This window comes from Bombus vosnesenskii, unplaced genomic scaffold (assembly GCF_011952255.1).
Source record: "Bombus vosnesenskii isolate JDL3184/JDL3185 unplaced genomic scaffold, Bvos_JDL3184-5_v1.1 scf7180000016273, whole genome shotgun sequence".
Taxonomy (NCBI): Eukaryota; Metazoa; Arthropoda; class Insecta; order Hymenoptera; family Apidae; genus Bombus; species Bombus vosnesenskii.
This window is the reverse complement of record NW_022884342.1, coordinates 260991-405169: the sequence shown is the minus strand read 5'-3', so window position 1 is coordinate 405169 and position 144179 is coordinate 260991. Positions and strand designations below refer to the sequence as shown.

Here is a 144179-nt window from a genome sequence, read left to right as displayed (position 1 = left end):
AGTCCAAGATTTAGAGGGTGGAACGCGTTAGAAAATCTGTGAAACGTGTGTTCAATTGAGAATCGCCACTCAAAATTCCGATTATCAGTTGCAATTTAAGATAACAACGATCAAAATAATAACAATCGTCCGGCGTAAAATAATCGAGTCCGATTATAAGTTTGGGCTAAGTTTAGGTTAGCTAGATGGAACAGCGCACGTGATCGCATGAGAAGCTTATCCTGTGATTACACTCCGGAGAAAATCTCGGATATGGTATAATTTTTCACATAATTGGTCCTTGTTGAAGTGGTCACCGATTCTAAGAGAACTGTACATCTGGTCCTTTTAGTTTTCTCGAGCACTGAAGCCATTGACAGCGTATAAACAATAGACTGGGGCGAAGGCAGTATTGAGAAACGTTAAGTTGGTATCGTCGCTAGTTCTACAAGCTAAGTTGGTATGACTCCTAACGACGCTCTTTTGTCTTAGTAGTCGACCACGTGTTAATTATCTAAGTGTATCTGGTGTGTTCAGACGTTTTGTACGAGGTGGTGAAATATAGAAAGTAAAATTCAATCTGTGTGAATCCATTAAATATCAACCCCTAACCTATATTTAATAACAGGCAGACCATAGACAGTAGACAGGCGACGATAGCTTCGGAGTTTTCAGTTATAGGGTAACGCTGCTAGTGTTACGTCGGAGACACAAGAAATCACGAAACCGATAGATCGCCGGTGATCTCGCGTCGCAGTTCGTACGTTTCACGAATAAGGTGAAGAGATTGAACTTCGTATAAAATGATGGAATTTTTATTATATAAATCCAACAGAGTGACGGTTCAAAGTGTTAGAACAGAATGAGGTCTCGAGCGCTGATTTAGCAGGGTTTTTATATCGAGGTTTTAGTCCCTTTGGAGGGGTTATCGTCGGATGTATATCAGAGGCGGCTATTTCGTTACTGTTTGGTTATTATTCCCATAGCTATGACATGCAGGATGTTTCGTCTATCTGATTACTGTTTCTGAGCGGGTGGCCATCTTGAGCGTGTGACACTAGCGTGCGGATCGGGACCAGCTCAAATTATATTCCTACTTGTACTTACACTTCCGTATTACAGTATATTTTCTACTTTACAATTTATCCACACGTTCCTCTCTTTATATATCGAATAACCTCAACAGTCCTAAACTAAGATAACCGAAAAATTGTTGCAATAACGATACATTTAGTGAATATCAATTATTTTGAATTTCTATGGATTGTAGTAATGTTCCTAATTCCTTTTCCATCTTCTGGCTCTATCTCCTCGCTCTCGTTGTTACTTGCCGAAAGTCGAACCTAAGGAATCGCAACTGACGTAACGTACGTCTCGCAACTCTGTACGCTGTTCCTTCATCCTTGTTTGCTTGCCACCTTTCAATGGACGAGAGAAGAAAGAAAAAAAGAGAAAATATAGATGGAATACGCTGCATATTCTCCCGCGGTGCGTAGCGGTCGGTGGAGGCCGACGAACAAATAACAGGTTGGCCATGGCGATATGAAATACGATTACCCCGGTTCGGCGTACGAGTTGCATCGGTCAGCCGCTGCCAAGTTTTCAGCGCATCGGTTTGTCAGGGCGTGCCGTCGTTCTCGTGCAGCATCTGTAACATGGACAGAATTTTCAAGCATGTCGTGCATCCGTCGCGCGAAAAGGTGTGCGCCGGCTAGAGAAACAGAGATACAGAAAAACAGACGGAGATGGAACTAATACGCTTAGGGGTTGAGAAAGCAGAAGAAAGAGGGAGAAGAGAGAAACGATATGAGGTAGACATCGCGAGCGCACGGCACACAGAGTCTACACACAGCACGAACTTGTTCGGCTTGGGATAGAATAGGATAGGTGGGGCCGTTATTAATCTGGTGTCGAGTTGAGCACAAAGTTATATAGGAGCTCAGGAAATGAAACACGAGAAACCTCCCCCTCCGTCGTCCTCGCCGCGCTAGCTGGCTCCCTCTTGCTTCGCCTCTTCTGCGTCCACCTACTTCGCCACCCCGTTTTGCCCTCTCCTACTCCCACGTACAGGGCTGGACGATCCTCCATCCCCCTTTTCTCTGTCCCTACAGTCCCTACATTCAACTTTGAATGTATTACCGGACCACCAACCCCCTGGCTGGCTCTTCCAGTCTCCGGTCAGATGGAGATATAACGATCACCGGCACATGAACCATGGGCCCGCGGAGACATGCATATTTATGTCGGCTGCCCATAGTCTCAGTCTGCCGCTGACACTCCGCCTGTCCTTTCCACAAACTTATACAGACCTTCCGCGTTTACTTCGTACCCCAGCTTCACCCTTTTTGCGTCCGTCGATAAGCACCGTTAGCTGCTGTCTGAGGAATTTCGGTGGATGAGTGAAAGTATATCTTTTAACACGTCGACTGCTACGACGGCTGCCGTATTCGGGTGTCAGCAAAGTTTCTGGTCGGGCCGCGTAACCCACATTCGAGTGTCGCTTATTCGACTACTTGCGGAGGATCGTCGTAGGCATTTGAAAAGATGTTCCACAATAATGAAACTGTGGAATTGTTATAAAAGTAACACGAAAATGGTTTATTGACAAAATTATTTAGAACGTGAAACTTTCAAGCATTCTACGCATAGCTGAGGTCGGTGGGCACGATTTGGACAGTAAGTCGTTGTTTTCTTCAAATTCCTTCGCGCCTTTGTTCGCTCCATTCCACGTCTTTTATTCGCGCAACGTAGTTTGCACGCGCGTCTGATGCTTCTCCCGGAATCATTTTTCCGAACGGCGATATTGCGCTGGCTCCGTCGAAGACAAGGATTTTTTGTATCTTCAGACAACTCTAATAATTTCGCAGCTAACAATCGTCCAAATATTCTAATATTCATATTCTTCCTCGTTGCAATTTTGTAAACCGTGGAAGCGTCTGCAACGGAAATTCGCAGAAGGAGCGGAGTGCCAAGTTTTCCGTGGCATTCGGTCGCTTTTCTAATTGCGGTGGAGTAAGAAACCGTTTGGTCGGAACAATCTGTACCGCACTTCCCTTCGTTATATTCGACAACAGCCAGTGGTTTTAACGTAGCGAACAAACGAAACGAGAGATGATTCTCGAGACCACCGCTTGAGCGACTCGCGTTACTAAAATATCGATTGCACGCGTCGCCTGACGCAGATTTCTTTGAAAACACGCGTGGCAGTCAACGCGTTAACTGCGATTATCGAATAATATGTGGCGGCACTCAACAGCAAATACCACCACTCGACACTAAGTAGTGTCGGACGACGACAGCGCAGTGGTTAGCGCCTTAGGTAAATTAGAAGAAAAATAGCAGTACCCCATCAACGACATCTATCAATTATCACGTGCAATACACATACACCTCAAATATGTAGAAATTTGAAGCTTCAGAAGTTAGAACCATACATTTTTCTAACAAAAGTTAGGTTATGTGCCTAAAACTAGTTTTACGACACTTTCGCTAGAAGATAAGATTGTTGAAGGAAATATAGAGGAGGGACACTAAAGTCCTACTTTTATCTGGAAAATGTAAGGTTTCTGGGAAAAATTAGGATTAAAATGTAGAAGACGAAAGGAAGTTTGTGGCTAAGTATAATACCAGATATCGATGGGCAGAGCCAAACAACAAGAGTGAATGGATAATAAAACTAATAATCTCTCGGGAAGCAGAAGAGAGGGGGAAAAGGATAAAGGAATCCAAATATAACATACATTACAGAAAAATGGCCGAAGAAGAGTTAGCAAAATACATAGAAGGGAGGATGAAGTGGAAGGACAGAAAAATATTAGCAAGATGTGGAAACCAGACCAAAGCAAGGGAATACTGGAAAGAAGAGGGAGAAAGATGCAGGTTATGTAAAAGGAAAGAAGTACCAAAGGACACAGAAAACATACCAAACGAGACTGGAGACTGGTTTAAGTGAACTAAAAGCAATAATAGAGAAAGAGAAAGGGCAATACAAAACGGGGAGGAACGACAATAAGCACAGGAAGGAGGCAAAAACCCAAAAGTTGCTATGGTGTATTTAGAGACAGAATAATCAAGGCAGTGCTATTGCACTTTTATTATATTGTTATTTATCGTATTATTAAATATTGTTATATTTAATAGAGTAGATAGATAAGAATCGAAATAGGTAAAAGAGCAATAATAAATAAAAGATAATAACTAACAATCTCTCGGACGATCGGTATCTGATATCCGTTTAAACGATCCATTAATAACACGTTACTTTAAAGTTCAATAATTACATTCTCTCGCCTACCGATAAGGAACAATATTCTTAGCTTATCTTATCTGTCATTCGATCCATCTCGCGCTATTTCGAGTTACCGATACTTCTGACGTTAAAAATCTGCACTCGGAGAAACATTTCGCTCGTGATCTGAAATTCGATCGTTGCAAGGCTTAATTGCTAATATATAGGGGGACTAGATTCGAAAGGGCGACAATGGCAAGAAGGCATGAATTACGCGGAGCCGGTTGTCGTCAGCCGGCGGCTAGATTCCTTCGATATCGAGGGGCAGAGGAATGAAATTAATCGGTTTTACACCGGACCGGGTGGCTAGGGGTTGGTCCGGCCGAGAGTCCAGGCCTTTGGCGGCGGGCGGAGAAAAAGCGGGAGGGGTAGCCGCGATTAAAATCGCATCAGACCGACTTTGATGCACGAAATGCCCGCGTTACCGGTCTCTGCCTCTTTCGAGCAAAGCGCTGTACGCGCCACGCACACGATCCGAGCACCGTAGAAAGCGTCCTCTTGCTTGCGCGGTCGTTCTTCCTTCTCTTCAACACTCGCGGCTGGCGTCAGAAAAACGCGGAGCTTCGTTCGCCGTTGATGGACTTATAATTGCGCGGCTATTGCCCGGCGCGGAGAAGATGGCGGGGACGGTGGCGCCCTCGAGATGGCTGCGCTGACTCGCACGACCGCGTTCCACGATCCTCTGCCCTTTTCCTCGACGCTTACGCGCTCTTTGCATAAAGATAGCCCTGTACCAGCAGCTGGCCGCAATGATGTCGTTAATAAGCGTGTTCACTTGAGCTGATGGTCGGTTAAACTGGAAAAGATGAAGAGTCTCGAGATCGCGTACTTTTTATTCTTTCCTCTGCTCTTTGGTGATCAGGATATTTTAATTGGGGCTCGTCTCGAGCTTCGGATCCTCTTCTAACCTGCCAACTCTTCGCACACCGTGTATGCCAATGTAATCAACGTTTGCCTGTAGTTCGATTAAAAAAGAAACGAGCCAAGATTAAAGGAAAACAATTGCAGCGTGAATAAGGCACTGGTCATCTGACCGTAGGTTGCAACGAGAGGGGGGAAAAGAGACGCGTGCTCGAGCCGGGCAAAGGAAGGAGGACGAGGAAAGAAGGAAGGAACAGAGGGAAGACAAATGCCGGGGCCATCAGTGCGCCAAGCCATTTCTGCCTCATTGTGGACTCCATTTGCGACTCTTAGATTGCCGGTGAAATATCTCGCCGCGGTGATGGAAAAATCGCTAACGTAGGGAACCGGCAAAATAAAAGTAGCGGCATTTCTCAGCCAGAGGGGGCAGCCACGAGTGGTTTGCTAGCGCACGGTCGCGCCGCTTAGGAGGGGCAGGGGTGACAGGCAAAAACCGAAAAGCGATAGAACACCGACGCTCCGTGCCGTTGAATACAACCGTAGCCGAGGCAACACCCGAAAGAAACTTCGGGGACGTTGATGGAGTTGCGAGTGTTTGCTCTACTCGCGACAAATGCCTCGTTCTAGCGTCTTCGCCCCTAGTCGTGTCCGCCACCGTCTTGTTGCCCGGTTCATGGATCGTTTTGCTTTTTACCATCCCGTTTACTCCCCTTTCCGCTTCCAACTATCTCGCCATCCGGTCGATACGTTCACCCTTTAACCATATTTGTCACTTGTGTTAGGATTCGAGAAATATTTTGAGAAACGTTGAAAGGTCGAAAGATTGCCATGGAGCAGGAGATTGTTGGTGTTGATGGATATGGAGGAGGGGTTTGGAACTGCGGATCGTTTGCCTTCAGAGATGTCGGCGAAGTTTCTGTTTTACGAGGGTGCGGACTTTTCCTAAACGACCATGGTATTATGTTTAAATGATATTAGACCAGGTTCAGCGACCTTTCCGATAACGTAAACCTGATTTCACAGAATATGAGAGTTATACAATAATCGTCCTCGAGAATCTACTCGCAAATCTCCACATAATCGAAAACACTTTGCCAAATCCTTGAACACAGTACTTATGGACTCCTTGCACTATAACTTCCCTAAGAGATGAATTTTAATCTCAGTATAATATCGACGATTCTTATGTACAATTGTGTACAATTCTTATGTACAATTTTCTTCAAAAATGAACTCGCTCTGGAAGCAGAGAGCGGAGGAGGCAGAAGAAACAAGGGAAGCGATAATAGACAATAGAAGGACGGGTAGAGCCGGGTAGAAAGGAGAGAAGGACACGATATAAGGAGCGAGTTTTTTCGCGGCGTGATAGATGAGCCAGGACCGAACTGGTAACAGAAAGCAGCGAGAAAGAAATCACGAGCGTAGGATCCCTATGGGGACGCGGTGGCGTCATTAGGCTGCTCGGGTTGGAGAGTTAATGCACCGTTCGCCGGATTTCGCCCGGAGGCCGGTCGGAAAAACCGAGCGAGGTCAGCATGTGAGCCGGGAGCTGGAAAGAACGACGAGCGCGTAAATGGCGTCTGCTAAAGTTGCCACGCTTTGTGATTCTGCTCTCGAGTGAAACTGTTCGTGGTCGTCTCGCGAAAGAAACTGCTGTAACGAGATTGATCGGGGTTGATGCAGCGATCGCATGCTACCTGATCAAATAGACTCGCCGAAGAGTACTTTGCGGCTCAGCGAGAGCAACAGTTCTGCATGCGGAATTTGGTGTTCGCTATCCTCTGTTGGAATTGCACGTTAGAAAGTTGTTGGGCAACCGTCACGCGTTTGGTAATGGAACATCCTCTGGCCTGATAACGCCACTGTAATGAGATCGATGAATACGTACAAGAAAAGACCATAAGATTGTTTAATTTTGAGAAGTTATTTTCTGAGAATTGAGAAGCTTCTTACACTGTCCTCGTAGAATATCGCTGAAGAATCCCATTTGAAAACATGTAGCAAATGAGGTTAACAAATAAACATGGCGTTGGCTGACGGAGCTGGAAGTAAGAAAAACGACATAGTATGAGAAAGTGGTGATTACAGTGAATATATGCAGATGAGCAATCACTTAACACTAGTAAACATTTGAATATAACGAAGTGTGTAATTACCCAAGTACAGATGAACGCATAAATTAGACTGATTCCTATCAAACTATAGTGAACAGGACGCATAATGAAAAGCTCGAAACTAAAGACAGTAGTCAATTGGAAATACTAACCTCCCAATTACAAAAGATTCACGAAGAAGCAATCGGCACATTTGACGACTCAATACCTGGCGAAGAGGTTAGCTCGTAACAGAGAGAATCCTGGCTGGAAATCCATTCTGAACAAACGGACCAGCCACCGCCATTTCTCTTACGCACGTATAAACTCCCTTGCCAACAGGGAGCGTCCGTGTGTATCCAAACAGCAATCAGCTCATCGACAGGCGAGCAGATCGTGCTGGGTACAGCGGAGAATCTCTCGTAACGAGAGCACCCTGGAACACACAAACGAACGAACGTGTATCCATTGGAAGAACGAAGGATAGTATGGTGAAAGCAAGAAGGAAGGAAGCGAACAGAGAGCCGAAAGGATGGAGGGTTAAGCGCCGGAGGGATCCGACCAGAGGAAAGTGTAATCCCAGACGATCAGCGTGCGGCAGATTCGGCCTTAATGAGCTCCAGCAATGATAAATGACGCCGTGGGCCGCGCCTCTCTCTTACCGCGTTTATCCTCTGCTCGGAATAAGGTGTATCCTTGTACGAGGTATCAGGCCTGGGTACCTGGTCGTCTTCTGAACGGCATCCATCCCGACCAGCCTTCCATCTCCCGTCTTCGTTCCACGGTGTAAAAGCTTCATCTCCGCCTACGATCCCTCAAACTCGGCCCAGCAATCGAGGGGAATTCAAAATGGCAACCGTGCTCGCACGGTCAGACCTCCCTCACGCTAGTGACAGCCATCCATCCTTCGTTCCGGGACGTTTCAATTGGGTGTCCTATGCAACGGATCTCGTCCTGTCCATCCACTGTCTCCACACGTAGCCCTGGCATCGGATGTCGCTTCGTTTCCCTCACGAATCGGCCAATCCCTTTCCTTCTTCGTCTTCCACTGTTTACTTTTTCTAGGTTATGGACAGACGATTGTTTGGCAGTTCAAACAATCGGGATATTTGATGGAAATCCTGTTTGCAAATAGGGGATGATAAAATAGTAGATGGGTCTAGAAGCTATGGATTTATTGGATGTGTAAATTGTCACTTACCTGGAAGGTTTTTTGTTTGCTCGAGATTCGTACTGGGGATATTGGATGGTAGCTTTGTTCGAGGATACAGAAAGACACGAAGATGACAGGATAAATCTGGAAAAATTTGAATTGCATTGAGCGAAAGGTCGTTCCCGTAGAGCAGTGAAGTGAATTTTTCTTAGGAGTCAAGAAAAATTAGTTGTAACGATAATAAGGGTTCGAGAACCCCTTCAGCGTTCAGTTCCTTTTCGAGGATCATGTTCGTTAATGGCTTTTCCATCCAAACTGACGTGTAGCCATTCGTTTTCCTGACGTTTCAATTGTGAAGCGATCTTCGAGAACCAGAGACGGAAGTTGATTGACCGTTCCTTTGAAATTTTCGACCTCGAAAATCGTAAGATGCCCGAGATGCGAAATTACGAGCTACCTGGTCTGTCGACGAGTCAGTTTATTAACGAGGGTAGAGAATTCCAGAGCAGAAACTTAACTGCAAACTTCTATAATCATAGACTTGAATAGACTTGACAAAGGCGAATTAATTTTAGTTAGGTGGATGTTAGTTCTTGCAAATGTAAATATTACCTACATAAATTACTCGCAATAAGAATGAAACGATACAATTAAAAGTAAGAGATTGATAAACAAAGAAATAATTATACCCCAGAGGTTAGGAATTCCAATGACGAGTTAACTCGTCCTCCCCTACTGTGTTATTTGCGTTACTTGCAATATAACTAGCATAAAATTGAAACCAGAAATCATGCATATCAATAACTTTTAAATTTGAAGAAACTTTTTATCAATAGAGATATACTGTCATATTGCTAGCTTCAATTTTCTTTCTATTTTTATATTCTTCTTATATTCTATTCTATTTTTCAATTTTCAATCTTGAAATACTAAAAATTCTTTTACTTATGAAAACAAAAGATTATAATACAAAAATTGAAGAACAGAATATTTAGTATGTAAATTTTAAGATACTCAACGATTCCTTTCCACCTGTTTACACGGTGACAAAGAAATTACAATATTTCACGATGGTTAATCGACGTGGTAGCTGAATCGGTTTCGCGGTATCGTGGAGGAAGTCATTTTCCTGTGCGTCATTAATCGAGGCGAAAGAGTGCCTCTACATTAGCTACAATCAAGCCCTCGCAGGTGCAGACGGTTATCGACGCCATACTGACAGGTGATCTGCTCTCGATGGAGGAGGGTGATCTTTGGTTAATGAGCTCGTTATCCCAAGCATGTACGAACAACCGATTTGCCGTGGCTTTGTCAACAGCGGCTCGATATTCGCTATTTCATCGTTGGTAATTGCTTAATAATCCAACCTAACCTCCAAATTATCGGTAATTTCAGATGGAAAAAGACCTGTTTGTATTGCGTGTTTGTAATATTCAGACAATTTCGTCTATTAACATGCCAATTTAATCGATTACCTTGATCTTGCAGCGAAATGGATGAAAGGGATAGCGTGCGCATATATGTGCGAGGAAACCTTCGCCCCTTTCGTTCTCGAGGTATAATAATACCAAGTGAGACGATACCTGTTTCCCATGGTTAACTGTGTGCTTGCGTTCAACGTCCTTGAAGCTACCAGATTCTCGGCAGACACTGATAATTACTTTCGAGTTTCAATGACCAGTTTTAATGAAACGTCGCTTTCAAGGTTTCCAAATAAGTTTCAAGGTACTAAGGAGTTGAAAGTTTCAAGTTTTGCTGAATACATTAACACTTTCTCGACTCCTCTTGCGTCTGTATATAGTTCAGTGTATGAATGATGATCATCTGAAATGTCAGATTTTTCAGAGAAGATTCAAACCGAATAGTTTAATGTGATACATTAAATATAAGTAATATGTCATATATTCCAAGAATATACAGAATCGAATATACAGTAGAGTTTAGAGTTCCATTTATATTACAATTCTCAGGACAAGCAATTTATATAATAAGAGTTCATTGAAGCTTTCAACTATCTATGATTTTTCGTAACTATAGTAGGAGTTTATATTCATACGAGTTACGTTCAATCGCCAGCAGTGCATTGAATCTAACAGAAAGTAAAATTTCGTTGAAATATATGAAACTCACATAAATGGAAATTCTACCGAGATAAGGATTACTAAATTCTATAATGCTTCAAATGAACAGGCTTCGTATAAAGAAAGTTCTACTATGTGCGATCCAGAAACTTTTAAAAATCACCAATATCTTTCCTAGTATCTTCCTTCAAGTTAATAAAGTTCAAACAAACGAAACTCTACTATGCAGCAATCTTAAGGCTATCACCATATACTTGTTAGGTTATCCGAAAAGTTTCTTTCATTTCGTAAGGTAATAATAGATGAACAACAATTTCTCGAACAAAGTTTATCGTTCTATTTTCTTTTCGTTCTATTTCTATTATTACGTGCATAATTCAATAAACTAATATAAAACTATTGAGATATGCATAATTTTGTGTGCTAGACTAGATTGGCCGCGTAGTAGTGACACACGTATGTAAGTATGAATGTGTGGAAGTATGTGTGTGCGCGGCGTCTCGAAAAATAGAGATGAATGCAACTGTCCACTGGCAGTGTAGTATAGAATATGGTGAGACAAAGAAAGTGTTGAGACGCGTGCAAAAGTATATCGACGAAATCCTAGAAATCGTTTATTAAATAAATCTAAAACTATTTTAATACAAATTCTAAGTGTAACCTTAGTGTTTCTTTACTTCTGTTTCGGCAATTCAGATCCACAATTCTCAACAAAAGCAAAAGACATTGTGCGTCTATTATTTCCTTATAAAACGAAAGAAATTTCTTGGGCAACCTAATGTTATTAAATTCCCTAGGTACTCTCCGGAGCTTGAAAAATCCCTAATTCTCCCAAACATTCTAAATTCCAATATTATTCACAATACCGATTAGGATTAGTTTGATGTATGAAACAGCTGGAAGGTCCTGGACGAATTTTCGGAGTGGTGCAGTGTCGTCAAACGATCGCGGCAGAGGTTCGCGGTGTTACAGTGCAGTGGTCGACTCGTTCGCTTCGCTATTCGTTACGTGTCCGCTAGAAAAACGGCGAACGTGGTTTCTCAACGGAGGTTGAGGAGGCTCGCGCGAGATCCCGCAAAGGGCGCAGGATCTTTTCGTTGCCGTGAATGCGCTGCATTAATCAAGCGCCGCGGGCGCCTGACGTCTTAATCCTGGCTAGCCTACGCACCGTCCGTTCTACGCCCACGCCTCAATGTACCTACTAAACGGCCGCTACGTCAGCGATTCGCGGCCTTTGTACGCGGCCATCATTGCGTCGTGGGATCGTTGGTTTCTTCTTTTCGCGGCTCAGCCTAACGGAACTCGGTTCGTAGTTGGCCGATTATTATTCAACAGGCACTGCGTCGATATCCTGGTGGAATGAAAACGCTATACGCACCAACGTTATCTTATTCATGGTACGGGAAACGCGGAACAGTTATGTTGCATGCGCTTCAGGGGCAAAAAGTGTGGACAGCCTCCGTTTGTCTGCTTCGTCCCGGTTGACATTGAATAGGCTGTGATTCGGATGGTTTGTGCGTGGGCGGTTTACGCCAGAGTAGGTGGATATCGAAGATATTGATAAATCTGCTGGTTTTCGTTATGGCTGACTGATATTAAGGAGAATGAATTTATCGAAGAAGGGATGAGGCGATCGTGTTAATGCTTGGCAAAAGATCCGATCATAATACCGATGTGAAATATGAAGTTGCTGGAACGTGTAACTGTATTTATATGTACATCTACGAGAACGTGGAAGATCAGTTAATGCGAGGATTCTATGAATTTTGTATAGGCACACTCTTGACAAATGGTAAATTATTTTACAATTTCCTTATTTTCTCCATTGATTCTTACGAACTCAAGCTACGATGTCTTACGCTAGCATGTTCCTATTCTAAGGAAATTTAATTATTTTCAGCGATAAACCAACCAGAACGGTGGATTAAAAAGACTTAGAAGACTCGATATCAAACAACAACTATTCTTTCCAATTATTTTCTTTCTGAAATTCAAAACTGATGAAACTTACGCAATGTAATTTACCGTTCGAAAGCCAATGTAAAATTCCAGTCTCGATATCTCATCGATTTCCTATGTTAGTGCGTGTCGCGACCATCCACCAGGCACCGCCAAACGAGTTTTTATACTACGTTACCATTAAGAACGTCGCTGAGACCGATGGACCCTAGTCGATGACCAGGTAAGCAAACGGATCAGTGGTGGGACGAAGGTAGGGAAAAGGGAAAAAGTCGTGAATACGACCTAATCTCGAGAAGCGGCCGGCATCGTTTCGTGGGTGTCATGCTTTCACTTCGGTTCAGGTTGTCTGCAGAAGGCGATTGGTTCTCGCTGAGCTCCTCCCAGAATCCATTAAGAGCCGAAACGGAGAAACACAGCATTAATTTTAAAACCAATCCCTGAGGAGAAATCGGGCATTGGCCGCCATTCGTGCGAGCTGCCGCTGGAGAAAATCCATCGAAAAAAAGGCTTCTTAATTACTTCACCGCTTGTTCCCCTCTGCGAAGCATCGGAAACACGCGAGATGACTCGCCTCCGGGATTAAACGTATCTGTTTTGTCCTTCAAACGATCCTGTCGATCATCGATCATCTGCTCGCGAGGAGTTTCAACCCTTCTCTTTACAAAACTTCGTCGTCTTGATCAATACAAATAGTATACGTTGGTTTTTTATTTATTGCGTTAGTCGTAACACTCTGTTTGAAAGTATTCTGATATAATTTATGTATTCCCTTCAGATGTCAAATTTTTCGCGCAGAATACATCTACGTTTGTCCAAAGAAGCTTGTTATGGATCTCCACGCTTTTACGAATACGTATAGTAATTGTAACTTTAATTAGAACGTGTTTGACTATTTATTTGGAAAATGTTAATGTGCAAAGATATACAGACTACGATACGCAAGAACGTGGAAAATATCTGAAGTAAAATATTTCTTTTCTTTAATTGCATGCATGTAATTTTTATATTCATTTAATTATTCATGTAATTTTTAATTTTTTGTATTCATGTAAATTTGCACGTAAATATCCTTCTATTGGATTGGCAACTAACTGATTGCGGATTTTGTCATTAGATGGTATTGACAGAGTCCGCAATCACTTAGTTGCCAACCCAATAGTTGTAATAGAAACACACAAATTTCATTTTACTGCAGCCTCGTTTTATTCGTTGTCTCTAAGTAAGATCGTCGCTGATACCACAATTGTCCACAACTGTTCGAATCAATCGAAGCTTGTCCAACGTAAAACACGCTGCAGATTCATCGAACGTCGTTAATCCTTGCTCGCTAAGCTAATCTCGCCGCAAGTGGCGATAAAGCCGAAACCTGGGAAATATCGAAAGATAAACAGAATGATGGTAAAACGATCGAGAGACGGGACTATACACCGGGAAAGGGTAAGAGGAGAAAGAGAAAGAAAGAGAAAGAGAGAGAGAAAAGCGGGAGGGTAAAGTCGAAGTCGGGCACAAAAGAGATGAGGAAGGATAAGGAACAGAAAGAGAGAGAGAGAGAGAGAGAGAGTGATGGAATAAGAAGAGAGGAAGGTTTAGGTAGCTACTCTCGCTCAGGTTGAAACGAAGGGAGCCGCCCTGTGTTTGTGCTCTCGCCGGGGAGCACAAAGAGAAATGGCGTGGTATTTATCAGTGCTCACCCCCTCTCCCTCTTTTGTCCCCTTTCCAGCATCTCCCGTTGCTCTCCGCCTGTTCCCCCGGCATACCACTGTCTTTGTCTAGCGCTCCTACTATTGCCTTGCTTCCATTCCACATCCAAATCCATTCGCCTGCCTGCCAAACCCTCCCTCTCCACCACCTCCCTTCCACCCTCTCCTCTAAGCTCTCTTGATGCCCTTTCGCGCACCACATATATGGCCACTCGATCTTCTCCTCCGCGGGACTTTGACAGCTGTCTAATTCACGTTGCGCGCTCGTTCACCTGTGTACGTGGATTTCCTCGCCCGTTGTTCCATGGTCGACCCCTAGCTAGGCACGGCGTCTTGCGTCGATTGGGAAAGAGGCAAAGGAGTAAAGGAATTTAGAATTCTTCGAATGATATCGAGGAGAGTAGATTTTGATTATCTGGTTGTAGTATCTTCGCTCGTAATAAGTTTAATTTCAACTTGTGGAGAAGTTCAACGTTGGTTGACCTTACAGATGTTTAGCTACCAAATGACGCTGTGAGTTATTAAATCTGGTTAATAGTTTTTCATTTTCGCATAGATATTAGATATTGAGAAGTGTGAATCTTAATCGCCGAAATAAAAGTAAAGGAACATTTAGATTACACTTAGAATTTATGTGAAAATAGTTTCAGATTTATTTAATATGTGATGTACAGGATTTTCGTGGATACACATTTGCACGCATCTCAGCGCTCTATTTGTCTCGCCATCTTCTTTACCGCGCTACCAATGGAACAGTTGCATTCCTCTGTTTTTCGAGACGCTGTGCACACACATACTTCCATACACTCATACTCACATGCGTGTGTCACTACTTCGCGACTAATCTAGTGTAGCACACGACATTACACGTATCTCAATACTAGAAAAATTGAAATATGATACGAGCACCGTGAATCAACGTGAAACGTAACTCACAATGTCAAGCCTTTCAATATTACATTACGAAATTAATATTTTGAAGCGTAAGTAGAATGTCTTAAAATAAATGAAAAAACATTTTAAGTGTACCCTGGGTATAATCAAATAGAAAACGTAAACACAGATTGTTCAAAGCTTTATAAAAAATCCAACCTATCAAAATGGATAATAATAAAAGCCACACATTATTATTTAAAGTAATATTCTAAGGCGTACATAGGATGTCTTAAAATAAATGAAAAAACCAAACATTGTAAATGTACTCTGTGGGTATAGTCAAATAGAAAACGTAAACACAAATTGTTCAAAGCTTTATAAAAAATCCAACCTATCAAAATGAATAATAATAAAAGCCACGCATTATTATTTAAAGTAATATTCTAAAGCGTACATAGGATGTCTTAAAATAAATGAAAAAACCAAACATTGTAAATGTACTCTGTGGGTATAGTCAAATAGAAAACGTAAACACAAATTGTTCAAAGCTTTATAAAAAATCCAACCTATCAAAATGAATAATAATAAAAGCCACGCATTATTATTTAAAGTAATATTCTAAAGCGTACATAGGATGTCTTAAAATAAATGAAAAAACCAAACATTGTAAATGTACTCTGTGGGTATAGTCAAATAGAAAACGTAAACACAAATTGTTCAAAGCTTTATGAAAAACCTAACCTATCAAAATGGATAATAACAAACCTTCACATTATTCTCATTCTAATGTCTCTAACTACATGTCTCTAACTCTGCACCCTTTCGGTTGTTTTACTTTAATTCACCTGGCATGAGGTTATAAAATACGAACCGACCTACCCTTGCGGCTCAAAATTTCCGTGCTAGCTATCGCTCGGTAATCAGGACGAACGTGGAAAAAAAGAAACAACGGGGAGAGAATGTAGGACGACCAGGAAAGTGAGGAATTAGGGGTAGCTCGCGAACGGGCCAGCGAAATTTTCGAGGCCCGCGCCGCTTATTTGCAGCGACATTAGCGCGGTAGCGGCGGCGGGTCGCGAGTCAAAACATTACGTAAGGTTTTTAGAAGAGGAGGAGAAGACTAATAATCTCGAAATAATGTAAGCATAATAAATGGGCGAGCATTAGCGGGGCGCTCGGCAGCCGGCTCATATTTTCGGTGGCGCTGGCTTTGACGTAGCATTACTCCAAAGTGCGTTACATATTACTACCATACACATAGCCACTTTTACACACACGCATATACAGTGTCCTATGTGTGTGCACATGCGTGCATCTTTACGCGCGAGCGTGTGTGCCCCGCTGGCGACCTATAATATATCCTTGCAGCCAGTTGTCCCAACACAGGAGCACTCCATTTCGTTTCCTGTTTTCTTCGCGAGTGAGCCGACTTCTTTCACGACAGACCCCAGGTCGCTGTTAACGATCGTGCAAATACACTAGCTGTTAATTAAATGACAAATACCGGCCGCTCAAGTATTTTTTAAAGCGAGCGTGAGTGCTCGTCCAGCGGATTACGATCGTGAAACGTTCCTGGATGAATATCCTGTGGATCAGGTGGACAAACGTTGGCAATAATTCGCGATCGTAAGGAAGCTTGGAGAAAGAGACGATTGTTGATCGCAGCTCGAGCTCCTTTTATCTGGATGAAAGTCGACAACTGTCAGAGTACGAAGTTGTCAATTCGATGAGGTTAGGTTTTCGAGTCAGATGAATATTTCAGTTAACCTAAGTATTAGATCGTCCGAAAAGTTTCTTTTGTTTTGTAAGTAAATATGGATGCACAACATTTTTCATTTTATTTTATTTTATCGAATTATGATTTTGTTTTATCAAAATAAAGATCACAACGTTTTACAGATTAGGTTTCGTGTTTGTATAAAGATGCGTCGCTGTAAAAGAAAGACTCTAGCAATTTAATTACGCCAGGTTCAGTTGTGAGGAGTTTTTGGAAGATTTATATTTGGAAACAGTCGTTAACAGTGGCGTGATAAACAGTGAAATATATCGTGCAATTACATTGACAGCTCGACGACCATAGAAGACGAGATTCTCTACGACGATATACTTTATACTGGTGGAAATGAAAATTTGTTCAATTAATATTAATATACTCGCTTCTAATTGCCATAATTTAATAGCGCATGTACATTATTTTATTTTATTTTAGGTATCATATGAAAGATTAGTGGTGTTCTATAAGAAGTTGGATTATCAAATGTAATGTTCAAGTTCTTCAACATGTTGAAAGTTATACGATTCAAACAATTCTACCGTGTTGCGATGCGTATGCGCATACGTTAAATATAATTAAGATAATTCGTGTTTCTCTAAAGAGGCTCATATCTCATAGTTCAGAAAGCGAGGGAAATGTGTTTCTTGAACGGCAAAGTTTGATGATATCTATAAAATGAAAGTTTCGATGGTAGTGAACGGAAATACGCGACGAATTGTTCAATTTGTTACTATTTTCTGGAAGATTGTTATCTTCTTAAGAACCGTTCTACCGCGGAAGATAAAGTGGACGGAATAAGGAAAGTGAAACGTACACGGCAACATCTAAGAAACGAAGCTCGAACGAATTAAGGATGCGTCGTTACGCTTCTCGAAACATGAGAAATAAGATAAAAATTGCGGAAGACAGGTAGAATCGGTTAGTATTAATTATGGAAACCCTCTCGAAATACCAGAAGCCAAAATATTTCGCCTGATTAATGTCTACTGCCCTCGCGATTCTCCTTCCAAGTTAATACGTTTCTGCGGGGCGTTTTTATTGTACGAAGTCGAATTTCGTTGTGTTTTATAAAAAAGTACAGTGAAAAATAGCCGCACGAGCTTTGAGATTCTTCGATCCGTACGTTCTTCGTAGTAACATCAAGTCTTCTAAAATCAACGACAACCATCGGCAAGCTTATAAGACGCGGTCTTTTTTTTTTTTTTAAAAAAAAGACAAAGAGCCTGGCACGCATGCAAAGACGAAAAATACAGGATTTCCATTGGTCGAAAGTGGTGGAACGACGATATGCACGCGACTTGGGCTCACGCGAACCTTCGAAGCCTCGTGGCAGCGACCAAGGGTCCGGTGAAGGAAGAAGAAGAAGACTATGACGAGGACGAAGATGAGTGGAAACGCGGCAGAAAAAGAAGAGGACGAGGCAGCGGAAGAAGGAGCAAGGGGAAGGGAAGAGCGCGCAGTCAACGGGTACAGAGACTATCCGAGGTGCCGGTTGACAGCAACAAATGCCTCGGTGCGGGCAAGACGGGGAGCTCGCGCCCGGGACGCCGGTTGCAGGACCAGCTTGAGATATTACCAGGCAGATGCGGTCGCGCGCTGATCAAAGAAACGCTTCTCACTGAGAGAGATTAAATGGATGCTGGTGCGCGCCGGCAAACCACCACGCTGTGGCTACAAATAATAAGTGGAGAGTGAGAGAGGGAGAAAGGAAAGCGGGGAAGGCCTGTTGAGTAGAGAGGAACCGTAAGAATGAGAAGGATAGGAAAAGAGAGAGGTGGGTTTGCGAGGCACAGGCTGCTGGCCGTGGCCCTAACTCGCATTTGATACATTCCCATCTTCACGAGTATTGCTCTCCCCTGCATTTGTTTCTAACGCGATTGTACTCACGCCGGAACCAGGTCAACTCGATTCAGTTTCCTTCCGAGGAAAATGAATGAAAAGAGAATTTAAACGCGTTACCGTGCAGCGAGTTTCGTTGGTAGAAATTGAAGGCTCTCGGAAGGAAAAGATCTAGTTTCAAGTTTGAAGGATACTCTTGAAAAATTCAATCACTAAGTCAGTAAGCAGTATCTGCAGATGCAAGATTTCGGTTAACACGTAAGACTTGGATCCTTGCAACATTGAATTGCTTTTATAGAGAACATGTTTGTTAAACGTTCAAACTGAAATGGAAGAATAATATTTTGGAAAATGATGGAATTTCAATTTGTATTAATATGTCCACTTCGTAGGTTATGAACAGAGGGATGGCACATGGTTTTCAGTAGTAGAATGCAAACTAACATGTTTGTTAAATGTTCAAACTGAAATGGAAGAATAATATTTTGGAAAATGATGGAATTTCAATTTGTATTAATATGTCCATTTTGTAGGTTATGAACAGAGAGATGGCACGTGGTTTTCAGTAGTAGAATGCAAACTAACATGTTTGTTAAACGTTCAAGTTGATGTGGAAGAATAATATTTTGGAAAATGATGGAATTTCAATTTGTATTAATATGTCCATTTCGTAGGTTATGAACAGGGAGATGGCATGTGGTTTTCAGTAGTAGAATACAAACTAAGATGATTGTTAAACGTTCAAGTTGATGTGGAAGAATAATATTTTGGAAAATTATGGAATTTCAATTTGTATTAATATGTCCATTTTGTAGGTTATGAACAGAGAGATGGCACGTGGTTTTCAGTAGTAGAATGCAAACTAACATGTTTGTTAAACGTTCAAGTTGATGTGGAAGAATAATATTTTGGAAAATGATGGAATTTCAATTCGTATTAATATGTCCATTTTGTAGGTTATGAACAGAGAGATGGCACGTGGTTTTCAGTAGTAGAATGCAAACTAAGATGTTTGTTAAACGTTCAAATTGATGTGGAAGAATAATATTTTGGAAACTCATGGAATTTCAATTTGTATTAATATGTCCATTTCGTAGGTTATGAACAGAGAGATGACACGTGGTTTTCAGTAGTAGAATGCAAACTAACAATCATAAAATTATAGACAGATTTACATTTACAGTATGGTACATAGTTATCGTATGAAAATAACCTGTCAGCCTACAAGATTGTAGAAAATAAAAAGCGGATCCGCAACGAACGTGTTATAAGGTGCTGTTAATCTGCTACACACTATAATACGATGATACGGTAATGGAGGAGACCACGCGAATCTAATTGGCACGCCATTTGAAAATCACGAATGGAGGAAAGGGGATCGGAACGTAGGATTAATGAAAACAAACGAAAATCGGCGTTTACGTTTGCTTGGCGGCCGTTCGCTCTGCAATTTAATCAATTCACCTTCTCGACAGTATCAGGCAGAATAATGAGAATGCATCTCGACAAACGTTATCATCGTCGAATCAGTCCTGGCAACCCCTTATTTAGAAGATAACAGCGGCTGTTCGCGAAAACTCACTCTCCTCGAATGGTGTTGTCATTCGTCGCGTTCCTCCTACCCTCTCGAAGGGTCTAGACGCGAAGCGAGCTAGCCAATGAGAGAGAACCACCTTCCGTTCTCTTTTCCACCTTCCGCAGAGCCCTTACCATCTTCTTTCACCGTCCCCTCCTACGCCAACATGCTCTTTCTCCCTCTATCTTCGTCTACGCTTGCTTTTAACTTCTCGCTCGGGTTCTCGCGATGAGATATGACTGCCACATTATCACCTGATTATGTTATCACTTTGCATCGGCCGTTCCTTTGCCGCGCTGCCTCAAACTACCGTTTATCACGACCGTGGAGATCCTGCGGGCTGGTGAACGGTCGTTGGAACGGTACGATCCTTCGAGCGAAGTATAGTCTTTGATTCCGTGGTCTTCGTTGATTTCTGGTTGCTTGCTTTCACTATGAGAGCCGTGGCAGCGCCTGGGCCAATGTTTCCTGTCGTTGCTCCAGCGTTGAATGCGTCTTGTTATTAAAAATCAAACTGTTGAGAATTGTGGATTTTAACCCATTTAAAATAAATACAAGTAAATAATAAAAGTAAAGGAACATTTAGATTACACTTAGAATTCATATGAAAATAGTTTCAGATTTATTTAATATGTGATGTACAGGATTTTCGTGGATACACATTTGCACGCATCTCAGCGCTCTATTTGTCTCGCCATCTTCTTTACCGCGCTATCAATGCAACGGTTACGCTATAACTGTGTACACACATACTTCCATACACTCATATTCACATACGTGTGCTACTACTACGCGGCCAATGTAGTCCAACACACAAAATTACACATATCTCAATACAAACATATTGAGATGAATAAGCATTGAAAGTCTTCGTGGTAACATTTTCTGAAACCAAAAATAACCGTAATTTTCATTGAAAAACCAGTTTACGATTCATAGATGGAAAATTATTCATAGACTACAAAGTGATGTTGCCTTAATAATAAAAAATTGTTAATTTGGCTTCGAATATCTCATTCCAAATTAACCGTCACAGCGCAGTATCGCAAGAAAATGTACCCTCCCGGATAAAGAAATCGTAGGAACATTTCGCTGCAATTCCCTCGTCGGAACCTTCGCCGAACGTGCAGACCAACCCCTCGATCTCTCCTCGTTTCCAATACATCCCATCAAACCTAACCTTCCAAGCAATTACAAAGCATGGTAACAAGCCGAGCCACCCTCTCACCCCTAGCGAAGATTAAAAACTCGCCAGGCATCCATCAAATCGATCCACGCGTGCCCCATGTGCGTATTCCTGGACCAGAGAAGGTGAGGACCCGGGCCGCAATTTTCGAGGCAGCGCGGAAAATCGCGGCGGATTCCTGCACGGCGATAAAGATCGAAGGGAGGGGGAAAAAAGAGATTGCGCCGGACAGCCGCGTAGGCAGTAACTGGATCTGGTACGAGGTTGGTCGAGAGAGTGCAGGAGTTGAGGCGAGCATGGCAGAGCGCTGCGGGACCATCAGGTCGCCCACAGCTCATCGCCAAGCGATCACATCTCATCGCCGCGTACCATCACAGACTATTACAAACAGAGCTCTCGTCGCGCCCTATCCCTCCGCTGTAACCGTATCGTGTCCCCTCCTCACACACTCTCGTCTCTACTCTTCCGTGTCTCTCTATATATCCGTTTCTCTCTTACCGGCCGCTTTTCAACCCCATCGCGATCCCACCTCCAGTCGTACGTATCACTGCCGCTCTATCAGCATATCCGACCGCTTAGCACCTACTTCCCAGGAGTGCGATACCGCTCGTAACTCATTTGAATTACACATTTCCCTGGGTCCCGCGAAATAATACGTGTGAGGATCCGCGAACACGCAAATTGCCGCGTGTACCGCTCGGGTACGAGGCTCGCGTTCCCAGCCGCGATCAACCGATGCTGAATTTCAAGCGGCCATTTCCACCAACTAGGATACGACACGCTTGGGTCCTGATCGGATTGCGAGCCGCTTCCTTCAGCCCGCCAGCCATCATTGTTCGTTATCCAACGTGATCTTTGCTTTTGCCCTGGATCAAATTATAGGGATGAGGGTTCAGATTGAGCTGTGGATGGATTATTTCGATGTGAGGAGGAGAAGAGGCGGAGAGAGAGAGAGAGAGAGAGAGAGGGGTGAGTGATCGGTTACAGAAGTTAACCGGTTGGATGGTCAGTTCACTCTGTGTGAGATGTTCAATGATTGCAGTAAGCAGGTGAGGTTTGAAGGAACGTTAAGTAGCGATGGTGTATTTAGTTCAGGGACTCTGTTGGCTAAGATTTACGATGACTCACGTATGATCGTTAAAGGCGTCAAGTTTAATGGCTTTCCTGTGCTTTATGCTTCATCAGAATTTGTCACGGATAAGGCCTCGTATTGTCTTCAAATCTTTTTCTTGCACGCTATTGTGTTTAACGCGCCGTTTGCGTCAGTATACTCAAATGTCGATCTGCTAATTGTTTTATGTACGAAAGTGACTGACTAGAGATTCGTCAATTTAGACGGAGAATTATAAAATGTATTGTAATATCGTGAAAATTATACATTTTTCCCGATTACTTGCAATTTATTAATATTGAATTAAATATACAAACAAATTGGACAGAAAACGATGTTTGTTTAACTGAAACTAAATGCGATACTCGTATCTATATCAAATAACTTCACGGTTATTTGGCCTCTCTCTCTCTCTAGCAACTCGATCAATTCTCTCGACTCTACTCTTCGATGTCTCGATCAACTCTGACTCTCGCAACACACACACTTTTCGACTCGACACTCTAACCTCTCCTCCTCCCTCGTCCCTCCTTGAAACACGAAACCATCCTTCTGTTTTAACGCTGTTTGTTGTTTTTCTCATATCTATGTAAGAACTAGACGACTTTAGTCACATAGGCGCTCTTAAATGTAAACGAACCACAGAAAGACGACGTACACGGTTTTTTCTAATTTCAGCCGACCTCTAATTTAAATTACGATATTACAGTATCGTTTCAAGTTTTACCGATATAATTACGATAGTTGTACCTCGTTAAAGTAATAACGATATTTCAAAAAGCTTCTACGGAAAATAATTCGAAATAATAGTTCGCCAGCCACTGTATGCACGCTTTCACTTTGTTTACATTGCACATTTATTTCTGTCTATTCATGATTTATCTTTTCATTCTCAAATTATGTATTTACTTCCTGCTTTTTTTAATTTCATCCTCGTCTCGTTTAATTATATCGCTTTCTTAAACCCTGTTTTTCTAATTTATCGCCTGGTTACATACCTTCTCGCACGTATTCGAAAAAAGATAAAAGATTGCTTCTGTAAGAAACGCCGCGTTCTGTTTTCCCGTAAGAAAGTTCGCGCTTCTGCTCGAGAACGCTCGAGGGGGCCCGCGTAAAAAGATTAGAACTCCGTAACTGCTCGAGAAAGTAGCTGTTCCGGTCCCGGGAGTATCGACGGCGTTTCGACAAGGAAATGAACGCGCCAGCGATTGATCGCTGCGCTCTTTCTCTCTCTGTACCGGTTGGCTACGGCTCCCTGGCGCCTTGCTTCGCTAATCGAGGCCCATTAAAACACCCTCGGCTGCCGCGTTGCCGAACCGCGAGCGAGCTCGGCGAATTTTCTCACCCTAATCTTGCTCGGTAATGCTCGAACTTTCTAAACCTGCAAGATCGCGGCGAAGTGGCTCTTAACTTGCCTACGGTTGCACGCGAAAGACCGGCTGCTTTCAGCATTTCCGAGATTCTTCGGCTTCTTTGGTCGCTGCGATAATTGCACCAGCCGGTTTCCTTCGGCGCCGCCATTCTTCCTAATTTTTCGATCCATTGGATTAATTGCAGTACATTCTAGAGGAATCTGGAAAGAGATCACTACTTGTATTCCTCTTTGATGTAAGAACTATCAGAGTGAAATAGCTGGTGATATTTTCATAGAAATATTGTGTGCTTTTTTTTTACCAATTTCAATGACTCTTCATGAAATATGTAGATAAAAGATTGCTTCTCTTTTTTTGTGTTATACAAAAGCAATAATTATGCCAGCCAAATATTATCAGTAACTACTTCAAGAAAAACTCTGTATCTTTGTTTATGTATATCTGTAATCTGGAGATTGCTATTATACAGAAATATTCTAAATAAAGAGAGGTGCATATTATTGTACACTTGAATGTACATTATGTTTTGGGTTGCAAGGACTAGGAACAAAAGCACTAATAAATAGATTTCTATTTATGTTCCTTGTAGCCTTTAGCTACAGCTGTGAGGTTAACTTTTTTAATAATGTCTTAACTTATGTCATAACTTAAATGTCAAACTTGTACATTATACTTATACCTTTATTTATTTCAGTATATTTTTCTGTTACAAATTCATCCACTCAACCTGAACAAGTAACAATTATTAGAAAAATTGAACTATTTGATTGAGCACTTTAAATATAAAGTGTGTGATACAACTGAAATAAGAGATTTATGATAATATAGCCAGAAAATAAAAGTAATGGCATTCGACTAGTATCGTAAATATCATAATGATTACAGTTGATGTTAGCTGATTGAAGAACGAGTGGATGAACTTGTAATAGAAAAATATATTGAAATAAATAAAGGTATAAGTATAATGTCTAAGTTTATGCTGATACAGATCCTTACTCTCTTAGTATTACAATACAATGGAATAATAATGAGAACGTTCATATATTTATAGCAAAATGACATTACCAAAAAAGTTAACCTTATAGCTTTAGCTAGAGGCTACAACGAACATAAATAGAAATCATAATGAATAAATAGAAAACACAATGTATATTATATATATAATAATAAATAAAGACATACATAAACAAAGATGTAGAGTTTTTCAAACAGTTGACAGTGTATCTTTTGCTGTAATCTTCCATTTTGCTTTCTTTGGAGTCTTCCTTTACATATTTATAGCTCAAGTATCGATCATCCAAGTTTGTAGTGTCAGTCAACAAAACAGCACCAACTTTATGAATTTCTATAGCAGCAGGTAGCAAGGATCAACGTCTACTATTATACATTTCAAACATTACTGCGCGTGAATAATACGCCTGAGGTGTTAGCAGTAGTATAAATAATAAACTGTGAGTAACACGATCTTCTCGAGCTTCGAAATACAATCTCTGCCCAACTCCTTTGTCCCTGTGCCAAAAGAACGATAGGCACAAGGTTGGTAACCCGTGTCGATAACGCGGAAGATCAGCCACGGTCACAGACACCGGCTCGCAGCAACGTTCAGCACGCGAAACACCTGACAAGGTTTACGTATGTGACGACTGGTCATTGAGATCGCGTGATTCTTCCCAATTAATTCCGCCAGCGTGGCTTTCATTAGCGAAGCAGCCAGTAGGGCAGAAAGTATCGCGATTCAATCGCAAATCTAGGGAAATTTCACGACGACGGTTTACCAGCGATAGGAAGCCATTTCCGTGGCAAGAAAGCAAGAGATATGACAGCCATAGACGGTACGAGAGGTGGATTAGGGTAAAAAGAGAAGAGGGTAAAGCAGAGAAGAGAATAGAAGAGAAGAGAAACGGTTGGCGCAACGAGGACCGATCCTCTCGGCGAGCAAGGATTTCCCTAATTATTATAACCCATTAATGCGATGAGCGTTATTATTTTAATGCCCGTATCTGCCGGCAGTCCGGGCTAATTTGCCTCCGTGAAATCGATTGTGCCGCGTGCGTTTGCACGTTCATAAATAATCAGGCCGTGTTTACAGGATGAAAAATCGGTGCCGGCTCGGTAGCGGCGCGCTGTCTGACGTTATAATAAATCCGCTGTTTCGCGGCTCTCTAACGAGCGTTCTTGTCGGACGGTTGTCGATTATATCAATCGTTCCGAGCCAAAAGTCTATACCGGACGGTTTCCTTCCGCGAAACTGCGCGCTGCGCGCCATTAAGCCCCGAGATCGCTGCCAATTCCCGAGATTCCGTACGAACGTTCATTACTTGACGCTTTTAAAACACCGGAAAAATAGCTGTCATGCGAATCCTCCTGCTCGGACGTACACCGGTACATTTGTCTAGTCGATTCAGCTGTCTACGCCTTTATCCAATATCGAACACTCGTTGTCGGTAATCCTTCCAATGTATAAATCTTTCTCGCGAATACGTTATTTATTCCACGTTTTTCTCAAACTCTATGTACGTATGTATACAAGCAACGAACGGTATTTACGTGCCTTTGAATTTAAATTTTTTTAGCGAAGATCACTACCTAATCCATCATGGCGGTCGAAGCAGGAATCACGAAAAAAATTGTCTGGAGAAAAGAGCAACGGTTCGTAAGATATTTAAGCCGCGAACCACTTGTCGGATAAGCGTATCGTGTGTTCATGGCTGTCCGCGTGCCTCTGATAGTTATCATAATCTGGGTATTTCTGCGGGGTTATCGTTAACCACCCACCGATACATAAACCATAGAAGATCGAGTGTCCTTTACCGGCCACGGGACATAGTGCACACCGTTGACAGGAGTTTCACGGCTCGGCCGACAGATGGCTGTCGTTTAAGCGTCGCTTCAACCCCTAAGCCCGTTGCGCAAAGCCTCGTTGTTGGTCTATCCCGTGGCTAAGTTCGGCTAGAGGGTGGATGAATTACCGACCCGACAACTCGAAACGATGAGGTTCAGCTTTATAGTCGTTCGTCTAAATAAGCGGCCACGCCGTTCGTGCTCTGGCGTGACTACCGCAGGCGACACGTTTATATTTATCCGTCTTTCTTTCCGTTCTTTTTCCTCTTTAAATAACACGTTTCTTTCACGCGGATCAATCGCTCGTGACGGAAGATTACCGTGATCGTTTGACGCGCAACCGGTCGAGAATGATAGTTGCACAGAGATGCGACGTTATCCATGGGAAATCGACGACTCTATCTTGCCTCGTTACTCATGGCTAGACTGTCATCCGGTTCTGACATTCGAATTTATAATTCCCAATCAACTTAAACACATTCACGTAACAATCTTCTAGAGAATTAATGACGTTTAAGCTTCTAGCTTTCCCAAATCCTATCCAACTTTCCCAAGTTTCTCAAATCTAGTTGCTTTTGACCCAGAACCGTTCTTCCGCCAAATGCAAACTCATAATCGGCGTGTTTAATCGCAGAGAAAAATTAGAAACCGGTAGAACGAGCGTTCGCATAGCCACGAGGAAACCTTGAGAATCCGCTAAAATCCGTACCGTTATCTATCAAAAAGCTGCGCGTCGCATACCGTGGATACCAGACGCTAGATCGACGATAGAGACAAGATGTTGTGGGAGGGTGAGGTGGGCAGGGAGCAGAGAAAAAACGTCGGCGAATTTCTTTGAAGATGTTCCCGAAAGCCTGAGACTGACGCCCCTCCACCGCCCCTCCACCGTGCAAGAGACGGTAGACCGAGCGTGATTGCCGTAATTTCGCCTCATTACAATTACGCTAATATCCAGCCATCAATTAGCCAAGGCTAAAGAGGCTCGCATTAAATAGCTAATGCATCGGCGTCGTCGCTGCTCGCCACGGCTCGAGATCAGGCGGTTCGCTCACTCACTCGCTCGTTCGGCTGCTCGTGCGCGGTGCACGGATGATAGAAATGATGATGACCGCCGTGAACTAGGTTTCCACGGTCAGCCTTAATGGCTAAATTACACGTTACGATTGTATCGCGACTCGCCGCACCGTTTCGTCCACTTAATACCGCCGGTCGGGGGAGTTTCGTGCTTTGATAATTGCCAGCCATGAATCACCGCGATCGCCAGAGACGGTAGCCAATAGGAAAATCGTTATAAGATCTGCTAATGAGCGTCTCGCGATCTCCTCGCTTCGTAAACCTGTTTATTTCATGCGAGGAAAGTGAAACCCTTCATGAACATCTGCCTCATAATGTTTACTGTGAAATGTATGTATATTGTGAAGTTGAAATTTTGATTTGAAATATCGCAAAAATATTGCTTTGAAACATTTTGAACTATCGCTTGGTATCTGTAAATTTTCATAGTGTCCATCATACTGATATATTAAGTCGTCCGAAAAGTTTATTTATAAGGAAACAATGGATGCACAATATTTTCCGTTTTATATTATTTTATCGAATTATGATTCATTGTGTTCTATCAAGATAAAGATCACAACGTTTGAGAGGTTAGGTTTCATGTTTGTATAAAGATGCATCGTTGTAAAGGACAGGTCTGTAAAAAAGAAGAAAGAACTAAACCTAACCTAAATTCGACTAAATCTAAAGTTCGCGAGACGACTGTCGTCGAACCTTCTCGAAAATCGATCGAATTAAGAAGCAGCGTTAAGACGTCGATAACACAGGAGTTTCAGAGCGAGTGATTAATTCTTGGTACGTATGAATGACGAGCATAGTATCGACTACAGACGAGACTCCTTTTTACTACAGCGGACAGATAAACCGAAAGAGGGTTCAACGTTTCGCGGCACGTGCTTCTAGTCTTCTAGTTCTTTTCATATATATGCGTCGATGAACTCGATATTCTCTGATTTATATTCTCTTGTTTCGGCTCGATGATCACGGTACTCTTTCCTTTTTGTTACATATTCCACGTATCGTTTAATGATCGTGATATTTCTCACGGACTTGTAAACGTAAGACACAGTTGTGTGTGAAAATGTTGAGAAAACACCAACGAAGATTGATTCGATTTATTTCCTTCTTCTTTTCTGTTTCCTCGAGCAGGATGCATGTTTTTCGAATAATTTGCAGCTGAAAAAGGATTTAGCTTTGGGAAAACTCGTCGCGGCATCTATTAAATGCTATTTCCTCGCATCCCGTCATCGGCTCGTATTTTCATGATTTATCGTCGCTTGTGTGTGATGCAATACCCTCCATCGGGGGCCGTAAGTGCGCGTTTAAACGATAAATCTCGGAAGTCACGGTAGGAGAAGCTTTTCAGGTCGCGACACACGCGGGGTAGCCTGGCTTCTGCCTATCGATACCTTGGCCGCTGAAAGAGTTTAAATACGTGCTGCGGAGGAACCTCTTGAATATTTTAGTCTCTCGAATCTGCCCTTATTCTATGACCATTTATCAAACTGCTGCAACGAGAATTTCTTGGTGAACCGATATCTTAAAAATTATGTTAATTTTCTGTATTACGCTTTAACTATATACCATTTTTATTTCGCCTTACCAATGGAAATTAAATTATCGCTTTTATATTTCCCCGATTTTGGATAAATCAATTTTGTATTTCTTAACGCTGCATCAAGTTGTCAAGTACAGTTGTACGATTACTATCATCCTTTTCACAATCCTAATAATATTATCGTTACAATTTCACGGGTCACAAGTTACAAGTTGTCGACGATGAATTCTCTTACAGAACTGTAATCAGTTCTTTAGCTACGTTACTGGTCAGTTGATCGTTCTATTCGACGTGTTATAAAATCCTACAACAGATGTGTGCAAATTAAATGTGAATTTTTATGAACGTAACTAAAGAAATAGAAACTAAATTAATTTTCGCTTGACCGTTTAAATATTGCACCAGGCAATTGTTACTTCATAAAACCACTAATTATACAATAACCTCTTAAACCACCAATATACTTAACCTCTTAAATATTAAGTTGTCCGAAAAGTTTCTTTTTTTTTTATAAGGAAATAATAGACGCAACAACAATTTGTTTATATTATTTTGTCGAATTACGTACGGTTCATTTCATTCTGTTGATATAAACACTGCGACATTTCACAGACTTGGTTTCACGTTTGTACGAAGCTGCACTGTTGTAAAAATGACGTTTGCGAAAGAAAGACACTTTCCGGATAACCTAAAAATTTGTGTATCTTTGTATATAACATGATTTCTGAACAGTCTATCTATAATGTACAATTTGTTAATTCGTTAATAATATTAGTTAGCAAGTTATCGCTTGTGCGTGTCTAGACAATGAATCTTTCGAAGCAAATCGTCCGGCAATTACACGATTCAAACAGGTATTACAGTTTGATTGATTCCGATTAGTTTCGCGTTGCCAACCGCGGATATTGCTTTCCAGCGTTCTCGAATAGCGGTGTCTTTCAATTACAGTTTTCTGCCATTTCCGTGGACGGACGGATCGATAATAACGCGATAAATCTGGCCGGCTATCCATGGTCAGTTATACCAGTCAACTTATTCTTTCGGCTGTTCGTAAACAACGTGACAAATACCTCGCCAGCCCATTAATCAACTCGTCGTAAATTCGCCCGCCACTTCGACCGCTTTAATTGGAACTAAAACGCGAACTCCTAGCTTCGTTCGCGCGTACATCGAACTCGGATTACTCGCTTTAGACCGACGGGACGCGCGCAAAACTTCCGCTGCAAATGCACGCGACCAAAGCCATCGTTGAAACATAAAACTCGGTGAAAAGTTTCACTTTATATTTCATCGAAGTTACACAACGAATCTAACTATTAGGTCGGCCAATAACTTCGTGCCATTCGTTTTTCTCTTATTTCACCATTCTCAGCTATGTTTTTAATCACATTTTCTTGATTTTAGAATATTCGAAATTTTAATAAATAAAGATCCTAACAGACTTCTCTTCCATCCAATAAAGTGTCTAATTACGATTCATTTGATGTTTACGATAAAATTCTTTATCGCGTGTTTCATAAATATAAAACAATACACGTCGAAGTTTACATGAACTAACCTTAAAAAATCAAGTTGATTCTACAGAAGCCATTTGAGAAAACACAATCAACGAATAACAAACATTCTTATTAACTACATATTTAAAAATGTTAAATATACTTTGTAACAATTGTTACTGTGTTTGGCTTATGAAATTTATAGAACACGACACGTCCAAACTGGATTTGTCTACAAACATTTTTTAATATGCAGTTTAATAAGAATTCTCGTTATTCGTTGATTTTTCTTCTCGAATGGATTCTATAGAATCGACTTGATTTTTTAAGGTTAGTTCACATGAATCATCTTCGACGTGTATTATTTTATATTCATGAAACCTGCCACAAAGAATTTGAACTCGACGTAGCGTCTACTTATTGCGCGACCTAATACTTTAGTAAAGTATGAAAGTAAAAGTAACTGTGTTAAAAAGTAAAAAGAAATGTAATGAACAAAGTAAATGTTCCTCTGTTACAGATGTCGAAAAAGTTTGAAGAAGATGTTTGGTCCAGCAGCAACATTTTTCCCTCTGCTCTTCCACACCACTGGGACAATGTTACAAGCGTGGATTGCAACTTATAAGGAAAGCTCGAAGAAAGTCGAAGGCTTACACGAAGCTTCGCGCGAAATCAAGATCTTGGTTTTAAGGTGGGGACACCGAGGTAATGGCGTGTGCATTATTCTGATAAATCGCCTCGGCTGGCGTCAAACCTGACTCTGGCCTGACGGCAACCTTGGTCAATCGTATCTACTTCTACGCACGTAGAATCGATCCTGTGCAGGATATTCCAAAGGAGACTTCTGAGGAAAAATACCACTACGTACACGTGCTACGAATTGCATCAGTTGTATCAGAACTCTTTCTATCAGTTTAGGAGATGCTTTATAATTTGTTTTGAAATTAAAAAATTAAAGACTGTGAAGGTAAAGAATTTATCAAATAATTAATTCTATAACACAATTCGATAATTTTGGTGGTAATTTGTAATGTATAATGCGATATGTTTTTTAATATAGTATAGCGTGGAACACAATTTCAAAATTTATAAAATCAATTACAGTTTGACGCGTTCTCTAATTGTATAATTAAAAATTGTATGATTTTGAAATTTTCTATGAAAATTGTAATAAATTGTGTAACATAATTCGATAATTATGGTGATAATTTGTAATGTATAACGCGATATATTTTTTAATATAGTATATAAAATATAATATATAAAATCAATTACAGTTTGGCACGCTCATAATTGTATAATTAAAAATTGTATAGTTTGTGATAATTTCTATAACATAGTTCGACAATTATGGTGATAATTGGTAATGTATAATGCAATATATTTTTTAATATAATATATAAAATCAATTACAATTTGACACGCTCATAATTGTATGATTTGTAATAAATTCTATAACATAATTCGACAATTATGGTGATAATTTGCAATGTACAATGCAATATATTTTTTAATATAATATATAAAATCAATTACAATTTGACACGCTCATAATTGTATGATTTGTAATACATAATTGTATCATTTGTAATTACACTCAGCTATGGCGATTATAAAGAATAAAATCATTGCAATGTGATTTTGCGATTAAAGCGATATAATTGAAATAGATGTAGCATAGTACTATTTTCACCTAACCTAATTTCCGAGCAACCAGGCCAAGTCCGAATTAACCAGTTCCCAATACCAAAATCGAGGGATCGACGACTCTGGTTGAGAGTGCACTCGCAGCATCATTAATCGACGATGCAACAGCGCAGTGGATTGGGCCGCCTCGAATTTCCATGGACACTGATTAAGCAACGCTCACGTTCACTTAATATCCAGATGTCCGATAAAGACCTTACGACAGAGTCGCGGCGATCGCGGGTCGAGATAGATGCGGCGTCCGGCAGACGCGCGTCCACCGTGGCAAAATATTCGAAACGAATGACTCGCGTCGTCGTGGACACGGCTACCGTGCATTTGTCCGCTCGTTCCTTCGTCTGGATCCTATTAATCCGTCGCTAATGAGCACCGTCCGATCGCCGAGTGGAAACGTGCGAGTATCATCCTCGAAAGGAGCAGGATGGAGGATGGGCTCATTACGGGCCACGCCGCGTGTGCTTCGTGACTGGTTCAATATTTAACGCGTCTCGAGCCGTTCCATCACCTTTCGATATCTCGACACCTGGTCAGCAGGATTAGAGAACTAGTTCTGAGACTCGCGTCTCGACGGTCGATTGCAATCGATGTTCGTTGATTACCGATTCGCCTATTCGGGCATGTTCGTTCGTACTGGGTGTTCACTTTCGAGAAAAGAACATAACCTAACAAACAAACACTCACCACACTAAAGAAATAAATCAATCAAATTCGAAGATGGTATCCCACTGGGGGTAGCCATCCACATGTTATATTATTATACCACAAAGCTATAATATTTTACCACATGTCCTACTGGACAAATTGTAAAATGTAAATAAAATAAATAAAAAAAAAACTTTTGAGCAAATCTGACTGCTAAAGCGAGCAAAACTCGACAGAAGAATTACAGAAAGAAAACTAAGAAGAAAACACCACGCTGACCTCGCTAAAGAAATAAAACTAGATGATGAAATAAAACTAGATAAAACTAGTCACACTAGATGATGGTATCCTTCTGGAGTTAGCCATCCACGTTTTATTTAACAATTAAGCTAGAAAAATTTACCAAATGTCCAGCTGGACAAATTGTAAAGTGCAAGTTAAATAATAAAGAAAAAACCTTCGAGAAAGGTCAATGAGTGTGGAAGAGGAGACCATTTGGAAAAGATTTCGAAAGAATGGTTTATAAGGAACATAGAGACTTTTGTGAGCGGCAGAGAAAGCTGTAGGTAACGGTTGTTTGATATTGATAGAGAGGAGAAAAGCAAAGTTTAAACGTGTCAAAATTCCTAGTAAATAGAGTTGACAATGTAAAAAATGAGCGGCCATCGAGGTTCAACTTAGACAAATATCGAAAGCGGACAAGAGGGTTTTTAGAATCAACGAAGCATAACCAACGATCAATCGCCACCTTTGCTATCTGGTTGCTCCGCTTTGAAAAATCCCTCGCAACCGCAGAGCGTTAATTAACCGAAAAGTCACAATTACGGTTGGAGCGCGCGTCGAGCACGATAAAAATCCGAATTCCCCGTGTCTTGGGATTATCTGGGGGATCTGTGAAAGGAGAAGGCAGGCTGTAAGCTTGTGGTTAACAGGCGTATTGATCTGGACGGTTGGGTCCACTGGCCGGTTTGATAATTAGTCAATCAGTCAGCGGTGTGCGTTGTTTTATTGAAATGCAGTCTCGAGTCGAGGGCCAACTCTTAACAAGCGGCGCACGGTTCATTCATGCCGGTTAATTCCCACTCTGTTTCCTTTTCGCGTTGCTTCGTTCAGCCACTTTTACGCGCACTGTGTCATTAATCGTTCGATTAAGCCGACCGATAACGCCCTCTCCAGGAGAGCGGTCCGCAGGCGTACCACCAGCCGGCGCCATAACTCCCTAGCGTGGCAAGACGCGGTTACGAACGAACGAGCCACGATCCTGACGTTCGCGTTCGTTGGAGAACCTGCGACCGCCTACCTGGATCATCGGTACCGATTTTTCATTCGAAGATACTTTATTCGCCACGCATGCGGCCGCTTGAGACGTCGTGAAACATAGGGACATTTGGATGGACATGAAAATACACTCTTATCGATTCCGCGAACCCGAACGATTCCTTGCTTACCCTGAACCACATCGATAATTAATTATAAGGTCGGATTGAGATTACGTGGATGGTCGGGAAGTTGTTAACGAGACCAAAATCGAGGGAGGAGTCGCATCAAGCGCCATTGGGTTTCATCGATTCGATTCTTGAGGATCGTCCGGTGATCTCAGAGAATTTTGGTGTCTGGTAATCATGGAATGTTTCTGTATCTGGAGATCGTTATTTTGGAAAATTACTACTCTTTTTAATAAAATGCAAATAGGAAACATAAAAAGTTTTGATCAACAATGCCAAAATCACTAGATTTATTAGTACATAGTTCTTCATTTTTACGTTGTGCAGGGATTGTGGTATCCATTTCAAAGAAGATAAAGAACACTTTACTCTTCAAATTTCTTTTCTATTTTTTGCGTCACTATTCTACATGTACATCACCGTGCCATAAATATCGAGACACGATGATATTTCGTATAGACTGTATGTTTTCCACTGTTCTCATTTTCTAGTTACTTTACTAAAAATCTATTATTTCATATTTATCTCTTGGCAAATCCCTAGCTTGTACCTGTTTTAATCTCGGTTAATTGCTCAATTCTGCACATAAAGCGGTCGTACAGAGGCGACCGGTTGAAAATAGTTCCTCGGGAACGGAAGCAACAAATAATCGTCCAAGGTGCGGATGCAAACCGCGCGTAACGTGGTTCCCGGTCGCGCGAAAGCGAGGAAAGAAAGAGAAGGACGACGAAAGTGAATCGAAAGGAGGGTGACATACCGAAAACGAGGAAAGAACGATCGTGAGGCACAAAGAACGAGAGAGACAAAGATAGAAGGAGAGAGAGAGAGAGAAACGCGTGGTCGAAAAATAGAGAAACACGTTAGAATGGATGCGGCCCATATAATTTCTGCGATGCTTCTCGAGTCTTCTTCTCTTCGCCTCGGAGATCATCCCTGAACTGTGTCGAAGAGTCATCGTCTATGAGCGGCGAGCTCGTGTCATTGTGTCAGGCTTACGATTTCGTGTGTTGATCCATTGTCGCGGAACATGCGCCCTGTCAGCTTCCAGAAACTATAGGATCAATTAAATTGATCAATGACTGTATCGAGCAGAAGATAATCGGTCGTTAGAAACCCTGAAACTGCTGCTAACCTTTAAATTGTCATGATATGTAAAACTTAACCTCATGCAAATCTTGTTTTAATATTATATCATCTTGTGATAATACCATCGATGGTATGTTAACGATTTTCAAAATTAATTGATTAACAATTTTCGATGAGATTCGATTTGCACTGGGAATTTTATTTCTATTTCTATTTAGCAGCAGTTCCCAACGCTTTCAAGTGTTTTATTTGAAATTTACTTTAACCAAAAGATAAGACACTTTAAATAAATAAAGGAAGAAACCTAACCTCAAACACCAGTTCCATTCACACTATCCTTGTATTTTCTAATTGTTAAGCCTATGATATATCTTGAAACAATTTCCAGGATGCAATTCTGCTCTTTTATTTCGCACGTTTCGCAAAGAAAGAGTGGAAGCTCGTGAGATAAAAACTAATGTCGAGTCACAATCGACGTAGCAGTGCAAAAGGTTAGTATCGAGTACAGAAAGATTCGCAGGGATTGAAGATACAACTGCGAATGAACTAGAACGAATTATTGTACAACTTAATAACGGCGCCTATGGGTAGTTTACACTATACCCGTGTACACGTTATATATACGTAGTACCGAATTTGCAGTGCAAAGCAAACCGTATGTCGGACATCGGCACGATTTATCGCGTTGACACGTGTCTCTTACCGAGACGCGTTTCGCCCCTGTGCACGGCCTCTCTTTTAACCGCGATTAAAATACATTTTCGAGGATAGAACGACCGAATTTCCGTGGACCCCGTTCTCTTACCGTGAAATGGTTAACTCTTTCGTCGTAATTTATAACCGCCTGTGATCCGGTCTCACCGAGAGCTTTATTAAACATGAAATGGAAGCCATGTTGCAAGAAACATTAAACTATTTCTTGTATTTGGAAAACTAAATTTAGAAAAATATACGAATATTTCGGTAGAATGGAACGTTAGCTTCTAGGGGAGGGGAGGGGGGAGGTGAAAACGGGATAATTTTTTACGTGAAAGTCCCTCCTATTTTAATCAATTAGAAGTAAATTCATCTTTTTCCAAAAATATCACACGTTCATTGAAGTTTGGAAAATTTCAGTCAGACAAAATGCGGACAAAAACGAGTGGCAAGTTGTACGAAATGAGGAAACTGGTTAATTGGGGTTCGATAAACGGATTGCGGGACACTTTCACACTTTGACAAGTACCGGCCATTTTGACTGCTATGAGTAGCCTTGATACAAAATTATTTCCAGTTTGAATACATAAAAAACGAGATAAAATTCATTATACTATTCCTTTAGTTATCGTTTGCGAAAGTCATTACATCACTGCGGGAAAAAATATAACACGAAATAAGAATTTAAAAATAAAATCGTAAAATCAGTGAATTTGACTGGTGTGGTATTTCTAGTGTTAAGATATTACAGATGGCGTTTCTATATGTTTAGACATTTTCTAAGCTTAGCTTCTGCTTTGAAATATCACGCGATTGCGATATTCTTATACACCCACTACGCTAAAAATAAAATGCACCATTTCATCAGAAATCACGCCCTTTTAATCCGCTGCACGTATCCTGGACCAATTTTTCCCCTTTACCAAATCATCGACGGAAGGAGACGGTAAAAGAGAAAAGAAAGGGAGGGACGGGGCAAAGAGCGCACGCAAGCTGGGAACAGGATCGCGCGAAGCCAAAGATCGGAGAAGAGAGGCTGCTCGTACAGGCACGTTGGCCGGCCGGACAGATATGATTTATATTTCTTTCCGATCGTTCACATTAAAAATGGTAAATGCTCTTAATGACGGCATTAATAATTGTATTCAACGAACCGCCGGTATTGACCTGAAGACACCCGTGCGAGGCACGCCCGTAGAATACCCTTGTAACGATCTGGTCCGGCATTCATCTGGGCGGAGAGAGATCATTTGTGAATGAGCGAACATTCAATGGGCACACTTTTGATCCCGACATTATTAATTATCCGCAAGTAGCTGCTAGACGCTTTGCTCTCTTTTTTCTAGCCGTGCACGGACTTTCCAGTGCGGAGAACCCTCGTGTCTTTGACCCGTGACTCAACATTGCAATGGTTTCGAAATCGGTTGGATATCGGATCATTTTCTTCGGAACATTCCGAATTTCATAGGTACAAAGCTTATTGTTAACACTACCGATAGTTGACACGAAGCTATATCTACCAAAACCAGTGAAAATGATTGGTCTTCAAAAAATATCTAATAATAGAATATTTTTATATTTATTGATTTATTACTTTCTTACAGAAGCAATTCCATGTTATGTAGTACATTTTTGGTATTATTAATCCATCTGGGATCATCGTCCCTAAACGAGGGTCGACACGTTTATAAAATTGTAGAACCAGTCGAAAGCAGACTGCATTGAGACCACTTAAAAATTGTCAATTTTTGTATAGATACAGAACAGATACAATACAACAGAGTGTAATCAGAAATGCAATACGCAAAATCGAGTAGTTAAATTTATTGAGAAACTATCGATTGTCTATTTTTATCAAACTGCGAGCTGTGTAAATTTACGCATACTTGACAAGTTTCCAAACTCGAATTTCTCGAAAGTGAGGTGTTCAAGACAATTACGTTATTCTTGACTTTATTTTCCTATTTTATTAAGCTACAGAACGTTCCTCATTTCACTGGAACTGTGAATCTAATGCCACGGTGTATATTCAACGTCAAAATCCCCTAATTCCATTTCCCGCTAATGATAGAAAATAAAATTTCAAGACATACCTTTGTATGTATCGCCTCCATCGACAGCTAAACGGAACTGGTAGCAGCACACGAGTCGACGGAATATTTGTAGTGGTTCATATTACTACGCCTTGCAGTGTCGACACTGTTTTGGTTTGGTAGTTTCAAAGGTAAACAAACTCCTGGCTAAACGTTATCGCTGTTACTTGAAACCGTCGACTGGAATTACGTTTCAACTTTTTGTAATACCATCGATCGATACAAACAGACGAACGTGCACTCTAGTACGATCATTGTAAAAAGTCACACAGTTGAATAGCGGACGTAGAGTTAAACGGTAGTATCGAGCGAGTAACGATTACGATCTTTATATTTGTGCTTAAAGTGATTTTAAGATAATTAACTATTAACAATCTAACAACTATTAATCACTTGAATATTAACAATTTGATCACTCGTCTCTTTATCAAACAAACCAATGCGTTTAATATTCACCTGAAACTTAACCCTTAACACTTCAACTTTTAATTGTGAATATCGAACGGCAACTTCAATTTATTCTCATCGTACTTCGACTTGCTACTTGAAACGCTACAGTGACGTGAAGTAATAACATTAAAGTCATTCAAAACAATATTCATCTGAGAAGTAATATAATATTTATATTAATTATAATAGTGGAATTTTTTAAAAAATTCATTCGGATGCAAGCCGGGTTTGCGTCCACAGGTGTCACAGTACTCACTGACGAGTATTATTTTTTATTTGTAGACAATTACCGATAACGAGCGGAAAATACATTTGCAATAGAGCGCCGTGTATTTGCGGTACTTGAGAGGCACACTTGGAGCGTTACCTTTTAATCTCACCGCGAAGAAAGAAAGAAAATTCGCATGTGGTGGCGGAGCCGGATATGGTCGTCCTCGATAGGCGTCTGACTGGAGGCGGGAAGAGGTGGCTGCGGGCCATCGGAAATCGCTGGAATCGCGACCCTTATCGCCTTATTAGAGAGGGGCAACTTGCATGGCGTCCTAAGCCGGACGCGGCGTGGCGCTGCGGCAGGTTTATCGGCCGCCTGTATCAGCGTACTCACGCTCCCTTTCATGGTCTTTAAACCGGCGCACTTAGCATGGCCCGTCATTATTTAACGGTGAGTAATAAAGTTGTACCACCAATTAGTCGACAGCGTGGAAGCACGCGCATCAACGACGCGGAGCCGGTAGCTGTACTTGCATATCGTGGCCGACCTATCGCTGCGATATCTCGTTTCGATCGTCCGGCGTAAAATCGGTAATCCGAGAATAATCGTTATTATGCCGATGCATGGCATAATCGATCATGCTTCGAGAAAATGGTTGATCGCTGCTTGCCAATTTACTTGACGTTCGATTGCTATGCCGGAAACAACTGTTTTCCATCGATCGACACAGCCATCGGGCATTGCTTCGAGAAAGATGTCTGCGGAGGTGCTAGGTGGTTACATGGGATCATTGTATGTTTGCTAAAACGCAGATCGGGTATCTTATAGATGATAGGAATTGTGTGTAGAAGACTTCTTTCCTTCTACAAAGGAAAAGTATATATAATCGTGATTGATGTTGGTACAGTTGGATGTTGAGATTGAGTCGATTGCAAGATAGCATGGTCAGAGTTGACATGTGAATTTTGTCACACGTTTCTATTAGGAGTTTCTTTCGTTTTATAAGGAGATACTAGACGCACCATGTTTTTTGTTTTATATTGGTTTATTGAATTATGTACGAACGTAATAATAGAAATATAATGAAATAGATCATACGTAATTCAATAAAATAATATAAAAGAGACATTGTTGTTCATCTATTATTATCTTGTGAAACGAAAGAAACTTTCCTAACCTAACCTAACCTAATGTTATTAAAAATAATAGAGAATAAAATGCAGTAAAGAAACATTTGTGTGGAATATTGGAAGAACAGTTGATAGGATTAGGAAAGAAAAATTGCCGATAGAAAAAAAATAAGCGTCGATAAAAATAAACAAGGAAACTCTTTCGTCGTTACTTTAAAACAAAACAATTAATTTATTAATATAGTTATAAATAACATATTGCAAAATCAAAGTATTCCTTCCACACTTAGAGTATTTTAGAGTAAATCAATACGTTTCTTTCTAACCAAATAAGAATTTCTTTCTTCATTTTATTCATTGATAGATAATTATCGAATTAACGAATATCAAACCGAGTTTCTGTTGCAGTTGGCGTTGGTGTTCGATTTGAAAGAAGTCGATCGGAAGTCTGCTAAAGTGAGTACAAACAATCTGTGCGTATTCTCTGTGAGGATGATTTTTATTCAGATATTTTTATTCGGCCAGCATAGGAATAAAATGGAACGGAAAGACAAACAGCAGCGGTCGCGTGTGAGTGAGCCACGGGAATGTAATTAATGAGCAGTTTGGCGGTTGGCCGGACAGCTGTCCCGTTTTTTTTTTCTAACCCGGCGATGGACGGAGTCGCGGTACCGAGAACGGCAGAACGAGAAACGTGAAAACCTTGCGTGGAAGCGGTCTAGAAGACGCGTCTTCGGACGCGGCGGAAGGAACAAGATGGATTGCCTGACACTACCGGACAAGATCAATTGAATTTCTATTTGGACGTAACCGAGACCCGTTTGCCTCTAACCCCACCTTCTTTATCCACCACCAAGTCCCCCTTACCGCGACAGCCAAACTCTAATTCTTCTTCTACCGGTTGTCCACGTCACGATAATTGTAGAAAGTGATCTACTGCAGCTTGATCCCTTCTTCCCCTAAATGATTCGTCGGTTATTCAATAATAGTCGCGGTCGTTTAGATCGCCATTTTGTTAATTTAGGAATGCTGTTGGAATTGTTTCATTGGTATTTGGAAAACTTTGGTATTTGGTCTGGATTATAAATTTTATATTGCAAGCATGTACTTTATTTATTAGATAAATTCTATATTAGGTCTTCTATATTACATATTAGATTAATTCCTTCATGTTTTATCACGTTTATTATTACTCAATTCTTTTTAGTTTTCATATAAGCATCTCAAGCATTTTTATCTATGGTGTGTTTGCAGGTGGAATTGTATTTTCTATCCAACTGCGTTTTTCTATCACACAACTTCTGAGAAAAATATGGCAGATGGTGAGTAACTGTGATTTATAGTTTTTTTAATAACTGCAGCATGAAGGTTTGAAAATTGCAACAGGGTTAAGAACAGGTAATTACGTTTATTAGTTTTGAAGCTAATATAATCATCTCAAGCATTTTTACCTATGGTTTGCAGATGGAATTGTATTTTTTATCCAACTGCGTTTTTCTATCACACAATTTCTGAGAAAAATATAGCAGATGGTGAGTAACTGTGATTTATAGTTTTTTTAATAACTGCAGCATGAAGATTTGAAAATTGCAACAGGGTTAAGAACAGGTTATTACGTTTATTACTACTCAATTCTTTTTAGTTTTCAAGCTAATATAATCATCTTAAGCATTTTTACCAATGGTGTGTTTGCAGGTGGAATTGTATTTTCTATCCAACTGCGTTTTTCTATCACACAATTTTTGAGAAAAATATAGCAGATGGTGAGTAACAGTGATTTATAGTTTTTTTAATAACTGCAGCATGAAGATTTGAAAATTGCAACAGGGTTAAGAACAGGTTATTACGTTTATTATTATTCGATTCTTTTTAGTTTTCAAGCTAATATAATCATCTTAAGCATTTTTACCAATGGTGTGTTTGCAGGTGGAATTATATTTTCTATCCAACTGCGTTTTTCCATTGATACACAATTACTGAGAAAAATGTGGCAGATCAGTGAGTAACCGTGATTTCTTGTTTTTTTAATAACTGGAGCATGAAGATTTGAAAATTGCAACAGGGTTAAGAAGGGGCAGCAAGTATAATAAATATAAGTAAGCAGCGTAGAATCTTGATAAAACTTGTTATAACGCGTTATATTACCAGTAAAAAATCATGACACGACAAGAAATCAATCTTTACGGAACATTATTTGCAGATATCAAAGTAACCAGACCTGCGATTCGTTTCAATCTCTAAGAACCCGAAGAACGTAGGTGATTGTGCTAATAACTCGTTCGACAATTTCGTTCGAATAATTATATTCCTCGACTATGGTGAGATAGCCGAGTGATAATAAATGGGTTTGAAAGTAGCTGCCTAATTACTTCCTCGGACACCGCACGAACTCGCGATGCAACCGTTGATATCGCTACGTACTTTTTCCTTTTTCCTGAGCCCCGCGCCGGCTACCGGTTTTACAGCGACCGTTGAATTTAACTGTCTATTAATTAATGCGGGCCGATTAATTTCCGTCACGGCGTAAAAACGCAGTTCCATGGAAAATTATGATGGTGCAAGGTCTCGCCTCCGCGCCATTTCCCTACGATTCGTATGTCATCGAACCATCGTTCTACAGATCCATGTGAAAAATACCGACATGTTGCGGGTATCTCGTTTGGGGAAACTAGAAAATGAGGTTAGTTGCATTTGCATACTGTACAGTCCTCTTTCTATCTTTCCTTTTCTTTTCTTCCTTCACCGCTTTCTTTTTCTTCTGTCCTTTCTTTGCTTCTCTTTCTTCCCTTTCTTCTTTTCGTTTGCTTGTATTTCTTCCCTCTCCTCCTTTTTTTCTTATCTTTGTCTTTCTTCTCTTTCTCCTACTCTTGTTCCTTTTCTTCTGAATGCTCTTTCCCTTTCTTTTTCCTCTTTTATTTCTCCTCTGTCTCTCGCTTCTCTTTTTTCTTTCTTCCCCTGCTTACATCATTTTCTTCCTTCTCTTTTTTTCTATTTCCCATTTCTTTCTATTTCTTTCGTTTCTCCTCTTCCTTTTCTTCTTTTCCTCTCCCTCCTGATATCTTTGTTCTACCACTTTTCCGCCCACCCACGTATATTCTTCCAAGTACGTGGAGAAATTTTTCATATTGTAAAAGTATATGAAGTGTAAGTGAGATAAAGGGACAGGTTTGCCTGCTGATTCATTGATACCAGTGTATATTTTCAGAGTAAAATAAAATTGTTTACAAGCTGAGAAATAAGCCTCCAAGGGACGTGTTTGCACATGAACGTTGCCATCGTTTTGATGTCTGCAATTCACCCTGTACATAAATATCCATCAAATATTTTTCCACATCCTGTACAAGTACAGAGTTAGAAGGAATTAAGTTAAACCACGTAACAATTGCATTAAATGAAATTCAACGTTGGTAAGTTTCATTCAAGTAAACAAGAGTTAGCGATACTGTCAGAGAATCATCTAGAATAGCTTCTTCGAGTACATCAACCGTGACTGACCATTAAAATACCGGCCTTGATAACTGGTAGCATGGTCACCCAGTTTTACGTCATTCGGCGATTTTTCGCGGTACTTCGTTTCTTTCCACAGTCTGGTATCACTCGCCGCGAGCGGATTTTCGCGGTCAACAACCGATTGTGGTATCGTTTGAACTGCGATACGCGTTCGCCAGACTTGGTTTATTCCTTGAAACGACGATTGTGAAAGTTGTTGCGATAAGTAGCGAGAGTGGTTGGAAACGAAGTACAAAATAGTTTGCACGATATTACGCGAAAGCGGTGATAATTTAAACAGCTCTCACTGCATACAGTGAACACATAGCTCGTAATGAAATGAATATATTGAATTACGTTAATATAACATTAAATAGTTGCTAACTAATATTAAATAAATTTCCAGGGATTAATACTGAAATGGGAATGAGTTTGATATAAACATGGCAGAAACTTAATAGGAACGAATAATCAAAATTTAGTATAAAGTCCCGTACTATTTTTTGCTGTGTCTATGAAATAACGTAAATACGACGCCGCCATAACGTTATGCTCTAATGTAACACATGCTACCATAATAAACTTCATTACACTGATGTCTTTCAAATGACCACGGTACAGCGTGAACATGGAGGAGCAAAGGAACATAAGCGCGCAACGCGAGCATGACGTCGACATAAACGCCAGAGAGGGCAAACAAAATTTTCAAAAATTATATTCTCATGATCTCCTACTGATCTGAAATAAGAAATTACTTTGATTTATGTACCCCCTAAAGTTCTTCAATCGAATAGTATAATACTCTTTTCTTTTGCTTCTGAAACAATTGTAATTTCCTAGTATATTCGTGTCCTTTCGCCAAGTAGGAAAGCTCGTTTGAAGCGAAAACCGCGGAAAGTTGCCGGCATGCACCAGGCAACACGCGGTTCAATGTATCATTAGGTAGTCATTGCGATCACCGTGGGTCCCGTTGGTACACGCACGATCCGACGGACACGTAGGTAAGCCATCCTGGCTTCATTCACGTCAGATGCGAGGCGACCACGTCATTTATCTGCCAACCATTCCGGCTAACGATGCATTGCCGGTTTGTTGGTCGAGCGTCCTGGTATCCTCGTGTTCCCTGCACGAGCTTCGTCTGGAATTTCCATCTTTTTTTATGATGCCTCTCAAACAATTCTTTTGCGCTTAAGGTAATATCAATTTAATTTGCATTTGCGCAATTTTATACCACTGTTCATACAATTATTATGTTTCCCTATAGGAAAGTACATGGAGGTTAATTATGAGCAATTTCTATGAACACCAGGATTCCTTGTATTTATGTTAATTAACACGGACCAAACCAAATTTGTTGGATCTTTGAGTACATATACATTTTCTGTTAGGACACATGTATATAAACATTAGATCTTGCGATATTAGAAGTAGACTTTTACAACGAGGAATTATTTATTTACAAATGCTGTTACATATTGTATATTTTTGTAGGCAGCTTTCTAAACAAATCCAAGTAATATTTTTTCGCATGCATAATTCACTTTCAAGGGGCAAAAAATTCAATGAAAGTAGAAAATCTGTAATCATGTGTGACTTTTGCAAAAAGCTATTGATGTAGTTTAATTTCTCTAAAAAGTACCTTTCTCTGAAAACGCCTGGATATTTTTATCTAAAGCAGTTTCCAGGATATGAGGACTTTATAGAGTTACACTTTCATGATTTTTCTCACTCCTTTATACCGAATCATCGCTACTAAAATAATGTTTTGCATCTGTAAAATAATGGTATCGTCATTCTGTAAAAAGTTAATCAAAATCGGTATCTTTTAATTGGGTAATTTTAAAAACTGCCTTGCATCGGCCCTGACTTTTAACATATTGTCATGTTCTCTCTGTTAAAAAACCTTGAGGTTTTGTACTTTACCACCTGAATTTATTTCCATATAATATCCTACCATGCCAATTCATCTGCATGTAATATTTTCGATAACAAATTAGGTGCAAGTATACAAATCGAAAACAACAAACGCTTATTTCATAGTTGCAGACAAATTTTACTGCTCGTTCACACCAATGCGCAGCGTCCACGTTGCCTTTCAGTATCTTTCAGAAAGATACGAAGAGGAGACTCTTAGCGTCTTATCTCTGTCGTACGTGTTGAATGAAAAACAGTGAAATAGTTTTTGTTGAGACCCATGGCACAGTTCGCTAATTGCGCTAGAGGATATTTAAGGTGCGTGTAAAATTTGGGAGTGGCACGTGGTGGCGCGCGCGGCCGTGCGAGAGGGTGGAAGCGCGGTCGTCTCTGCCGGCGACAGAGGAACCCGGTCGCTTCCGCAACACGCGAAACTCTCATTAACTTCGACCGGGCGCGATATTGTATTGCGCTTTAAAGTCGTTCCACGCTCCTTGGAGCGGAGACGCCGGCTGCGAGCGGCGGCGGCAACGACTTAAAAAAAGTTCCAACCACGGAGACCGGAGTTTAATGGGTGCCACCACAAACGACAACGTCGATACTCTTCAAGGGAGGACGATGAGCGAATTTCAAACGCTTCTGCATCGCAGAACTATCCATTGCAGTCGTACGATATTTCATAGGATTCGTTGTTAACTGATAAAATTTCCTGCTATGCGTACGATTGTCCCTATGTATCAAATACGATTCGCCAAGATCGCACGACGAATATTTGATTGCTAAATATTCTTATTTCTTACATTTTGTACTTCTTTTTCTTCTGTACACTAAGCGACAATGGGAAATTTTCAAACGCTTCTATGCTGGCAACAGCATGCACTGAAAGCATATGATATTTCATGTAATATTTAGTGGTATCGTGTTTTATGTCCGTTTCTACGTATTACATTCAATCTATTAGGTTGGCAACTAAGTGATTGCGGATTTGTCAATACCACCTAAAGACGAAATCCGCAATCACTTAGTTGCCAACCTAACATATCGTTCACACGAATAATCGTCGTTTGGTATTTTATTTATTATTTAGCATTGGAAAATGACGAATAAATTTCAAGCTGTAACGAGGATGGTGAGCGGAATTTTGTTTTTAAATTGCAGAAATATTCCCTGAAATTTCATGTAATATTTAGTGGTATTATGTCCGTTTCTACATATTACATTCAATCTATTAGGTTGGCAACTAAGTGATTGCGGATTTGTCAATATCATCTAAAGACGAAATCCGCAATCACTTAGTTGCCAACCTAATATATCGTTCACACGAATAATCGTCGTTTGGTATTTTATTTATTATTTAGCATTGGAAAATGACGAATAAATTTCAAGCTGTAATGAGGATTGTGAGTGGAATTTTGTTTTTAAATTGCAGAAATATTCCCTGAAATTTCATGTAATATTTAGTGGTATTATGTCCGTTTCTACGTATTACACTCAATCTATTAGGTTGGCAACTAAGTGATTGAAGATTTGTCAATACCACCTAAAGACAACATATCGTTCACACGAATAATCGTCGTTTGGTATTTTATTTATTATGTAGCATTGGAAAATGACGAATAAATTTCAAGCTGTAACGAGGATTGTGAGTGGAATTTTGTTTTTAAATTGCAGAAATATTCGCTGGAATTTTTCAATATCTAATTGTATCCATTATAAAGTGACATTCTACACATGTAGTTACTTCTGAACATGAATAATCATAACACGTACGATTATTTACAAGGTTTCTTATAGGTCTTTCTTATACACCGATTATAAGTGTTCACCTTACAACCGAATAATTTGCAAGAATTTCGCAATCAACTGCTACTTTTGCGTGCACACTTTGGTATGGCGTGCAGGCGGATCAATATAAAATATTGAAATTATTACACGGTCTTCTTTATTACGAGTAACACCTTTGCCGACATCAATTACGTTCATACATATTATGCGCATTAATTTTATTTGCGCCCAGCCGATTCCGCTACTGGTAATTCTGCGCAAACGAGATTAATGTACATTAATTAAAGATGGGTGAGAGGAGGGGAATAGCGCGATAAAAGGACGTACCGTACAAGAACCGAACTAAAAAGCAAGCCTTTGTGATATTGAGCCTGGCGTGCCAGTTTGATGATGTCCGGAAACCTCGATAGGGATCCTATCTAAATAGTTGCACACACATTACGCTTAGTAAACGATTTTACGTTAAAAGTGAACACATTATTCTAATAAAGCAGACCTGCGAGTATCTTGTTAACGTAGTTGCGCTGATAAATGCACGATAACACGCGGTTTGATTTACGCCTTGTTTGCGTAATGGTTCTGAAGTTGTAGCATTAAAAGAATAAAATTAATCCCGCTATTGTATTCATATTAATTTCATTCTTCATTCTTTCGATTTATACGTGAAATATTCTTTCACCAAAGAAAAATTTAAAATTTGGATCGCAAAATTTGATATATACAATCTGACACACAGTAATTCACGAGACAATTTTTATGAATATATTGCATTCGTTATAGGAATCTTTTTCAAGCTTCGATTTTCGTGATTATATTGATAAATTTGAAGCTAATTTGAGAATGCATATTGTAGAAATTAAAATATTAGCCCTTTGAGCGCTATGACCATTCAATTTAGCCTAAAAGTTTTTTTTTATTTATTTAAATTTTACAATTTGTCCAGTAGGACCTTTGGTAAAATATTATAGCGGTATACTAATATAACATGTGGGTGGCTATCCCCAGTGGGATACCATCATCGTGCGTTCTCACATAACCTAACATTTTTACCATAACATTTTTAGGCTAAAAAGTGGCGTGATAAAGAAGACGTATGGATGTTATCCACCTGACATTCTGATGATTTCGTTGAAACAAAGAAAATTAATTATCAAACTGGCGAAGCAAAGCGAAAAGCAAAGCGTGTAGCGGACTACAATGCCTTGATGAGCGCAGTCGATAAAATCGATATGATCTTGAGTTCACTTCGCTGCGTTCGAAAAAGCACAAAATGGTATAAAAAATATTTTTTCCACCTCTTACACCTCGCTATATATATCGCATATATTCTTTACAAAAGTGCTAATAATAAAACTGGAACATTTGAAAATTTTCATCTGCTTCTCGTCAAAGATATTTTGCAAAAATACCCACCACGCAGAGTGGGGGCTAAAGGAGGAAGAGTTCGTCCGGACGACCTTCCATTTCGATTAACGGAGGGGCATTTCCCTGCATCCTGCGTAACTAAAGAAAATAATAGACATTCTTCGCGCGAAGATGCGCTGTTTGCACTAAACATAATGGCAGGACTGACTCGCGTTACCAACGCAAAAAATGTAACATTGGCTTATGTATCGAACTCTGCTTTCAGATTTACCATACAATACGAAATTATTAAATTTTCAATTTAAAAGATTGTATTAACTTATTATAAATAATTAGCCATGTTACTGCGCCACGCCAAAAAAATTACTGAAAATTCTCAACGCGAGAATTGATTGTAATTTTAATAAATATTAAAAAAAAAATTTTTAATAATATAATTTCAAACTTTGATGTTGTTCATGTTATTATTGCTTAATGAAATAAATTGTTATCAAGGCTTTTCAGATCACTACGTAATTTATTCTAGTCACAATCGATATATTTTGCAATGAAAATTCAATCCGCCCAACTCACGCTCTTTTGTAAAAAATACGCTGCCCAGGGTGTGCTTCTTCGTAAAGAGTGGGCCATCCATGGCGCACGCTTAACGTCGGACAACGCAGCGCTCAAAGGGCTAAGACCTCTAATTACAGAATATTTAAATTGTAATACTCAAAATCTTTCCTAAGCTGGCTTAACCATTCGACTTATACTTAACGAGGAATCACGAATTTTGCCTCAAACTCTCATTCCTCCAGCCCCCGGAACCCTTCAGACCAAAGTACACGAGTAACCCAGTATCAATCTCTACATTAACCCAGCAAATCCACAGTCCTCAAGGACCTGAATAATACGAGCCACCCCTCGCCACTTCCTTCACCCTTACCACTAAAATCCGCGATCCCCTCGAAAACCATCTTCGCCAAGTTTCTTCTCTCGGCTTTAATTTCCAATATCGAACAGTTGGATCTTTCAGAGTGGGAAAGATCAGCGGCACCGTGGTGGCGTTGCTGGACCATCATCGTATCAATGCGCCTTGGATTGACAGTGCCGCCGGTGATAAATGATATTTCCAGCGGTCCCTCTTCCCCGTGGTAGTTCCGCGTTCGCCGTCGATCCACCCCTGCTGGGAGAGAGCTGGATCGGGAAGAGGGTGCCTCGGACCGCTCGCAGTCTCAATAGACAGCGCCGAGAGAGAGACTATGAGAGAAGATATCCGCGGTGAGAAGTAAACACGTTATACAAACGAATGCGGGATCGATAGCGTTGCTCGGAATCCCGTGAAGACGTACTCGTCTCCTCTTTCTTCGTCTTTCCTCCCGTCCCGCTCCCTCTCTCTGTTCGTCGTTCGGGACGTGCTTTTTCCAGTGCGACTGTCTTCTCTTCCGATGAATAGACTCTCTTTAGATATCGCAGGATACTAGTCCGCGGGGCACTTGATGTTCCGTGATCAATAACGTTATATTGCAATGTAATTCACCGATTTATCGAGGAAAATGATTTACTTGCAGCACGTAGAGATTTCCGACGGGAGTGTAAGTGGAGATCGTTGTCGGTGGCGGGAGGGTTGCAGGCAATGAAGTTAATACTTGCTGTAGTGAATTACGTTGTTACAAACTGCGGTTGAAGCATCCCAACTTTAGAGGTTTATTGATATTTTTGAAAAGATATTGATTTGCCATTTGCTTTATTTATTTTTAATTTCATTTATTTAGTAACTCTGTGTATATATGAAATATATACTGTGTATATATTACTGTGTATATATGTGTGGAACAAGGGAATGCCGTTTACGGTTTTTACAAATTTACCGAATGGTCCTGCTGGAAGAAAATTACTGCATGAAGTAATAAACTCTGACGCTTTATGATACATAATAAAAAATACAGAATGTATAAAAAGATTGTTCTTTACAACAGGGCTTACTTGTTAGATGAAAAATCCCAGGGATTCGAAGGACAGGCCCAAATTCCATACGTATGTACGAAATTTCGAAAAAGTAAGTACGAAAAAATATCGCAAAATCATTTAGGTATCTGGCTAAATAGTACCCAACGAGAAGATTGACATCGACTTAGGTTTAGGTTAGTATTACCCATCGTAAATTCTTCATGACAAAGTCTCCTTTAGAAAAATTCTATGTTGACAAAACAGTACGGTCGTACTAGGAGTATTTAAATTTCAAAACCGTCGGAAATTTCAAAATTTCAAAATAATTTAAGTCCCTGGAGACAGGAAACGGTAAAAGTACTTAAGAGTCGAAAAAATAGTAAATCAACTAATAGGTATAATAGGTGGCAATATTTACTCTTTTCATTATAACCTTTCGAATAGCCGTTTGGGATTTCTCGTACAGCAGAAAGGTATGCCGCACCATAAACAGACCTCATACCTGCGTTCGATGATATTAAATTCTGGAAAGCTTGTTAAACGCGTCGGTTCTGCAGCCTGGGGAGCCAACGATGGAGTGGAATCATATCTTAACGTGACGAATTGATGCTACCTTTTTCCGCACTCTTTCCAAGAAAAATTATTTTAAAACATAGGCCTTGTTGCGTTTTTTCAAATCATTAGACCAGATACTTTCTAATACGATAGAAGTTCGTTTACGTTTGTTCTTTCATTTCAGTTACAAAAAACTATATGAAAACTGTTGAGAAAAATATTAGGTTGGTATGATCACTAGTTCTTACATGCAAAGTTGGTATGACTTCTAACGGTGCACTTTTGTTTTTGGCGTCCGCCACGTGTTAATTATCTGAGTATCTTTTTTTTCTATAACGTTTATTGACCAGTAGATGAGTATTACATGTGTATGTTGTTCATAATAAACAATGAATTTCGGTTGTGGGGTGGTTTAGACAAAAGTACCGATACAGCCATAAGTAGCCATACAATGATTATCTGAGTGTATCCGATGTGTTCATATGGCTGAGCATGGTGGTGAAATACAGAATATAAAATCTGAATCTGTGTGAATCTATTAAATATCTAACTCCAAAACCTATTTAACAACAAAAACGAATGAATTTTCACATTTTAACGTTGAAGAGAATTATCCTCTAAATCGTTTACGACAAGAAGTCTAAGCTCGATTAATGCAGATTAATGCACAGTAGGTGCTTTATTTATACGAAGTTTGTAGTTCGATCTTCTCAAGCTTGGACAAATTAGAAATTTAAAAAGAACTTTGAGCATCGTTTTTTCTAACAATCACAGCTGTAAAAATGTATCCATTTACATAGGTTGTTGAAATGAAAGTAGACGTATAACTGCACAATGAACGCGACAAAGGGTATCGTATTTTGCTCCAGTTTCCTGTTTCTTTGACCGAGAGATCGGCCGCCCTTTGAACGATTGCTCAGCAGTTTTCCCGCTCCGCCCCGTAACGCCTGCTCTAGTTCGCTGCCATTAAACCCTTGGCATGCTGCATGCAGACCACCATTTTGAACTTTCTAATACGTGTGCAACCATCTTCCATATTCTAATAGCACTGTCATTTGACTTTAAACAATTTTTACCGCGTATTTTAACCCTCGCTCACGCGGTATCTGTGCCAAGCCTTTAAGCTTCTTTAAATAAGAGAATCTCGGTGAAACGTACTGTACGTGGCAAACAGTGAAGTTTCAGGCGAACAGAACTATAACGTTAGTTGTGCAGCAACGCAAACAAAATATAAATCAATCGAACAATAATAGAGACCGTCTGGCTTGATCCCAATATTCCCAATTTTCCCAAATGGTCACAAACGCCGCCCTTGCTAGCGGTGGAAATTCCGTCCCTTTCGAGGAAGGTACACGAGGCGGACGAGGGCACACATATGTTACCCTCGGAGATGCCGCGCCATTTCACGCAATACGTAGCCCCAATTTAATTTGTCGTGCGAGTGAGAATCCTTATTCAAAGTAACTGATTCGCCCCATGTCCCATTGCACAGATGTGCGCACGCACCTCGATCCAATGCTTCTGCTCCGTTAATTTCCTAGCAATGCAAACGAATATTCTATCGAAGCTTTAATTTTCATTTCTACGTGATGTGTATCGTATTTTCGATTATCTTGCAAGCAAAAGAACATCAGCGATCGTCCTTGAGCGAAACACCCTGCCAATAATTCTTAATTCTAATAGAAAGTCTTTTTTTTTTTTATTTATTTGTTAAAATTACAATCAATTCTCGCGTTGGGAATTTTCAGTAATTTTTCTGGCGTGGCGCAGTGACATGGCTGATTATTTATAATAAGTTAATACTTATTATAGATAAATATAATTTATAAGTAAGTATTATAAATAAGTGAATATTACTTAATTTAGATAACTAATTTAATCATCTAATAGAAAGTAATTTAGAAATTGCTTAATTGTAATATTGGGTTGGCAACTAAGTGATTGCGGGATTTGTCATTATCACCTAATGACAAATCCCGCAATCACTTAGTTGCCAACCCAATATTTCCTTCGATGTGTTTATTGGAGAAATCCGACTTTGAAACTTATTGCTACTTAATGAAACGGGGAAAGGGTGAATTAGGTGATTTTTGAGATGTTTAGGACGAAATATTTCCTGAAAAATGATTCCAAGGAATGAATTTTTACTTGTGCTTCGAATTAACCTATCGATGGAAATTCAAAAATTGTAATTGGATAAATAGTATTTAAATGAGCAAGTGAAATTATAGAACGTTTTAGTGTACAATATTCTACGTCAAAGACTGCATTGAAAGGATAAATATTGTGTTAACTGTTAACCTAATAGAAACGTATCGAGTAACGAGTAATCGTTACGATATATATCGTAAACGTATTATCGCAAGCGTAGATTTTAGTGAGAATTCGAATCACGTGAGCCTGTTTGCAAGATCATCGGCGATCATTCTCGAGCGGAAAAAATCCCGAATTCCCTTTAATTTAACAAAAATCCTCTTTAATGATTGGTGTGCACGTTATGAATCTCGGTGGTGTAAAATAAAAAATTCGGAATTATTGGGTTTCGGGAATGGTCGATACGTCACATGCTTCGATCGAGAGGTTAGGTACGTAAGCTTTTTCACATATAATTAATACCTTGAACCGTTGGGACCGGCGTAATTATCGTCACAACGTTTTCGACGAGGCACAGCGCATGATCGGAAATCTTAATTGCACAGTAGATTCGCGGATAAACCTGGATGTCTCCCTATTGACAGTGAAGCAAGGAGAATCTCGTGGAAGGAAGGCGAAGCGAAGGAAGAAAGGAAAGAAGGGAAAAAAGCGCACAGGTTCTTATTTACAGCAGGACCAGGCCAGACATAGCATTAAGCAAACTACCTGAACGACACCTGGGATGACGTATTGCAGCCAAAGTGCGCTGTCTTTATATTTTATGAGTCCGCTTCATAAATAGCAGCGTCCCTTAACAACCGAGCAGCTCGAAGACACGCGCCTCCCCACGCGTTATCCCCACCCCTGTTGTCGTCGAAGAGGAAGAAGAACGAGCCAGAAGTGGCCACGGTGTCTTCATTTTTACGTCGCTAGTGTCGCCCGCACGGATGCAACACCATAAACAGAATTATTCCCAGCTGTTGCCGTTGTTTTTGTGCCAGCCAGGTATACCAAGGGACGTGACGTTCACCCGAAACGAACATTACCTTTCCAAAAATTTCATGACAATGACCAATAAAACTTTCACTCGCCAGCTTTAACTTCGAATTTTTCCGAAAATCTGTTCCGCACTCGACCTGCTGCAAGGTCGTACTTTTACTGTAGACGTTCTCTGTGAACATTTTACACGGCGTAACAAATCATTTCAAAGTTTTGACGTTTTAATTGCTCTTGGGGTTAGGGACCTTAAGGTGGGTCAGTACTACGCTGGTCAAGCATCTGCTTATAGTTAAATCGAGTTTTAACGATTATTTAGAATTTCACTTTGTGATTTTTAGTGTTGCAAAATAATTGCTCAAGTCAAATAATTTCTGAATCCTAAGAATCTTCCTTTTTTAATTTTCATCCCAATATATTTTAAATCATCCGTATAATTTATTTCATCGTTCCAAGAGTCCTCAAGTAATTATTTTGGAACACAAAGATGGAAAATGCAATTCGATGCAGGAATTCTTCAATAGAATCCAGAATTCTTCTCTATTTTATCAATTTCAAAATTCCTATGGAATATCCTGCCTCGAATTGCCAACTTGACCAACGAACGAGATTTCCATGGCGTCTCACCGACCGAGAACATCGTTTTTCTTTTATCTAAAATCTCTCAATACCTCACGCGTCGCTCAAGCTTTCATTAACAACGAGCCTGATGGCAAAGGTTACCGCGAGCGAGGAAAATTAAGTCAGTAGGTAAAATTATGGTTCGCGAAACGTTCTTTCGACCCTCGGTTCCTTCCCACAAGTATCGCCCTTTGCGGATTATTATTTATTATCATCGTAGCCATTTCTCTGTCGGGCACGCGAGCCACGATCCGAGCACTCCCAGCATCATTTGCGTGCTAGTGTGCGTGAAAACGTGTCTATATACACAAAAGGTCTGCTTGTACTCGTGCGGACGCGTGTCCATCCTGATCAGATGGCCGGATTCCCCGTTGATTTGGTCACCACGTCGAACGGAACATCAATCACTTTCTTTCGGGGTTACTTTACTATTTATAGTTTGTTCGCATGGTCGTCTATTATCTTCGCTAGACGATAATTGTTTCGAAGCGGGACCTTTAACCATAAGCTGATCATTAGCGTCTGCTGCGCTGTTGTATCTCACTTAATCCCGGTTTTAGCCTGGTTTTAGCAAGGTGCTCGAATCAAACGAGATTTTGTAATTCAGGGTACATCAGTGTGACTGTTTTAATTAAACTATTTGTCTGTAAGTTGCAAGCTCAATGGAATATCACTTTAAGGACACTTTAAAACAATTGAATTAATATTGTTCTCAACGCGAGAATTGATTGTAATTTTAATAAATAAAATAAAGAAAAAAAAATTAATATTGTTAGTCAAATTTTACAAGTTAGGAGTATTTTGTGTTTTATTAATATGTTGGTATTAATAAATTCTTTTGCAATTATTGTAATATTGTATTTTAATATATTATTTATTTATTTGATTTATTATTATTTAGTCCGTACCTTTCGGTTTTGGACGAGCTTTCGGTTTTACATATCGTTTACCTATTACGCTTTCGTTACATTCTATGTGATTTTGATACAAAGACACGAAATTAAAAAAATAAATCTCATAAAATATCGAGCTATCGAGTTATTCTACGTGACGTGAAATCGTCAAATTGTGGAGAAGAGCTGTATAACCTACAATTCGCAATTTGTTATTTCATTAATATCACTAATTTCTTTTTTTTTTTATTTATTTATTAAAATTACAATCAATTCTCGCGTTGAGAATTTTCAGTAATAATATCATTAATTGACAAGTTATTTTTTAAAATTCCTCAGAAATGAATATAATTTTGAAGACAGAGTTGAATAGCTCTTGGTCTAAGGATTTCATTAATAATAGAATATACGAAAAAAAATACTAAGCCTTCACCTAACTGTTAAATTCGCAGCTTTGATCGTAATTTTAGAAAGAAGGGCAGAGGTGAGATTCCGATATGGTCGATGCGTTCAATGGAAGTAGCTGAACCTACTTTCATAATACTTCAGCTTTTTCTCGACCTTTCCTTTGCTTGTTTCCCTGGTCGAAAATGCACCGGAACGAAAGTGGGATTAATGAAAATACAGAAGGTGAACGGAGCAGAAGAGACGTGTTAAATGCACGTGTATATAACAGTAAAGAGAAGAGGGAAAGAAAGAGAGAGAGAGAGAGAGAGGGTTCAGCAGGGTTGATTAATCGTCGCCGGTCAGGCTTCTAGAGAGAGACGTCACTCGCAAGACTGCTTGCGTCTAGCTTTGCTACCCTCTTTGTTTACCAGCTCGAAATATCTATTTCTGGTCTCCTCCTTTCTTTCTCTAGAAATATTGCAAAACTCCCTTCAAAAATGTCCAAAGTCCAACTATGGATATTTGAATAAAAATCTAAGCTAACCTAAAAGTCACTTTCTTTCAATATCACATCGCCCAAACTAACCTCTTGTATTTTACTTCATAAAATAAAGACTACAGGTTAAAGTCAGGATAAGTCAGATATTGTATTTTTGACAAGGATAGGATTATAAAATTCAATTAGCAAAATTATCTTCTCCTTTGCTTTAGAAGCTAAACATGTATTTTCTTTTACTTTACTGAATCTCATAGTACGTTTCACGGCTACAGGTTAAAGTCAGGATAAGTCAGATATTGTATTTTTGACAAGGATAGGATTATAAAATTCAATTAGCAAAATTACCTTCTCCTTTGATTTAGAAGCTAAACATGTATTTTCTTTTACTTTACTGAATCTCATAGTACGTTTCACGGCTACAGGTTAAAGTCAGGATAAGTCAGATATTGTATTTTTGACAAGGATAGGATTATAAAATTCAATTAGCAAAATTATCTTCTCCTTTGATTTAGAAGCTAAACATGTATTTTCTTTTACTTTACTGAATCTCATAGTACGTTTCATGGCTACAGGTTAAAGTCAGGATAAGTCAGATATTGTATTTTTGACAAGGATAGGATTATAAAATTCAATTAGCAAAATTATCTTCTCCTTTGATTTAGAAGCTAAACATGTATTTTCTTTTACTTTACTGAATCTCATAGTACGTTTCATGGCTACAGGTTAAAGTCAGGATAAGTCAGATATTGTATTTTTGACAAGGATAGGATTATAAAATTCAATTAGCAAAATTATCTTCTCCTTTGATTTAGAAGCTGAACATGTATTTTCTTTTACTTTACTGAATCTCATAGAAGCTACATGTATTTTCTTTTACTTTACTGAATCTCATAGTACGTTTCATGGCTACAGGTTAAAGTCAGGATAAGTCAGATATTGTATTTTTGACAAGGATAGGATTATAAAATTCAATTAGCAAAATTATCTTCTCCTTTGCTTTAGAAACTAAACATGTATTTTCTTTTACTTTACTGAATCTCATAGTACGTTTCATGGCTACAGGTTAAAGTCAGGATAAGTCAGATATTGTATTTTTGACAAGGATAGGATTATAAAATTCAATTAGCAAAATTATCTTCTCCTTTGCTTTAGAAACTAAATGTACTGATGCTTTTTCGTTCTATACAAAATTCTACAAATATTCCTCGTCGTATTTAATCACAAAAAGTGTTAAAACGTTGCCTGTCTCAATAATCCTACCTTTGGCTTTTGCAAAACCTGCTCAACTTAACAATTTACAAGACTAAGATCTCTGACTTTTTTTTTATTATTTATTCATTTACATTTTACAATTTGTCCAGTAGGACATTTGGTAAAATATTATAGCTTAGTGATATAGCAATATAGCATGTGGATGGCTACCTCCAGTGGGATACCATCTTCGAATTTGATTGATTTATTTCTTTAGTGTGGTGAGTGTTTGTAGGTCAGGTTACGTCCTTTGTGAGATCTGTTGGTGTAATCTCTAACCTTGAAACATTTATAGAGGATGATTAAACCAGTCGGTGTTTGTACTAATGAGACGAGTTATGATGTTTGTGTCATCAAATTTATTTTAAAACACTTACAGATATATGGTACAGTAATAACCGTACAATACAAGTGATACAAAGTCAACCATAGATCGTTCTATATTGACAACAATGTTGAATGAAAATATTGAAAAAATTAATTCGCTAAAGATTGACTACTGATCGTTCTAACGGTCGTGTTTGTTTATTTCTACCGATCGAGAGAAAATTTCGGATTTGACTTGGCTTAACGGTTGCCCGTAGCGGTTTTTTTCCCGCAGTTTGTATATCATAACGGTGTTAATATTCCGAGGCAAAACAACACAATGCAAATTGTGCTCTGACTCACGTGTCGTTACAGAACTGTTTTAATTTTAAATTATGTCAGCCGTTCACATAACCGTTAGATGAAATCAAAATAAACAAATCGGCAAACTCATACCCGTCGTGCTTTCCTCTTGCGATTTTCGCTCGTGTTTAACCTCACAGAGCCATTCAAATCTGGCTTATCAGTTTATTCAATTTTTTCTGTATATCTCATGAGATGGGATTGCTCGATGACGATAGGACTGAGTGCGCGCGGTCCAAGGGACGCGCACACATGGCAGAGACATTGTGCGAGGTCGGGTGCTAGGGGAGCCAATATGGGTTTTGTGTGAATAGCGTTAATAGTGGGAGGGGATTGTGGCACAGATCGAAAAGCGAGTACGTACGTCGGGGGTGGCCTTAACTTTGAATCAAAGGGCAGCTGATAGAGGCGAAGCAACAGAGCTCCCCTGCGGTAGCCACGGAGGTGCAACGTTCGGTACGAGGGTTGTTTGGCCCTGTCCCTTCCACCTCCACCCGGATACGCCTGCGTCCACGTGGTACGGTAATAAACCGGTGAAAGTTTGTCGGGGAGCCCCTTTTTGGCACACGTAGAACCCCCGTGTACAGTAAACGGTTAAAATCGTCACAGGGACAAGATCGTTTCATTTCATTGGAAGTCGCCTTGCCGTCGACCTCTCAGTGTCTGTTGCTTTTGCAAAGTGATGGTACACCCAGTGCGGAAGGAACGTATCCTCGTTCCTGCTCATCCAGTTGACTTCCTGATACAACAAAAAGTGCTTTGTGTTGATCGTTAGTGAACATTTGATAATGCGTATATATATATATATAAAATATCTTACATTCTAACAAACATTGTGACGGTCAGTTGTGTCCGTGGCGTATGAGACCTGTCGCCCTGTCTTAAGTGCTCCAATCAGGTCCATACGAAAAATCCTGATCGGTATATTTGTGTTGTTTTGAGTTCAATAATTCAAACACTATGTCGAACACAGCGCGTTTCGCCGACGCTGACGCAAACTTGTGGCTTAACCAGCCACCTATCAACGAACAGAATAACTTTCCCGGCAGTTCGTACTCGACAGAACAACAGCAAATATACCCGGGTCCAAATTACAATCAAAATTATTCGGATCAGGATTGTTCAGGCTCCACCAGCCTTTTGGAGATGCTATTACGCCAGGGGAAAGATACAGTCGCCCAAGATCGCGTTAACCCTGGTAAAAACCGGGGAGCACCACTAGGCGGGCAGAATGTGTCTAATATTCCCTGTCAGTCTGCTCCGTACACACCATCGTCCTCGACTGGCAGAATGTCTCCTATTGTCGCTTTTCTACCGGATGCCCAAGCACAAGTTCGACAGCAAGAAATTCAAAATGGATACTTGCCGAACCACCAAGGTTATCATGTACAACAATATTCTAACAGTGGCGTAACCCCATCTATGATGATGGCATCAAACTCGCGCACGAACTATGTCGCACAGCATAGATCCGCTGCTTACCTAAATGGTCAAGTTACTGAGAGGCGAAACCCTGCCGAAATTAACGAGTTCGCGGACGAGCAGGCGCTCCAGCAGGTGGAATATCCATGGATGAGATCTTATTTTAACAGTATGTAGGACAATTTCTGTAGAATTTTTATATTATTTTTTGTATGAAAAATATCCAAATACCGTAGGCGGTAGCCTTCGTAGATCGAAATTTGTCGAATTTCATGGAATTTTTATAGTAAAAATATTTAAGTATTACACAAGGTAGTCACGCGTTTACTGAAATACTATAAAAAAGAATTTTTTGTAACATTATAAAATTACAAAGGTAGTCACGAGACCACTGAAATATTATAAAAAACAATTTTTTATAATATAAAATTACAGGGGTAGTCACGAGACCACTGAAATATTATAAATAACCATTTTTTATAATAAAATTACAAAGGTACTCACGAGTCTACTGAAATATTATAAAAAAGAATTTTTTATAATATTTTATAATATTTGAATATATTATATTATATTATAGTATATGTTGAAGATGAAAAGACATCGAGGCCTCCCTTTTTGAATATTCGAGAAAAGCCTAATACCCTACTCCAAACACTTACTGTAAATACACTTAAAGTAATAAAACTAAGAAATAGTTGTGCTCAAGGTTAATGACGGTGGGCTTGGATTTGAAGTAACGTAACGGTTGACTGAACGTAGCCACGGTCGCGGGAGGGACGTGGATCTAAAAGACGTATGGAATAATCATATAGCTCTCTTTAAAAACAAAGATTGATCGGGGAGGTGGGGAGAGGACATAGAGAGATATTATGCAGAGCAGTACTACTTGCACTTTGAGCGACGTCAGAATCGTGTATCACATTGCATTCATCGTCCTGTTGGCAATGGATTCGTTATCGAAACTGAGGCCACCGTCATTCCTGTATAATCACCGCGATTACTCGATAACGTTGTAATACCTACGACTGTGATATTCAACATTACCACTATTGTATAACAACCATGACTAATCCCAGCGAAAGTTCGTTAAACGCCCCTAACCCTATTCTTGTCGTCATCCCGATATATATTATATTATATTTGTTGTTATTTCTATATTCAGAGATAGGATCACAATAGTTATTATTTTATTGAACGGATAAATCTATCACACAGTTGTGAGCCAGAAAAAACCTTTATTGCACGAGTTTACAAAAACTAGGGATAAAAATAAGAAAGCATCTTAAGCCTATCGATTAAATCTATCGATTGTAACTGGGATTATCATCTAGTTACTATTTCTTATAACTAACGGATCTGCATAAGGATGGCGAGCACGAATTCACGTTGTCATTTTCAATAATATTATATTAATATCATGTTATAATATCGAGATATTATAGAAAACAATTTTTTATGATATTTAAATATATTATATTTGTTGTTATTTCTATACTCAGAGGTAGGATCACAATAGTTATTATTTTATTGAACGGATAAATCTATCACACAGTTGTGAGCCAGAAAAAACCTTTATTGCACGAGTTTACAAAAACTAGGGATAAAAATAAGAAAGCATCTTAAGCCTATCGATTAAATCTATCGATTGTAACTGGGATTATCATCTAGTTACTATTTCTTATAACTAACGGATCTGCATAAGGATGGCGAGCACGAATTCACGTTGTCATTTTCAATAATATTATATTAATATCATGTTATAATATCGAGATATTATAGAAAACAATTTTTTATGATATTTAAATATATTATATTTGTTGTTATTTCTATACTCAGAGGTAGGATCACAATAGTTATTATTTTATTGAACGGATAAATCTATCACACAGTTGTGAGCCAGAAAAAACCTTTATTGCACGAGTTTACAAAAACTAGGGATAAAAATAAGAAAGCATCTTAAGCCTATCGATTAAATCTATCGATTGTAACTAGGATTATCATCTAGTTACTATTTCTTATAACTAACGTATCTGCATTAGGATGGTGAGCACAAATTCACGTTGTCATTTTCACGTTGTCATATTATAATATTGAAATATTATAAAAAACAATTTTTTATAATATTATAAAACCAAATTTGAGCCTGTCGAACTCTATGAAGATAATTAGCTTTTCCTCCCATTAAATTATGGAAATTTGACATGATACTGAACATCAAGGTTACGTTACAGGCGATGGAAACAACGTTGGACAGAAGCGGACCCGACAAACATATACTCGATTTCAAACGTTGGAATTGGAAAAAGAATTCCACTATAACCGCTACCTCACTCGAAGACGTCGCATCGAGATATCTAAGGCTCTCTCTTTAACTGAACGCCAGATCAAGATCTGGTTCCAAAATCGGCGAATGAAGGCGAAAAAGGATGGTAAACTCGCTCAACCCGCATCACAAGAGGCGAACAGGGACGACCCACCCGCTCACTCCGCATCAGAAGGAAATTCAGAAGGCAGCAGTTCGCCGAGTCACAATGCTTCGCTCATCGATGCGCTGCCGGTCACAGCGTACCCAGGACCAAGCACCGCACCAATGATGCAGCCAGGACAAGTTGCGATGCCCGCTCATCTAGGTGCTGCCAGGCAAGACATGCTCCACGAGGCATATTTCGAATATCGTCATCAGCAACAACTACAACAACAACAACAACAACGACAACAACAACAACAACAACATAGACGGTACGACAACAATGATTATTTTTAGGAAGAGGATTAAGGAAACTAAGATCGTCCTTTGAAATCATGAACACTTATAGCGGTGTATATAGTCCTATTCGATAGTCGCTAGTCGATTGATAGGAGAATTGGAAAATCGTAAGTATAATTATCTTAACAATAATTGACGTATAGTGTTATTTCGCTAACTATATTTGATGTGTCGTAATGCAGAGGGTTAATAGAACAATGTGATACTCGCGAGGATTCGTGTAATTTGTTACTCGCATGCATGCAACGACAATAAACAAATGTAGATTCAAACTGTTCGATATAATCTTCTCGAGAACTTGGCTCGGACCCAAAGTAATTTCGTACGAAATGTTGAGAAATCGTCGAGTGCTTGAAAATTCAGTCTATTGTTGAATTTGCAAAACTGTTTAGTAAACGTAAGTTTAGAACTTTGACACGGATCGTGAGCAAAGAACGTGGTTTTCGGAACAAGATCAGGCCAGCTGACCCTGCAACCACTATGATTTATGGCCAAATGAGCTAAACAGCCGAGTATCCTGCGGCTCAGGTATCCCGAAAGCGAGGTCGTTCACGGCGCATTTCGCTCTGTACGCGGTCGTCGTTGATCGGTTCAGGTTACAACACACAGTATCTCCATTTCGAAGAGAAGCGCGATCGTCCTTTCGAAAATATTTTGACGCGAATTTTATATTTTGACTGATTAATGACACTGACTCGGCGTTTTCACTTTGATTATAACCCTTTGAACGTGGTTTCAGAAACCGAGACATTTGCAAAAAGTCCATTTGACCGATGGTTTCGCTCTTCTTCGAACGTAATTCTGATTTCAACGATTAAAATTATCGGTAGGAAAACGATCTCGCTTTAGAATATGAAAAATAATTTCAAAATAATTTACCGATGTTCGGTTACCAGTGAAGGCACAGAATAACGTGGGGAGTCGTAAAGTTAAGGGATGAAGGAGAGTGGGGATACGCTCGGCAGCTGCGCTGTTCACACGAAACAAGATGGCCGAAAACGTTCTTTGTGCGTATACAAACGTGTATCTTGCGCTTCAGTTTTCTAAGTAATTTCTAATTAATAAATTCTTAATTAATAAAATCGTGGAACTTTGTGTGGTTGCGAATTTCGCAAGTATTTAATTGTCATCGTTGCCCGGGGAAAGTGAAGTGCGGCTTTGAATAAATGGAATTTTATGAATCCCGCAAAAATGCAATCACCAGTCCCTGTTTTCTTGCTTTATTTAATAGTCGCATCGAAATCTCAGTGTTTGTTATCTAAATCTATAGTCTTTTTTTCTAAATTCTGTTTTTGCAATAATTGCAGATTAACAGTACATGCGAGCAATGTTTAACGTCCCTATCAGTTAATTAAATAATTTAGATTTAGCAAGTTTAAATACTCAGCTTTATATTTAAACGACACATTAGCTTTGTACAAACCGTACAGTTACACCAGTCTGTTATATAGCTATTTGTTACATGTTAATTTCTTAATTTATTAATTATAGAAGTTACACAACATATCCTATTTTATACTAAAACGAATTGTTTCTTACACAATGACAAGTTTCATTCGTAATGCTTTGCACCATAAATTAAAAACATAGAGCAATTTGTCTAATACAAGCAGAAACTAGTAAACGGAAATCACATTTGCCTAGAATTAATTTAGACCGCCAGCGAAGATTCTCGCCAGTGGACTACCAGCAACCGCACGAAAGCGATTCGACAAACGAGGCCGGTGAATCGCGAGTCGTGTCGTCGTTATCGGTCGATCGCCAGGCATCGATGGCGATCGATAAAGCATTTTAATGGGATCGCGGTTTTCCTTTATCGTGAGGATTCCTCGTGCGCGACAGCCCGTCGGCCTTTAACTATACATCTCGCTCTCTTTTCTTATGCAAACGCAGCAGGCTCCATAGAGTGGAGGAGAGACGTGCCATTTGCGAAATGGTCACGGATTCTCGACCAGAAAGGAGGGGAGGAAAAGAGAAAGAGAGAGGAAAAAGGGGGGCCGAGTAAAGATTTGTATAGAAATGTATAGGTGAGGCCACATCGCGGGGAAAGAGAGAGTACAACTCTGGGACGGACGCCGGCAGCGAGAGTGAACCTTCGGTTTCTAGGGGTTGGACGAAGAGAGCGAGGGTCGATATTGTGCTTGACAGATAGTTTCCCATAGCTCCGGCAATCCATCATGGCCGGCACGCGGATACGTATTGGTTTTTCTGCAACGCGTCTTAGCTGTGAACCTGAAATTGAATATATTTTTTTCCCCCCCCACCTTGTCCGGGTAACCCGCGCGGAATTTATCAGCTCTCTTGTTCCTTTCCTCCCTTTTCTAGTTGAGTTTATAAGATTCCCCCCCCCCTTTTTTTTTGATGTTTGACAATTTTATCAAATTGAACTTTCACAAGATACGATGGGATATGTCTGAAAGTAGCTCTATGAAAATAATTGGGTTGTTACAATTCTTCTGACTCGAAACCCTGATTAGAAAATGACATTATGAATGAAACAATATACAACCGTATTTTACTTTAACTATTATTATCTGTAAGTTATATATATTGGCTATTATTGGTCAATATATATATATAATAATAATAATATATATATTGGTTTATTATTATTATCTGTTGGTTATGTACATATATTAAGTTATATATACTGTAGGTTATATATCTATATTGTTAATTGTTAATTGTTGTTAGAGGGAGAATTCCTTTCTAACGATTCAAGCAGAGTCATATATTGACTTTTTATTAATTATGAATCTTTTTACATTTTGAAATGTCTCACGATTTGACGCAGATTTTGAGGTTAGACTACCTTCATCGACAAAATTCCTTCAGATGTATTTACCGATCTAAGATTACCTATCATATTAAGTGTTAATAATCAATAGAAAGGAATATCTCAAAGGTTATATTCCAACTACATATCTCTATTACCGTGCAAGAAGCATCAACCCACAGACCCGCCAACGACAAAAAGAGAACCATTGACCTGGCAACCCTTATTTATGCAAACACATGAAACTGTCCACGCAGGGGTTTAATATATGAGCATCGTGACAGGCGCACAACCACGACAAGATCTACTTACATTAAACCACTGCCTTCTAAACTTACTTGCACGAATCATTGTATCATTGGTCTCTAGCGTGTCGTATAACTGAGGATGCCACCAAGTTCAATATGTCCATGCGAATTGAAATTAATATATCCTATGCAAACTGAATCAATAAAAAAACAAGAAACAACTGTACATATACTACATAATATATAATGCATACTATTACTATATAATATACCATATAATGTATTATATAATATAGAGTATACAATATAATATGTAATATAGCATTAAATATTCTGTAGCATATGCAAAATATTTAAACCATTGTGAGCAACCAGAACTGTAGTTATCCAACAAGTATGAGTTTCAAAAGTAAAAAGAAAAGCAATTGTACATATAATATATAATGTAGCATTAAATATTGTGTAGCATATGTAAAGTATTTGTACTCTTGTGCCAAGCGGTACTGTAGTTATCCAACAAATATGAGTTTCAAAAGTAAAAAGAAAAGCAATTGTACATATAATATATAATGTAGCATTAAATATTGTGTAGCATATGTAAAGTATTTGTACTCTTGTGCCAAGCGGTACTGTAGTTATCCAACAAATATGAGTTTCAAAAGAGAAAAGAAAAACAATTGTACATATAATATATAATGTAAAATTAAATACTGTGTAGCATATGTAAAGTATTTGTACTCTTGTGCCAAGCGGTACTGTAGTTATCCAACAAATATGAGTTTCAAAAGAGAAAAGGAGAACAATTGTACATATAATATATAATGTAATATTAAATACTGTATAGCACATGTGAAATATTTGGACCCGGTGGAGAAGCAGAACTGTATAAATTTCAATCATTAACATGTACAACTTTGTACAACTTTTGGGTAAGAATGTATCATGAATTTTGGGTAAGAATGAGGAAAATTGTAAAAAGAGATTTAAAAATATAGAAATGATTACCCAAACTAGAGTTGAACATATTTTACACAGATTTACCTACCCATTCTCATCCGTAGTTTACAAGTCACTTCAACCCATTCCTACTTACAAGTCATAAGAAATGTACTTCATGATAATTCGTTGATTAAAACCCGCTATCAACGACGATGATTACTTCTTCCCCAAAGTACTTCTGGTTGGTCGAGCGGCAAATATTACCGCTGGCGAAGGAAGAGGAGAAGAAAACGCCGCGCAAAGCATCCCCTTTCGCGTCGCGGAGAGGAAGGCATAACAGATACACGTGTCCTGGCGGCTCTGCTTTGCGACACGTGATTCATGGGGGTCCCGATACGTTTTTTACACCTGAGACGGCTTTATTAGAATTTCTAATGGGACGAATGAAGAAACAGAGAGGCGGAGAATGGACGAACGCCGTGCGGGAGAGAGACAGCTTTGAAACGACAAAAGAGTGACACGCGGCCGCGAGGCAATGCGGATCAGACCGAAATGCCCCGACCGTGGTCGACTTCTTTCCAAACCGATTCCCCCTATGCCTTTGGCTTTCATTACGTCAGACTGAAATACATCGACGTCTTGACGTGATGACTTCGTTATCTCGGCCTACGTCCCGAAGAACGTACATCAGCGCGACTCTTCGTAGTATTCTCCGAATGCTATGGGACGTTCGTAATTTTCATCGAAGTATAATTTGTTACTTGTTGCAACTTGGCTATTCGAACGTGGCACGAAATTCGATCGAACATGTGGCAAATATAATTCGTAATGGCGAACGATTGCGACGGAGGAAGCATTTAAAACATAATTGATTTATAAGATATTTTGAAGTAATTCCCGAAAAAATATAACTTCTTCTAAGTAGAGTATTTTAGAATAAGCTGAATTACAAGCATATTGCGGATTTTCTACAATTTCATATTTTTATCAATGTAAAGAAATTACATTTTCTCCCATCCACTAAATATCATAAAAAATGTCTTTCTGTATATTTTTACGCTTTTAAATTCCTTCAAAATATTATAAAGCCTGCATGGAAAATCTCTGTTCGAAGAAAATACCTGCAAATAACACATCCATCTCCACTGGTCCAAAAAACGAACAATTTCGGACGCGACTTATTCTCGCCAATCGATATTCATCCGAATTTTATGATCGAATGGTAAACTGCAACGATGCAACTGTATCCGGTTCTGGCTGCGAGAATTCATTGGAAAGGAGCCTGCGGAACACCGGAAACACGGACCCCCAAGTCTGCAAGAACAAAGCGGCATCGTCGGCGCGATGACGAATCCGCAAACGTCCTGGCAATGATCGCGCTTCCAACGACTCGACGGTGTTTTGCGGCGAGAATGAACCGTGTCTGATCCGCGATCACTTGTCAACCTCCGTCTTCCTCTCTCTTCCTCTTCGGCGAACGAGTTGGTTGACGCGCGCGCGCGCGCGATCGTTCAGGGCACGCCACCGCGACGTGGAAAGAGAGGACTAGAAGGATGGTAGGTGTAGGACAAATACCGGGCTCCGAAGTGGCGAATACTGAAAAGGTGGTGGGGATAGTAGCGTGCACGTACACAACCGCGAGAGAACTTAAAGAGGAAGAGATAGCTAGTTTGGTCGGCGATGGTGGGGCGCGACGATGCGGTGGTGGGGGGACGCGGAAGAAGGGTGGGGCGACCGGGGGCGGGCGCGCGCGACAATTCAACAGGAACGGACGCACTTGCCACATCTGGCGAGCGAGTGGCATACTAGTGGTTTTCGCTCGCTTCTCTCCTGCTTCGAAATTATCTATCTATGGTCGAAACGTGTAGCGATGGTTTTGCGAGAATGTTGCGGCGAAATTTCGAAATTATAAAGATAAGGAGAATGTAACAGGATCGTTTCAGATGCAACACCGACTGTACAACGAGTAGTCAGATGATAAAATAGATGAAAATAATAGATAGATGGAGCAAAGGGGAAACAGGAAGACGATAATTTAATTACGTGAAACGTAGTCGCGAGGAACGCGGAAAATATGCATGAAAACTGGACGAAGTCGAGCACGAAGAGTTATCCGCGAGAAGCAAGGAGAGCTCCGCCTCCTCGGCCGTCCCCTTCGCTCCGGAACCCCACCGACACGTCGCCACCCCGCGGTGCCCCCCGTTTGACCAACTGGCTACTACGTCACACATGCTTCTGCTTGCTTCGAGCCGCCAACTCCGAGGCTTTCCTCTCGACCGGCTCAGTCGGTTCAGTGAGTTACGAGTTGCGTCCGGGTTCGCCGTACGTGCGATAACGGGGGCGTCAATCGGATTGCGCGATTGGGAGAGGATTCCTAACCTCGTGCACGCTTTCCTCTCTCCTTCTCCGTCTTCTCTATCCATCTTTCTCTATCCGTCACCCTGCCTTTCCATCTCTGTTGCTCCTTCCTTCGGTCCGTCTCTCTCATTCGGCTATGGGCAACAGGTTTGAATTTATGGGACAATAAAGAGTGCGGTGCGTAGTGCGCGCGTGTTTCCCTCTTGCTCGCACGAGCGCTCTCCTCTCTTTCCCACCAGCGAGAGCAGCCTCGTTTCTCCCACGGACACGTTCCGGCTCCTCTGCCATCAGAGAACACCGCGCCGGAGACTATCAAACTCTCATAAAACTGTCAGCCGCGGCCGGCCGGCTGACTTATGCGCATCCCTTCTTTCGTTCGCGGCTAGAGACCCGTTTGCTCCTCGACGCGTATTCCTTCTGAAGCACGGGGCCCGCGAAATGCGGCCGAAAGTGGCTCGATGGCAGTGATCTACCTTTGGTCGCGAGAAATTTCGTCTAAGAGAAACGAAGAATCTACATTCCGTCGAAGCAGCAGCCTTTCAACTCGGAAATTATCGAGGGCCGTCGTCGTTCAAACTCGTTAAATCTTGAAGATTTGGTCGAAGACACAGGAGGAAATTAAAGGTAGCAATTAAAAACGACGATGATCGCGCGATACCGCTAACGTAACGAAAAACGAGAAATTGCAAAAAGATCGAGGCGATCGGCGATCAAGCAGAACGCGGCGGTAGCATCTAGCGGGGAACCACCTCTTCTTCCTTCTTTCGACGGCACGAGGGTGTACGCGGAAGGGGGCGCGTGCGCGCGTTGCCCCCTCGCAGAGACGGCAAGCGGAAGACTACTTCTTGGTGACGTTGCGGCTAGAAGATTGCAAAGGAGAAAACGACAGCGAAGCAGAAAGAGAGAGAAAGAAGCAGAGAGATCCTCGCCCCACCATCGGTCCTCGGGGCTCCCGAATATCTCTCCATTAGCCCCCCTGACGGTGCTATCCCCTCTCTGTGACCCCACGGATTTCCTGTCCTGCTCGCACACCCCTCTCGTCGGCTCTTGTCACGTCGGGTAGCAGCCAGGCAACACCACCACACGAGCAAGCAGCAGCAGCAGCGCCAGCAGCAGCACCACACAGACCCGACGGAGACGCAAGGAACGGGGTTGAAGAATCCTACGCCGGCGGAGAGACCAATCAAGGTTTGACGAACGACGGGGATTGGTCGAGGCGCTCCTCTGACACGCAGAGAGCGCGGGCACGTGACAAGCTACCGCATACACCGGGCCTCCGTTGGATCGTAGCGAGGCCTTCAGTACGATACCAACCACCCTCCGCGCACGCAACAGGAACGGTGAACGCCGAGCCGCGGCAATAACGCTTCACCCCCTAATGCGGTGATATCGGTACACCGGCATACCGACGATTCACCGCGGACAGAGAGTCATTCGCCACGGTTCCGTCTTCCGTCATACGACGATCGCGTTTTCTTCGTTCGCCGTGTACGTTCTCATTTTTTCGTCGATCTTACTGTCATACGGACGCATCGCATCGGTTGGTTACGTTGGAGATAATACGTCGTATCGCGAACGCCGGCACAATCGCGGATTTTCGTGCATACGCTGTTTCAAAGGACACGCGGTGATTCGTGCGAATAAATCATCGACGAAGAAAGAAATAAAGAAGTGCATGGGGTCTGGTCTTCAATGGGGCGACCCGATAAGCCGGCTGTTACGCGCTACTGCACGCTGCCTCGACGAGTTCTCTGTAGGTAATTGCGACTCGTGAGGTCGTAAAGAAGCAGAAGACAGTTTTATAGCCTAGGCCCACGTGGCCCTCGTAAACTCGACACGGCTCAGGTCGGTTTAGACTCTGCCCGCCTGCCGGTACACGACTGCGTCTCTTTCTATTCGTCGCGATCCCCCTCGTTCATTATCGAATCGTTTAGGGACGTGTTTATCCGCGTGTAACGGGCCGCGATAGGTGTGAACACGCCAAACGAACAAGAGAACGGTGAGCTCGTTTTTATTCCTAACCAAGTGATAGCACCTAATATCCAAGGTTCCTCTGTTATCGGCAAGTGTGACATGCTACCGTTCCCACCGTCATCGTCCTCGTCTTCGTCGTCGTCGTCGTCGTGAAATCAACGACCAGCGATGACAGGCTCTCGTATTTAACGACAGTGCGCGTATCTTGCCGCCACTCGGAGATCCAGATTAGATCGGTGGTGTTGTTGTCGTGGAATATCGAATCGTAACACGTGTGGAACGAATCGGGTAACAGTGACGTTAACGACGGGTGCATTACTCGCGTGAACCATGAGTTCCTATCAGTTCGTCAATTCGCTGGCGTCTTGCTACGCGGGGCAGCAGACGCAACAGCAACCACGAGCCACAGCTAATTCACCTGGAGAACCGATGCAGGCGGCGTCGCCTGCAGGCGGAGACTATTACAATCCGAATGCAGCAGCGACTAGCTACCCTGCACCGTGTTACTCTCCTCAGCAACACTATCCTCAGCATCCGTACGCCACACCAGCCTCTGGAATGCAACATACAGCGCCTACGGGTATGATAGACTACACGCAATTGCAGCCACAGCCTCGATTGAGCGCAACGACAACCTCGCAGCAACACAATTTGCACCAGCAGTCGCAACATCATCCGCAACAGCACCATCCTCAGCAGCAGCTGCATCAAGACCCGACGACGCCACTTCTTCAGGCCGCGTCCGCGCCATCGGCACCGTCCACGTCGAGCTGCAAGTACGCCGACTCGACGTCCTCAACCAGCGTCGCGTCGCCCCAGGATCTGACCACGTCCACCTCTAGGAACAGTCCGACCCCTCTGGTAGCACCTGGCACCAGCAAAGCCGCGTCAGGCCTCACCTCGCCGCCTGGAAGTTCGTCGAGGTCGTCGGTCGCTGCATCCGCCGCCTCACCCGCAAGCGGAAGTTCCAGACCTGTAGCAGAGGGAAGTTCCACATTGACCACCGCGTCATCCGCATCCTCGCCAGCATCCTCGACCTCCAGTACCTCCAGCACTGGCAACAACTCGTCGAATAAGACAAACCCCACCGGCAACGAGCCACCGAAGATCTACTCGTGGATGAAGAGGGTGCACATCGGACAGAGTAAGTCTCGAACCTTTTCTTCTTCTTATTCTTCTTCCTCTTAACTCAATCGCTGCGATCGCATTTAATTGCATTTAATTGCGGGTTAAGGTCGGACGGTAGACGAACTTGGGTCAAATTACTCTGCGAATTGGTCCCGAATACAGTAGACTGTTCGATCCGAAGAGATACTCGCGGTCAAGTTGTTAGGAAATTATTGCAAAACAAGCATAGTTTGTGTTTCGCGCAGAGAACGTTAAAACACGGTTATTTTGCGTTTCCTGGTAGGACACGATTATTGACGTGGACGTATAAATTAGACTTGCTTTTTACCGATATAGCAAGATCCCATTCGAAGAAGGAGAAATATAAAATAACATTGTCAGTATCGCAAAGGATATAAGATATCTCTCGTTTTTTCGTCATTCTCCAATTTTCGCTTCCGGCGACGCGTGCACGAGTTCCTTAACTGCGATCGGCGAAAGAAAGTTTCGAATTTCTGGAAGTCGAACAGTTCTCGTGTTTCCTGGAACACGGGAAGTGTGTGGACCACCATAAACGAATTACTCCGGACGCACACGCACGACGGACAAAAAAAGGACGACGTGGAACCACGCGAAAATGGAGATTCCGTTGGGCCGTAAATCGTGCGTCGGCTTGGCACCCGATCGGCGATAAGTCATCCCGCAGATCTACGAAAGAAACGTGGCGGTTGGGTAAAAGTAAGCAGTCGGTGATTTGTTTTTCGGCGACACGGAAATTTGTGCCAGTATGTCATAACAGGAATGCGGGTCTTAGTTGGCTGTGTGATTACTTCGCGGCGGTCGCCACCTTAAATCGTCGTTAAATCACGCATAAAATATATTAGCCGAGCGATTATAAATTTCGATACTCGTCGCTGATAGCGATCCTCGTTCGTATATCATGCGCCGTGATGTCCCGGTGTCGCAACTATTTCAAATATTCTTTATCGTCTCTGTGAAATTTTTTGATGATCGTTTAGTAGGTAAATACAGATAGAAGTTGGCTGCTTTTTTCGATAATAAATGCGTATCGCTTTATGAGCGGCTAATGGGTTGGCACGCGGCGGAAAAAATTTATCGGAGGGCAATTTGGAGCAATTTGCGTCGGGGCAAAGTGTAGTTTGTAAATGTTATCGCCGAATGGCCGACGTGTAAAGACGAACGACGCGCAAGAATAGCAGAAAATAATCGATAGGATAGCCTCGCTTCTTCGAAACTTGCTGCCAATTACGTGACTATTGTGTCAGGCGTAAAAGAAGGGAAAGGCGACGAGCGAATCAAAATTCCGAAAAATGATAGACGCGTATAACGTGATATTAGCTTGGATTCCGTTAAGGATGGCAATGAATGAGAAACGTGTTAAATCCGACTACAGAGTCTTCTTCTAAATGACGAATAAAAAATTGCTAGGCTTGATAGGAATTTTGTACTTGTGAAAAATGTGACACGGGTTTTTGAGAGCTTACTAAGAATTTCGAGTGTTTGGAGAAGTTCTTTATTTTGATAACCGGAATTTGTAACAGCAATCATAAATAGAAGAGAGCATGGTTAAATGGTTTCAGGGATCAAATTCAGAAGGAAAGAAATATGAAACCGTAACACAAACACTTGAAGCTTCTCTTCCATCGTCTTTCCTATCACAGAATTTCGATTCGAGTATCTAAAATTGAGACCTTGTTGTTCGAGAGAATTTCAATGCTATATTTTCTTTCAAAGACAGCGGACTCTTTCTAAAAGTCTAGCGAAATTAATGACGCCAGAAATGGCGAAAGAGCGCGGCAGCCCAACGTTCTCCCTTCTCTCGTCCCTTTCAAACAAACAAAAACAAATATGGAGAAATGCAAAAGCGAAAAACGAAATCATCCAAATGGAAGAAAACCCGTGACCAGTTCCCACTACTGCCCACGCTGTCCTCTCGCAGAAGGTATCTTCGCGCCGTGAACCTCGAGATCTGTGTGAAACCGCGATTACGTAAACGGTGTCCCGACAAGTGACTGCAGCTACCGTGGTGGTAGTCCCTGGTGAAATCAGCTCGCTGATTCTCCCGTGGATAACCGACGTCGACTATAAAAATACGGAAACGAGAGGAGACAAATAGAGTGCGTCGGTTTCGCGTCGCGAGGACGCCAAGGGGGTTAGAGCTGGTAGAGAAGGAAAGAGTAGGAAGGACAAGGAGGGGGCTAGTCCGAGGCCAGGACAAGAGTAATTCAGCGGAGTCCAAGAGACTGGATCCACCTGCCCCCGTGGTTCAAAGGAGATAAGACAGCGAGCGCTGGTCGCGTTCACATTAGTCGCCCCGTGTGATTTACTGCGTGGCCAGTATGATTCAGTCAGCGGGGAATTTGACGAAGAATTAATGGTATTATGATATCGTGTGTAACTCTATGTATGTGCGGCCGGGCCATAAATCAGGCTGCATTGTGAGGCGCGGGGGGCCCTTTCCTTCGTCGTCTTGCTCTCTTTCTCGATGGCCCTCTCTGTCTCGTCGCCTCGCCGTGTCTTTCTTTCGCCGTTTCCATGGTCCGTTCTCTTGCGCGTTCCCTCTCTGTTAGTCTTTCGCTGTGCGCGTCCGGCCTCTCACGAACGAAGGCCGAAGCCCATTCGACGGGCCTCCCAAACGGGATACGAAATCCAAAGCTCCTTTCCTGCGCCTCTCTCGACTTCCTCTCCCTCGCGCTCACGCCTCCTTCGCGCTTTCATTCTTTCCCCTGCGTTGCCTGTGCGTTTCTGGTTTCCAGTGCGCGACTGCTGCGCTGGGGGGCTAGGATTACCGACACGGATTATCCCAACTGCGGCTAGAGGATGTTTTACAGGCTGGACGAACTTTCAGCGGCCAACGTCACGGGTTTCCTCCACCTACAGGCTTCTCTTTGTATTTACCTGACGATTCTAGCCGCTTGAAATTTTCATTTGGTAGAAACACTTTGACAGAAACGTATAGAATTGTCGATGCGAGCCGTGCAATATCGCGATGTACTTGAATTCAATCGAATTAATATACGAGGCTATATTTAGAAGTGTCTAGTATTGTATTGTATAGAGAGGGGTTATTATACTGAAAAAGGTGGTGTTTGAGGCTCCATTGACGGTACAACAGTCGTCTGAAGTTCGTCTCGCTATCGAATGCGACGCACGGCGAACGGTACCGCTCTCTGTGGAGACAGGAATTTTTGGCGACGAAAGGACGTCTGTTGAGCGAACCTAACCTTGCTTTAATTGCACTGACATTGTCGTAATAACAGCTTCGTTCACAGAATTGTGAATAAACGGGTGAAGCACAGGATGATCGTAAATCACGAAAAGTCACACGAACGTCCTGCCGTCAAAGGGTGAATTGTGCTCGAGATAATTACGCTAGGTGAGTCCTAACCTGACCGTCTCTTCTGTAAACGATCTTTTAAAGCAAAGAACCCGTTGTTCGTTCTCTTCTTCGCTTCTTTACTCTGTCGGAGATTCTGAATTTAGAGCAGTTTGACTCGAATTTGCCAGATCTACGAACGGCTAACGGCGATATTTAAGATACAATGATGTTGTTGTTGTACGGATTTCAAAATCACAGATTCAGCATGTTTGCCTGTGCGTGGATTAAATATGCAAAAAAAAAAAATATATATATAGGACGCGAGTGCGGTGCAAGAATATACAAAATACTCAAGGTATTTGTGACTGCTTTTTTATATAAAACAGGAATAAATCTTAGCTTCTTTAATCAGTTCAGAAAAATACTAATTTGTATGAACATTCACAAATAAATAAATAGTAAATACAGTTGAAAGTTTAAAAGAAAAATAGTCTGGTAATAAAAAGAAGAAATGGCTATTTTTTAGAAGATGGAAGAAATTGGAAATGGAAATAGTAATTTGTATGAACATTCACAAATAAATAAATAAATAATACAGTTGAAAAATTTAAAGAAAAATAGTCTGGTAATAAAATGAAGAAATGGCTATTTTTTAGAAGATAGAAGAAATTGGAAATGGAAATAGTAATTTGTATGAACATTCACAAATAAATAAATAATAAATACAGTTGAAAAATTTAAAGAAAAATAGTCTACTAATAAAATGAAGAAATGGCTATTTTTTGGAACATGGAAAAAATCTTCGCTTCTTTCAAAACAATCAAAATTCTTCTATAAAAGCAAAGGTCACAACGTCCGACAGATTAGGTTTCGTGTTTGTATACAGATACATCGTTGTATTCAGTTTATCGTGATAATAAATAACAAAAATAGTGCAAAAACTAAAAGAGAAATATTCTAGCAATAAAAAGGAAAAATGATACCTTTAATTACGTTTTTTTTCGTGTGGAAAAACCTAAGACTTCGTACTTTATTATTACATATTTTCTTCTCATTGAACAAAAACACGTGTCAAAAGATGTTATTCGTAATATTATCCTCGTTCCACAAGTCAGACGTATATTCGTAAGGGTTGTTTCACAGAACCAGTTCCCGCATTAATATTTACGTTATTCCTTTGTGAATGCTACTTCACATGCTTTCAAATCGCCATGAAAGCCTACCGTCGCTTTGCCATAAATAAAATTCACTTTATCAAATAATCCGTATAATTGTCGATACAGTTAACCAGCATTTCTTCACGCATGAAATTGAAGGGAAGATGTGGCTAATTTTTCTGATCGAAAACACGTGGAATTGCGCTGATTCGAAGCCGTGGCAGCGACACGATGACGTCATCCTCGTCACGGCGTAGTGTTTGTTTCGAAAGAGGTCGAAAGAACGCGTAAGAATAGACATCTCGCGTGTCCGCATCCAGGAGGAAATAATTGATTCGTCAAGGGTCGTATTCAACAAGGCATCTTAGCTGGAGCGTCGCGACGCTTTGAAACACGCGCTGATATGTAAACGTTGAACCGTGTGATCTGAAGAAATAAACGTGCCACGGGTCAGATGTTTCCGCGATCGAATTTTCCGCGTTCGAGAGAAGAAGCCACGATTATCTTCGAAGATGGGGAACATCGATTATTTTAGATCGAGGAATTTCAATGTGGCGCCATTTTCCCTGCTAATAGATGCACAATGTATATTTGAGCGCGTCGAATTTGATGTAAGAAAGTTATTAGTCGGGAAAGACGATTTTTAGTGGTTAAGAAAGTGGTTGGTGTTGAAATTTACTTTCTGTAACGAAACTTCCAAAATTGCCGGTTTCAGACGAGTATTGAGCTCTGATACTTGGTTATTTTATTTTTGATCATAATAACATTCAGAATTAACGATAGGCTTTCATAAGGCCAGTAAGTAAATATTCCTGCAAGGGCAGGTAATTTACTCGATGGAACATTTTTCCTGGAAGCCGAGGGCAGAAGATGGCATCATTTGATATTGTATTTTTTATTATTGGGCTGTGCAAAAAGTTGGCAAATTAAAAGTTGGGAGATGCTGAACGTAATTAGTATTCCGAGAAAATGATGCACGCAATTAAAGTCCTACTTCCCGGTATCCTTGGCTTATTCCACGCATAATTATCTTATACAAGAACGGTATAATTCTCAATATCCTTTCCATTATACGCGATCGGAATTTATTCGAAATTATGTATCTTGATTGTAGTTTAAAGAGTTGCATGTTTCACGACACAAACGGCGAATTATTCTTCAAAATAAGGAAGAATCATTACGGGTATTCGAAAGACTTAAGCGTTATTAGCGTATAATACAACTATGTATAGAAATCTGCACGATTATTCTCATGGAATGGAACGCGAAGACAGTCAGTGCCAATTAACCTAACCAATTTCTCACACTTGCATCGACGTTCCCCTCCAACCAGCTGAAAAATCAATCAGAGCCGAGACATGAAAATCACAATTAACACGAAATCTCGTTGCAATCCAGTCGGAAATCTTCATTGTGAGCTGGTGGACGGTGAAAAATCGACGAGAAGAGCGAAGTAGCGGCCGCGTTAATGTCCACGAAGCACGCAGCGTTAAGACTCGCGATAACGATCGCGAAACGCGGCCTACCGGTGCACGACGATCTCTTGCGTCGACGAAACGAATCAGTGGCGAACGATGGTGGCTCATCTTCGAACTCGCCGTCTATTTAGAAACGGTCGATTGGCCGTTAAACGGCACGATAATCGGCCTCGCGCGACCCGCTATCGTCCATCGAACGATCGCGCAATTATTTTTGCCTGGAGGTTAACGATTCCACAAGAAGCTGGCAGAAGCAAGCGGAAGGTGGGTTCGCGTAATTACAAGCCGATCGTTCTCTCATAAATAAACACAGAGAAACGTCCTCTCCGGATGTTTCTTCTGGTCTATCCGACGGTAATCGTTCGGCCGCGAGTAGGTTTGTTTGGACGTTTCGGATTATTTGATTGGAGAACGATGTCCGTGTGATGGAGAAGACACAAACCAGGTCTTTCATTCGGCGTAGAAGTGGTAGAATACGTTTGTAATTGTAAGAGTAATTGGAAAGTTGTTGTAACAGGCGCTGAAAGCCTCATAGATTAAAGTTTCGCGTGGAAAACTTTCATGTAAACTTCGCTTCTCATGATTATAGAAATAAGATGCCTGGGTAACTGGACACTCTTGTTTTTACAATAAATAGTTTTTGCTTCTATGTTATGAATAATAGATAAAGTGGAAAATGTCGATTAGTAAATCGAAATACTAGCCACGAGTAGAAATCATTCAAATATTTAGAATCTTTCTCGAGAACAAAGTAACAATTCTTCACTTTTATTGCAATTTCTCTTGATGTTTGAGAAAAAGCTTTTTTCAAATTTTCTTTTCACACATACGGGAGAGCCTTGCAATAAAGTTATCGATGATCACTTTTCCGAAGAATTTTCCATAAATAAACCATATGGTTTGACGTTCGGATGTCAAATAAATTACGCGCATCGATTAATATTGATTAGAAACGCCACGATCGAAATAGCTATGTTTCCTTCCAATAGATTTTACTCCTTAGATTTTAGACATTTTTAATAAATCAACTGATGTTCGAGGAAACCGTTTCTCTAAAGAATGGTGCATCCGCTTTCATGAAAGTCCAGTCGAATCTTTTTCGACTTTGTCTGCTTCTTTTTCCATAATTAATCAGCAATAAAATAGAATGTTTTCATGAGAGGAAATCTATCGCCATTTGCCGTATTAATCCTGTTGAAGTAATTACTTCATCTGAAGTAAAAGAAGTTGAAGAAGGAGAGGTCCATATTGTTGTGCCCTTGAATGTGAATGTTGTTTTGAGGCCTAAAAACAAAACAGCTATAAGTAGATTGTTATCGCTGTAACTTTCAGCTAGAGTTACACACCAAAGTTAATTTTCTTGGTAACGTTTTTTGCTGTAAATGTATCGACGTGCTCTCTATCGCCTTCATTTGTAACATGACACTGCTACAGTGAAGATCCGCATCAGCATACACTGTAGCTGTATTTACTGTGCTATATATTTCTATTAGGTTGGCAACTAAGTGATTGTGGATTTGTCAATACCACCTAGTGACAAAATCCGCAATCGCTTAGTTGCTAAGCCAATATTACAAATTCATGCACGCGTTCCTGTATCAGGTAACCTCAACACATCCGACCTTATAAATAAATAGCATGATAATAAGGACAATTAAAGACAAACGGATGAGCACGTAATACTCCCATTGGCATTCTATGGCTGCCATGTAATTTTTCATAAAAGATTCATGTAACCGTTCTGAGTATCATTGAATGGCACACAAAATCCTTTCCAATGGAGGTTTTTGTGTGGAAACAAATGCTTGTACGTGACTTCAGCGTCGATCTGGCGTTCCATATCTTTTCATTCTTCATTTATTTGCCATCTAGCAATCGTCTACCTTCGCAGCCCGTAATCACGAGTCAATCGTTTCACTATAAACGAAGACTATGAACAGAAAGTGGTACGAGCAAAGGTTTATTGTACTTCATAGGAGCCTATCGGTAGCAGTTAAAATGGCTGGTGGCAAGAACAAGCAGCGATTGCTTTCCCCCTTTAACAAGTCCGTCCCGATCGTCTTAACGTGTTGGTTCTGGTGATCATCGGTTGCGTTTTGAGTAGCTAGAACTCGTTACCGGCTGTGGAAAGGGTGGCGCGATTCGAGCGAAGGATAACAAGCGGATAATACGAGAAGCTATTACGAGTCAGCTCTTTGGGGTCATATTTGTTTGGTCGATTGCAATAAATAGCCGAAGCATTTGCGATTGATCGGCGTTCGGCCTGGTCGTGTTTGGGTCAAGGTAGGCAGCAACACAGGAATAGGTTAAACGTTCTATTCTCTAGTCGACTTTTAATTTATTATTTCACTTAACTATCGCAAGAATAGAAATCCATTAAAGAGTTTACAACAACAAGGATGCAATTTCAATATTTCAAACGTATTTATGGTGAGAACAAATACATAGATTTTCATGTTGAAAAATGCAAAAGTTTACTAGTTTGAATTCCTAGCACGTTTTGATTTTCAATTAATGTTTGCTGATTTACTGAAATTACTTGAAAATGCAGTTACCTCCTTGTTATAGTAGTCTATTTGGTTTCTATTATTTAGCTAGTGAAAGGTAGAAGATGGTGTGACTAGTTAAAAGGGTAGATCTATTTCAGTTTATCATTTAGCTGGTGATTAAGTATGAGAATAATGGAAGAATTTTTCTCAAGATCCTTGGCAAAATGAATCTACCTGCTTTTATTATGGTAATCTTCGACGCACTGTTTAATCTCGAATTAAAGCTCGCCTACGAGCTGGTCGAACGATCGTCTTTTTCCACCTGATTTCTAATAGGAAATTAACAAGCCCGTAGAGATCGAAGGATGGTCGAGGCAGACGGTATCGGCCACGCATGATGATGAGAACGCGCAGACGTATGTGCGCATTCACGATTATACCATGCCTAACAGGCGAAACTAACACGGGAACGCTAGACTAGAACTGGTTTTCCCAGTCGCGTCGCATATTTCATCTTAGTAACAACAAAAACTTTTTTTCATTAGTATGCATTAATCAATCAGCATGCATAAGCAATACCCTGTCAAATATACAGCTAGTTCCGTGTTAACGTTACACACGCACTCGGACATTCACGCGGCGGCCATCATATTCTTCCTTGCGAGATGACCGGTTAACAATACTTAATTTACACCGTCAGGATTGCTACTTCATGGAGTTTTTATGGGAACCGCGATATAGCGGATGTTTAATGGCCCGTATCCGGTCGAATCCTGGATGAGACGAGTCGAATGATTCCCGAACGAAGACATTCGGTGTATTTTCTTCCAATCGATTTTCTGAAATGTCGTTCTATCAGGCGTTTCCAATTTCAATATCCAACTCTAATTTAAATAATTTAAGTTACCCCAACACCTTTCGCTTATCTTGTTTTCTTTCGCGAAACCTGTGGAGAATTGTGAATCTTAATGGGCGAAATAAATGTATGAGAATACTTACATTGTACTTGGAATTGATATGAAAATAGTTCCAGATTTGTTTAATATGCGATTTACAAGATATTCGTGGATAGATATTTGCGCTCTCTTTGTCTCGCCATCTTCTTTTCCGTGCTACCAACGAAACAGTTGCATTTTTCTGTTCTTACGAGCATATATGTGTGTCACTACTACGTGACTAATCTAGTCTAGCACACGAAATTACACATATCTCAATAGTAATTTTAAAATTTGAGATTTTTCATATAAACAAAGACGAACAAAATTTCTAACACGATAAAACGAATATTGGGTCGGCAACTAAGTGACACAGCGATAGAAGGAACTAACTTTGCTCCAACTTTTTAAATACTTCTTTCTAAGATTCATAACTACTGAGAATTGTGGATTTTAATCGCCGAAATAAATGTATGGGAACACTTACATTACACTCAGAATTGATATCAAAATAGTTTCAGATTTGTTTAATATGTGATTTACAAGATATTCGTCGATACACATTTGCGCGCGTCTCAGCACTCTCTTTGTCTCGCCATCTTTTTTATCACCATGCGTACGCAACAGTTGCATTCTTCTGTTTTACCATACGCTGCGCACGCACATACTTCACACACTCGTACTCATATATGTGTATCACTACTACGCGGCTAATCTAGCGTAACACACGAAATCACACATATCTCAATAAAAACATAGCTCGCCACTAAATACAATCTCAGACCTTAAGAACCTAAATGGACAAAAATATTAGGTTGTCGGAGAAGTTTCTCTCGTTTTATGAGGAAATAATAGACGCACAACGTTTTTGCTTCTATATTATTTTGTCGAATTACGTACGACCCATTTCGTTCTGTTGAGATAAACACCGCGACGTTTCACAGACTTGCTTTCACGTTTGTATGAAGCTGCATTGTAAAAAACACGTTTGCGAAAGAAAGACACTCTCAACACAATTTATATTTAAAATCTAGCGATTTAGACAAATACAAACAGCAATTATGAAGCGACCAAACTACAAGGATGAACAGCAGCCATCTGAAAAAATTCAAAGCCATAATCGTATAATGGCTGAAGCACGCGTTCACCTCGGTAGAAGGTGGATGCTGGCAGGTTGTCCAATTTAGATCCAGCACGGCCAAAGACTCGAAGCACGGTACAAATCACTTATTAGGACATAAATTTTCAATGCAAGCAGCTAGCGCAAACGGGATGAGCCGATGGGGTAATGGATGTGTGCCGGGAGCGAAGTGGGCCGCCTGTTGCTGCGTGGCCCGCTCACCACGGGGATCCTTGATCCTTATGCTCCTGCAGTCGCTCTCTTTCGGCCCCGGCAAACCCCTCCCCGAAGGAGGATTCCCGCTCCTGAAAATTTACGAGCTGCCGCTGAATGGCTCTAGCTGGCCTGCCGCCACGTTACACGCGTTCCGTGGTTTTCCCGCGACAAAAGTCGCTGGAAAACCGACGCGTAAACCTCCTGATGTCTTTTTCTACCGATTGCTTCCAAACATCTTCATACGGCCCATTGAGTACAAGTTTCTATACACAGACTTACAAACATATTCCAACACTTGCACACACATTTTCTAAATATATTATGCATGTTATACATTTGGAAATTTCATTAGAACTATTGTGAGATTTGGTTATTGTGAATACGTTGATCAAGTTTGAAACTAGTTTGAAACTGTATAGAGGAATCGCAATATGTTTATTGCAAATGTATCTATACTGCGTAACAATTAGCAAAGTATTTGAACAGTCAATTATTCATTATATTTATTAATTGTATTGGTGGTATTGGCTAATTAGACGTTTAAGGCCATTATTCATGTTGTACACTATTTCTTTTTCTAAATGTATGTTTGCAAGATTGATTTCTTACCAACGTCATCATGCCAATTGCACGTTATTACGATGCTAATGAAATTTCAGAATATTTTATACATTAAATTTCCTAACCTGTATTTGACCGATTGCAATCTAATGTCAGAAATTGATCGTTTTATTATTCCACTATTTTACACTTTCGAAAACCACAGGAAAAATTGGTTGACACTAGCTCAGACGTCCTTAACTCTTCGATTTAGTTTGGAATTATTATAAATTTAACTGGAAGTCAATTAGAAAGCTGCAGTGTCTGAATCAGATATCATCCTTGTTCTCTCTGGCCGACAAATTGTCTACGTATTACTAGCTATTTAAACGAGACAGATAAAAAGGTCGGCAGGAATTCGAGGCTCGTATGAAACGGGGCATTCGTCGATCCAGGCCAAACGAGTGATTGTAAAAAAACAGTGTTTCACTCCGCAGGAAATTTATGGCCTGCTCTTGAATGGCGTCTGTTCGTGCGTCTTGGGCTTTGATACGACACGAGCACTGCAACAACCGGCCACAATGATCCTTACGGATGCACCCGGTCTGTATCGACCCGGGTATCGAGAACAATTTAGCGTGTCCTCAAGGCGTAACATAGTCGTATAATTGTACCTGGTAAACACCACGACTGCCTGGATTATTTATGTGAATCAGAGAATAAGTCTTTACCTCTGGTCTTTTAATCGATCGTGACTCCCCTTCTTCAGGTTTTTCGAGTTTGCATTTGTCAGAGCACTGGTATTAAGGTGTCTCTAATTTTGTGACAGATGTTAGCGAATTTTTAAACAATTATATGAGGTGCCCACAAGAAATACTCTTGATGTTCAACAAAAGAGTTTATTAAACTGTTAACAATCAACAGTTTACGATCGACAATTAACGATTAACTATCAACAACAGATAACGATTAAAGATTATAAATACCACCACTCGACACTAACTAGTGTCGGACGACGGTAGCGCAGTGATTAGCGCCTTAGGTTACAAACGTTCGGGACCCGGGTTCAAATCACGGCGACGGTAGTTTGATTTTTTTCCACGATACAAAATTAAGAAAAAAAAGCAGCAGTACCCTAGCAGTAGAGCACTGCTACTACAACTACTACCAATTAATTACTATTGCACTTCACAACAATTAACGATTAAGTATCAAGAGTCAATAATCACGTATCTCTAATAGCGTTGTTTGCTTCGCTATGACGCTAACCTTTCGCACTTCGCAGCTCGAGGCAGAATGAATCTGGTTCGAAACCAAACGGATTCTTTTCTTTGTTGCCCCTCCGTATCCCCACTACGCACGCGTTTATTAGGTGTCCGCGACGGTTGCCGCGTTACGCGATCTTCCGAATATTCGGCGAAAGAACCGTAGGGATATCGATGGAACATTAGGCGTGTCGACCTTACGCTTCGAAGATACAGCGCTGTGTGTCGCGAAGCCATTAGAAAGTTCCGTGGTCGAGTGTCGCCACATATAGAATAGTACGTATACTTTAAAATGCTATTTAGAATATTTTTCCACATTTTAAAATTAGCAAGTTCACGTTTCGAAATTTGTATATTCTAAGGGTTTTATTTCAGAGGGAAAAGAACAGTAAAGTATACTGTGAACACTGAAATACGACTGTATGCATTTAAATATGCCTCTTCGGTATTATAACACCATTTCTAAGGATTTTAGTCATTTGCTTATTTTCTGAAACGCGTTGGTGCAAAGATATCAAACGCTCGATAAAAATTCGACAAAATTCTGTACCGCGCCGATTGTTTATGCTAAACGATTAGTCGAAGTTAAAACAATCTGAGAATTATTCTGGAAGATTGGGCGTCGCGACGCCTGATTTACGGCCGATCAACTGTAATAGACGTCTGCTCGCTGGCCGCGCGCTCCTTTGCAAATAAATCACACGAGATCAACGGTTCTGCGCATTTACATCATCGTTTTAAAACGTATGGTCGAACACGTTCTTCGATGCGATTGAACTCTCGAACAATTTGCGCGACTTCGTGGTTTCCTTCGCGCGGCACGTGTTCTCGTTGCTTGATCAATCTCCGAAACTCGTAAAATTAACGTCGCTCTTATTACCATTGCTCCTTATTATTGATCGATGGGCCAAGTTTCTAGAGGAAATCTTGAGCGAAATTGCCATAGCTAAAATCGTGGATTATTTGTCAAGGGATGTTGAGTGCCGTTTGAACAGTGAGAAATATATTTCCTTGTCATTGTTGATCGATTATCGAAAAGGAATTACTGCTTTTGCATCATTTTCTCGTAGCATGTTTACCAATATTATGTGCTTGTCTTTGATTAAGGGAATGTCCCGAATTTTTGTGATTTTAAAACAGCGTCTTTTTGTGATTTTTTTTTTAGAAGGGAAAGAAAGAAACGAAGTTGTTGAATTTTTAGCTATGGTTTTATATATATTTAAGGGATACAAAAAAATTTTTTTTAAGTAAAAAAAAATTATGACATATTTCTAAGCCTATTGCATGGGCTTCGATGAACTAAAAAATGACAGAAAATAATGTGAAATTAGAAATGTTGGCGGGTTTAAAGGAAAAATGTGTTTTATAAAAAAATCTAAAAAATAAAATTTAAGGTGCTACAATTATTTGAAGAAACTTTTTGACGAACTTTTTTAGTTCATCGAAAAGAATTTTTTTTGGTTTTTTGTTTCTGCCGATTGAAAACTGCAGCCCTTAAAAATCTGTTACAATTTTTTGTCTTTAAAAAAATTTTTTGTATTCGTCAAATATACAGGATGGTTGGTAACTGGCGGTACAAGCGGAAAGGGGGTGATTCTACGCGAAAAAAGAAGTCGAAAATATAGAATAAAAATTTTCCGTTCGAGGCTTTGTTTTCGAGAAAATCCACTTTGAATTCTCGCTCGGTACGCCTGCACTTCATCGCATCTCGTTATAACGGATCTCACTGTTGATCGTTGTCTCGATGGAAAAATTAAAAAAAAAAATGTCACCCCCTTTCCGCTTGGACCACCAGTTACCAACCACCCTGTATATAAAACCACAGCCAAAATTCAATAACTTCGTTTCTTTCTTTCCCTTCTAAAAAAAAAATCACAAAAAGACGCTGTTTTAGAACATCTAATTCAGAACGCCATCTTAACCTCTTAACCTACGATTTACGTAATATTTACGTTTAGCCCGATCATCGTACTACGGTAGTTGTAGGTTAAGAGGTTAGAGTAGGATATTACACGATAATTTAACTATAATAATTGCATCCATCGATCTATTTCTAACATCCGAATAGAAATAATCTTAGTGCCAGACAGCTGTATATTTTTGCTTTTTTATATCGAATATTTTGTCTATTTCCACACGGTTTTCAAAACGAACGAATTGTTTCCGTTCTTGCGATTGGTTCACAGTGAAAGATATGGGAGAATCGGTTGGAGCATCGATCACAAAATAAAGGAAGATGCGTGCGCTATGATGAGAAATATTTACGTAAATGACACGTCGCAGAAAAGTTCAAGGCACAAGAGAACACGTGCATGAAACGTATTTCTATGAACGTTACGTGTGTAACATCTGATAGATAAATGTTTATTCGATGTAACGGTGTTATCTTATAATTAATACAATCGCTAATTACCATTGATACAAGTACGGCACAAAGGTGTTGCAATTTGAACGTAATCACATGCACAGCTATTTCAGAGTGACGAAGAAAAATGGTAATAATTGGACGAGGTTGCAAATCATTTAAAAATTATAATCACCTAACGTTTTTATCATTGTAAATTCTGAAGATTATGTTGAGAAACTAGCAGCTTCTCGATGGTGATATATCAGATCCAAAGTGTTCGACGCTATTTAACCAAGTTTCGTAACTTTTTATTTTACCTGGCTGCAGGAAATTCGACGATCGTCCGCAAACATCTCAGTCTATTTATTTCAAGAAACATAAACAACGATTAAAAGCGATTAGAAAAAGACGGAGAATTGACATGGAAAATCGAAAGTTAGAGGCTTTGTTTCAGGCCAGTCGTCTAATGACGTTCGCTGTTGAAATTGACGACACAGCGTAGTAAAAAACTTGGCTATTGAAACCAGCGGAATAAGTTTCAAAGGCGATGTGAATTCTTCCCTCCGTTGAAGCCCGAAACGCTAGAAAGGAAAACGTGCGTTTGCTTGGAAATCAGGCCCGCGAATGCTACGAGACAATTAGTCGAAAAACCGCGATAACCGTGACGATAAAACTCTCGTAACACCTGTAGTAACTGTAATGCAACTTTCTGTCGGTTGAAAAAAAAAAAGAGGAAAAAAAAACGTGATAAGAAACGCGTATTAAGAAGGAGAGAAAAAGAGAAAATTAAAGCTACCGAGGCCAGTAGGGGAACAGAGTATGGCACCTACTTTGATGCGTGATAAAAAAGAATGCACAAGTCAGCTGCTCGCTCGCTGAAGAAAGATTGGTCACGGTGACATTCACGGTTAGCGAGCAGTAGGTCGTGCATATGAAGACGTCCATGAACACCGAATTCTGCATGCCAACTAACAAACACGTCGACGAGTCTACTTTTACATTTCCAGCCACATTGCGCTTCAGCCATTCCGTTAGTCGCTTCAACGGTTTCCCGCAATCGCCAAGTCTTTCTTTTGACATTCTAATTGCAAAACTGCCAAACATCGCACCGATCTGTGCAGGAGATCTTTTCCTGGAAGAACGAAGAAGCAGGATGGTTCTAGCGATTTAATGACCGCACGTTGGAACACCGAGAGAATAGTCGCTGCAGAGGCAATCGCTTTGAAAATGGCCCCAGAACGCTAATCACCGAACGGTGAAACGGTAACGCGCGCAAATCGTGTCCATTAACGGGTCTAGTGGTTAAGAGTAAGATGCAGAGATTCGTTAGCACCTACGTTCTATGACACGGCACATTACGTCCCGTGTAACAATTTAGCGAACACATACATTTTCCATCCGTGGATCGCCACAGGCTGATCGATTTAACGAGAAAGAAACGTTGCAGGGCAAAAAGGCTTTGCATAATTCGACGCTTACGGGGCTTGCGTGAGCCATTCAATTTATTTATTCATACGTTCAACCATGCGCCATTCGCCAGCTTAATTATCCCTTCGGATATTTCAATCCGCACGCGGAATCACGCTCAGCTTACATCGTTGCCCCTTTTACACCCCTAGCAACTATTTTCGGCTGGTGCGTACCGCGAATACTCTGATCGACTGGCTGCAAGGGAACGGGGATTACCGTGGACACGGTAGACGCCATTTTCCAAGGGAATGTTGGTAAATACGTTGATACGTGCTTTCTTCCTTACCGATTCTTATTTATATTTATTTGGCCAAAGAAAGATTCATGGAGATAGGGTGGTCAGACAGATCGCACTGGGATTTCATATGATTCTTAATGGTTTTCTGCAAATTGGGTAATTCTGATCAGTAAGAACTGTCATGTCCGCCGTTTGACACATTTAACCGCCATGATGTTTTATCGTTGTATACTGAAACTTGGTACACATATTTGTTTTATGCGAATTATTATTTTCTATAGTTTTGTGACTTTTAGTTCATATACTCCACATTTGTGTCGGTATCGTACAGATAACTTGGAAGTAATTGCAGAATATGAACTGCTCAGAGGTCCAATTCCATGAACCGAGAAGCAGAGAGACGAGGTTATGTTTAAAAGATGATTTTCTCTTCGCTTTAGAGTCCACTATTGGCTTGGCAACTAAGTGGTTGCGGGTCTTGTCGTTAGGTGTTAATGACAAAATCCGCAATCACTTAGTTGCCAACCTAAAAGAAAGTAATAAACGTGAAACTCGTACGAGTGAAAATTGATTCAGTGTTCGTCGTGTGAGGGCCAAATAGCCAGCTTTGTACACCAATAGGAGGATTTTTGCATCATTGTATTAATTACATTAACTTAAAAGGTAAAATTTCGTATTATTTGAGAAAATTGTGATATGTGAATGTAACTTATGTTACATATTATAGGTTGGCAACTAAGTGATTGCGGATTTTGTCACTAGGTGGTAATGACAAAATCTGCAATTATTTAGTTGACAACCCAATATCATAAACTTTTTAGTTTATATTATTTGATACTTAAACTATTTAAAATGACCTTCAGTGTTGAGAATACCATTAATTGAAGCTACCACCAAAGTATCAGCAAGCTTACCTTCAGCAAAGAGATTTCACTGTATTAAACGAAGGAAACCAGAATTGAATGTGCCAACGTATGTCAACTTCTCACAATAAATGAACTTATGGCAGAAATTTACCTTCTGAAAATGGAAGTTCAGTTCTATACTTCTATAACAAGTACTTGCCTATCCACAGAAAAGTAATTTTCTATGAATTCAAATTATCCCAAAACTTACAGTTGATGTAACTTAGTACTAAGACGTTTATTGCATTGAACAGTAATGTGTTAATTATCTGAGCTAATTTTAACTTAATTTTAAGGTGTATAAATAATTCTGTAAAAGTCGTATAAACTGTCAATCAATTTGGCTTGTGAAACTGTGACATATTAGTTTCAACGTTTAAAGAGAAAATATCTTATTTTATAAGATAGACTCGATGACACAATAGAGACGTTCTTATCAAAGAAAATCGTTGATTACACATCCTGAACAAGCTCAGATTCGTTCGAAAGGGCCCAGTTGTTCGCACGAGACAAAGTGCACCGTATGATGTCAGATAACTTGTGTTCACCAATTATCACATGGTATAGCGTCAATTAACAAGCGTTTGCAGAGGCGCTTTCGCATCCCATGGATCAAAGTGGAAGGCGGAATTAAGTAGGAAACAGCTTTATTCCATGGCTGATGGCTCGGTGTAAAATATGTTCTGTAAAGTGCGGCGTAGAGGCGGCCCCCGCGCACAGCCGGTGACCCGAGACCATAAATAAATGCTTGCGTGAGGTTTACATACTACTGTGAATTCTTTGGAGGGTCCTTTCCATTTGGATAAGATTTTCAAACATCGCCCTCGGGAAAGCGGCAGCTACTTCACTAAAAAGCAGCTTGGAGATTTTTCTTTCCCTTTTTTGTTTTTGTTTTCTGAAAGCGATGTGTCGCTACAATTTGTTCGCTTATTAAAAGGTCAAAGATAAATGTTTTAAGAACTCTTATACATATCTACATTATCTTTATTATTCAATCAATTTTTATTATTATATATCATATATATGTTTGAATATAATATTTAATTTAATGTAGAATTGATTTTAATCATTTTAATTGGATACAAAATTGAATATGAATATTGTATATATGTTTAAATATAATAATAAATATAAATATAATAATTAATATAATATATATAATATAATATAATATATATAATATAATATATATAATATATATAATATAATATAATATAATACCAATATAATATATGTAAGCATAATATAATATAATATAATATAATATAATATAATATAATATAATATATATATAATATATATAATATAATATAATATAATAAATATAATAATAAATATAATAATAAACATTTTTTAAGGAATTGAAATTAGCTAAAGATATTTAACGCACTCAGATAATTGATATATTATTGTTCAATGCAATAAACGTCTTAGTACTAAGTTACATCAACTGTAAATGTTAGAATACAATTTGTTCACTTATCAAAAGGTTGAAGATAAATGTTTTAAGAACTCTTATACATATCTACATTACTTTTATTATTATATATTATATATATGTTTGATTATAATATTTAATTTAATATAGAATTGATTTTAATCATTTTAATTGGATACAAAATTGAATATGAATATTGTATATATGTTTAAATATAAAAAACATTTTTTGAGTAGTTGAAATTAGCTAAAGATATTTAACGCACTCAGATAATTGATATATTATTGTTCAATGCAATAAACGTCTTAGTATTAAGTTACATCAACTGTAAATGTTAGAATACAATGTGTACACTTATCAAAAGGTTGAAGATAAATGTTTTAAGAACTCTTATACATATCTACATTACTTTTATTATTATATATTATATATATGTTTGATTATAATATTTAATTTAATATAGAATTGATTTTAATCATTTTAATTGGATACAAAATTGAATATGAATATTGTATATATGTTTAAATATAAAAAACATTTTTTGAGTAGTTGAAATTAGCTAAAGATATTTAACGCACTCAGATAATTGATATATTATTGTTCAATGCAATAAACGTCTTAGTATTAAGTTACATCAACTGTAAATGTTAGAATACAATGTGTACACTTATCAAAAGGTTGAAGATAAATGTTTTAAGAACTCTTATACATATCTACATTACTTTTATTATTATATATTATATATATGTTTGATTATAATATTTAATTTAATATAGAATTGATTTTAATCATTTTAATTGAATATAAAATTGAATATGAATGTTTAAATATAAAAAACATTTTTTAAGGAGTTGAAATTAGCTAAAGATATTTAACGCACTCAGATAATTGATATATTATTGTTCAATGCAATAAACATCTTAGTACTAAGTTACATCAACTGTAAATTTTGGGATAATTTGAATTCATAGAAAATTACTTTTCTGTGTATGTTGCATTAATTCACCAAGTAGAAAAGTAATTCCATAAAATTTTAGAGAAAACTTTTTCATTTATATTATTTGATGCTTAAACTATTTAAAATGACCTTCATTGTTGAAAATACTATTAATTGAAGCTAGCAGAGTATCATCAAGTTTACCTTCAGCAACGAGATTTCGCTATATAAAACGAAGGGAATCGGAATTGAACGGGGAACGGCTTCATTCGATAGGCGATGCTCGAGAAGAGCATTATGGTTGTGTAGAGGCGGTTCCACGTACACCCTAGCTATCCGGCACCATAAATAAATGCTCGCGCGAGGCTTATGTACTACTACAAGTCGGCCTTAGAGGCTCGTGCACCACCCGACTAGGGTAACCAGGAGGAACGCCATGGCCGATCAAAACCGACAGCCTCCTAAGAGGAACAAGCTGACCTAAAACATCGGTACTGCATGATTCATAGAGGACAGGAGCGGTAACTCCAGGCCCTCGGAAGAAAGATGCGTTTCCGATGATATCTACTTCTAACGCGTGCGCTTTGCATGGAAAATAAGAAGCAGATGTCGCTTACGACTTCTTACGAATTCTGCGGAAATATTCCTTGAAAGATGATTTTAGTCCTTGTAATTACTCAACAACATAACCTATCTTATTACTCTTTGCTATTGAGTTGGTACGTTGTATGAATACGCTGAGGAATATAACTGTTTAGGTTAACGACTGGATCACAAAAATCGTTGAATACCTTGTAATTACTCATGAACATAACCTATCTATTACTCTTTGCTATTGAGTTGGTGCGTTGTATGAATACGCTATACGAAGAATATAACTGTTTAGGTTAATGACTGGATCGCAAAAATCGTTGAATATTCGAAAATATGTAATATATCCAGAGTAAAGTACTCGACTAATGAGTGAAACAAATGTGAGGTTAGATTTCATTTCTGTAACGTATTAGCGAAAATACGAATTTGCCATTGCGAATTATGTTCCTGTTTTAAAACTCGCCATAAAAAAAAGTACACATTAATCGATGGCTAATTAAAAGTACATAAACTTCGTGCAAAAGAATTTTATTTCAAGTTTCACGGCGTATATAATTCAGTCCATCCAGCCATTTTAACTCAACATTGGAAGAATTACCTACTAATACCAGGATAGTTCATTTCAGGTTACTCTAAAGTTAGCCTGTGAGTGTGTTTCAAACAAACGCGAGTCCGCTGGTATTCTGGAATTGAAATTGAAGCCTGAAATTGAAATAAGACGCGTTTCGCTTTGGCCGCGAGGCAAGATGCGTCCGGTGGCCGAAAATATGAGCAAACATCCTAAAATTGTAGGATAGGAAGTGTAGAAACTGGCAACAATGTAGCACGAAGGAGGAAGAGAGGGTAGTGAGAAGACGGGGAGGTATACAACGCGATAATCCAGCGAGACCGTGGCAAATTGCGCGTGAAATATTCGCAGCGCGCCAAGAGAGACACAGGCCTCGATCGGATTACGCGTGTCCCGAACGAAAAACTGCTACGAAAATGATATCGTTCGCATTCTCGCGTCTGGAAATAAATCGATCCACGGATACACACGCGTCCCTCTCTTTGCCTTCGTTTGTGTGTTTTTGTTCGACCTTAGGCGAGAGCCTCTAGCATCGCGGCGGCCTGCGCGCTACTCGCAGACACGTAAAGAGTCGCAGCTGACTGTATTGTTCCCGTTGAAGGTAAGTCATTAATTTTGCCGCGGCAGCAACGCTGTCTCGGTCGTTTGTGTGTACCGTTTCCTATATGTATGTGTGTGAATGCGCGCGCGTGCCTTCGTACAGTGTGTCACGGACCAATGTTCGAAGGATCATTGCCAATTAATTTTTTAAAATCTGCTTGGCATCGTGTACCATTGCCTACGATCTATAGTTGCGGTTACTTGATTGGTTACACTGTTAGATGGCGATGTCGATGCTCGATGAGAATCTTAATGACGTTTCTAGGCGAATAATGAATGTATGTTTTATTGCAACACTAGATGGCACCGTTACTAAGAACATTAGAGTTCTTCAGATTAAATTAACGAATATAAGTATGGAGAATTGACAAGATGCAGTAAACGTTGCAGTGAATCTGATCAGATCTCGACTTGCTGCGTTTTTCAGCCCACTCTTTTGCGACATTTCAGACTCGATCTGATCTTAAGTTTGACAAACCTTCATATGCATTGTATGGTTTCTTGTTGTAAATATTAAACGAAGAATGAGATCATGCAGCGGCACGTGAGCCAGAGGACAATCCGAATCATGTTTTGACCTCGGAGTATCAATATCGTTAGGATACGCGTAATGTATCCTAACGTAAAATAATAAATAAACTCCGGGCAAAACAATGTCGCTGCCCCGACTAGTATAAATAAACGCGACCATAAGAGTTCGCGATATTATTTACTATTTACACACTGTCTTTAGCGAATTTATTTATTAATTATTTTAAATATACATGACGGTTTTAATATCTCGTCATATAAATAACAACTCAATCATATACAGGGTGGTTGGTAACTGGTGGTCCAAGCGGAAAGGGGGTGACATTTTTTTTTTTAATTTTATTTTTTCCATCGAGACAACGATCTACAGTGAGATACGTTGTAACGAGACGCGATAAGGTGCAGGCGTACCGAGCGAAAATTCAAAGTCGATTTTCTCGAAAACAAAGCCTCGAACGAAAAATTGTTATTCTATATTTTCGACTTCTTTTTTCGCCTAGAATCAGCTTTGTATAATCACTCTGTATATTTAACGAATAGAAAAAATTTTTTTAAAGACAAAAAATTATACCAGATTTCTAAGCCTATTTCACGGGCTGCAGTTTTCAATCGGCGGAAACAAAAAACCAAAAGAAGCGAAAAAAGAAGTCGAAAATATAGAATAAGAATTTCTTTTTAATTTTTCCATCGAAACAACGATCTACAGTGAGATACGTTGTAACGAGACGCGATAAAGCGCAGGCGTACCGACCCAAAATTCAAAGTCGATTTTCTCGAAAACAAAGCCTCGAACGAAAAATGTTTATTCTATATTTTCGACTTCTTTTTTCGCCTAGAATCACCCCCTTTCCGATTACCAACCGCCCTGTATACACACATATACCAAAATCCATTTTTTTCTAAATTACCATCTTTTTTCATTTCTCTTTTTAAATTAATCCTTTGTTTCACGTTTAAAAATTAATTGTTATCGCTTAATTAATCTACTTATTTAACTCAATCGGACAATACTGTACGCATATCAGTAGACGTAGAAAATTGACGTGAAGATGCATGAAAACGATTGAATTACTCGACACCTTTCTTTTAACCGACTGCAATACCGAAAGCTTTCGAGATTCCTAGGCGCATTCCTAGTGCAGTAAATTCCAAAGTTATATTTCCGCCCGTAGTCCATGCAGAATACCAAGGACGTTTGTGGCTCGGTGAGAGCGTATAAGGCAGGGCACGTAGAGAGCACGGAACATTGAAAGGCAAGGACAGTGACATGAGTATCGGTGGCGTGGCGAGCCATACGTTATTCCACGAACGCATAAAGAGGCCTAAACGCTCTTATTATCGAAAAAGCATCGGGGATAGCCGCGCACTGTGAACGCCAGATAATGCATTCGGAGGTTGTCCGTAGCTTGGAGTCGCGTGTTCCCAACGATCGAACCGTTGCCTGATGGATGGAGACGCGTATCCACTGTACACCATTCTTCCTCAATCCCGTTCCATCGTCTTCGTCGTCTTCCCTCTACGCACACACAGATGTCCCACGCGGGTCCATCTTCCAGGCGTCCCGTGTCTCCTCTTTCAGTGCCTCCCGTAGCACAAAAGTGACCCCTCGGCCGCAGGACAGTTTGCCAATTCGCTCCCCTGCGTCCACGCACTCGAACATGGCTAACGTGTTGCCGTGGATTTCGTGGGTCTGAGTGACCCACTGAAAGCACACCGTCTAATTTTGGATCAGCTATGATTTATCGTGCTCTGTTCCCAAGGACTGCACAAGGATTACGGGGATCAGACACGCGCTTACGAGCAATCGTACGATAATTCGAGACGAATTGCTGTGGTCGAGCAATCGACGATCGCTGGGTCCTTGCTGCTCGACTATTTTCAACAAATAGCAAATTTCGTGAACTTGTGCGTGACATCCGGCCCGGCAGCCAACTGTCTTCCGTTGAAAATGTTAGGCCAATTAAGGCTCGCCGAGGGGCTCGCGCGTATCTGTCTTCCGATGGTTGGAATTTTCGAAATTTTTTCCACCACTTGCACGGGCCACAAAAAAGTGTGGAATTAGCAAAATAAGAACCACAGGGTTCGATAGTAAAGTACAGTTTCTTCTGCAAGTTATACAGTCGCTGTCTCGTGTCGCGCAGGAGCTGCGAACGGTTCAAGGTCATCGAGCATTCCAGGCACGTACGTCAATATTCCGTCGGTCCGCGAGCTCGCATAAAAGAGACGAAAGAAGGAGAGCCAAGTGCGACTTTCGTTGCCTGTCAACGGCTACAAAGTGCAGAAACGGTGGGGGCTGGCGTCGGCAACGACGAGAGGCGTTAATTGAATTTGGGTTCGTGTGGATTATTGTGAAGCGTTTAAAGCGGCCAGAAACAAACCTATTTGCGTCGGGGAGCTTTCTCGTGGAAGATAACAAATGATCCACGAGGCGGCCGGCTCGCAAACTTCGGCATAAAAGCTTCACCGGCAGAGAGAACCCGTCGTTCTCCCTCTCTTTCTCTCCCTGTTCGTCGAGGGATCGAGCATCGTTTCCTTCTTCAACCCCCTTTGCTGTTCTTTCGTTCGTTTTACCCGCGTCGCCCCCCTCCTCCCTTTCACCGACACGCTCTTCTCTCAGGGAAACCTCTCGCCGTGCCACGCGGATTGAAAAGCAATAGTTTTTCAATCTATTTATAACTGTCCGCTTCACACGGCCAACGCGGAACCAGAATCACCTAATTTGATTAGACCGCTTCTTCGTTGCGTTCTTTCAGAGGTACAGAGCGATATTAGATTTAACGGACAGTGGATGTTGAAAAGTATTTGACCTCGAAACATGTTGCTGTTGTATAAAGGCGAGTTGAAGAGGTAGCGTAGGTTTATTATAATGCAACGGGATTATGGGTTATGGGTGTGTGATGTTCGTCAGGTGTACGAGGAGAACGGCAAAGACTGAGATCAAATTTGCCTGACAGAGTGGCAGCGCCACCTACTGAACTCTGTAGGGTGGACAGAATGTCTTGGGAAAAGTTAATACACGTTAATACGCGCCTAGGGCCGTGTTGTTGCGCGAAAGCGACGATGGTTTTAATTATAGAAGCGTCCACAAGATGTCACAACTTTCACGGAGGCCAGCCATTAACACCTCAAAACAATGATACAGATCAGATCACAATATCGTCAGTCGTCGTTCAGCCCACACTTTGCCGCTGTCTGACCAACCCATTCCACCCACGTGATCCACGTTCCTCGACAATCCGAAAAATGGATGGGCTCGTAACGTCCAAAGTGTGTCCCTTTCCTCGCCTACTGTTCTCTCGAGTCATTCCGTCGATTCAGAAGAAGCTCGCCATGGCTCATAAATACAGAGCTTTGAAAATGATTGCTTGGCCGGAATGTTCGCGGGACGAGTGGCTATTCGAACGCGTACGTTGTTTATCAGTGGAAATAGATCCGGCTTTCCAACGCGGATTTAACACAGTCGACAGATCCTAGCGCTGTGCTGTCGGACGTGCGGTAACAGGTGGATCGCGTAACGACCAGAGCGGATGGAGGCGAGCGTCGAGCAGGACACGGCGTTTTCCACGTCGCGGAATGTCGACAGGTCATTGATTTTGCGATCTTTGGCTGGCCATCGGCCGCCAGCTGCGAAAGCACCGAAAGGTCACAAATCAACCGGGATAGGGTCTGAATGACGCAAAACACGCCTAGATAAATTTAAATCGCGCGCACCGACCCGGGCCGAGTCTAGCGTTTTCGCGATACCTCTGTTGCGATGGTCGCGACTGGCTAAGAGCCAGTCGTCGATGTGGTCCGACCTGATCCCTATCGTTCACGAGGTAACTGACTCCATGCGAGGAACCCTTTACTCGAATAGTTCTTGCGCTAGGAAATGTGAGGTTTCTTGGAAACAACGTGATCTTCATTGCAGAGATTGGTTATGCGATTGGGGGAAGCTTCGAAAGAAAGAACGGTTCTTCGCAGGATGAAGCTTTACGCTAACGTGGAACAACGGTGGTACAATTACGTGTATGGTTTATTAATTTTGATTATGATCACCTTATTGAGATATTGTTCCTGAACTTGGTTACGTGAGGTAGAAGTTGAAGAATTATTAGAAGATTATGATCATGTTCTTCGGTAAATTCGCTTATGATTTTTTTCTTCTGGCTGTTTGAAGTTGTTTCTGAACTGGATCGTGTGAACTGAAGGATTAAACAACGAGATGTTGGAAGTTCGAGAAAGGTTGAAGAACTGTGAAAAGATTAGGATGTTCTTTGATAATTTCGCTTATGATCTTATTGTTCTGGCTGTTTGAAGTTGTTTCTGAACTGGATCGTGTGAATTACAAGATTAAACAACAAGATATTGGAAGCTCAAGAAAAGTTGAAAAATTGTGAAAACATTAGGATGTTCTTTGATAATTTCGCTTATGATTTTCTTCTTCAGGTTGTTTGAAGTTGTTTTTGAATTGCATCATATGAACTGATAGATTAAACAACGAGATGTTGGAAGCTCAAGAAAAGTTGAAGAACTGTTAAAAGATTATGATTATGCTCTTTGGTAATTTCGCTTATGATTTTTTTGTTCTGGCTGTTTGAAGTTGTTTTTGAATTGGATTATGTGAACTGGAGAATTAAACAACGAGATATTGGAAGCTCAAGAAAAGTTGAAGAACTGTTAAAAGATTATATTTATGTTCTTCGGTAATTTCTTTTATGATTTTGTTCTTCAGTCTGTTTGATGTTGTTTTTGAACTGTGAAAGAATTAGGATTATGTTCTTTGATAATTTCGCTTATGATTTTCTTCTTCAGGTCTGGATTCATGAAGAACTGTTAAAAGATTATATTTATGTTCTTCGGTAATTTCTCTCATGATTTTGTCCTTCAGTCTGTTTGATGTTGTTTTTGAACTGTGAAAGAATTAGGATTATGTTCTTTGGTAATTTCGCTTATGATTTTCTTCTTCAGGTTGTTTGATGTTGTTTTTGAACTGGATCATGTGAACTACAAGATTAAACAACAAGATATTGGAAGCTCAAGAAAAGTTGAAAAACTGTGAAAATATTAGGATGTTCTTTGGTAATTTCGCTTATGATTTTTTTGTTCTGGCTGTTTGAAGTTGTTTTTAAACTGGATTGTGTGAACTGAAGAATTAAACAACAAGATATTGGAAGCTCAAGAAAAGTTGAAGAACTGTTAAAAGATTATATTTATGTTCTTCGGTAATTTCTCTCATGATTTTGTCCTTCAGTCTGTTTGATGTTGTTTTTGAACTAGATCATATGAACTACAAGATTAAACAACAAGATATTGGAAGTTCGAGAAAACTTGAAAAACTATGAAAACATTAGGATTATGTTCTTTGGTAATTTCGCTTATTATTTTCTTCTTCAGGCTGTTTGAAGTTGTTTCTGAACTGGATCGTGTGAACTGAAGGATTAAACAACAAGATATTAGAAGCTCGAGAAAACATCAGTTCTCTGTTTTGCAATATTTTCATTAGCCACGAACGGCGGTTCGAGGTTGGCTCGAAGACATCAGACACGTGCTGCAAGAAACGAACACCAGCGGAGGGTTAGCTTTTTTTCACAAGTTAGTCATAGTCTACCATCTGTTCCATTTCCCTCCATGCACGTTTTGTAATTATCAATTACACAACGATTTCTTTATCGATCACGATGTCAGCCATACTTTCATAATGAAATATTCCTGACTATCTTCTCGACGAATGATCTCTTCGGGGCTTTCGTTTCTCAGCTAAGAACTGTCTTGGAAGCGCCGCGAGAGAAAAGTAAATACTTCAAGGTTGAGAAACGGGAAATCGGATTTCGACTAAAAATACCGCGCTTTCCTTCTCCTAAGATTTCCACGTATACTAAATGGAAAATAGAAATTCCTGTTTTGAAACCTGGCAACAGAACGGACCAAAAGGGAAATAAAAAAGAAGACGAAAAATAAAAGGCACGCGAAACAGTTAGCCCCAGTATCCAAGAGTCGAAACAACGACAACTTTTTAAGAGGCATTATCTCGTTGACTCGGCCCTGAGATCTTGAGGCCGTGGACCACCTAGGCTTGAAAGATGCAATCGTAATTGCATAATAGGCACGATAAACTGGCCGGGTTATTTATGAACCTACACTCTTCTTTTGTCGGCCGTGTCAATGGGGAGCTGGGATTTGAACGGTGCTGGATGTGTTTCAGTGGATCGGGCCACGATGTCGGGCCCGAGTAGATTTTAGATTTACATCGTCTTTGTCGTCGTGCCACGCGGTACTTCAGCCTCTTCTTCTTTTTCTTCCTCTTCTTCCTCTTCTCTTTCTCGTTCGGTTAATCTCTTCGGTCGAGGATTGATGATTTATAATTTCTCCGGACTCAGATTCCTGTTCGTAGTTATAAATACTTGTTGTTCTGGCGTTCGCCGCGTTCAGGCCTGATTTTCCTTGATAAACAGCCGTTGCTCTGTCCGATCGCTCTCAACGTCCATTCGAAACGCTGCTTTAGGGAATATTCGCAAACCTAACCTCAATATTTGACATACAGCGCAGGCCACGAGCGTTAAGAAAATATGACGCGAACGAAATAATAGATTTATAAGAAGATCACTAGGAAATAAAAGCAGTGATTAATAAATATTCCAATGTTTATAACCTGCAGTGTATTTCGACTAATTTCTTTTCTTCTTTCTCCGAATTCTTCTTTGAAAAAGGGCGCCATATTGGCGCTCGCGTCATCCATCGTATGATTATTTTTAAACATAAATAGCTACATTTAGCTACAGCTAAATTTTCGCAATTCGAATATTCGCAAACCTAACCTCAATAGTTGACATACAGCGCAGGCCACGAGCGTTAAGAAAATATGACGCTAACGAAATAATAGATTTATAAGAAGATAACTAGGAAATAAAAGCAGTGATTAATAAATATTCCAATGTTTATAACCTACAGTGTATTTCGACTAATTTCTTTTCTTCTTTCTCCGAATTCTTCTTTGAAAAAGGGCGCCATATTGGCGCTCGCGTCATCCATCGTATGATTATTTTTAAACATAAATAGCTACATTTAGCTGCAGCTAAATTTTCCTTAAACACATAGAAGTGCTGAGTCGCGATCATAGCAAATCATACTGTTACTTCGATCGGCTACATGTTGCTCTCCGCATTTCCATCGTTATCGCTATCATCGTTGTTAGCCACGCCAGTTCCTATCATGCAACGTACACTCTATAGAGTTCTTCAGTTTGCAACGGCCATTTTGAGAAAATAGAAGCAATCGCGGCGCGATGTTCGCACCTTATCACTCGCGCCTTCTTCGAAGTTCTAATTTTTTCTTCTTTTTTCTCTCTCTCTCTCTCTCTCTCTCTTACAACGAAAGCTGATTCTCTGGCCGAAGGCCGAATTCCACGACGTTCTTTCCGTACATTCCACACGGAGGTTTTCGTTTAATGAAATGCAAAGCATCTCTTGCATCGCGTAGCTCAACGAGCGCTGGATTTTTTGTCTACGTTTTCGGAATGCGCAGCATTCGCGGTCGCGCTTTCACAGAGAATGTTCGTGCGTCAAGAATGGTCGTTTTGCATGTTAACCATAAGACCTGCTTTGTTACTTTGAGCTCTATTTATATAAAATGCAGCGTTGCACATGGCTACATGTTTGCATCGCTAATTTGTCCACCAATGGAAAGTTAATAAAAAGCGACTAAGTATATGAATAATAAAAATTCAATAAAAAATAAACGGTTTATAGAACGATGCAATCATCGAAGATTTTTTCGGACAATACGATTATATGTCATAAGTGTTAAGAATAATCCATTCCGGCCTATTAATACAATTTATAATTAACTGTTTAAATATTCCTGTGATTTCTGACAATTGTATACTTGCACCAAATATCTCGTACAGCGGTTAGATAAAATAATGGGGACACCCCTTATATGTCATATACATAGACATATAAGAGATATTCCCATTACTTTATCATATACATGTACGTATAACACATAAAACATATAAAAAGTGTTCTCATTATCTTTCTCAACTGATTTCCAGATTTGTTCCAAACTTTACTAAAAATTTTCAGGCCTCATTACAGTACTACTGGGTTGGCAACTAAGTGACTGCGGATTTTGTCATTAGGTGGCATTGATAAAATCCGCAACCACTTAGTTGCCAACCCAATACAATACATTTTCGACTTTCGCACGAGAAATCGTCCACGATTTTTGATACACGCTGTAGTTTTCGAATCGACAACTTCTTCTATTTGCTCTTGTCACTCGTTCTCATAATTGTTTTTCCTATCGTTCTAGAAACGCGTAATTGTAACGAGATAGATAAAGAGGGCGTGGGAGAAATAATCGTACAAAAGATTAATAATTTTAAACATAACATCTGGAGGTCAATTAAACAGAAATACGCAGAACATTTTACCTAATGAGGTGGTTTAGTATAAGCGTTAATTTAATAAAGAGACGAGTGAAAAAATTGTAATAGTCAGTGCGTGCCGGTAATCATCGTAATCGTCGCTCGCTCAATGCTACTGTTCAACTTTACGCTCGCTATTCGACTATGTCTCGCTCTTCCAATACCACCTAGTGACAAAATCCGCAATCACTTAGCTGCCAACCTATAATACGTAACATAAGCTACGTTTACATATCACAAGTTTCTCAAATAATACGAACGATTTTACTTTTTAAGTTAATGTAACTATTGCAATGGTGTAAAAAGCCTTCCATTGGTGTACAAAGCTGACTATTTGGCTCTCAGACGACGAACACTGAATCAATTTTCACTCGTACGGATATTTCATATTTATTGCTTTCTTTTAGGTTAGCAACTAAGTGATTGCGGATTTTGTAAATACCACCTAATGACAATATCCGCAGTCACTTAGTTGCCAACTCGATAATACAATTTCAAACGTAAAAATCCCGACGGATCGGATCCGCAGGCTAAAAAGACATTACCCTTTAGTTTTAAGCATTAGATTCAATTCAAAAACTTATTAAACACGACATAGTACCACTCCATAATAATTTACTTACAACTCTCGATGAGAATTGATTGTAAAATTCTTGCGAATAAAAAAAAGAAAAAATGTAAAAATTTCACAACTTCTTTTCTCGTATACTGTTCCGAATATTCTCAAGAATATTGTAGATGTGAATATTATACTGCAGATTCATATCGAAAATTGTAAATTTCACGAACGACAGAAGAGGTTGGTCAACGAAACACCGAGGCTCGACTAACAATAAAGCTTCCACTCGCACGACCCATAAACTTCTACGGTTTCCAAGCATCGGGTAAACTGAGCTGCTCGTTATCATTAGGTCGCGAAACGTCGATGGTTTTATTGCTTTCCTTGGAATTCCACGATCGATCAGTCAGATCGAAACGGACGATAAACCGCCGCTACTCGCTATTCCTATCAGATAATCGTTTAGATGCATGTGGCGGCGAGGGTTAACGGTGGTGAGTATTCTAAATATACATTCGTCGAGTCCGCTGTCGACCAGAGAAGCTCTATCATGCTTGCGCGTAGAGCTCGCGACGGTTGTTGGAATGCGACACGCGGCCGTTTCAGATTCTGATGCTGTTCGGCTCGCTTAATCGAGCAATTCTACTTGTGCGGCTCACCAGTTGCTCGCCTCCTCACCGATAGTGCTGCCGCGGCCAACGCGATTAATTGCACGTCCACCGAGATAATCCCGCCTTCCTTTATGCGGATATCTGAATCACGCTAGATGTCCGTACGTTTGATCAAACGACGTTGCTTGGCTTTTCGCAACGATGGACGTGGTACCGATGGCAGTAGGTGGTTTACAGTGAATTTTGGTTTGCATTTTTTAATAAGAAAATAATTATAAGGTTTTGAATGATTTTTTTTTATTCTTCTTATTATTATTCTTCTTTATTATTTAACCGGTTAATTGTTTAATCGTTTACAGTTCAGTTTGATCGTGTCGATAATTAATTACCCTGTTAGTGTAAATTTTATATTTGAAATCTGCGAGATGTTGGTATATTTTTAATTTTGCAATATGTTTTCGGTATCATGCAAATTTCTTCCTATCAACAATATTGTTTATTATGGCGACAAAATTTTCATCCTTTGACCCTCTGCACTGGGAATTCTATTTCAACGCTTCTATTTTTTATTTTTTATTTATGTTTTATTTTTTAGTTAAAATGCAAGCAATCCGCATGCAGCACGTTTTCTGTAGAATGACACCGATGTTCCAGGGTTGATAAAATACAGTGGAAAATTCAGATTGTTCAACAGGGTAGAATCTTCATTATCAGAAAATCTATCAACTGGCAATTCTATTTCAATTTCCTTAGCAGCGGCTGCTTTCGAGTGTCTTATTTGAAATTTACTTTAATTAAAAACTAAGAGAATTTAAATAATCACTTGAATACCTATTGTATTTTTTAATTTTTAAGCCTATGATATATCTTGAAACAATTTCCAGGATTTCCACTTAATGATAGTGTCGTCCACGATAGCCTTAGACCAGTCCAGCCCCTGATACTGCACACTAAAAATCCTCATCTACGGAGGATCTTGTTTATACGTGAAACTGGCCATGCCACCCCTGATCACGCTGTCACGAGAGACACAGAAAGGACAGCAGAGCCGAAGGAGAACGGGGTCTGGCGAGGTTATCCCGGTCACGCGTTAGTCAGGCTGAACCAGCCGATCTGTCAGTCAGTCCGGTCAGGAACAGTCCCGATGCTGGCAGCCGGTGACACGTTCGGTACACAGGCTCGGCTCAGTGCGAATACACGCGCCGCGAGGCCCGTTCTATTAAGAGCGAGCCACGAAAACGCTAGACGACACGAGGTGACACCGAGATGCCTGACACGACACGAGCCTGCGCTTAGCGCGCAGTCTTTCATTCTACACCACACCGGTTGCCTTGGTGTCTTAACAGCACCGACAGCTATGCGACTCGTTCACCCTGTCGTTATTTCGCTCTTCTCCCCTATGGCCACGTCAAACATTTTTACGCAGTGAGACTCCCTCGGTGACGCTCGATGGAGCAAACTCCCGATTTTCTTCGGGAATTATTATTAGGCTAGACGCTGCTTCTTGCTTTTCCAGGGAGTAAATCTTTCAGAGTTTGTAGACAGTTTGGTGGGCTGGAACGGTGGTGTTTTTTTATTTTCCAAGAAGTTTCAATCGAGTTTGATTCATTGATGTATTTGTGTGTCTTCTTGTGTGCATCTTCCAGGAAGAAATTTCAAGCTGCAAAATGTACACAATGCACGAACATATTGTAATAAGACATCTAAAATGTAGCACTTTGAGTTATCATGATTCTCCAGCTTCCATTTTTTATTTATATTTGTAGAAATATGAATCTTCAGTTTAGTTAATTCCATCTAACTAGCAGTGATCTAGTCTTTGCTAGACGATTGTGAATAACACCTTTAATTGTATTTTATTTTCATATATTCTTCCTCTTGATTGGAGAATCTAAGAAATTTAAAAAAGGAACATAAAAACATGATCGTTTGTAACTCTTGATATTTGCTATCAATGTGGTATTATGCTAACAGCTGCAATTCCTATAATTACCAACACCCATTGCAAATTGGTGAGAATTACGATCCTCTTCTTGCACTAGCACGTTTCATCGCTGCTTCCTCCCCTTTTCTTTTGTTTATGTTGAGCTATCCGGACGTCTAGCGTAACACAAAAGCGAACGCTTGCAGCTGCTGCGAGTGGTAAGACACACATCGTTGACGGTCCGTATATTTTGTCATAACATGCTCGATGGGTAACGATAGAAACGATACAAACATAATTAAAGTTGTACAAGCCCCTATCCTTAATTTTATTGAGAAAGGGAAAAAAATGCGTATAATATTTTATATTTGAATTTCGATAAAACTGAAAAAACCGTTAATTAATATGTAGCGGAATTCGACACCAACTAGTGTCGAACGACGACAGCGCAGTGGTTATCGCCTGAGGTTACGAACGTTAGGATACAAAAATGAGACAAAAAGCAGCAGTAGCCCAGCAGCGACATCTACACCAGCAGCAGAACTTATCTCAACAACTACTAACACTTACACCTCAAATATTTAACACATAGGATCTGACCAGAAACACACTTTCGTTCGGAAGAAAGAGAGAAAGGAAGAAGGGAAAAGAGAGAAAGAAAGAAAGAGAATTTTAATAATACAGCGCGAATGCAAAGAAGTAAAACGCTTAATGCACTATTCAGAGCGAAGGCAATTGCAGAGAAAGATTGATTGCCAGTAGTTAGCGGAGATTTTTTCGCCGATTCATTCGCGTTCGAGAGATCCGATCTGGCCTCCATTAATAGTAACACGCTCTCGTAACAAACGCTTAATAAAACGTTGTTCCACGGCGATTCGCGCCAGCCAGTTTTTCTCTAATTACCGTGATACCTTGCTCACCTAGAAGGAAAAGAAAAACAACAGGCACGCGTGTCGTTAATTGCTTGCCGCCTTTCCGTTCGTTGAACTGATCGCGATTCTTCGTCCGCCCAGCGAACAGATTTATTCTTTCGCTAGGGAAACCCGATCGGAGATGTCGTGTCTCACGCCCACACCCGTTCAATTATCGTCGTGTGATCCAGCGACCAGCTTAATTTCGCCGGTTATTTTCGGTGTTCGAGATAATGTTACGAGGAAAAGCTAGTCTCGTGCTTTTTCGCTCGCCTTCTTTGTCTTGCTTGTCGTGGAATAAAATGATTTACGTGTTTACGTTCGCGTGGACCAAGTGTCTCTCGAGGACCGACAGTCGGCTATATATGACAAATGGAGCAAGATTTCGAATAGTAAATGCACGTTTTACACAATTCGTATATAGAATTTGAATCGGAATGGAAGATCGCTGTGCTATAAACGTTTCAAATTCTACGTAAATAAAACATCTGTCAAAAGGACACGATTGTTCAATTCAAATCTCCTCGTCCGAGGTAAATCAAAGAGCGATAAAAGCTGATCTATACGGTTGAGAATTTTGGATCTTAATCGCCGAAATAATGGTATAGGAACGCTAAATTTACACTTAGAATTTATATTACAATAGTTATATACTTATTTGATAAACGATTTCAAAGATATTCATCGATGCACACTTATGCACGCGTCTCTGCACTTTCTTCCATATCCGACTGTTGACCGACTGAACAGTTTACATTCCTTTGTTTTGGAGACGCATACATATACTTCCACACACTGATATTCACATACGAGTATTACTACTACGCAGCTAACCTAGTCTAGCACATACAATTATACATATCTCAATATATACAGCGAATGGGAGGAAGTTTCAAGGAATAAATAGAAATTTACAATTTGTCGCATAAATGTCGAGGAAAATATTAGGTTGGTATGATCACTTCCTACATGCAAGGTTGGCATGACTTCTAACGACGCTCTTTTGTTTTGGCGTTCGCTACGTGTTAGTTATCTCAGTGTATCCGGCGTATTCATATAGCTGTACATGGCTAAAACCTATTTAATAACAATAAAATCATCTTTATATCTGTATAGAAATTACGAAAATCCTCTATCATTCATACACTGGAATTTAAAGAATAGCGTGTACATTGCCAATCAGGTAATTCAAATTTGCACATAAAACAGAAGAATGCGTTCAATCGTTCATGCGTTCTAACCAAATTTTCTTGTTCAAAGCGTGTGAAAGAGCACTAAAAGGACTGAAAAAAAATAGATTACTGTCCGGCAGACAATATTACAACAGTTTTGCTTGTTCCAAAAGGAAGGAAGGACGGTCGATCGCGAGTCCGAAACAAACGAAACGAGGCTCGACTTTCACCGGGACCCGCATTCTTCCGTCACACAGGCCGGTGCATCGACGTTGACAAGACGCGGCTAGCGATTAATCATCGCGTCGTGCGGGAAAAGAAAGAAAGTTTTAGCCCCGTGTATTCCAGTCACGGTGGATCGCGCCAGTTCGCCGCCGTATCTTTATCACCGACTGATAATGGATCATTATCCAGCTCTCTTTGTTCCGCCGGTTGAACGAACCCGTGGCCGAATACGAATCCGCGGACGCATTCACGGATTATTCAAAAGGCGGTCCTTACTCTCCCTCTCTCTCTTCTCTCTCTCTCTCTCTTTCGGGCTCGTACGCGTGTGCACGCTCGCGTCAGAGTTATTGCGAGAGGGCTCTGTTGTTGCAAATCCTTGGTCGTGGCATTCTTTCACAGCATTGGCCCGATGCGACGTGGACGAAACGCGCGGACGAGTCATTAATCATCGGTGGCGGAGGATTTAGAAAAAGCATCCGACCGGTGTCCTTCTCGATGACAGAGCCTAGGCACAGCTTGTTCTCTGGCTAATAGTTTGATACGCGTTTATGCCGCACGCGATGAACCGTGATTTTATTATTCGATCGACACAACCACGTTCTTTTTTCCACGTTACTTTTCAATCGCGCTTTTTTACCGACGTTTTTATAGACGTTACCGACTGTTTATATTGGCCGATATTGTTTGTTGTGTGGGATACCTAACCTTATTGTATTCTTCAAATTTCGTGATAAACTAAGAAATTTGTGATATTTTTAGAAACACCAACGCACGATTAAAAGATGGAAAATTATGGATATCGACAGTGATCGTTTCGTGCATTTAAAAATTCGTAAAAAGTAAGAAGATGCGATTGGGTGTAAAATTATTCAGAGAATGCGACCGAGTTAGAGGACACAGTGGATGATATGTCGCGTTCGTTTCGTTGTTTAACAGAGACAATGTGGTACAAGGACATGAAGGGAAAGTTCGTATTCATTGAATAGCATTTAACAGCATTGTTAGATTAGGGATTAGAGAGCGCGGAATTTGACTTGTTCAAGGTTATTTCTTTAAGATACATCAGGTAGAGAATTCTTTTGTTGTTATTCATTCGCTTTAATGTTAGAGATCGGATAAGAATATTTTTTGAAATAACATTGAACAATAGATGCCAACATATATTCAACGATTTTATGACATATAGGCTGATTTGCAAGTAGATTGATACACCAGAAATAACAACTAATCACTATGCTTGTAACAGATTCTGAATGCGGTGATTATCGGCTTTCGAATCTTCGGCGTCGAATCAACTACTTTCAATTTGCAATCGCTTTCAACGCTACCATCCGATCGGTACAACTCCACCCCCGCATTTAATTTCCAAATCTCCCGTGCATCGTCACCATCAGTAATCTCCGCCCCCGTCTTCTGGCTGTTGCTTCTTCTTTATGTTTATCATATTTATTATTCATAGTTATTTATTTTACTTCACATTTATTATTTTATTTTTATCTTTATTATTTTTATTATTATTTATTATTATTTTTGTTATCTTATTTTTTCTTCACATTTATTCTCCACACATTTCTTTTATTCTGATTAATTGGGAATTGGAATTTTTATGAAATTTATCTAGCAACCATTGGAAGAATATTTCTCTTCTTTAGCTAATCGCCGCCTCCGCTTTTTGGCTGTTGCTTCTTCTTACTTCCAAGTCCATCTCGCGTATTTATGTTTATCATATTTATTATTCATAGTTATTTATTTATTTTTTCTTCACATTTATTCTGCATATATTTCCTTTATTCTGATTAATTGGGAAGGAGACAAATGATCTATTTTCTAGTTGAATATTTGAATTTTTGTAAAATTTATGTAGCAACCATTAGAAGAATATTACTTTTAATAATTTTGAAGCATCACTGAATGACTGAAAAATACATCCACTGTCTACTTGATCTGAACGTTTGCCACTTTGAATATAATTTAAAATTTGCATATAATTAACAATTTAGATTTGCTAATATTTAAAAACTGTCAAAGCAATTTACCTACTTCCCTAAACCCTTTTTCCAAAAATTTCTCCAGTTTCTCAATTCTAATTAAAAATTCTGACCAAAAACGTACTCTAAAAACCTCTTCATTTGAATCTATTTTATTTACATTTTACCCAAACTTATTAAACTCTTACCAATTCTGCTGCCCTCAAACTATTGTCATTTTGAATATAATTTAAAATTTGCATATAATTAACAATTTAGATTTGCTAATATTTAAAAACTGTCAAAACAATTTAAAATTTGTTTCTCAATTCTAATTAAAAATTCTGACCAAAAACGTACTCTAAAAACCTCTTCATTTGAATCTATTTTATTTACATTTTACCCAAACTTATTAAATCTTCCAATTCTGCTGCCCTCAAACTATTGTCATTTTGAATATAATTTAAAATTTGCATATAATTAACAATTTAGATTTGCTAATATTTAAAAACTGTCAAAACAATTTATGTAATCCCCTAAGCTTTTCTTCCAAAAATTTCTGCAGTTTCTCAATTCTAATTAAAAATTCTGACCAAAAACGTACTCTAAAAACCTCTTCATTTGAATCTATTTTATTTACATTTTACCCAAACTTGTTAAATTCTTCCCAATTCTGCTGCCCTCAAACTATTGCCATTTTGTATACAGGGTGGTTGGTAACTGATGGTACCAGCGGAAGGGGGAGGGGGTGATTCTACGCGAAAAAAAGTCGAAAATATAGAATAAGAATTTTGTTTTTAATTTTTCCATCGAGACAACGATCCACAGTGAGATGCGTTATAACGAGACGCGATAAAGTGCAGGCGTACCGACCGAATATTCAAAGTGGATTTTCTCGAAAACAAAGCTTCAAACGAAAAATGTTTATTCTATATTTTCGACTTCTTTTTTCGCCTAGAATCACCCCCTTTGCGCTTGTACCGCCAGTTACCAACCACCCCGTATAACTTGAAATTTGCATATAATTAATAATTTAGACTTGCTAATATTTAAAAACTGTCAAATTTCACTAAACCCTTTTCCCAAAAATTTCTCCAGTTTCTCAATCCTAATTAAAAATTCTGACCAAAAACGTACCCTAAAAACCTGTTCATTTGAATCTGTTCCACTTACATTTTACCCAAACGAATTAAACTCTTACCAATTCTGCTGCCCTGAAACTATTGCCATTTTATAATACAAACTAACATACCAATGACCGTGGAGTTAACATGACACAGTATCGAACTACTCGCGTGAGGATATTTCGAGCGTGCGGATGGCCAAGCGGATTGTCTCCACGCAGCGCCATAGGGCGTATCGACGTCAGCGGGACATGGCTGGCAATTAATCACCGCAAAGGATCCACAGCGAGGATCTACGGGAGGAGCACGCTGAGTGTCCCTCGGTGCCCCGTTCGGTGACGTCGGTACGCGTGCCGGCTTTATAGTTCGCGCGTTCGACTGTCGTATAATAATGAGCCAGCCAGAAAAAGGAATTCCGTTTGGCCGTTACAAAACGGCTAGGTGCGCGCTGGATAAACGATATGCGGGTTCTCTCCAGTCGGGCCACTATTTATTAAAAAGTCAGCTCGACGACGTGCTACATCGGGAGGAAAGTGATAACACGCGGCTCGAAAGGTGCGGTCATTAAGCTTCGCTGGACAGGAGGTGCGTCACTGGAAACCTTCCTCTGGAATCTCCAAAAGCAAGCTGATTTCCCCGCCAACGAGTTTCCACGCGAACAGCATTTATTTTCTGCGAGAATTCTGCCCGATGAAAGTCACAGGTTTTGCGAGGTGGTCGGCTTCAATTTTCAATTAATCTTTCAATTTTTATTTAGGCTTAGAAAAGATCGTAGAAAATTTTTAAACGATCAACATCGACCTGGAATTTTTTACGATCGTTTCACGTAAATTAAGATCCTCTTAGGACACCACATTTCACGCGCTTTCCCACCGCTTGGAAAGCCTGCTTTTCGCGCACGTCACCATGCAATAGTCTAGCTACATCGCCGTCCCTGAGAGAGCCGAGCTCTCCCTTGCACAGTGCTATTAATAGCCCGCTCATTATCGCTGTAAATGAGCCGATTCTTTAATATCCGCATTCACATGGATCTACGATGATCGCGAGGGAATGGGGTTCCAGTTTCGATCCGCTTAGCACCTGCTCGATTCGCTGATCCAAAACCATCGATATGGCTTTTAATAAAAAGAGAACAGGTAGAAATTGCAGCAGCTTGTAAGTGAATTCTATTATCTTGCATCGGTTCTAGTTCTCCTCGGTCACCTTGTAAATCAACCTTATCAGACAGAAATCTAACGACCAGATGTATATTAAACGACAGGAATCGTGAGCTGCAAATTGCATCGATCAGGCTTCCTGAATCGATAAGATTACGCGATCAACGACACATGATTCACCGATTTCATAATGAGAGTATCGAGCGTTATTGTAATTGGGATATTAAAATGTTAGCAGTAAATCGGCGAGCGTAGCCGCGAGCCGCTGATTGCGTGGCTGGAAAAGCAGAAGTAACAGGTTATTGGTATTTAAAGGCGACCTCGAGATTTCTCCTGATGCTCGTTGCCCGAGCTATTCATTACCGAGTCTTTTGCAACGCACAGAGGATAGGTGTAATAGGCGGAGTATCGTAATAACAGCGTTGCAAAATTATTTATGGCTCGGGCGTGCTGAGCAAATAGGTAAAACAGCTGCCAAGTGACCAGTTCGCGATCCGGTAGCCACGGTCCATGTATTAGCCGCGACTCGTTGAAATAATTAACCAAGTCGTGAAGCGTTACACGCGTTCAGCCCAGCTATTATGCATCGTACGCGTTTCATCCTCTTGCCCCTGTCCCTTCTTTCTGCATCGTTCGTGCGTAACGCTTCGATACATTGGATGATCGCGGATCTTGTCGCCTTCTCCTCGACTTGTGTTATGACACATTCTCAATTCGATAGGTCAATTTGATAGAAACATGCCTAGAAGATTGCCTTTAGCTGATAATTCTATGCAACCTGTTTAAGCTAAGTCGATCGAAAGTGGTGTCAGTTGATTGCCGCTCATGGTCGTTCCACCCAATGATCACTGATCGTAGGTAACATAATCGAAGCTCAGCCTTGAAAATAGCTTGGAGGACCCTTCTTTATTTAGGAAGACCCTTGTTTATTTAGGAAGATCCTCAAATTTCCACAAAATCACTAGCTACATATAAGGATCATGTAATAACAGATTGATATATTTGTTTGGCAGGCACGGTGAACGCGAATGGCGAGGTGAAACGACAGAGGACGTCGTACACCAGGTACCAAACGCTGGAGCTGGAGAAGGAGTTCCACTTCAACCGCTACCTGACGAGGCGGCGTCGCATCGAGATCGCGCATGCCCTTTGCCTGACGGAACGTCAAATCAAGATCTGGTTCCAGAATCGGCGGATGAAGTGGAAAAAGGAGCATAAGATGGCGAGCATGAACATTGTTCCGTACCACATGTCGCCGTATGGCCACCCTTACCAGTTCGCGCCCCACCCAGGCCAGTTCGCTCATTTGGCCACATAGGACGAGTTCTCGCCCGCCGAGCTCGGAGCACACGCTGTCCGGTTCCCCGGGATGTACGGCGAGCAGAACTTCTAAAAGGCTTTTTTCCTGTTCTCGGCTCGGTCGCCGTCACCAAAGACTATAGCAAGTCTCGCGTGACCTGGCGGCCCGGGACACTTCACTTCCAGTAGGACACGTGGTGAGACCCGACGAGGTCTGACACAGGCCACCGATGCCTCGACGGATTGTCACTCGTCAAGCAGAATTTCTACTCCTCTCGTTCTTTTTATTCTTATCCCTCTCCCTCTTCTTCCCCTACCCGGCCTTTCCGTCGTCTTCTCTCATCGTCTTTTTGCTGGTATTCGAGTACTACACGCGTTGCGTTCAGACGAGAAAGGGTTTTAGAGTTTTTATCACGAGGAACCTCGACCCGACGTGTTCAAACTTTAAGAAACGAAACTTCCTGAAATTCATCGTGGTTTTACCGTATTTTATGCTACCTTTTCCATACACGATCGATTGGAATTTGACGGTCCGTCGGTCTGTGCCTGTGTCCATCCATAAGATACTCCGTCACAATACAACTATTTGAAGTTGAAGGGAAGCCAAAAATTTTCTGCAAAGCACGCCGTGCGCCCGATTAAATGGACTGGACGCGCTCCGAGGGGCTCTCGCCGCGGCTGGATTACAAACGTACCGATGCTGAACGCGGACGAGGAGCCACCTCAGCGGGTGAGATAAAACCGCATCAGTAGTTTTTAAGGCTTAGAAATTAGCGGTCTAAGAAATTAATTAATTGAGCGACTAATTAATTAATTATCTTGTCTGGCTGCGCACTGTTCCGCACCTCTGGATCTATCCAAACCCCCCTCCTCCCCACCCCTTGGCCCCTGTATCCAACCTATGCACATCGTTCCCTATATTCCGAATACGAAGGAGAAACTAAAAAAGAAAAAGAAAGGAAAACAGAGGATGCGCTGATGTACTTACTTAACTTCTCGTTTCTTCTTCCACTTCCTCTCTTCTCTTTCTGTTCTTTCGCTCGTTCTCGAAATCTGTCTCTCTGCGAGGGCGCGTTCGTCGATGGAGATTCGCGGACCACGCAGTCTCCATCGGCGTACCGCGCAGTTTCTATGTGCACGTTAAAGTCTCTACTTCATAGTACGTAAGGTGCCTATTAATACTCGAGTCTATTCTCTGCCGTTTTTCGATAGAGGCTGCTGACAATTTTCGAAGTCCGCTCGGTCGACACGAGATAAGTCGCCAAATCGATGCGACAAAGCGCATGTTAACTTTATAGCGAGTAAGAACAGCCGATAGTTAAGAACAAGCTGTTGTATCGCGCCACCGCGAACCTCGTTTGCTATACCGCAGTTCGTTAAGCCAAATCGATCGGAAAAGTATCACTGCTTTCCTCTACAATTTACAACATTCTAAATGTACACATCTAATACACCAAGTCACTTGTTTCACACGATATTCCATGTTCCTCTTATTTTTCTCTTTTCTGCCGTGTTTTTTTTAAATATATATTTCTTTATTTCCTATGTCTTCATCGAACACAGCCAAGTTGTCGAAGGTAACACTCGATGGGTTTTGAATTTTCGATAGAACATTAAGAAGAAATCGGTGAGCAGCCGAAGATAAGCAAGCTCTCTGTAAATACCGCGGTCCGTGTTTTTCTATGGCAGCTAACGATCGTCGTTTCAGAACGAATTACAATATGAACTGTTCTTTTTTACGACGATAACTTTAGGCGTAGTACGCGTGCGATTCAACCAGAGCAACACAATTTCGATACGGAACCGTACGAAGTCGAGTCTCGTTGCACTCGCAGAATTCTCGCGTCGCGTCGTTCTTTATAATAGTTGCAAATGTTCGGTGCATTATACATACGATACAATATTGTTGGAAATTGTACAAGAATTAAAGAATGTACAACTTTTCGTCTAGAGGTAACAGAGATTTCCAAATCAGCTGTTCACACGTACATATGTGAGATAAACACGTTCGTGTCCGCGCATGCGTTTGCCGTTTGCCTGCGCGGTCGCAACTGCGCATAGCGACGCGACGCCGCGTGCAATACGAGCGAATGAAGCGGAGTTTGTACAGTAAAACGGACGAACCGACGAAAAACGAGCAATTGTCCATTAAGGAAGAGAGTGAAAAGAAAGAGGAAGTGGAATAGAAAGATTCCTCTACTTAATCGAACAAAACGGCAGGTGTATAAATGAATTTAGATAATGTGTTCGCGGTCGTGGTGCGCGCGCGTTCGCGCGCTCGCGTTAATTGGTTTATCTTGTGATACGAAGACATGGAAAAAAGAAAAGCTATAATTAAACGAGAAAAAAAATAAGATAAACAGCTAGCAGTCGCTCCGTGCTTAGTAAGATGTCGTGAACTGCGTAACTTTATGCGAAGCAAATTCGGAAGAATACAGGGATCTAAAAAAGTATATATTATCGATATTTAGAGAGAGAGAGAGAGAGAGCAAGAGAGTGAGTGAGAGAGAGCGAGAGCGAGAGAGAAAAAGATTAGAAATGTAAGGTGAAAACGAACAAGGCGGAAAGAGAGATGTAAGTGTAGGCTATAATGTTGAATTGTACATAGCTATTGAATATATGGCAACACAATATTGAACGACGTTATTATCGTACGAGGCGTTAACGAACGAGCCGATTCCTCCAGTTCTTTTGCAGTCGATAAGCGACAAAAAATGATGTATCCGTGCTTCGTGGAACGTAATTGTTTGTGATATCTGGCACAGATGCAGGATACAAGTTGTTCGAAGAACGAATCGAAGCATATTTCCTATGTTGCAGAATCTTTCGTTATCGCCTGGTACTTTATATAGGAATATTTAAAGAAAAAGATAGTGAGGATTATAATAGTAATTATTATTATTATTATTAATATTATTACAATGATTATTGAAATTATTGACATTATTGCTATTATTCTATTGAGAGTGAGCCTGTTGCTAATGACTTGGTCCAGTGTTAATATTGTATTTTATTTGTTTCGTTATTATTATTATTATTATTTTTTTTTTTTTGTTGTTCACGCCGCGTGTCGTACACAACACGTTCCGTACCTATGAATGCAGAGTTCGGTTTTTCGCGCTCTTTAAGGGAAAAGAATCCGTCGTGAATGGAAGACGCGGAACGCGTGTCTTTTCGACGTTCGTCGTTTTACTTTCTTCAAGTCGACCGCGTCGTTCGGTAAACACGCGTCGCCGACTCCGTAGAAATCGAGGATGAAAAGAAACAGTGGTCAACGAAGCGAATAAGAAGAAGAAGAAGAAGAAGAAGAAGAAGCCTATTTACTCGTCAGGTGCGAAGGATGCGTTCTCCACTTTAAATTAAGCTCAAGTATTACGTTCGTGTAGCGTCAACTCAAATGTTACTTCATTCCATGTAATATACGTAATAGTCTAACTAAAAATACCTACTTAATACATCTACGTAACCTAGAGCACCGTACGTGTAAGGTCGCATAATTATATAATTTAAATTGTAATTATTAAATGATATGACGTACAGAAACATACGATCGTTATTCATTACCTGATAATTCCGATACATTAAATTCACGAAACCATTACTAATTATGGCTTCTAAGAGCCATCATAACCTATAATTACAGAAGCAAGAAATCGTTCAAGGTCCAATACATAAATAATTTCGGCCATATTTACTCGTGAACTGTGCACATTTTGGTTAACGAAAAATATTAAAATCGCTTAAGGAAAAAAACTACTTTCCGAGTGCAACAATAATTGTTGCGCATTACGAGATACCAAACGACTTAACTGTCCGATAACGCAATCCTGAATTACTTTTAATCGGTGGAATAACACGACGCAACGCATAAAAATTGTGTTAATTACGGCGAGCTCGTAAAACGATAATTATTATGTTTACAATTACGGGCGATAGGACGAGGCCAGCCGTTGCTGAAATTCCAGGCCGCGATAACATTCGAGTCGAAAGATCGAGCGATGCCCAGCCCAAAGGTTATCGGGCCCAGTGCACGCGTGTACACGCGCATTTTTCTTCGACTATAATAACGTTCGGTATGTGTAGATGGATCGTTCTCTAATTGGCCACACGTTTCACGAGTTTCCATTTCAATCGTACGGAACAACGGTTCCATCTACCGAGAGCTCGTGAATTATCCGCAATTATCGGTAACAAGGCTGGCTGATTATATTTCACGGCATCAGAAAATAATAGTTTGCCCGTTAACATTGAAACGAGCCGAATAATTGCCTTCTTTAATAAGAGATCGTATCGATGACAGTAATCGGGCGTATCCGATCGGTGGTGAAAAATAATTTCGTTTTCGGCTACCTGCCTTGTTCCTTTTATTTGTCCAATATCCACCATTCGTCCAATAAATTGGATAAAAAATATTTTCTACCTACGAGCACCACTTGTGTGCGACAGTGACGTAATTCGAAGGGCAAGGATCGAGAAACTGGTGGAGATCGGCGATCGTGAGCGGTCGAATCCGCTCGAGTAGCGCGATAAGATCGCGTGACAACAGCGGGAGGTCGCGCGTGATAAAGCAGCCTCACACCCTCAAAAACTACCGAAACGGACAGGAGTCGGGTAACAAGGAGACAACAAGAGACAAGAGGACTGAACGCAAGTCACGATCTATGCTTCGAGCAGTGCTTCTCTCTCTCTCTCTCTCTCTTTCTATCTCTCTCTCTCTCTTTCTGTTTATCCTACGATTTGACCATGCTACCGACGATGACAGCGCAAGTTTCGATCCACCACCGGTTCCTCAGGCTGCACGTTTCGCCTACTCGACGATCGTGACTTTCCTTGTCCAGATTGTAACGATAGACCGCACGGATCGAAGGATAAAACGAGCATGGCGCCGTCGAATTATCGATCCCTTCCGTTCCGCTGGATCCGTGGCCGGTCTTACGCGGACAGCCATGAATCCATGATAGTCATTAACTAGAGTGTTCGTTGGCAAACGTAGAATTTTCATTTCTACCAACCTCTCATTTTGATGGTTCAATCGAAAGTCGTAAAGGACTTTGGTAATTTGATAGTCGATGATTATCGACATTGAAACTTCGTCTAACGAGTTCGTTACACTCTTCGTCTAGTCGAGGAACGGGTAATAGCGGATTTTCACTGTTTCAAGACATGTTCGTGATACTGCTACTCATAAATATGATAATAACAGAGTATGAATTTTGGCATAATAGGGCGATGAAGGAATTCAATGACAGAGGGTTTGTCAAGTAACAGTATAATTCTCCAAGATTTGATAATTACAAAGAACAGTTTTATCATCGTATGTTGGCTTTTGCAAATCAATTTAATCTCATAAAACGATTATAAAGAATAAAATACATCTAATAATAAACAAGTGTCTAGATTCTGTCACAAATAGTCCTCAAATTATTTCTCCTAACCATTAATTATGACAAATAGCATTTTAAAAAATACCGCAATTATAACACCATAAAATGTGTCACAACGTCTTACAGATATCCTGTTCGTAAACGCTGTTCGCCGCCATGTTTGCTAGTAAAAACCTGAAGAAATCCTCGCGTTCGTTAAACGCTAGAAGCAAAGCAGTTTACATGAAACGGTAGAAAATTCGCAAGATTTCGAGGTAGGATTTTCTTGGTGGGTAAGCGAGCCTCGTCTCCGGGAAAACTCGTAGCAGAAAGCGTGAAGCGTTTGGCGCGGAACGCCGTAGGTATATAATACCTCTGGGCTGGCGTCAGTCACTCAGTCAGTCATTGATACCGCGCGGTGATTAATGAAGAGTCAAGGTTCGGGATCACGGTGCCGAGTTCAGAGTAGGGGACACGACGGGAGAGCTCTCGAGAGGGACGAGTATCGATACCGCACGTTCCTTGGGAATAAAGCGGAGACGTGCTCGTCGCGCGTGCAACCACAGGGAATGCCCGGTGTTTGTTTCAGACGAGCGCCAATCGTTAGCCCTTCTATAGCCTCGTGCAATGAACTTGAGTTATTATTCTGTTACAGTCGTTGTTCGATGTTACCGAGTTTGTATCAAGAAATGGACATCTTTCGTGCGATCGTTATATTCGTGGAGCTCGGGTTTCTTTCTATAGTTTTGATAAACTGGAGTATCCATCAGGGCATCTTTGATCAACATGTTCAACGTCACACACGTGTCACGCTTTAAGTCGAATTAGGATTTATATTGATGTATGTAACTATAGTAGTCGATTTGAGGTGTTATGATTGGATAGTTGCAGTTGCTAGTGTATAGAAGCCGAGATAGGTTCTGCTGCTGGTGTAAAGATGTCGCTGCTGGGGTACTGCTGCTTTTCTTCTCATTTTTGTATCGTGAAATAAAAATCGAACTACGGTCGCCGGGATTTGATCCCGCGTCCCGAACGTTAGTAATCTAAGGCGCTAACCACTGCGCTGTCGTCGTTCGACGCTAGTTGGTGTCGTCCGGTGGTATTTGGTGTCGAGTGCTGCCACAGATTAAAAAAATAATAGAAGCATGTGAAATAATAAAAATATATCTGAGTTATTGTACAAAAATACACAGAACAAAGCACAAGCCGTGAATAAGATTTTATTCCGAACGCGTTAATGGTAAAATCTTGTAATGTTGTCGTAAAATGATTATAACTACGTGACAACTCGTCATAGAAACAGCGGGCCATAAATCGAAGCAGACGAACGAGAGGATTGTGATGCGAAAGGCAGACGTCTATGGCGAAAAAGTATCGCAATTCTCGAAAGCGGCACGATGTGGCCGGAAAGCCATTAACAGGCTCCCGCTAAGACACCGGCAAGATGATCCGCGTTTGGAAAAGTTCGATAACTCGATCGGCAGCGTGAGTTTTTCCGCGGCGAGTCAGAAAGGCGGCCCTCGATCCCGCGGCCCTTTCTCCTTCCATCAGCGGTCGATCGGTTGAGTGACAGGCGACGCAGGGACCATGAAGAGAGAAAGAGTCAGAGACGAAGGAGGCAGAGCCCGTCCGTCTGTCCGTCCGTCCGTCCGCGTCGCGTTTGTTCGTCCGTTTGTCCGTCCGTGGCCGCGTCCCCTGTCCACAAACGGAGCGGAGCAAGACTTCACCACTTTTATGTACGGAGTCTGAATAACAAATCTGTCCAATTCACATGTCGACATCAAAGAAGATAATATAAACACTACATCGATACATCGTCTACAAAACCTTAATGTTTTATTAATGCGGCCTCCGTCCTCGTCCCATTCCGCCGAGTCCATTCCACTCCACAGATGCAGAGACTCGGACGGACACCAGGCGCAACTCTTCCTCTGGCCAACGAAACTCGACGATCTGCGCCGATCCACCGGTGGAGTATCAGCACGCTACGGGGAACACCCGCTTATCCTGCTCTCGAACCTCCAGTTTCTCCTTTTGTGCTTTTTGCCAGCCGATGAGATGTGCGCCCCCTTCCGGACAAGCTTTTGATCGCCTGTCCAGCCATAACGTCCGCAGATACTTGTCTTGACGCCCCGGTATCGCGGATCGAGTCCCGCTTTTGAAAAAATTCGCAAGCGATAGTCGATGCATTGGATCGAAGGGTCGAAGGACCGAGGCTTCCGGTAGATTCGATGCAGGTTCAGAGATAAAGAATCGTTCAGTTCGATAGGTGAGATTGTGAGATATATATAGAGTTATGAAGGTGTTTTCGATGTTTTTGTGCTTGTTTCTAACATTGAAATATACTATAAGTCTAAAGAAGAATTATTGATTTGTGTGGTTAAAATTGCTTGTGTATTCTTCGTCCGGTATGTTAGATTTTTAGGTTTTTTGACAATTGTGAGCACTCAAAAGATTGATAATTTTAAACGTTTAGAGATCAATCTTTGGATTGAACGAAAATACGCAAAACGTTTTATCTAATGAGGCGGTTTATTATACGTGTTAATTTAAAATCGTAATAATCAGTGTATATTAAAATCGTTTTAAATACAAGTACAGAGATGGCGCATGCAGGTCTTTTAGATTTTTCGATAATTGTGAGCACTCAAAAGATTAATAATTTTAAACGTGACATCTAGAGGTCAGTTGAACAAAAATACGCAAAACGTTTTATCTAATGAGGTGGTTTATTATACGTGTTAATTTAATAAAGAGACGAGTGAAAAAATTGTAATAGTCAGTGTATGTTAAAATCATTTTAAATACAAGTACCGAGATAGTGTGTGCCGATCGTAATCATAACTCGTTCAATGCTACTGTTCGACTCTACGCTCGCTAGTCGACTGTATATAAACTCGTTACGATGATCGTCCTAGAGAGTACGTTCGTCTATTCGTATCGATCGGTGGTATTACAGAAATTGTAAACGTATCTCCGGTGTCGATTACAAGTAACGAAGACGATGTTTTGCTCGGAGTTTGTTTACCTTTAAGCCTAGCGAGCCAAAACAACGTTGCCACTTCAGGTCACAACACTGTAAGCCTCTCCCGATTCGAATCTTCCGTCGACTCATATACCACTACATATTCATATTGTTTATGTAGAATGTAGTACATATTGTATTATCTGTAAATAATGCTTATACAATCCTACTGCTTTCATTTTAACCAACGATTATTTGATGTTAATATTCTGAATGAAAAATTACGAATAGCACACGATAGCAATTCCTTCGCGTTCTTTCTACATTTAAAACTTCTTCTGGCCAAAGGAAAATACAATTTGAAAATATGGCAAAGAACGCAGGAGGAAATAATTCATAAAATGAATACATAAAAAATACATAAAAATACATTAAAAAAATACTGAAATATACGTAAAAATGTTTCTCCTCTTGCCAAATATCTTTCAAATGACATTAACATTCAAACTAATATATAAAAAAATACTGAAATATACGTAAAAATGTTTCTCCTCTTGCCAAATATCTTTCAAATGGCATTAACATTCGAACAAATATATAAATTATAAAAAGACATATTTGATATGAAATTTCTAACCTGTGTAATTCTATCCTCAGAATAATCTAACCGTTGCATCTATGACATCATCAACTTCTAACCTTCGGAAACGGATATCTAACAGACTCAGAAAAATAGTGATATTCGGATACTTCGAAAGTTTCATCACACCTAACGTTAATAAAACTTTCCAATTTACTATGAACATATCGAACTTTATTATACTCCCATACCTTCTGCATTATTAATCCGTGCTTTGTATTCCTAATTGTATTTATAACAATTCCTTCTCTCATTTCGCATAAGAACGAAGGATATTTTCTATCGAAAGGAAGATCGTGACGCGTCGGGTCAAACGGGAAGGGAACCAATGTGGAAGACGCGACGAGTCTCGTGACACAAGGGACCCACCTAATTCAATTTGCCGGGCACGTTTCCCGAACTCATCGATGGCTAACGTTGCAGCTTCAGCCGATTACCATATTCGCATTGGCGCGCGATCGATGCTTCTCTCGCGCGCCACTTCAATTTGTATGTAAATCCCCGCGGAGCCGGTGGGTTTGACCGAGTTACCCAGTTCGTCATCGGTCCGTGAGATAGTCATCGACATGTACGCGACGACGCAACCACCCGTGGCTACCGGTTGCGTTTATTACAAAATTTTTATATCAATCCGGTCCACTGATACCCAACCATATTGCAATTAATATACTTTGCTTCTTTCGCAACTTTTGAATGTTCTGCTTTTCTCCTTGAGATGAACTAAATTCACAAATATCAGCGCGTATACTCGTTACGTTTACACGTTGGAGAAATAGAAACAAATTGTAATTTAATTTAGTATTTTAAATTGTAGAGTACGTACGATGCCAAACGGAATACGAGATTTATAATAAAATAGTAGGAAATAATAAAAAAAGCTAAGAATCATAGAATTTGTGCTAAATATCAAGTGGAATAAAAATAATTCTATATTTGTACACCATATAATTGGAATTAAAGCGTTATATGTGACTCAGACCATAAAGTCTTAAGATTTAATTAATAGAAAAAATCATTGATGATTTTTAATGGAAAGTTGATGAAATGGCTAGTAACTTTCTCGTTGTTATGTTTCTGATAAAACGTTGAAATTTCTTTGACGATGAAACAATTTACTCGATGATGATAAAAAGTGCGTAATTAATTGGACAACGTCCTGTGATTAATTTTTAGCTTCAGGACTTTCGCATTCACGGACGGAACGTTAGAAAGTAGAGAAGTAGCTGGAAACACGGTGAAACGCTCGAAAAACACGATTTTCCATGACCACTTTAAACGTAATCTTTTACAGCCTATGATACTCATAAAAAACATCTGCACAGGAGTCGACTTTCCGTGTGTTTTAAATTACCTGTCCTATGGGAGGCTTTCCTGGCAACCTGAACTAGGATAACATTATTTTTCAACTTCACTCGCCTTATAACTAAACTAAAAAATCATTCCTATAAAGGAAATCATTCCTTTAAAAACACACCATAGAAAATAATCGTAAATGCTGCTTTATAATCATATAATTGAGGTTAGAAATGTGAACATACCTTACTGTTATATATAGAACGAGCAAATGCTGTTTACTAATATCTCTACACGTTCAACAATATATTCTGCACGTTTTGCTTGCGACGAAACAACGAATGCGAATGGTTTGTTGAAATAAACGAAGTCTTGTTATAATATGTCGCTTTCAACTGTTACCAAGGCGCCACGGTGGTCACCCGTGACCACCAATAAGATAAACGGTCCATTGGGGGAGAACGTTGTCTTACATCATCAATTTATTATTATTTTGCCATTATATGCTTTGAATAATAAAAATTCCCCCGTGGCGTCCTCAGCGAAACATGTGATTTCAGAATTCAATTATTTCTATTGCTACTGAAGATTTTGAAACGTTACTAACGCTGCATACGACGTCATTGCAAAGTTATCTTCAATTCGTTTAGATGTCGCTTAAAACATCGTATACATAATATAAGAAATAGATATTGACACGCAAACCTGATTTGATGGCCTTAAAATTATCTTCAGGGTATTCTCACAGATACTTTGTAGGTAAGTTAGATGCTGAATTTAAGCAAGAGCCGGTATATAACATGTGATTTTGGCGTGGCAGTAAAAGTGTTAACTTGTCCTGAGCTAAACGAATCTCCCTGTCCTACCAATACAAACAGATTGTTACGAACATTGGTAGATGTAAACCTAAATCAATGACAGACTTCTCAATCTCACCGTATCGTCTCCATCTGCTATACTTCGAACGGAACGCGTAACTCGAGCCAAAAATCGACGCAGCGACTATTTCGCTTCGCTGGAGTCCGGCTACAGCGAACGTTACGCACGAAATGCATAAGCACAGCCCCGTGTAATTGTATGCAGGAATGCAGGCAAGGTAGCGAAGACAGGGTGTACGGTCTTCTGCTGCCGTAGGGAGGTTTGAAATCGAACGAACGAGGACGAGCGGAACAGTAAGAAGGGCGCAGGGCAGCGGGGAACGAAAGAAAGCAGGAAAGACGAAGAGAGCGAAGAGAAGACGACAAGATAGATAGAGAGAAGCCCCTGATCCGCGGCTGATGTGACTGAAGGCCGCGCCGTGGAAAGAGGCCCGAGAGCTGAGTGACAGCCTCGCCACGTATGTGGGAGGCGAACCCGCAACAAAGGAAAGACGATAGCCTTATGCAAATAGCTGCGATATCGCGAGCACTCCCCGCGAGACGCACGGACCCGCTTCGTTGATGGAGAAGCAGGCCACGGCAGAAACCTGCCCCGTCCACGGCCCCACGCCGGATTCGCTCGCGTTCTCTACTCGTCCAGATACCCGGGGAAAAATTTTACCAACACGCTGCTGGGAAAACCAGAATATACGATCATCGCCATTCTATTCCACAAGGAGACGTATGGCGGAAGCTTCGTGCACTGATATTGGCTTGGCAACTAAGTGATTGCGGATTTTGTCATTAGGTGGTATTGACAAAATCCGCAATCACTTAGTTGCCAACCTAATACAAGAGTGCGGTTTTGCACTTTAACCTTTTGAGCGCTATGAACGTATATATGCGTTCTCACATAACCTAACATTTTTACCGTAACATTTTTAGGCTAAAAGTGGCGTTAAAGTGGCGTGATAAAGGAGACGTATGACCAATAAAAGAAAGAAAAGAGACCAATGCGAAAAATGTAACATTGGCTTAGGTATCGAACTCTGTTTTTAGATTTACCATACAATATGAAATTATTAAATTTTCAATTTAAAAGATATAATTTCAAACTTCAATATTGTTCATGTTACTATTGCTTAATGAAATAAATGGTTATTAAGGCTTTTCAGGTCACTACATAATTTATTTTAGTCACAATCGATATATTTTGCAATGAAAATTCAGTCTGCTCAATTGGGTTCTCTCGTGAAATATACGCAGCCCATGGTGTGCTTCTTCGTAAAGAGTGGGCCGTCCAGGGCTCACGCTTAACGTCGGATAACGGAGCATTTAAAGGGTTAATTGTGTGTTCGGTTGCTTGAATGAGCGAAAGTTTGAAATTTTAGTCTAAACGTTTCAAAATTTATTTTTCAATAACTTCCAAATTTTTGAATTTTTTACTTTTCAGATTTCAAATTTTCAAATTTTTTAATTGTTCCACATGTACCTGAAGTTGGCAATGACGTTATCTAATGGCATGCAAATTGGTTTTTTCTGCTATTCGATAAACTGTTATTCGATGAAGAAGAAATTTATACGAAATAAAGGAATATTCTTCCGGATTATCGTGGAAGATGATAAACTCCAGCTATAAAATTTTATGGACCTTCGGCAGCCCATTGCGTTTGAAAATACACAGATTATTTTGACTTCTGAATTCCCATTATTTAACTAGTGAACGTTAAATATTAGATTGACACTCCATTATTTACCTAATGAAACGTTAAATATTAAAACAATAAAAGTCAACTTCTGGTTTATTATTTAACTAGTGAATTACCGTTTACTGTAAATTCTTAAATATTCAGACTACCAATAAAATCTTCAAGATCCTTTGATTAACTCATAGTAAACGATTTTATCTCTCTATTGCTAATTAGAAAAATTCATTAAAGAAACACATGAATCCAACAATAACCCAGCTATCAATCCACTATCAAACTTATAGCGAGCCACGTCCTTGTCCTAAAAGAATCATTTGAAAACCTCCGTGTTAAAATGACGGAAGGACTAACAATAATGGGAAATTGGTGCGGCAGGGCAAGAAAAAAGAAGTCAAGACAGACAAAGAAGCCGCGCAAGCGGTAAGAAGCCGGGTTACCGGTTAAAGCAACGAGGGCGGCCTTTAGACGTCACTCGGAATTCCAAATATCCGCGAGTTTCTACGATGTAATAACGAATGACACGGCCGGAGAACAAACGAAACGAGAAAGTCTGCTTGGTGGTAAGAGCAGCTCAGAGGGTTGAAGAGGGTATGGGTTGTCGGGTGTACGCGAGGAGCGAAGAGGAGGTTCGAAGTGACGGTGGTTGGGGTTGTTGGAATGGTAGAGAAGACGGGGTGGAGCGGGCGCTACAAGCGAGTTCCAAAGGGTCTGGCGCTTTCCTGCCGAGAATTAATCATCCCTGGCAGCTCTCAATGTCCCTACCTACTACTTTCTTCGCATTCCCAATTATACGCTTATCTAGCAAATCCGCGTCAAAGCTTAAACATAAACGACCTTCTTGAGAGTTGGAAATTTGAACTCTGTTGGCAAAAGAGAATTTACGTGTACGTATTTACATGTGAAAATATTTTCCAGCAAACTTTCTTACCGGTTCGTTTCATTTCTTCTAGAAAACTACTTCTTTTCCTTCTGCTTGATTAATTTCTGCCACGCGTAACGCGTGAAATAAATTGAAATTTAATATCCTGGAAGATGAAGCGAGTTACGTTACGAGTCTCTTGTAATGTAGCAACTCTTTGACAGGGAAGTGATTCGATGAAAGATGATTGTCACAGACAGTTGTCTCTGTAAAGTTCTCGGTCAACATTCGTACACTGTCAATCACTGAAAAAGCTACATTTAAAGCCATATATTACCCTAATAGATTACAATGCCATATATTACCCTAATAGATTACAATGTTCATCGATCAACGAATCATTAGTATCCATTCATGGAATTAACCTGTCACTCAATTTTAAATCGACAAAAACGCTATGTTTAAGTTGATTTAAAGGCGCCACTCGTCGTACGCAAATGAAACAAAGGTGGTAAACGCAACAGTCCAATTAGCGTACCATTCGTAACACAGGTGGCAACAATAGGCTGCTCGTAAATAACTTCCTAGAAGGAGATCACGATGAAAGAAGAAAGGAAGTAAGGAGTAAACACTTCTACACATGGATACAGCAGCGGGACAGGAGTGGAGAATTTACGAGATAGCTGGCCTCACCACCCCCACCCCCTTACTTGCCCCCTTTTCGCTTCTACCTTCTCTCTGTCTCTCTCCCTCCCTCCCTCTCTCTCTCTCTCTCTCTGCTGCTGTCCTCAACAGGTGGTCGTTTTGCTCAACTTCTGTATAGTAATTTATAATTTAATTGATTTATGCCCGAGGCCGCGGTTATACAACGACGGTACTCCGTTTTGGAGAAAAGTACCGTTCAGTAACATCGGTTCGGATAACGGTCCCGCTGCGAATCCGATTTACAACCGCGTTTTACCGCCTCTGGACCCCTCTCGATCTATCAATTCTCTACCTTCCTGTCTTAACCAACACTTTTTCTCCTGTTTATTGCCGTGCTTCTTAATGGGAAACGAAGGCCGTCGTTACTATTGCGCAAGAAGTGTTAATAGTTAGAACGTCTGGTTCGGAGATCTCAGGAAAGAAGAAGCGCGATAAGCACATTTTTCTTCGTCTTCTCAGTTTGATGTCCGGTGACTAAAAATACATATTTTAATATACTGCGGTTATGACAAATATTTATTAAATGAAATAATTAATTAAAATAGAATTGTTAGCGATTGTGAACAATACCTTAATATCTCCGATATTTCCATGGTTTTCAATATTTTAATATTATTTAATATTAAGAGGATGGATATGTTATCGTCCGTAAAAGTATTTGTACTCTTATGTTGTTGTTTTTGTTATATCTTCAAGGTTATGATCGAAGAACATTTCCCTGTTTTAGTTGGAAAATTTTGAAATATTTCCAAGACTTCGTAAAGTGTAAAGTTGTGTACGGAATCTTGGCAAGCGGTCCGCAGCGGGTCAAATTGATTTCCGTTTTCCATGGATGGACGTTGAGAGCCTGAAAAGGGTCACTCGTGGCAAATGCAAATGACAACCCTTCCTTTTGTACTGCTATCTGTTTCTATGTATTTCCACGGCCTTGTCGCAAAAATCGAGCAAAAGCGTTTGGACCGTAAATCAAAAGTGCCGATTTTCCGACGCTTTGCAAACTTTCTCGCATAATTTACTATTGGCGAAACTAATGTTGAAAGAAGGGTAAGGTTAGACTGCATTTTCTAAAGAAAATTATTCCCTGTTTCCTTCGATCGTTCCATAAATGTTTATTTGAAAGATACGGCAGCATCTGAAAAGAAATTACCATTTTTTAGCAGTAGCAAAGGTACAATTTTGTTGTTTCTTTTTGATTTTTCTATCAATAAAAAGTTTCTTAAATTGGAAGAAAATATGGAATTTGTACGGTAAGTTGTTTTCTACGTTGAAACTAAAACGAGATTGGAATGTGAAAAATTTGGGGACTGCAATAAGATTAGATAAACGAGAGAAGAGAAATTGTCGTGTCAACGATGTTCCTATCGTTGTTTTACAAGCAACAGAGAAATGCAGGCTTCCATCGCCGAAAGGAAACTTTATCGACGTAACATCGGCAAATTAAAGATGGCCGCAATTCACCGCGGGGTCATTAGGAGATAGAGCGGCGGTCGAATCACGACCGCCTTATCGGAAGACCAGATCGCAGCCAAAGAAAACAAGTCCTTCTTCAATTCAACTTACTTGATGAACTCGGGACCTGTCTGTTGGCTTACGTGCCGCGACGACTCGCTCGACACCTGCAAACTTTTCGCTGCTATTTTACCCTCATCGCCAGCGACTTATAGCCCCATTGGATTGTAGCTCGTTCGCGTTTTTTACTTAATGGTGTACTACTATGAAGAACTAGACGACTACCAGGAAACAAAGATCGATACACAACACACATTGTTGAATTTATATACTGAAATATGTAAGAAATAGGTATTAATGAAAATATGTATTTATATGGGAAGAATATTGTGTTGGCAACTAAGTGATTGCAGAGTTTGTCATTAGGTGGTATTGACAAAACCCGTAATCACTTAGTTGCCAACCTATAATATGTAACATAAATTACACTTACATGTCACAATTTTCTCAAATAATACGAACGATTTTACCTTTTAAGTTAATGTAATTATTGCAATGCTGTAAAAAGCCTTCTGTTGGTATATAAAGCTGACTATTTGGCCCTCAGACGACGAAGATTGAATCAATTTTCACTCATACGGATTTCATGTTTATTACTTTCTTTTAAGTTGGCAACTAAGTGATTGCACATTTTGTCAATACCACCTAACGACAAAATGCGGAATCACTTAGTTGCCAACACAATATATCGATATTGAAAACTCTACGGATGAGTAAACTAAACTAATTGAATTAATAAAAATGTAAATACGCGAATGGCAGAAGTATAATGTAAAAAATTGGTAATAATAAAAATATGTATTTACATGGGGAAGATACATCGATATTGAACACTCTACGGATGAGTAAACTAAGCTCTAATTGAATTAATAAAAATGTAAACACGCAAATGACAGAAGTATAATGTAAGAAGTTGGTAATAATAGAAATATGTATTTACATGGGGAAAATACATCAATATTGAACATCTTACAGGTGAATAAACTAAGCTCTAATTCAATTAATAAAAATGTAAACACGCAAATGACAGAAGTGTAATGTAAGAAGTTGGTAATAATAAAAATATGTATTTACATGGGGAAGATACATCGATATTGAACATTCTACAGGTAAATAAACTAACCTCTAATTGAATTAATAAAAATATAAACACGCGGATGGCAGAAGTCAGGAAATTAAGAGTTAAGGTAAGAACCAAAAGAAGTATAACAATGGTAGAAAATATACTGGAAAATTATTTGACGAGTTTCTTTTGCCACAGTTTACACTGAAGCAATCATATGCTACTCTTATACCATGCAATTTTCGATAGAATTACTATAGCATATTAATCAATGCTTTATTAAAACTATCACAAAAGATACCATAACCATCTAATTCGATCTCATCCAAACCTCTGCCCTCAAAACTCATAGAAACACGTTCGCATGGACACAGGTGACCGGAGCTTAACAAAAGCGATCAGCGGACAGAGGATTACAAGGAAAGGGAGGAGTTGCGAAAAGTGGCGACCTTCGAGTTCTTTCTACCCATCGCGGGGTAGATTTGTAAGCTGCGTTAACCCTGGCGAGCAAAACTATTACAATTCCTGGTGCGGCTGAAGCGCGTTCCCTTCCCTTTACGTCTGCCCATCCTATCGGCACCCGTTCCTCCACGCTCGTAGCCCTCCGTAACCCACGTTTCCCCCTCCCCCCACTGCGTTCTGGCATCGCGCCCGTCAAGGGAGATTTATAGCAACTCGAATTCCTCGACTACTAGTCGGCCGTGGCTGAAGGAACGAACAGCGGACGAAGAGTAGAGCAGAGCAGAGAAGAGAAGAGAAGAGAAGCAAAGAGTGAAAGGGGGGAGTGAGCCCGCGGTTCTGGAGAACCTGGAGGGCCCTCTGCCTCCGAGGGTGGTTGTAGGTGGCGTTGCCTGACGTTAGGTTGTTGGCCCGTTCGATGGCCTGCCAGAGTGTCGGGGGATGCAGAGGGAGGGCACTCGTCACTGCGACGTGACGGCCGCGGAACTCGACTAGCACTCCATCGCCTAACCTGTCGACGTCGTCCCGAGGATTGCGTTCGTACCGATGATGAGGATGGAACGTTGAAACCGCGGTCTGGTCGATGTTTCTTAACATAACTAAAGCTACTGACCCGAGAAAAGAGTTACCGGTTTGTGGATTGTGAAATGATTGGATACGATGGAACGATAGTATTTACATCGGAGCATAAGAGAACGCGTTGAAGAGTTTGAAAAATTATGAGGTTTTCGTAAATGATCTCCATGTTCTTTCTGATTTTTAGATCAGACTCTTGTCGTAGATAACTTGCTATCTAAAACACGTATTTTATTTTGAAATTTATTTCTCCTTAGTAAATAGATTAAATGGAGAAAAGACAAGATAGAAAATTTCATGCGACTTAACCTTACTTCGAATCTCCGAATGCAACTTGCAGAACCACAAATTGTAAAATCCAAGAATCGATATTCAATCGATAAATCACAATTTGCAAACTATCGTCGAATAAATAAATAAATAAGTGGAGAGACAGAATTTAAAAAAATATATCGTAAAGGAGTTATTATGGAAATAAAGAGTTACCCCTTCCTTCTTAGTAAACAGATTAAATCGAGAAAAGACAAGATAGATCGATGCATAAAAATTTCATGCGACTTAACCTTACTTCGAATCTCCGAATGCAACTTGCAGAACCTCAAATTGTAAAATCGAGGAATCGATATTCAATCGATTTGAAGTCTCGAGAACTACGATTCAGAAAAGAGACAGGAGCTACCCTTAACCGAGTGAAATCGAGTTGGGGCTTTCGTTTTAAAACAAAAGCGCGAACGGGAATAGTTTTCTCCTCGGGACTGCGGTGGGAATCGGAGGGAATAAAGGGAAGGGCCGCGTACGAGACGAAGTAGATATCAATCACGCGGGCCGGTGACGGGCTGAGATTTGGCAGCAGCTTCGGAACGCGTGGAAGAAAGAGGAGGGGGAAGAGCGCGGGGGCCGCGAACAACTGCGTCCATTCTATCGTCATTTTTCTAAGAAAGCCTTCCTCTCTTTCCTATATTGATTCACGAGTTATCGAAGTGTCAACGCCGACTGCTATTGTCGTGGTCTGGGTCGGAGCTGTCGCGTCTTTCCGACCAGGCCTGTCATGCCGCTTCTTCTTGTCGTTGTGTTCCAGTCACCGGAATCTTGGCAGCGAACCTGAACCTTCTACTTCTACTCGTTGAGAAACTGTGGGAGAACTTGTCTGCGGATTAATCGATTTTCATTTCTTATAACTATGCCTGTGCCTTGGTTTTCGTTTCGGGACACAGTGTCGCCTGGCAGCCACTCTTACATTGCGAAATATTACGTGTCTTCTTCTGAATTTCTACGCTCTGCGTTTCAAGACCTTGATCCTTTTAATCTAGGATTCCTCGATTCGTGTTTAACGCTCATGTGAATAAATAAAGTTTGCATTTTAATGCGTAGTGAATATTTTAACTCGTTGGCTTCGAGTATCGTTTCACTCTTGTGAATTATGCTTACGATTGGCTTCCTGAACTATAAACCAAATTTATGGTTTTCAGTTGGTATACCTGATCAAGTAATGGAATTTTTAATCTTAATCTTAGTCCTAGATCTGATCGTAATCATAGGTTAAGAAGGCCTTTTACGCCATTGCGATAATTACATTAACTTAGAAAGTAAAATCGTTCGTACTATTTCAGAAAATTGTGATATGCAAATGTAACTTATGTTACATATTATAGGTTGGCAACTAAGTAATTGCCGATTTTGTCAATACCACCTAATGACAAAATCCGCAATCACTTAATTGCCAACCTAAAAGAAAGTAATAAAGATGAAATATCCGTATGGGTGAAAATTATTTCTGCCATCGTCGTCTGAGGGCCAAATAGACATCAAAAAATAGGAATAAAATATTTTAGACAAGATATCGAGATGTTTTTAAATCGCAACTAGGTTGGTTCTAAGTTTGTTCTGATGGAATTCAAAGGAAAGGGCAGACGTTGCTGTGTTGTGCGGATTCAGTCAGCGTCAGTTTCAATGAGGAAGGAACCATGCCTTTCCTCTGACCAGTGTCAGTTACATGTTCTAGAATACTGGCCCCATGGGAGCACGAAGGTAAGACTTCAGCCAACAAAACTGCTCTGGTGTCAGGAAGACTGAAAACGTGATGTGACACGTGCTCGCGCGTTTAGGCCGACGAGCGTTGTTATGAGATTGCGTAATGCTTGGACGTACGACGAGAAGCACGCCGTATGAAATGTTAAAAATGTGGTTGACACAAAGTTCACGATAAAACTTTCGTTATGTCTACTGATAAAATTGATATCCTACAAATTTAATTATAAGTTATATCATATTAAAAAGTTGCCTATAATAGCATTTAACATTGAATTCAGTTTTTCTACTATTAAATTTGAGTTATCGAAGTTGAAAATTCAATAAGTGAAAAGAATCTTACGATACGAAGAGCAGCAACTTATTTAATGAGAATAATTATTTAATAAGAAATATTTAATATTCTTAGAGAAATTAAGTGATGACTTTAACGTTATAACTCATTGAAAGAAATGCTAAATTATATAAAAGCTGAAACTTAGACGAAGTGAAAATTCTGCCATCTACGAGAAAGCAACGATAACCATTTTGTAAGCACAGTATGTGTGTTTCGTAGCCGATGGTAGATCTATGTTTCTTCGTGATCTACAGTACCAAGCGATAGAAATGTTCAACAATTCAGAGACACGTTATAAGATGGCGCACTGGTCGTCGTACAGCCATCATGAATCAAATTATGTCAAGAGAAAGTGGGGGGCGATGTTGACGAGAGGTGGGCCTTTCTGGTTAAGCCTACTACTCGAAGGGTGGAGTCGGCTACGCGTGACCTACGGCCACCTGGGCTCACCACATTGGCGAAGGAATGTTAAAATTCACGCACTAAGTATACTTGTCTGTGATTCAAGTTTACGTCAAACCAACTAAACTTTTTGATCTATTCTAATTAATTAAACAAACCCCTTATTACGCGAAATACGTAGATGTATATAAATGTAAATTCTAAGTACGACAGCGATTTAATTTTTATGTCAATATTTACGAAAGAATTTACAAATTTAGATTGTTTCGGTACACATGATATTATATCATAATATGTCATTTATGACATTACAAATACATAGACGAATTTCCAGTTAGCGAAGATCACAGCGCACGTTTTTAGATGCAACACTATGACGAACCAGAGGAACTGTATTTTGAAATAAAACCCGTCGGTAACAATTGTTATTTTCGTTCAATTAAAAACTATATCGTCTATTAATAATAATTCACAATAAAGGTATATACATATTTATTTAGACCAAACAGAACGCGCTCATCGATCAATGTATTTTTTGTAATGAAAATATTCATTATTTTTAATAATATAATATAACTTTCATCACTCAGAAAATCATCATCCGGAAAATCTGCAATTATTACTAGTAAACTATTAATACTATAAAAATATTATATTATATACAACACTTTTATGAAGAATATTTTACGTATATGTACGTATAATTTATGTATGTGTATAATAAATTATCATTCTGTAATATTCAATTTCTGTATCGATAGATAGGTACCGACCGTCAACATTATCGCAGTTCGACTTTAGCCATTAACTAGGATAAGAATAGACATGATAATGACTATACGAGTGCAACCATGCCTAAGGCAGGTTCGTCTGTGGTTGAACGAGTCAGTCATTTGTTTCTATTTCTTGTGTTCTCCGTATAAAATCGCAGAGGGCGTAAGAAACACCCAGATATTTTCCAGGTCGGTATTTCAGCTTGAGGCACGAAGTTCCATTTAACGTCACGTCTTTCCCGTCAATGATCACGGACCATGCAATATCATCTACGATCGGTAAAGTCGCATGTCTTTTGTTTTTCTACCATTGTTTGTCTGCGACGTAGCAACATTTCTGATTTTTTGACGATCGTTAATATAGTTTACAATTATACAATCGTTAAAGAGCTAATTTTTATATTACCCACATTGGTAAAGTAAACAGTATTTCTGTTCAATAGCGTAATTCCAATTGTTAAGGAAATTCCAATTGTTTTTATTAACTAATAATTTCTTTACTCTGAAATATATTTTTACTCTGAACGCTCTTTAGTATTAATACCAGAATAGAGAAAAATTAAGGATGAAAGGAGCGAAGTGTTATTACCATGCATAATAGATCAATGGAAAGGAGAAATGTTGATCCAAAATTACATTACACATTCAGATAAAATGACATAATTCTAAAAGTGGCTTTAAAATAGAAATCTGAAGGCTCGCAGACTTTAAATCAAAACACGGTGAGCAATATCCGCTATCGCAGCGGAATATCTCGCAACAGTGATCAATGACTGGAATACTATTCGTGACTATGCAATCTTCGAAGGCTATCCATCAGAAAACGTCGACAAACTCAAGGTCATGGTCACTATCACGAACGAGTTACTGCTATAAGGAATGCGGAATATAAATAGGATCAAGATGCCGCAATCTACACCATACAATTGTTCGATATATAAATAACCTCAAAATATAATTTTTATTTTACACTGCATTGCATTTACGGTCTTCTACAGTTCGATTTATCATATCTGTTATGATTTCATTACAAACACTTCATCTCCATAAATAGAAATAATATTTATTCGCAGATCTTAATTCCTCTTGAATATTTCTATGTTTTCTTTCAAATAATTAAATTATAACTGTAACAACCTATAGCCATTCTTGACGCATAATCGACGCATAATCGCGAAAGGAAGGTCTCGATCCAGACCGGTCAGCGCATCAAGATCACTGCACAAATTTTGTTCGTCGACCTTTTTTTTTTTGTCTACCAAGAGGGAATCTTATCGCTTTCAAGAAGCTCTTGACACGCGTTGATTACGGGACACAAAGAAGGCCACTGAAAGCATCTTCGATAGCATCGTTTAATAGCTAACATAAAGAACACGATACAACCAAGAATCATGGCAAACAATTTCGAACGCCATGTTATCAAAGCAACGAGAATTCCAAGTCCGATAATGATATAACCATAGAATTGATTAAATGCAATTGATGCAAGCTTAACATTAGTTTCATAATATTTCATCACTAGCTTCTCGGTACCACAAATGAATGCACAACGTGCTTACTTACTTTCCAACAGGCTTCATATTTACAAGAAAATTATTCATTAAATTATAAAATTATTATAAAATTATTCATGTAAATATCATTCGCAATATTTTATTCTTATAAGCTTCAGTTATTAACATTACAAGTACTTAATTACATTCATGTCATAACTCCATAATATTCCGCGATAGAAGCATAAAATAATAAAATACATGACAACTTAGTTACATGTTTTAACCAGAACACGGTCCAGTTCTATTCGTACGGAGATTTGAGAAAATCGAATTGATTATGAATCCTCTCCAGAGGGCAGAAGTTCCGCGGCTTAATATTATTTCGGTAGAGACTGTGCGAAGAGTGGTGGATATAACTGTCACCGAAGACAATTTATGTTAATGACTGTTCCTGGCCCGAGGAGGGACGAGGCCGGATCATGAAACAGTCTGCAAGTCTCCGTGGAGCCGATCGGACACGCCACTGTGTGCTGGTGTAACTATGCCGGACTTCCCCCTCTCAAGTCCTGAAGCAACGCCACCCCGCTGTATACTGTTCGTTTCAACCCCACGATGGCGACGCCCAGCGTCGATCCAGCTGTCTACCACGCAAACTCGCCGAATCCACGTCCCATGGCGCTTGTGCGTGACCCGTGATCGTCTACAAATGTCGCGTTGTGCTTGCATCGTGTTCAAACGTTTCCTTAAAATGTCATTTTAAATAACCAAATCGTTGATTGATAGTAATGAAAAATCTGTATTTAACGATTTTGTCGATGTGATTAATATTCCATGGTGTAATTAAGGCAAGAGAAGAGAATGATGTGGTGTGACGTTTAAGGGTGTCCTCTGAGCTTGTGTGCTGATAAGATACAAAATGGATGTCATTGGGTGGACGAAGAAATTGTTCTACGCTGGTAAATTGATTTTTTGTTTTCGATTTTGAAGTGAATAGTGGTTTTGATGTTGGAATTGTCAAGGATGAAGATACGTCGAAGAAACGAATATGACTTGCTGCTTCTGGTTTTTTTGTCTGTATGCAGATCTTTTGGCGATGATATGCATGTTCAGTTGGTAGAAATAGAAGAGTACGAAGATACCTTAAGAGGTCACAATAATTACGTCGATGTTAATGCATGTGTTTTCAACCCTCAGAGCGCAGACTCGCGGAAAATCCATTGCTACCATTTCACTTCAGACGAGACCAGGCATAGTGGAAATTCTGACGGAACGTCTAGCAAAGTTTTAGTTATGTATTGGAAACTATTATCAAAGGGCCGATGTTTTTCGTTCCAGTGAGTATACGATCTCTAATTTATATGATCAATGATCGATACTTCTTGCATTTAAATCTTAATCCTATTGGGCTAGATAGCGGCTGCTTATTTACTCTAAAGAATTACATTTTTTCTGATGCTTTCGTTGTTATCAAAATAGAATTTATTTTATAATTTACAGGTTCAGGTAGAATTTACTTTAAGTTATTACGGAAGTATGTAATTATCATATTTTATCGTTACAACCTGTTTTTACAAAATTTAACATATCATAAACTGTACAGTATTTTCTCTACTGAAATTCGATTTGTTGTAACACCAAATCAATATCATTCATTGCAACTAATATAGTTCCATTGTTGTGAATAATCATCTACAGTAACGAGTGTTTAACATTTATCTAATTGAAATACATTCAAATCTAATTATAAATTTGTTTTTATAGTCTAGCAATCAATTACCGTTAGCTAATTAATTAGCTAAGACTTTGTAGCCTATCAATTAATTACAATAAAGTATAATTCAGTCGAATCATAAAAAATATCACCTCCAATGTGAATGTTCTTGTACACTAAATATATATATTCTTTAGATCAAATATCCAAGTCTTCTGCTATTGCTCATTTAATTTTTTATACAACCTCGTGCATTCGCGATTTATTCTACGATAAAGTTCTACCTTGTGACACAAAGAATACCAGATAAACCGAGATCCTTGTAAATCTTTGCGAAAGATGAATCGTCCGGTGAGTCAAATCTCGTCGTCGTCGGATCGGGGACCGGTTGGTCGTTACGTTTCTATTTGGAACAGGCGAAAAGTCGGCTCAGTGGCGCCGACGGTGGTGGATTTCATGAGCTTCGGCCAACATCTCGGAATCTGGCGGGACGCTGATCGATCTGCTCCTCAACCGCGGCACACTTCGGTTTCGGTTCGTTTCGCAACCAACGAAAAGGTGACCGCGGAATTATACGCCGACCCGATCGATCCACTACCCCCTGCGCGATACCTCTTTCTCACTTTTCCCCCGATAATTTCGCGGTTTACAGTGGCCATTCTTTTACAAGTTACTCAGTTACTTAGTTCGTTGCTCAGGAAACACTATTCATTTTCTGTAGCGTTATTTTTATGTTATTTGTAACAGAGATAGACGTTGTTTTTAAAATATTTGTACGAAACTCGATGTGTCAATTTTTCAGCTTATTGTTGAATACGAAGGATACTAACGATGTCATCTAGTCAGACGTACAATAGATTAGGTGCTTTGAACAGGTTAACAAAACAAAAGAATGTGTCAATACCATCTATTGACAAAATCCGCAATCACTTAGTTCCCAACCCAATATATCGATCAATGATACATTTTTTTGTTTCTTAATCCATCCACGTGTTCGATTACTTTCAACGCTTACTTGTATATAAATATATAGAACGCGAGAGAAGCTTTGAAGTAAAAAATAACAAGTTATTGTGTTTACAGTTACTGCAATTACTACCAATCTGTTCTTCACATTCGACTTCAGGAAGACACAAAGTTATTTTCATTATCGCCAGTATCATAGTCGATCTTCGCTCGACCCGAATACGACCGAACTTATCCGTGATATTTTTCAAGATAATGTGTGAGTTAATCTTCCGTGGCGCTGTGAGTCTCCGAACAATGGCTGGCCATGTTTGCAGAATGTAACTGTGACCCATGCAATAGCAGAGTACTTCAAAATTCGCAAAATATAATAAAACCATCTTCCGGTCATAATCTTCCAAATAGAGGAATGATAAGTATATCTGATTTAAATAGTATAGCCTTGATAGTTTTATTTTTGTCTTATATCTTCTTTATGACGTCCATAATGATTTCTCTTAGAACGAGTTTCCAACTACAAAAAACATTTGCAACACCCTACGTGACTGTATTTAATGAGCCGTTTTCGAGTCTGTTCAAGAAAACGACAATATTCGGTAGATGCGTAAGCACAAGGGCAAACCGGCTATAACTCCAATCAAGGACTCGGCTCGGTCCACATTCCACGTCTAGTCCACCGATCCCTAAACTCGTCGGCACGTTCCACGTTATGGTCCATCTTCGTCCTGGCTTCATTATTTCACAGTTCTCGATGATTCTTCTCTGGACATTGTGACCTGATTCTTACAGTGTCAGTTTATTTGAAGAAGAGTAATAGAAGCTATTAAAAGTTAGAAACTAACTTAGCCTTAACGAAAATAACTTGAGGATCAGATTATGAAAATGAAATAAACAGAATCCGAGGGATAGTTGATATTTCAATCGATTCTTCAAGCATCTTTATCTCAATTTCACTTTGAAATCGGTTTACTGACACTGTGAAATCGATCTACACCGTAGGCGCCGTTCGTCGAATGTGTTATTAGTTAAAACATATCGGCAGGTCCGGTGAATCGGCACCTGAATGAACAAAAAATGGCATGACATGACAAACTGTTGGATGATCGATGTCCTCGGAAATATAAAGCACCGTGATTTTTGCACATTCAAGGAACCATTCACAATCTTTCAACCTGTTTCTCTGTTGAACACGTCATTCCAACACTCTGTAATTCTATTCATAACTACGTGCTTACTAAATTTAAATTTATCGTTTCAAATATCCTATCATTTCCTATAGAAAAGTTTATTTTCATTTTGAAATTATTTCCACTATCCATTTGTTACAAGATTACAAGATTTTTCAAGGCTATATATTATTTCTAATACTATACTCTTACTATATATTATTTCTATTCTATACTCTTAGTTCATATTATTTCTGTTACTACCAAATGTAGAATTTATCGCTTGATAGAAATATGAAAAGAAAATCGGATATAATTCAAGCAATTTCGAAATTCACATGCAAATAGGTTATTGGAATAACCGATCCAATTTTCGGCCAGCAATCATGTCTGAAATACGAGCCAATAACCGTTTCAATATTTTAACAGAACTACGCGCGAGGCCGCCACTGACAACCGTTCGCTACCACATCTCGTCAGAGTCCTGTTTTTATTCCGATGAAATGGAAATGAGCGTAGGCGCGATGCACATTCAACGAAAGTTAAACCGTGGTCGGTGAATTCATTGAAATGTACAGCTGCTCGTCCTACCGTTAAAACATTTAACGATCCGCTTGCCCCAACGTTCGCGTGACGACTTGTCGATTTCGCGATAAAAGTGTCGATGAAAAATGAATGAAATGGAGAAACCAGTTCGACATTTAGATTTATTTTTTATTCAGATACGAAGTCTTCTGCTTGTGATACTTATATGGAAATAAATTAGAATAACCAATGACTCGTGAATAGAAAGAATTTTGCACTCAGACAGCGAACTGGTCTTTAGTGTTTTGAAATTTGATAGAACTGGAAACCTAAGAACTTGGTAATATTCTTTCTTTTTTTAAACATACTCGGTAATTTCATAGTTTCAAAGCATCAGCAGAGTACAATATTTGAAGATTTTTGCACAAACGAAAAATCTCGAAGCTTGATAATGAATTGGACTTTGACAAGAATAGAAACATAAGAATTTAGTAATTTTTTCTTAAGAACCAGTGTTGCGCCCAATGAAGACGGAACTGAATTTTAATGCAATGTTTTCCCGCAAAGCTTTCCCGCTGTTTCCGCGCAATTTCACGACGGACGGCTGCAGTGAAGAAATTAAAGCATCGCTGCAATAAATTAACACGTTTCCGCGAGAAGTGACGTCATGCGCCGCAATTCGACCATGGGACTCGCAACGAGTTCTTGTTAGTCTTTTATAGTTCGCCATATGGGCACAAGTCGATTCCCACCACTGACACCGATACGCGCTGCTACAAACTGCACGTTAATTTACCCGGACTCCGAGTATCCGTCACTTTTTTGTACTCGATCCTCGATAAAAAAGTTATCATCGATTCTGGATTGGTGCATTGCGAGCCATAAATACGTTCTACCAGCGGAATTGTAAATTTAAAGAAGTCGTAGGTTATATAGGGCGATACAAAGTTTGAGCAACATTGCGTCATAACTATTTTTTGAATTTCGACTGTTACTTAACAATGAAGCGTGCATTTTTATGGGAATTATTCTAAAATTATTATAAAGTAAAGTCTCTTACAACATTTTAAACTTGAAATAATCATTTTTCTTAAAACGTAGAATGTTAACAATGAGGTACATACACTTTCTACTCAAGTTCCTCCAAAATTTTCTTTCCAACTTTTACACAACCTAACCTTTTCTATTATCTTTCAAAGAGTCGTACTATCTTTCAAAAAAATTACTCAAACGTTTGCTTTGCAACTTTCACAATGCGAAGTTTGAAATTAGTACCATAAAGCAACAACGTCTAAATATTTTTCACTAATAAATCTTCGCGTTTATTGCTTTCCGTGAAAGATATTTTTAGACCAGCGTTGGACACTACGTTAAATGGCAAAATTAACGGGCCCCTGAAAATTTTCCGAGAATTCGGCGTCCGGTTTTACGAATGCAGCGTAGTTTTATTGCGGCAGTGTAACAGGGATGCTCGGTGTATACTATTGTTCAACTTTTTTCTTGTCCTGACTGGAAGCAGGTATCGTGGACCTTAGCAGTTAATAGGCAGGGAATAATGGCGGCCGATTGACCTTCGATTCGTTGGCCAGCTACACGGTTCCAAATGCTCGAAATTTAACTTTTACTGAATTTTACTCTTACAAGGTATTATTTCTTTCTTTTTATCCCTTTACCTTTTGTACAGCAATTGTAACGATACATATATTATTAAACTTCAATTTAATTGTCGAGGAAATGGAAGTAGAGTTGTTAGTTTTAGTTATAGATCTGAAATCTGGTTATGTTTTCTTATTATTAGATATTCAGTACAGATGTTATTATAATATGTACAAGTTGTCTGCTTTGTTCCTGATACATGCATTATTCTACGAGTCGGCCTAGTCTCGTTACGTTTAATTATCATGAATAATGTATAGTCTCGGTCAGCTTACCGCTGAAAGATCTACGATCTGGTTGCCGCGTATCCTTTCCAAGATCGTATTAAATATCGTGTAGTATTACTATCGTGTCAAATTAAAGATACGTTTAAGCTAACACAAAAAGATAAACGTGACCCACAATTATATCCCATATAATAATTTCTCGTTTATTCCGGTACTCGTATAACGCGTGAAACAGATCGTTCAAACAATCCACTGAAAAATAAAAACCAGTTACGACATTGAAAAACACCGTCAACCATGATCATCCACTAACTAAGGGGCAAAGATAAACGTAACTTAGAATTACGTTTTATATAGTAACATAATCCCTTGTTTAATCCAGCGCATAAATACTGCGATAAGTATGCGGATAATTATGCAAATTCATATTTTTACGAATATAAGCAAAAAGATGGAAGCTAGGTAAAGCCAGCTAGAAACCTGTATTTTACACATTTCATACATACTTTTAGGTTATGTGCATTTGCATTCCACAAATGCATAAAAATCCTACTTATAACATGTAAAGCTGCTTTTCCAAAAGATTTAGCATGTAAACTCAGCAAAGATCAATTCCAACACAGAGAAACCTCGTCAAACACTATCATATCGCAGTTACACAAACTTTCATCTCGCTGTGTCATCGATAGGAAACAGTCTCACGATCGATTGTCTATCCAGCCATTCAAACATCTTACGGCCCGTACTTTCATTTTCGCAAACCCAGTGCAACTTGCCTCTGCGCTACCCCAGAAAGGGAGAAACTACAGGGATGTGGATAGAAACCATAGGGAGGGTTCCCTTGAGGAACCATGGGGCCCGCGTTATCGCTGGAAATTCCGACACGGACTGAAAATCGCGTTTCACCAACCGAAAGAGAGAGAGAGAAGAGAAAGTGAGGGAGAGAAAAAAGAGAGAGAGTGAAAGAAGGGAAGAAAGAGACGGTGGAAACTGGATGGCTTCGTTCATTGTCGTGGAATAAAAGCTG

At 40.0% G+C, this 144179-nt stretch overlaps 3 protein-coding genes across 3 annotated transcripts in view; all 3 read left to right on the top strand.

Moving 5' to 3' along the window:
- LOC117242295 overlaps nucleotides 1-31870 on the top strand; it is a 148274-nt gene extending 116404 nt beyond the window's left edge. The window contains exon 2 of the mRNA XM_033508831.1: nucleotides 31324-31870. Coding sequence (XP_033364722.1) covers nucleotides 31324-31428 — 105 coding nt within the window. The 3' untranslated portion in view covers nucleotides 31429-31870. The remainder of the gene's footprint in view (nucleotides 1-31323) is intronic.
- Nucleotides 31871-59584: 27714 nt separating this feature from the next.
- On the top strand, nucleotides 59585-62938 carry LOC117242294 (homeobox protein Hox-C5a-like). The gene is made up of 3 exons (XM_033508830.1): nucleotides 59585-60340; nucleotides 62406-62603; nucleotides 62805-62938. The coding sequence occupies exons 1-3, from the start codon at nucleotides 59710-59712 to the stop codon at nucleotides 62936-62938; spliced, it is 963 nt and encodes a 320-aa protein (XP_033364721.1). The 5' UTR covers nucleotides 59585-59709.
- A 6205-nt stretch (nucleotides 62939-69143) lies between these two features.
- Nucleotides 69144-117412, top strand: LOC117242283 (homeotic protein Sex combs reduced). Its single transcript, XM_033508823.1, has 2 exons — nucleotides 69144-72380; nucleotides 113582-117412. The coding sequence occupies exons 1-2, from the start codon at nucleotides 71567-71569 to the stop codon at nucleotides 113884-113886; spliced, it is 1119 nt and encodes a 372-aa protein (XP_033364714.1). The 5' UTR covers nucleotides 69144-71566; the 3' UTR covers nucleotides 113887-117412.
- Nucleotides 117413-144179: the final 26767 nt, after the last annotated feature.

Bases quoted from the DNA above. Each gene is read 5' to 3' on its own strand.
- LOC117242294 (XM_033508830.1), top strand. From the start codon at position 59,710: ATGTCGAACACAGCGCGTTTCGCCGACGCTGACGCAAACTTGTGGCTT. The intron at 60,341-62,405 runs GTATGTAGGACA...GTTACGTTACAG, and splicing joins GATGAGATCTTATTTTAACA to GCGATGGAAACAACGTTGGA. The intron at 62,604-62,804 runs GTAAACTCGCTC...CCGCTCATCTAG, and splicing joins AATGAAGGCGAAAAAGGATG to GTGCTGCCAGGCAAGACATG.
- LOC117242283 (XM_033508823.1), top strand. From the start codon at position 71,567: ATGAGTTCCTATCAGTTCGTCAATTCGCTGGCGTCTTGCTACGCGGGG. The intron at 72,381-113,581 runs GTAAGTCTCGAA...TTTGTTTGGCAG, and splicing joins GAGGGTGCACATCGGACAGA to GCACGGTGAACGCGAATGGC.